Source organism: Hetaerina americana, unplaced genomic scaffold, assembly GCF_022747635.1.
Source record: "Hetaerina americana unplaced genomic scaffold, ioHetAmer1.1.p SCAF_4, whole genome shotgun sequence".
In the NCBI taxonomy this organism is placed as follows: Eukaryota; Metazoa; Arthropoda; class Insecta; order Odonata; family Calopterygidae; genus Hetaerina; species Hetaerina americana.
Window position 1 is genome coordinate 19,122,469 of NW_027286985.1, and position 144,179 is coordinate 19,266,647.

Here is a 144,179-nt window from a genome sequence, read left to right on the forward strand (position 1 = left end):
ACAAGAGCCCATATAATCGGATGAGGAAATATGTTAATCCTACATATTTGAATTATTCGAGAACCTGCGTTTTTCACAATCCTAGACCACCATGCAACCCTGCTTTTCTGTGACCTGCGAACACTGACACTAATTAATTAAAATAAGCGATATTTGAAATTTCACTAGATAGTTTACTTCAATGAAATTATGAAAGAACACAATTTTACCGAAATCTAATTACCTACTTCAAGCAACAAAGGCGGCATTGCGCAGATAAGTTCTGTAAGCGCCAAGTTCTGTAATCTCTCCTCCTAAGAGGAAGAGAGTTTACAGAACTTGGCTGAGAATTTAGCTATTGCTTAAACAATGCAATCGCTTTTGCAGGATGCCATTTCATATTCCATACGCCGAAGCCATGGGCGCCGAAAAGGTAGTGACCAATTTATGTATGCTATGATTACAAACAAATATCTCAATCCCTAGGTACAGATTTAATTGGCAAATGAGTCAACAGACGCCGCTTAAATTGATATAACGGTTATAAACCCCAAAATTCGAAGAATTTTAGCAATGACCTACATCTTCTGTTGAGACCATTCATTTCGTGGAGAAGACTAGATGAACATTTTACCCTTTTCTACTAGGTATACCACAAATATATTCATGTATGGGGCAGAAAATGAAACAAATAACTAAAAATCAATCTTTCTCTCTGTCAGTTTGCTGACACGAAAAAAATCCTGGCGACATAATTTAAATACAGACAATATAATTAGATCAATTGGGCTGATCGAAAAGTGTCGAGGAATTTGCATTATTTTGAAGTTAATATTTTCCTTTTCCGTTGCCACACTTTACATATGAACGAACTATACGGGAAACCCGTAAGATCAAATTATTTGACAAGGAATTTCACGCTGGGGGCGGTTCTCGACTATTACCTAAGCAACTCATGGGCAATGGGCATAGAAAATGTATGGTAAGGCAATCAACACAATCAAAGAGTTCACTTTGAGAACGTTTAATTTATTGAATAACGGCATTCGTTAATCCGTCTAAGTATATGACGGGATGAAGGATAATAACCATCGCGCAGTACAGTGAAAATTGTTACTCACTAAACAAGACTTCTCAAGCTTAGCCCATTGCTCGGAATAGAATTTGTCCGTTTGAACAGGCGAACCAGACATTTTTATTCTTGAATCTCTGCAGGGGACCAATCAATGAACAAAATTAGCCTGCAGAGACGTTACAGTGGAGACTTAAAAATCATAAAAAAGCACACAAACAATCGATTTAAATGCCTCAAATATTAACCACCGGTAAACATCGTAACTTAGCAACTACCCCCTTGTTATCGAAAGACAAGCACAAACGAAGAGCGGCAATGGAGGACGCAAATTTGTCGTGAAATCTTGGACAAAGAATCAATGATAACATAATACCACAGCTTCAATCCAATATATTAAGGCAAATTTCTCCATACTTGGGCTAATTATAAGATTCAAACAAACACTGAACTAAATCGAGCAAAAGCATCACGTCATTCCAATAGGAAAAACTTGACGCCTTTCAGAATCCATACGTGACGTCATCCTTCCACATCGCCATCAGCGTATGCAGAAGTACCACACGAGCCATCACCACTACGACTGATGCCCTTACACAAAAAATTCACTATTTCTACTTATTTGTATCTGATGTCTTCAATGAAATCAGAGAAAATGTCATCTTTTGTCTGAAGATGAAGTGAAATCTGTAGCTTAGGTTATATACCGCATAATCTGGAAATTGGTAGCACTTAACGATTGACAAAGTATATGGTATGCATTGCACTTCAAATACAATAATAAAATATATTCATTTGAAGATAAGCGTTCGTCAGCACTCAATAGCATAATGTTGAAAAATATAATAAAACAATGATTGCATCAATAACATAAACAGTGCGCTATTGTAACTTCACTTTTTATTTGCCGTTGAGGGCAATGCACTGTGGGTATACTTTGTTTTCCGCGCATGCGCAATTCACTTTTTAGTTGGATTTCGGCAGAAAATGGCGTCGGCTAAGTTCCTGGAGGAAGCTCTTAGTACAGATGTCGATGAATCAGCAGTCAGTGCCATTGTAGGTTCCCTTGAGACACAGTTGGTAACAGCAGCACCCCCAGTTACCAGTCAACAAGGTGTATCAGCGACAGTGAATCAAAATCACGTGAACAGTGCAATTGCTAATGGGAGCACAGTCTCAACACAAAAACATGGTGTTTCGAACGGTGGCTCTGAATCAGTGAATATTATTTTAAATCCAGACTCTAGTAAAACTATTGTCACTACTGCACTTCCAAGTGGAAGTCTAGTGACCTCCAATGTTGTTAATACAGTTGTGGCGCCTTTACACGGCGCAGTCCCTACCAGTGGGTTCATGAACCAAGTCTCCACCAGTGCGACCCAAGCTAATTTAGCTACCCTAACAAAAACTCACGATGCAGTTAAAATTGTGTATCCAGCAAGTAGTCAGACATTAACGTCCAGTGGTGGGGTCAATATAAATAACAGAGTCTCTTTTCCTACACAGACGGTTGCCACACTTCCTAATGGTAATTTAGGTCTTACAACATCTCTCCAATCTCAAACTGTTTTGAATGCTGTCACATCAAGTGTTCAGAGTATGGTGTCGCAAAGTCATTCCCAACCCCATACAAACATTACAAAGCAGATTGGTAGCGTGGGAGTGATTGGTGTTGAACAAGGTAAAGGGCCTGGAACGGCTTTAGTTATTAAAACAAACAATTCAGCTGTGACGCAAGGGACAGCTTTAGCTGCTGGTGTTGTGTCTGTGCCGATGACTGTGAATACTACAATGACATTGACAGGATCTCATGTAAATACTGGCGGAACTGCTACAACATCGGGTGTGTCAGGGGTAGTAACGTTAGCAAAACCTATTTCTCACAGTGTAGGAACTTCACAAACAATGGTAGGAAATCCTTCGACCACACTTTTACCAGCAAGTGTGCAGATAGTAAACGTTAATGCCGTAAGACCTGGCGCACCGACCCAACCAGGGCAGAAAGCCTTACCTCCAAGGGTAGTGATTGGTGCTCCTCATATGGTTGGTGCTAGGCCAGGTCAACCTGGGGTAAGCATTGAGTATTTTCCATTTTTTAATACTCATCAGATTCAGTTCAGGTTCATATCGTGGTTGAGAATTCTCCCCATTATGTATCTATCCTCAGTAGAACAACTTTAATGATTGAATTATGGAAAGTGGGGAACATGTATGCTGCTAATTTTAAAATGCATCAATTTACAATGTAGTATTTGTTTCCTTGTTGCCAGTAATGTCAATGTGAAGTAGTTTATAAAAATTGGTATTTAACATATAAAAGCTGGATGATTTTCTTTGCGTTTGTTTTCATGAAATTTTATTGTCTAGTGTTGGTTTTGTGAGCAATTAATGGTTTAAATGGGAAATCAGTACGAGTGGCGTTCAGACTGGGTCCCGCCCCCACAGAGGGCGCGAGCGTACGCACGCCTGAGAGGCGGGAACGCCAGCATGATTCAAACAGTCGTGGAACGTGTTCTAGTGGAATTTGTCTGTTACTATTCACTCACTATTCGGCTACTTTTCATGTTATTTTTTGTTCACACACACCGTTAATTTCAAGTTCTAAATAATATTGTGTGAAGTTCTCTAAAAAACAGGTTCAATTGAAAACACTACCTGTATATATACTTTATTTAAGGTGAGGGTTCTTAATTCCAGCACATCTGAATGTGATCCCTTCTCATTTTCAGCAAATAACGTTACAAACACTCCAAGGTCTACAACCTGGGACCCAAGGTCACCTGTTGTTAAAGACTGAAACTGGACAATACCAACTTTTACGAGTTGGGCATGTACCAACTACGCCAGCTACTCTCACGCCTAATAACAGTGCTTCAAATATCACCAGCACAACTACTTATCGTCTTCAATCCGTCCCTGCTGTTGGTAACATTGCATCTGTAAGTATAATACCTGCCTGCTTCTTATTAAGTGTGCTAGGTTTTGGTTATCTGTTGCCATAGTATGTAGGGTGGAAGTTTTGTTTTGTTTTTAGAAAAAGTAAAACAGTATTTTATTAGTGTAATTCGTTGGTTACCATCACAGAATTTATTGAGTAGGAAGTGCTCGTTACTTACCAAAATGCTGATTATTAGATCCTATGTTAATTTTTAAAAGAATTATCAGTTAATGAATTACACTCCCTGAATAAGAAAATGAGGGACAAAAAAATATTAACACAAGAGCATTTGACATTTTAAAATTTGTGAACATACTATTCATGTGACATTTCATGATCAAGAGAAAATTTTAATGGTTCAGTATCTTATTATTGTTATATCTGATGAAAAGAAGTTTATGTACGATATGCCTCATTTGGAAATCTTCATAGTTCATTGGAATGTGGAATAATTTTTCTTAAACTTTATTAATTTAAAATTTCTGCTCTGTAAATTAGAAGTCAGAGATGTCTGCAGGGGGCTCATGACAAAAATTTTTATGACAACAAAATTGTTATGTCCAATTTAATTTTTGGGGTCGAGGGATGTTGAGGAAAACAAATTAACCCAAGATTTTTAGTATATAAACATTATGGCATTTGCTGATTTGAAATGATTGAATGATAAGATTTATCAAGTTTTACATCAATGAAACACTAATAATTCCTCTTACCCTACCTCCTAATTTAATAATACTGCTAGATACCATTAAGTTCATTGTAGTATTCAATTTATATTTCATTTAGCAGCATATAATTTCATTCAACAAATTTTTTCATGGTAATGTGTAGTAATATAAAGATTATGCTTGTTATGAGAGTGATCTGATTTTTTGGGAGATTCTTATCTGTTAAGAACAGCCTCGGAAACCTCAGAAATTACATTCCTGCCACTAAAACTTTCATTTCTACCATTTTACTGAGGGTCCATGTCTCACTTTAGTTTGATGATGTTGTAACAGCTGTTATTTTTTTAAATTATGGGAAGGTTACCCACATTATTATGTATTTTATGAACAGGAGTTTCACTAAGTAACTTTGCAGTTTCCACATAAAATAACTGATTTTTTTCAACTAGTTTCGCTACACTGTAGCATCTCCAGGAACGTATAAAGAAAATATTCCGTTTTCTCATATATATATAAACTCGTCATATATTTGTATTTTATGTTTCTATGGGCAGTCCCATTGTTTATGAATCTTAGTAATGGTAATAATAATGTTTGTTGGTCCAGGGGATGTATAAGGCCTGTCATGACAATTTAAATACAAATGTAAATGTCAATATGTAAAATATTACATCTATATAAAGGAACAAAGCACAGAGTTTGTCATGATTCAAATATTCAGTAACACTGAAAATAAGTTTCAAGAAAACGTTTTTGATTTCGATTTAAAATTGACCTGTCTTTTGTCGTTCTTGATTATTGAAGGTAAATTATTTAATCGTTTACAGCTTATTCATATAGACCCTTTGCAATGCACATTTAGTGAGGTCATGTAACATTTTTACATAATGTAGTCAATTTCTTGTGTTATACTGATGAACATCTTAGTTAGTACTCAAATTTATTCTACATTCATGTGTTTTCATGGATATAATGGCTTAATACATGTATACGCATGACAAAGAAAGAATTTGTAATTGTTAAAAAAAATGTTGGCAACTGTCTTGGTGTCTTGCATTACACATGATTCTAATTTCCCATTGCCATTGAAAAGTTTCATATTCCAATCAGTAACATAATCAAATGAGATATTGCATTCCAGATATTCAAAATTTTTAACTTGTTCTGGGATCATTGTCAACAAATTATTTTGCTCATGTAAGTTTGTTATTTCTTTGCTATACATTAATTGTGGTTAAATTCAATTGGTGAAAATGAGATATTTAAAAAGATAAAAGTACTTCATATTTTCCATAATTTTTTATTTTAATTCACCATAACTGGTTTCACTTTGTTGGTGTCAACGTTATGCCCCCTCCCTTTATATCGACGTAGAAATATGACTTTATCTCTCCTATTCATTTGTGAAGCTCTTTAAAATGATTTATTATTATTATCAGGTAATCTACCGGCTAAGGTAGGTTTTTGGATGGACAAAACTAACAAATAAATATTTTGTGACTCCTAGCAAAACACAATTAAGCAACCTAGTCTACATCAGGTCCCTCTTCATCTCTGAGTAATTCCTATCTCCCTTCATCCCGTCCAACCCGATATCCTGTTCCTGCCCTTTCTTTGTTTGCCTAACTTTCTCCCCTCTATTACAGACTTCAACATCCTACTACATTAAAACCAATTACGGAATATTAGCATGTAACAAGGTGTGGAAAATTATTATTTTTATATAATAAATTTTTTATTAGCAATTGGGCTCTGTAAATTTAATGACAGATGGATTTTAAGTATGGATTGTGTATTCGACTAAATTTATCACATCAGGTTCCTTTCTTTCTGTAGAAAATATTTATCTTCTATCATTCATTGTGTTTGTTCAAAGAGCCTGACTCTGAATACCTGCTGTAAGAAAATGGATTCTACTCTCTACTTTTTAAGAGCATCCCAAAAGTAATATTATTAGTACAAAATAATGCAAGTCATGTAGATGCTGCTTTTTTACAATTTGATTTGTTAGATTGACATTTTCTTCATTTGTGCAGCATGCTACGGTTACAGTTGCTGCAACTACACCCACCACCGCAAACATCCCACAAAACCAAAGTCCTGTCACCACGTCTCAGAATGCAAATTTGCAGGTATGTATCTATTATATTATAAAATATATTTGGTTAATATTAATGACTGAACATTGGCATTTGCCATAATAATAGCCAATGTTTAAGATTTCACACAGCATTACATCCATTGTATTTTCATATTTAAGCACAAATTAGCTGTATGTGTTTTTGTGTTTATGTATACACAATTAACCTTACCCACCTATTCTATAGTGACATTAGGGAAATTCAAAAGAATGATTACCATTTTCTCTTGGGTATTTTATGGTTTTTTGTGAGAACACAAACCATTAATACGTACTTCTTACCATATTGAAAACCTCTTGCCCCTCCAAAAAATATAATATATGCAGCTTGAAATGATTAATTATCCTTGTCATGTATATATTTTTTTAAATATGAGATACTTGTTTGGTTTTATAAATCAAGGGCACTGCATTATTCAGGAATGGTATGTGGGTTATTTATTTAATATATATTATTTTTGGGGCAAGAACCCATTACTGTTGTAGGCATTAGGCTTAAATGTTTAATGATATTTTGAACTTCTTGGGTCTTGGTTATTATAGTTGAGATACACTCTCTTAATCTGACCTCAAAATGATTGATTGTGAATATCTGGGACTACAAACTTCTTTGGACAATATTTTTGTGATATGAAATTTTTCTCAGTGATGACCCCTGAAAAAATAGACCATCAATTGTTTGAAAATGTTAACAGAATTGACCCTCATGGAAACTCTTATCTAGCCTATTTTGACTCCTGATGTTACTTAAAGTGGTCAATTAATATATCTAATTACTTAGCTTCATCTTCCGTTGGTGAAACTTTTAAAATTGCCACAGATTGATTAACTACCTGCTGCACTACCATTGTTAAGAGTCGTGGGTTTTTTGAGAGGTTATATAATATCATATACATTAAGGGCTTTAAAAGACAGTCAGTGTTTCTCTTTAAGTTAAAAACTATTATTAATACAATTTTAAAAAGGTATTATTTATGAATTAATTTTCAAATCTTTTGTGTGTGAATAATTTTCCCTTAATTGTAAAATAGGATAGATAATTTGTGTTTCATTAATTGCCATGGTGTGACAAATTGGATGAAAGGTCTTGAGAGCCCTTAAGATAATTTTGATAAATAATGATGTAAAAACATATCCATAGAAATCAGACTGAGTGGGTCAAGCAGTAAGAACTTCCTATCTTTATTGCAATAGCCATGATAATCTATTCTTTACACATATTCTCTTTCTTCTTCCTTGATTTTGTCTTCTTAGAATTTTAAACTAACATTATAAATTAATTTTGACCTTTTCTAAGCGTTAGAGGTCTTTTGTATAGAGATCGCGATTTTTCAATTTTAATACTCTCCCATCACAGAATGGAACTTTATTATTGAGCAAAATATGATAATATTATCATCCTGTTAACAATTTGGGTGTCGTTTTCAGTCTAATTCTTGACATATCTCAGCCCTGCATGATACAATGTCGCAAATAGAAGGAATCTCCTCTTCTCTTCATCTGCAATTTTTCTCTGCATATATTGTGTATAGAAAAATGCATCTTTACATTTTAGATGCATGAACATTCTGCCTCTCATCATCTGAGTTAGCATTTGAAATGTGCAGATTATCAGCATTGCTTAAGGAATAAGGAATTATTTATTTTTCTTGATTCTTGTCCAAATGAGAATCAAGAATGTGGTGAATAACATTTTATCACCTGATGAAGTCATACTTCCCTACTTAAATTTAAGAGCTCACAAAAGGCTTGTTAAAGGCAAAAATATCTATTCTTAATAGACGGAGAAAAAAAAAGTTGAAACTATGCAGGCTAATGTTGATTTCCCATTAGAAACAATTCAAAAGATCTCAGTATCTCCAATAAGGATATTATTAGAAATCTTACAATATTTTGCCTTGGTGAATATTTTGGCAACTTGCTTAATGCTCTCACGTATGATTCATTTCAAATCATCTGGTACTTGAAAAATGAGAGTGATCCACTCTGTTCAGTTGTTAGCTGCAATGAACATTTATTGAGCATGATAAGACAGACTTCAATGTTTATCTTACTATGGCTGATATGTGGAAATGGCCATCCAAGATCATGGTGTAGTTACAATAAAATTTATTATGATTAGCTGGTCTAGTCATAAAGTAGTTTTTGGATGAACAGAGGCTCTACATGCATACATTTTTTCAGCCTCACCTTACATGACATAACCTGACTTCTCGCACTACAATAAACTGTTCTTTGATCCCACATATATACCTCCTCAGCATGCCGATCCTTTATCTACTCTTACCTCACCTATTCCTCCATTTATTTACAATCTTCATCATTCCACCGTCAATCAAAATGCTTTACATCCACCTTTCCTGCATTCTTTGTATTCTCCTGAATAACCACCCTCCTCAACCAAGCCTAGTACTTCTTCATTGATTTCATCCATTTAACCTTTACCATTAGTTTCCACACACATACCTCCAAAGTCTCCAATCGTGCACCTATCATCTTGCTTCCACAAACTTGTTTCTGCACCCTAAAAATCACTCTCCTTATTTTTTTGATAATCATTTCTTATCATCCTTAATCAGTGCCTCTGTAAACAACTCCTTACGCCTACTTAAAGCTTCCCTAATATTTCCAATATATGTAACCTTTTTCGCCTGCTCTTGTATATGGCCTCCAATTCTAACATTTAACTTAGCCTTCCTCTTGCTTGAAAGTCACATGACCTTTGTTTTGTTTATATTTCTTTATTTCTCAATTTTATTAGAGTGAGATTGAGACTTCTTAGTCTCTTCTTCCACCTAGCCACTGCATATTACATTGAAGACAATTGCTAATACCCCCAAGCTCTACGTTGAGGAAAATCTGCCTAGGCAGGTATTGAACCCATAACCTCAGGGTTGGCAGGCAAGCATGTTACCCCACTGCCACTGGGGCCAGCATCTATTCTCATCCCATACCTAAAGCACTAACTTTCCCATTCGCTCAGCAATGCTTGCAACTCCATAAGGTTCTTTCCAATGCACTCAGCAGTGTTCTTTCATTTCGGCCTAAAAACACAGGTGACAATGAGCAACCCAGTCTAACCCCTCTACCTAATGCTGCTCATCACAATTATCCTACTGAAATACACCTGTGAAGATAGAGACATGCACAGGTTGTGCATAAGTTAGCTATTCTTCCAGTCTGCTCCTATCTTCCATAATATATTTATTTATTCTGCCCAATTAACTCTATAAAATACCTTTTTGGAATCTATGAAACAAACAAATACATCCTGCTTGTGCTCAATTTTCCTTTCTATTAATGATCTGATTGCTGCTCTAGCATCTGGTGTACCTCTCCCCTTCCTGGATCCAAACTAGTTATCCCATCAGGACAAATTCCAAGAAAGTCCCAAAAATATCACAGTTGATGAGGATGCCTCGATGGCTTAACTTTCATATGGGAACTAATACTGATCTAATAGTCTTTGGGGCTAATTCTTTTCTTGTGCATGCTGTGAATCAGCCCACAAAAATTCTTCTTTCCAAGTTTACCTAAACACTTAACTAGCTCGTGGCAGTTTCGTCTAAACTCACAACCTTGTTTGATTTAAATTCCCTGAGTGTTCTTTCTGTCTTGTAATAAATTGGTCGTAAACTATTCGCATCTACATCATATTCTCTTTCTATGTCTAAACTTGCCTCTTTAACATCTTTACCATGTAAATCCTCCGTATTCTTTGTATCTCTTTTGAAACTTTCATTGTTCAATTAATAATTTTCCTGCTGCACATTTTATGGTGCATGATTTCTCCCTTCTTACTTCCTGATAGATCTTTCACTGCAGCAGCCCATTTCATCCTTCCTTGGTAAACTCACCAGGTCCTCGCGCTAAGTCTTCTATCGCTATTCTTTTACCCTGTTTGCGTCATGCCTTAGTCTATTATTTTTCTCTTAAGTCCATTTTAGTACTTCCATTTCCTTCTCTCGTCTATCATCCCTGAAATTCATGGCTTCCTGGTCCTTTTCCCATCAACTGTTCATATTGTTTGTCTTGCAGCAGATAATATCCCTTTTTTTGTATGTTCACATCCTTCATGTGTTAGAACTTTCCCTTTGTCCTCACTCATAACTAATAATAAGTTTTTCTTATGACTAAGCTCAGAATTCTCTTGCATTTGCCCCATTTTCATTTCCTGTTTTTAAACCGATGTACTTTGCCTTACCCTCCCATGGCTACAACCTTGATGTGGTGGAATGGCTTTTGTGTTCCAATGATCCCTAGAGCTATGCTGGCTGGAGCTATGAAAATGTATCCTGTTAGGGTCACCCATGCCCAATATGGCGAAGGTTAGGATCCAGTCGAAAGATAGTCCACACAGCATCTGTTACTCAGTGAGGTGGCTGTAAAAGCCCAGTGGGGCTGCCATTGAGTGATGGTGTCACGTTAAAAGTACTATTGAAGAAGGGACTCAGAGAGTTAAAGGTACTATTGAAGAAGGGACAAATATGGGACTCAGCCTAATCGGCTGCATGTGGCGCCTGACAGCGGGAGAGGCAGGGCTTCCATAGTTGTCACCTCACGAAATCCTTCCAAAGCAAAATCAACAGCAGCAGCACCGAAGACGCAGAAGAAGACCGAATGAATTAGAATAGGAACTTGGAATGTTCGGACAATGTTAAAGATTAGATAATATAAAGCTAGAAATGGGAATAGGAAATATAGATATTTTATGGCTGTGTGAGGTAAGATGAAAGAATAGCGGGATTACTGGAGTGATAATTATAGAGTAATATACAGTAGAGGGGACAATAGCCTATGAGGGGTTGCCATAATATTGAATAAAAAGGTAGGAAGAAGCATTGGAAACATAGAACAAGCAACAGATATAATATTATTAGTAGAGATAAAAGCAGAACCAACTAACTTGGTAATTGTTCAGGTATTCATGCCATCAATCAATTATAAGGAGGAAGAAGTTGATAGAATATATATGATCAGTAAGATGACATAATCGTGTGTGTTCCTGTAGAGAATCATTTGATAGTGATGGGGGTTGTAATGTAATGGTAGGCAAAGAAAGAGGCTCCCAGGTGACTCAGAAAGGTATCAGTTAGATTTTATTATGGTAAGGCACAGATTAGGAACAGTGTCATCAATTTGCACAGTTTCCTGGGAGCAGATGCGGACTCTGAATGCAATTTAGTACTCATGAAGTGAAGCATCCGATTCAAAAAGATAAGGCTGGTGGGGGCGGGTTAGGAAGTAGAATTTAGAAGCATTAACTGGAATGACAAGGTAGGAGTATCAGCAGGTTGTAGAGAAAATCATGAATGACGAAAAAGAGCTGAGTATTATCGAAGAAAATTGGAAACATATCAGAAAAGGGATGTCGAAAGCCACAAATCAAACTATTAGAACTATTAATAGGAAAAAAACATGGAAATCATGGATGAGATGAATAGGAAGACAGTTGAGAAGAGGAAATGGAAGAACATCAATATAGTTAGGTAGAAGGATGTACAAAGAATTAAATAATGAATTGATATGGGTAAAAAGTACTGCGAAAGAAACTCGGTGGAAGATGCAGTGCAAGCATATGGAAAGTTTGCAGAGGAAGACGGAAATTGATGTGCTATACAAAAAGGTCTAAAAGCTATCAGGAATTAAGAAGGGAAAATATGTGCAAACGGTTAGAGATAAGTCTGGTAAGCTAATAGTTGAAACAGAAAATATCCAAGGGAGATAGAAGGAATGTATAGAAGAACTGTATCGTAATAAAAGAGTATCTGTTGTAGATGAAGATAGCTTAGGTACAGGCATACTTGATGATGAGATAGAAAGGGAGATTAAATCCAATAAAGCCATTAGGGTTGATGACATTCCTATGGAACTACTGTAAGGTTTAGGAATATGCGAGAGGAAGTCTATATGGACTAATTCGTAAAATCTATGAGAAAAGAATCTGGCCAGAAGAGTTGTTGAGATTAGTGTAAGTTCCTATTCCGAAAAAGGTGAAGGCTACTTCATGTGAGGAATACAGAACAATTAGTTTGATTTCGCACACAGGTAAAGTGATTCCCAGGATCATCAAAAAAAGATGGGGAGCAGGGCAAATGACTACTTACGGGGTAATTAGTTTGAGTTCAAGAAGGGGAGAGGCACTCATGATGCCATTGCAGTAATAAGATTGCTGATAGGGAGAGGAATATAGAATACAATTAGGATGTATTTGCCTGTTTTTTATGTTTCGAAAAGGCTTTTGATAGAGCAAATTGGGGAAAACTAATGAATAAGTTGCAGAAAATAGGAATAGATATGAGGGATAGGAGACTAATCCACAGCTGCCCCGTGGGCTAGGTACTTAAGTTGCCACAAATTGTGTCAATATTTGGGTCTGGCATAGTTTTGGGATAAAAAGTGAAGTGGTTTCCTCTCACCCCCCTCGGTAGTTTTTACATGACAATTACTGAACTTGACTTCAAATTAGGGTCAAACGCCTTTGCTGTCACCTCACTAAGGAACACATGCTGCGCAGATTTGCTTGTCTGGCTCTTACCTTTTGACCTAATTTGTATTGGTGGCCCCACCCTTAAGAATTATAATTTCTCCTGCGGGCATGCAAAGTTTATAGCATATGGGGAGGGTATAAGTATTAATAATATTTGTAAATTACTTATATGCAGATATATTCTGTGTACTGGATGAATAATATTCTAAATATGTTGACTGGGTGCCAAGATTGTGCCCAATTGTTAAAAATTGTTATTGAAGGAAGTTTTATTTCAGTGCCAGATATAAAGTTGTCTTAGTCAAAGACATTATTAATAGTTAAAACAATGTTTGTGTTAGTTAGGGGTGTCATAATATGTCTCTTTTATAGAAAGCTAAGAAATGCTACTTTTCAGTCTGTGTCCATCATAAACCCACCCTAAACAGTAAAATACCAATAAAGATAATTGCCAATAATTTGATCACTGACAATAATTTAAAATTTTTGATGAAACAAGTGGCATGAATAGGTATGATATGAAGGTATTATTGGTGATCCATTTAATGAGGCTGGTGAAGTGGCCATCTGTCGAATATAGGTTGGCTATACCAGCTGTATTTTATAGGAAAAATTCAAAAGCACAATATACAGTGCATTAATCGGCCGTTTCAGTCCCAAATTAAACCTCTTCGGTGCACTAGAGGTTAAATGGTTTAGTTGAATTGAGTTATTAAGTACATAATCTACATTTAACCCTCTTAGTGCTGCGTTCTTTCAGTGATGCTAGCGAAAAGTTTGAAGGGGAATTAAATCAAATGTATCATCTGAGGGAAAAAATATTTTGAAGCAATTTTTAAAGATATCCGCGTGCAGTTTTTTTTAAATGTTCAGTTACTGAATTGAGTAACATTTAGGAATGAATTTTACATTGTCTTACAAAAGAATTGTAATTATTTTATGTAAATGCTATTTTTATGTCACAAAGTTAACCAAAAGGGCATGGGAAAAATTATAAAAAATAAAGAATCACTTTTAAGTTACCCAACTTTCTGTCCTCCTCTGCAAAGGCACATTTTGTAGAAAAGTCTGTTGTTACAGGTGTTGGCTGGTCTTTCATCTAGCATCTATGGCTAAACATGCAAATGCTATGCATACCTCTTTTACAATTTATGCACATTGTTCGGAACCTTTTTCTATTTTGGCCCAAAATCCCACTGCAAACTACACAATTTTTCCTTTTTTACGTGGAAGTTGCTCCAGTCTGGCTTTTGATCTAATTTGAGGAGATCTGTAACACTCGTCTCCCAAGCTATTCCATCTCAAGAGATTCAATAGTGCTTGTCGTGTATTTAATGCCTTGTCATCATTGTCATTGGACTAATTTCTTTATACTTTATGAAAGAAAAAATAAAAACGTTTGTATTTTCTTGAAATCGCTCTTGATTCAACCGCACGCTTGCAAGGGGAAAACAGCACTGAAACTTAAAGCCAAAAGAAAACATCTTTCTTCGAATACTATTTACAATGTACTTCCCATCTCAAGGCAGTAAAAGATGCAGGCCCAATCAGAAAGAGAAACACAATCACATATCACATTACCAGGAGCCCAAATGATTACTTAGGAAGGAAGGCAAGGGAAAGCAATATGTTTGCGTAGTAATGCATTCACTTGCATTGTATAGCTGAAGTCATAGCTGTTTTTATCAAAACAGAGTCATCATAAAGTATTCAAAAGTGTGCAGAATTAAACAGAATAGTTTTTCAGTGGGATTTCAAAGTGAAAAGACCACTCAGCAAAAGAAGCAAGCATACCATTAGAATGAGTTCCCCACATGTAAATAGTTCAACATAAAAATTACTGTAAGATATATATCTTATGAGAAGTATTTAAAATTAAAATAAAAAACGTATTATATGAAGTAGAGATATCATTTTTGACAAAAGAAACAATACACAAGGTGCCATAAAATTCAATAAATTATAGCGATTTACACAATAGCTTACCTTTGAGCCAATAAAGCGGCCCTTAGTGCAGCCGCATTTAGAGGGTTAATTAAGTGCATGCTTATATAGGTAAGGAAGGGAGTGAAGGGAAGAGAATGTTTCAGAAAAATGCAAAATATGATAAATTTACTTTATTATTTATAATATTTTATTTGTTGAAGGGTATATGGAATAATGGGCAAAATATTTCGGAGTCAGTGTGACACTTTTTCAAACAGGAGTGATGCTAGAGCCTCCATCAACTGACAATGACACTCCATATGTTGGGTGGGAATTGAATTAATAATCTAGTTCAATCAGTAAGCCTGATAATAGCCTATTATTAATATAAATTAATTTAACTCCAAAAAGTTTGTTTATTTAACTGTAACGTGATATGTTATTATCCTAATTTTTAATCAATTAAGTTAGTTAAATTGTTTTAATTAAATCATTACGTTTTAAAAGTACTTAATAAACATTGAAGTTCAATTGTTACTGCATACTATAGTCTTGTGACAATACTCCATTTGTTATGGAGGGTTATTTTTGTTAAACATTTGTAACAGGGTGTATTACCCATTTAGACAATAGTAGTAGGTCAGTTATACAAGGTAATTTGGTAATAATGGTAAGTTTTATTAAAAGTATGTATTAAGTTAGGTTTTTTAATTGGGTCATTTACCTCTAGAGCAAATAGAGCTAATCTGTAAACGGTCTTATTTTTATGCCTTTGCATTGGATTATTTAGCAAGAATATAACATTAAAGGCAGTTAGAAACATCCACGCTCTAGGTTAGGAGAATCCTCCTTGTCTGGAATTGAACCTGTAACCTTTGGGATGACAGACAAGGGCATTGCTCTGCTACTACTGGGGCCCGTAAATTAATTTCGTTTCCAACATCTCTGGATACACAATCAGCTTTGCCCGTAGGAAAAAATGTCAGCCTTATACTCAAGCATATTTTATACAAGCACTTTTCTTAGTATAGTTGTAGCTTTTATATTGGTGATCCTGTTACACTTTAAGTTTGCCCTTCTCTTGACAAAGTTAGTTACATTTTTAGACCTTAGTGGTTCATATTCTGAAAGGTAAATATAACATATGAGATTTTGTATCTTACTTGGGCACCTGCAATGCCTAAAAGGGTTATTATATTTATCAATTTGGGAACTACTTGCAGAAGTATTAGATTTTCTGGTTGGTTTAAAGCTTGATAATGATTTATATGATGTTCTTAGTTTGTCCAGAGTAATTACTCCATTAATGTGAATCCTTTTTTTTTCAGCGAAATGCAACCGATTCTACCAAAGAAAAATGTCGAAAATTTTTAGCTAATTTATTGGAGCTTTCCAGCAGAGAACCTAGGTCAGTAGAAAGAAATGTGAGAACTCTAATTCAAGAACTTATTGATGCAAAAGTGGAGCCTGAGGAGTTCTGTGATCGATTGGAAAGATTATTAAATGCATCTCCACAGCCATGTCTTATTTTATTCCTTAAGGTAATGTAACAAATTAAATAAATAAAATTTGATATTGTTATAGATTTTTTCACATTACTTTTTCATTCTCAAGATTGATTGACTGTAGCTTTCACTTGTCTCCATTCAATGTGAGTTCTCCTGTAAAATTTGTGTTAAATTTGATTGTGAATATTATTTCCTCTTATTTTGGTCAATGTAGAGTATGAATGTTGCCTATGTGTCTTCACTATATGATTGTACTTATTTTAACATGTTTTATTTTGCAGAAAAGTTTGCCTTTGCTTCGGCAATCTCTTGTTACTAAAGAGCTTGTTATTGATGGCATTCGACCGCCTCCTCATACTGTTGTCTTCTCTAAATCTCCTTCTGGTGCCATGGTACCTCAAATACAGGTCAGATGTCTTAATCATACTTTTTAGATTACATTGGTTCTTTTTAATGAACATTTTTTTAAGCTGTTGTGTCTGTTAAATTTTGCTGGGTTAGAATTGATTTCTATACTGTTTCTAGACACAGATACGACAGCCAGTCTCAACTCAGGTCCGTGTAATGTCTCAGGTGAATGCCACTCATGGATTAGGTGTTACAACCCTTCCAAGGCCTGGTTCAACCATTCAGCACCGTTTAGTAGCTGTAAGTTCTTTCATTACTTTTGATTCTAATGGTTTTCTATGATGTGATGATCAGTTGGTTCCCACCTGATAGTAATCCCTTCCACTAATGATTTCATTTTGAATGTGAACCCTTTAACTCAAGGAAAAGGCTATGAGGGTAAAAGGTCTACTGTTCTGCTGAGTTGATTAAGAACAGGGGCCAAGAAAAATGGGGGCTTTGCTTTCATAATAGCTTCTCCTGAATATGCTTACACAGCATTCAACCCCTAGCTTAAGAAAATTCTTGCTGTATGTTCATGACATTCAGCATTTGTCTGATATAAGCCGTATATGTACAGGGTGCGGCGGTTATCTCTGGATACATTTCAATTTGAATTTCCCGCCATATCATATCTCCACTGGGGGGTCGCAATTGGCGTTCTTGAAAACTATATGCATCTAGTAAAGAGTCAAAACCTCAAAATGGCCGAGATGTTAAGTACAAGTGCGGAGTACAATCAAAGAGCCACTATTATTGACATTGTTCATGCTGGGCATTTGCCTAGTGGAATAGTTCAATTCTTTGGGTACCCAAGATCAACTGTTTACGATATTATGGCTAAGTATAAAGCATCGGAGAAGTCTGGAGAGGGTTTTGCTAACCCGGCGAGGAAACCTCATCAAGGAAACACATGTCACGAACTGCAGCAGTTATCAAAATGGCTCAGGCTCTGATTTCTGAGGGTCTGGGGCAATTGCTGAGGAAATTGTCATCAGAATTGAATGTTAGCGAGCAAAAAATGTGTCTGATGGTAGAGAAGGACCTACAATACAAGTCATATGCAATGAAGGTGTGATAGATGCTGTCTGATGCTGTCAGAACAAAAAGCAGATTGCTCACTGCAATCTGCTATTGTGTTCTCTAAAAAATGAAGCTGCGGGGGAATCAGATTCTTTTCTGATGAAAACGTTTTCTCTTTTGATGCAAAGATCAACTGGAGAAATGATCGCTGGCTCACCCACAACCCTGAGGACATCCCGATTGTTTCTCGAACAAAATTTCCAGTTAGTGTTCACATCCTAGGTGTTGTGTCCAGTGAGGCTGATATCATGCCACCACATTTCTTTGAAAAGGGACAAACTATCACAAAAGAAGTCTTATCTGCAAATTTTGAAGAATGTTGAGAAAGAGTGGATGGTAACTTTGGCCTCGTGGAGATAATATGTCATTCAACAAGATGATGAACCAGCTCATATGAGTCATTTAGTCCTAAACTGGCCCTCAGATAACATTGACATGCTCTGGTCAAATAACATTTACATGCTCTGGTCAAAGTAGTTCTGGCCCTCAAATAGCCCAAACTTGAACCCCCTTGAATATTATGTTTGGAGCATAGTCAAAAGAGTTACCACTAAGATAAGGCACCCTAATGTTGCTCTGCTATCATAGCAGCATTTGCAAATATGGACAGCATTATTTTGAAGAGTGTGTGCCATTGGTTTGAAGAAGATTGGAAGCAGTCATTGCAGCTAAAGGGGGTTGCATCGAGTAATGTTACTCTTGACAGATACCACTACTTGTATGTAAAAGGATTTTCATTTGTATTTTTTTAATACATTTGCTACTAACCAAAAGTTTCATTTGTCCGGATTTAATCACCGTACCCTGTACATCTGGCATCAGGCATGATAATTAAGAGTACAGGTGTGAGAGTGCTTACCCAAAAACTTATAAAACAAGCTTCTTCACCCTGTGTATCATCAAATATTCATTTTTACTCAGTAAATAATCATATTCTAATGAATCCCGAAGTAATGCAGGGACATACTGTAATTTGAAGCACTGACGATCATTGATAAAGATATTGTTCTACAAGAAAAAGACTTAGTCTTTATTTTACACATTCAATTTCCTAGTTACTCATTCCATCGACAAACTATTGGAAAGAGCTGTGTTAATAGTTTTTTTATATGTGTACATTGCCAAAATGTCAAATATTGGTGTATCATATTGTGGATTGGTGAAGAGGGATATAAAAAAGTTGTTAGTAAGGGCTGTCCATGAACTTATAATTCTGTACCAGTGCTTTCTGCTTCTGAGCTGCTCTTTAAAATTCTCTTTATAAGTAGTAGTATTACAATAAATAATTCTTACACTGTTATTATTGGAAAAAGTCCTTTTTTTGTACAAAAGATAATATTTCAGAGCAAAATAAGTAATAATCTGCCACATTTCTTAGTATTTGTTCATGAATTGGTATTTTTTTCAAATTGATGATATGTGTTACCCCAGACCAGAAATGATTCAATCAAGATGACTTCTTTGAAAAAAATCATTCAAATATCTTGTTCTTCTCACTGCTCCCTCATTGGGAGGTAAAATTATTTCTGGGAATCAAGATCCTCTTATGAAATCAAATATATCCCTGAGCTAATGGTCATCGACTTTTTATCTTTGCAGAAGTGTCCTCCTCAGCCTATTGTCAGGCCACAACCTCCTCCAATAACTCCTCCACCTCCCAAATTGGTGTCACCAGCCACCCCTGCGACCCTGTCCTTACCTCTACCCCTTCCCCTCTCACCTCACATAGGTGGTCTCCTACCAGCTGTAGCTATCACCACAACCACAACAACCACAATCTCCTCGACAACCACATCCACACCATCTGTTGCTGTGACGACCTCATCTCCAATGCCTGGAGTCTCCCATGTGGTCACATCTGTCACTCCTGCTCCCACGGTACCTACCCTCCATGTACGACCACCTCAACAGCCACCAGTTATTCCAAAACCTGTAATAAAGGAGAAGGAGAAGAAGTTTTCATCATCTTCAGCATACACGTATGTAGCTCAATTAATCTTATTTTTGAGTGGTTAATATGTTGTAATCCATGTTTATCATAAAAATTGTGCCACCTTAGCAGCCATAGAATATGCAGGAAAAAGCAAATAGTTGGAGAAGGAAAATTTTCACTCTTACATGTTTATATACTGTAGTCATTATCTACAGCAGGAAGGGCAATATTTTGGCAATTGAATGCCAAAGTTTATGAAATAAGAATAAACTCTTGACTCTTGTGCAAACCCATTGAGTGAGATAGAGGTGTCAGTTATTTTCATGACTAGAAGTGACAAAAGACATTTAATAATTAAAACAGTTTTTAAATGGGATTCATTATTATTTGTTTTGAAGATTAAATGTTTTATAAGAGCTTATAACAAAGGTAATTATGAATAAAATCTACCCGGTAATCTTTTATCGGTCATTTATTAGAACTCTAATTACGTGGGATATAAAATTGGATTTTTGAGAGGAATAAAGTAATATTTGCTAGTAATATTGTTGATTCCCCTCTGAGTTCAGATGAAAATAGGCCAAATATTCCCTAAGGAAACTCAAAAGGTTTTGAAACAATTTCTTCGCTACCATCTCTCATTCTCTTCTCTTCAATGCTCTCATCGTCACTTTCACCTACACAATTTATAATTCTTTTATACATTGATGGGCAGTTTTCACCACCCTGTATATATATATATATATATATATATATATATATATATATATATAAAGGAAGATATATATAGAACATATATATATATGTATATATATATATATATGTATATATATATATATATATATATATATATATATATATATATATATATATATATATATATATATATGTATATATATATATATGTATATATATATGTGTATATATATATATGTGTATATATATATGTATATATATATATATATAATGTATATATATGTGTGTATATATATGTGTGTGTGTGTATATATATATATATAAATAATATATATAATATATATATATATATAAAATTTATTACACTTTTACATATCTTAAGCTAATATTCCTCAAAATAGGACCCTTGTGAGTCGATACACTTGTTCCAGCGGCGTTCCCATTCCTGGAACGCTCCCGCGAAGGCATCATCGGGAACCTCTCGAAGACACGTCGTCACGGCCTCTTTGTCGGCGTCCAAAGTCCCGTATCGCATTCCTTTCAAAATCGTCTTTATCTTCGGGAACAGAAAGAAGTCCGGTGGTGCCAAGTCCGGGCTGTTGGGCGGATGCGGCAGCGTTGCCACGCCGTGCTTGGCCAAGAAGTCCGACACGACAAGCGCGGTGTGAGACGGCGCATTGTCATGATGCAGCCGCCAGATGTTTTTGATCGCTGGCCGGACGCGGGCGACTCGTTTTCGAAGCCTGTCGAGCACTTGGACGTAAAATGCAGCATTTACAGTTTGTCGTTCAGGTACAAATTCGTAGTGGACGACTCCCCTTTTGTCAAAAATGACAGTGAGCATCGCCTTGATCCGAGATTTGCTCATGCGAGCTTTCTTTTGACAGGGTGATGATGGGGTGTGCCACTCCGCACTTTGTCTCTTCGACTCCGGGTCGTACTCAAAGATCCACGTCTCGTCCCCCGAAACAATGTTCTCTAGAAAATGTGGATCATTTTTGCAGTGATCCGCAAGTTGTGTCGCGATTTCCAAACGATTGAGTTTTTGATCATCAGTGAGCACTTTCGGCACCAACTTAGCACAAATTTTTCGCATCTGTAATTGCTCCCTAATAATCTCGTGCACTATTGTTTTTGGCACATTACACTGCTCTGCTATCATCCGAACACTAAGACGACGATCAGAGTTCAGTACATCGCGAACTTTTCGCACATTTTCGTCGGTGAGTGTCGTTGATGGGCGTCCAGGCCATGGTTCGTCGTCGACCTCTTCTCTGCCCTCCACGAACATCTTGTGCCACCGAAAGATCATGTTTCTGGACATGGCTGACTCCCCGTAAGCCTGGTTAATCATACTGACAGTTTCGGTAGACGATTTCCCAAGCTTTACCGCAATAATGATGATGGAATAACGCTGCTCCAAAAACTTCGGCATCGCGTTCCGTGACGTGGGTCGAGCGTGGAGGTTCGTGTTAACAGAGCTCCTCACTACACCACAGCTCAGAGCCGACTGCCTTTTTCAGCATCGCTTGCCAACATACCCCCCTCCAATCGCAGCCCATCGGAGCGGTGCTGGGCACGCCTGGAGCGGCGGGAAAAAATCAGTACACTTATTTTCCGGACTAACCCTGTGTAAGGAACTTCTCCACATCTCCACGAATTCTTCATGTTTCTTTTTCTCATGGATTTATGAATTAAAATAGCTATAACAGTGGCAGATCTGTATACAATAGAATGGCATTAGAAAGGCATGCTTCCTGAATAATTTATTTTTGCAAGATTATTGTGTACATAGGTATGTAAATGTTTGGATATTTTCAATTTTCATTATATAATGTGTATCGTCATTTTTTGCGATCATCTGAACATTTTTGTTTGGATAATGCCTGTTATCGATGGAAAAGTACGGTACTTTAATAAATCAACCATAAATTCTCCAGCAATTTGTTGGTAATATGAATTGTTCTGTTTATATTAAGTTCATTTTTTATTGTGCCCTGGACAACTATTAACAGACTTGCATAGCATTTTAATTTATTTTTGAACTATTGAAGAAATTGAAGTCAGAAAAGAAATACTTAGTTATTCCACATATAATTTATTACATACGGCATAGGTTTCCACTTACAAAGTCATCATCAGGTAAGTACAGAAAACACACAGCTTTATATAGTAGATTGAGAAGAGGAGGGAAGTTGTTTTTGAAGTGTGAGGAAGGGAAAGAGATGGGAAACTGGTGTGTGTCAACGGAGGAAGGGGAGAAGGAGGTTGGCTATGGTGTCAGGGTGGGAGAAGGCAGTGGAGTAGGGTGTCAGGGGAGGAGAGGGGTTGTGGAAAGAGGGAGGTCCAGGAGAGAGAAATGGCAGGAATGCGTTAGGTTATTAACTAATATACTCTTATGATGACTGTTCTTAGAAATTTCCAACTGTTCCAAAGTATCTAATCTTAAGCCTTTTTTCTCTAAATGTAGAATTTAAGGGACACTGTCACTGGAGTGGTTATTGTCTACAAGGTGTGGAGTGGTTATTGTCTATGTGTTGTGTCTATGTGAGTGCTCTGCCTTTTACATTGGACAAACCAGGAGGAAATTCAGTGATCTTGTGAAAGAACACTGCACCTCTTTTAAAAACAGAAATCTTTCTTACAGTTTTTCACACACCTCCCCCCTCCTCTTCTCTGTCTATGTATAAAGCTGTCTCTCCTCTGTACTTTACCTGATGACGACTTTGTAAGTCAAAACCTAGGTCGTGTATAATAAAATATATGAGAAACAACGAAGTATTTCTTTTCCGATATAAATCACTTTCACAAAGTGATGCCTCAAATCATTCTATTCGTAATTGAAGTCCCAATGATAAAATTCCAATACACTTGCATTGTCCCTTTGACTTAATGCCCTGTGACTTTTACAGGCATATTTCATTGATGTTGGTTTCTTGTGTATTTTTATAATTTGGTCATTTGGACAGCAAGTGATGAGTTTTGAAAAGAGGGGAAAAATATTCTGAAATTTTATCTACACTTAGAGGTGAATCTCCAGATATAGCCGCATTCATTTCATGTATGGAGATAGCAAATGTAAATTTCATGCGGTAGCAAATGAAAAGGATTCTCAAGTAATAGAATGAGTTTTTGATTGTCTAAATGTGTTTCTATTTATTTCTTTACAGGGGAGATGATGACATCAATGATGTGGCTGCAATGGGAGGTGTTAATTTAGCAGAAGAAACTCAAAGAATTTTAGGATCAACCGAATTTGTTGGGACCCAAATCAGATCATGTAAAGATGAAATATTTCTCCATTCTGTTCCCCTTCAGCTTAAAATAAAACAAATAGGTAAGCTTTTTGATGTGCTACTAATGGCCCTCTGAAATATTTTAATGCTATCCAAATTTTGATGGCTCAAGTTTTTGGTCTTTATTATTTAAATAAATTATGATATTGTCTAGTGTCATTATTCAACTCTCAAAAGTCATTGTATATCAAAGTTAACTATTATAATATGATTAATCAGTCATTTATATCTGTTATGAAAAGAAATCATCTTGTGCATTAAGATTTCTATGCATGAAAGTACTAACTGTACACTCTTTTTCAGTGGCAAAGCATGGCTTAGAAGAACCATCATCTGAGGTTGCTGCTCTTATATCACATGCAACACAAGAGAGGTTAAAAAACATCGTTGAAAAATTAGCTGTTATAGCTGAACATAGGTTAGACATGATTAAGGTAAATTAATATACTTTAATACAGTTAAAAATTAGGTAGATAATTAAAAATTAAGATAAATAATTTTGAATGGAGGAATGTGAAATATTTAATTGAAACTTATTACGTGTGATTTCTTTATAAATAACCATGTAATATATTTTGACTTCCTCTATGTTCGTTGTTGATTTTTAGGCAGATGATTTATTTATAACTGGAATTTGAATTGCAAATTTCCCAAATAACATTCCTCATTTTGTTGATAGTAGCAATGAAAATGCATAATGTGTATTTTTTATTATGAACATTAGAAAATACCATATCCTTTTGTTTATAATTCATAGTTTCATAATCTGTATTTTCTCATCCCATGGACTACAGCCTTGATGAGGTGGAAGGGATTTTGTGTTCTGATGACCCCTAAAGCTGTGCTGGGGGAACAATGATGATAATTACTCCTGGTAGGTTCACCAATGCCAGATAGGTCAAAGGTTAGGTGCCAGACAAAAGGTAGTCCATGCAGCGTCTGTTCCTCAGTGAGGCGGCTCTCCGACCTCAGTGGGGCGGCCATTGAGTGATGGTGTCACGCTAAAAAGCAGTATTGAAGGAGGCAATGGGTAACCACCTCATTTATTGTTCCGAAGATTTATATGGTGGACAGTATAGAGAATGTGAGTCCTGGCAAATATGGGACTCAGCCCAATAGGCTGTGTGTCGTACCTGGCAGCAGGAGAGGGGAGGCTTCGGTGGTCATCATCACATGGAAAACTTTCAAAGCCAAATCGACGGCAGCAAAACAGAAGAAGAAGACCGAATTAGAATAGGAACTTGGAATTTTAGGACAAAGTTGAATACAGGAAAATTAGAAAATATAAAGCTAGAGAATGGAAAAGGAAATATAGATATTTTATGTCTGTGCGAGGTGAGATGAAAGGATAGCGGGGATTACTGGAGTGATAATTATAGAATAATATCGAGTGGTGGGAACAAGAGCCAACCAGAGATTGCCATAATATTGAATAAAAAGGTAGGTAGGAGCATAGTCAACATAGAGCAAGCAACTGATTGAATATTACTAGTAGAGATAGAAGCAGAACCAGTGAACTTGATCATTGTTCAGGTATACATGCTACCAAGGAATCATAAGGAGAAAGAAGTTGATAGGATATACGATGAGTTAGAGGATATAATCACGTGTTCCTGCAGGGAAACATTTATAGTGATGGGGGATTGGAATGTGATGGTGGGCAAAGGAAGAGTTTGTGATGAGGTGGGGGACTACAGTTTAGGTACGAGGAATGACCGTGGGGAGAAAGCAATTTATTTCTGCTGGAGACTGCTATAGACACCACAAAAGGCATTTGTCTACATGGAAAATGCCAGGTGACTCAGAAAGGTACCAGTTAGGTTATATTATGTGTAGGCACAAATTTAGGAATAGTGCGATCAATTCGCATAGCTTCCTAAGAGCAGATGTCAACTCTGATCACAATCTAGTTTTATGAAGTGTAGCTTTCGTTTCAAAAAGATGAGGATGGGATGGCAGGTTAGAAAATGGAATGTAAAAGTATTAACGTGATTGACAAGGACAGAGTATCAGCCAGCTGTTGAAAAAACCATGGATAAGGGAAGCGAGCTGAGTACTAACAAGAATAAATGGATCTATATCAAAAGCTGCAAAAGGAACTATAGGAATCGTTCAAGGAGAAAGAACATGGAAATCATGGATCACAGATGAGATTTTCAGAATTAGGTAACAAGAAAAATAGACTCCTGAATCTATGCTTCCCTCAACCAATGGTGAAAGGCAGCATTTTCACCATTATGCTCTGGCGCAGACCGAGAGGGTTAGCCAGGCATCAGCTGCCACAGCTATGGTTGAGAGTGAAGTACACGGCACTGGCCGCAGTACTGCGATGTGGAAGACAAAGGGAAATCATCACATTATTCTTTCTAGAATATTAAGCCTTGCATTCAAATGGAGAAGAATGTAGTAGCTGCAGTAAACCAATCCTAGGATTGAAATACTGATTGATATAATGGAGCTCTATTTTGTCAACCAGCCAAGGGGTTACAAGCGTTGATGAGTGAATTGGAAATTCAGTGCAATTGATATGGGATGAGAATCAATGTAACTAAAACAAAGGTTATGTGATTTTCCACGGAGACAAAGGCTAAGCTACGAGAGTGGTCCAAGAAGTACCTTACTCAACACAGAAAACTCAAAAATTTTGGAAAAAAAATGTATTTATTTTCCAGCATAATCTCCTTTCAGCTCTTTACACTTTTCCAAGCAATGTTCAATAAGTTCAATACTCTCTCTACTATAAGAACTGTCTTGCTCCACAAAATAGCCATTAACTGCCAATATCACTTCTTCACGGTTGGAAAATCTTTGACCACCGAGCCATTTTTTCAAGTTTGGGAGCAGAAAATAATTCGAGGGGGCAAAATTTGACGAAAAGGGTTCATGAGGTAGCAATTCAAACTTAAATTCATGAATTTTGGTCATTGCAATAATGGATTTGTGAGCTGGTTTATTGTCTTGATGAAACCACATTTTCTTCTTAACCAAATGCAGCTGCTTTTGCTTGATTTCTTGCTCAAACATTGCAATAAGTTTGCATACAAATCCCTGCTGATAGATTTTCCTTTTTCAAGATAGTCAATGAAAATTATCCTGCTGGCATCTCAAAAAACCGATGCCATGACCTTGCCTGCAAATGAAATGGTCTTTGCCTTCTTTGGAGGCAGTTCTCCCTTTTGAATGCATTGTTTTGATTGTTCTTTTGTCTTGGGTGTGAATTAATGGACCCATGTTTCATCCATGGTTATCAAACAGCACAAAAATTCTGATTTGTTGTAGTGAAACTTTGCTAAACAGTCAATTGAAACATGTTCACTACACTGGTTTTGTTCGAGTGTGAGTGATTCGGCACCCATCCACCACACAGTTTTCTCATGCCAAAATTTTCGGTTAATATGCAATGTACCACACTTTTTGAAATGCCTACTATGTCTGCTAGCTCGTGCACTTTCAGTTGATGATTATCCAATATCAATTTGTGGATTTTCTTTGCTTTTTCTGGAGTTGTCACCTCATTTGGTCGACCAATGCAATGCTCGTCTTGACAGCTCTTACTGCCACGTTTAAACTCTGATACCCAATATTTTACTGTTGTAAACAAAGGAGCAGACTCACCCAGAGTAGAATTCAGTTCAGCTTTTATATTGGTTGGGCTGAGGCCTATCAAATAAAAGTATTGTATCACATAACAATAACCAATTTTCTCCATTTTCACAAATTCCCTGAAAACATTCACTATTGATGGCTGCCAAACAAATACTAAACAACATAGCATCTGCAAACTTGAAACATGCTTTATAGATTGCGTACTGTCTAAATTTGACACTTTTCAAACAACTACCACCATCTCTAGGTCAGGCCAGGTACTTAAGGGACCACCCTCGTAAATATTAAAATCGGAGGACAAAAACTAGAGCGGGTGGAACAGTTCATATCTCGGAAGTGTTTTGGACCAACGTGGTCAAAGTATTTGGGACGAAAAGAGAAGAATTGCTGTAAGGAAAGAGGCTTTTACAAGGAGGGAGTTGATGACAGGAATATTGAGTAAGGATGTTAAGAAAAGGTCCATGAAAACTTTGATACGGAGTGTACTTCAGTACGGTGCGGAAACATGTTCACTGAAGCAGGATGATAGATATATATTGCAGATCTTTGAAATATGGTTGTGGAGAAGGTAAATTGGACCCAAAGGAAAACAAACGAGGAATTGCTAGGTATGGTGCTAGGTAAGGAGAGGATTTTAGGGAGAAATCATTAGGAAGCAGGATAAATGGATGAAGGGCATATTAATTGTAAGTTTGATGTTGAACCCTGTGATAGAAGGGAGAATGTTAACGAGGAAAGGTCAGGAATAGGACAGCTGCTCCCATTGAATCCACATCCCGTTGTAAGGGAAGAAGGCAGTGCAGAGAGATGAAGAGTGACTTCTAGTAGAGTAGGATGTTAGGAGTTAAAAAATATTTATTTGGTAGTTTTGTCCATCCAAAACCTACCTTAACCGATAGATTACCTTATTAAAAAAATTCTGTATTTTATAAATTTATTACTTATGCAATAATTTTGTTGCTCCACTCATGGTTATTCATAAACTGAACTTAAGAACTAAGCTTAGAACTGTTATCTTTGATGCAAAGTTTACTCTCTATATCCCTCTCTGATTAGGAGCCAGAGAGATGTATTTGTGATAGATGCAACCTCTAATATGGGGTGCATATAAGTTCTAAGGTGGCTCAATTTTTTTCTTGCGACTGTGAGTAGATAGGAAGGGTGGTGAAGCTTAAAATATAGAGAAGTCACGGTAAATATGAGACATACAGCTGCACTGGTCAATGAACAGGTTTCATAAAGCTGCCGCTATAGTGAGGAACGTTTTCAGTATATAAATTGATAATCATTTATTGTACAAGAACTGCATGTCAACCGTTTTCTCCACAATTGTCTTTTAAAGCCCATCGAAATTCATCTTCAATTAAGTGAGGCATGTGGTGATGATGTCGTGGATATAAGGAAGGTGTATTTGTTGGTAGGGCAGTTCAAAGATTGCTGAATGCAATGTGACAGTGAACCCTGGAAGCTTTGGCCATAGACAAGCTGGTTTTTCCAGTGGATAAAAGGGACCCCAACTGAAGAGTTTTGGTGGCCATGCGATCGTCGCATGGACATGGAAAATGTGTGCTTCCACAGGGAGATCATGTGTAGAATTAACAGAATTGGCAGATTTCTGGAATATTACAATTTCTTGGAAAGCTTTCAGTAGCCTATTGTTATGAAGTAGGAAGAGGAAAATCGAACAATTGTTAAAATTCAGCCTCAGTGTCTCCCTGTCTTCCAGCTATCCTCGCAGGTTTAACCCACCACTTCCTCTCCCCCATCCCATCCTTTTCCTCGCAGGTTTAACCCACCACTTCCTCTCCCCCATCCCATCCTTTTCCTCGCATTTTCCCCCATTCCACATTACATCCCCACAATCTGCTGTGCAGTCCGCCATTAATTATTCTTTGCCTGGTGAAGATGGCCTCACCAACAATATGCCATTGCATCTCCCTCTGTTTCTCTATTCTTTATATTTTCCTTTCATTCCTTTTCAAATACCTTTTATTCCTCAATGCTTACCCTTAACATCCAACCTACCTGAGCCCTACCCTGGTGACCACCCGTTATTTTGTGCTATCTGAACATGATAAAAATGCCACCAACACTAGCCGGTCCTGCAGGAGTCAAATTTCAAATGATTCTCCAGCTAGTGAGTCTCTTGCTTTGCCGTCTGATTCTCAAGCCCTGTGAGTCATCGTTTCCTTGTTTTATCCTCATCCTTCCCTTATCTTACTCCTTACATCTCCCCACTTCAATATCATTAGCCATTTAAAACCTTAAGGTAAATAATATCCCCATATCGAAAAAAATTAGGATACTTTATAATTCGAACACATAATTTTGTAGGAATTGTTCTAATGATGAATTTTGCTCATAAAATAAAGTTTAGAAAGAGATAAGTAAGGGAATTTGTTCAAATCCTGGTTAGTTGAATGTTTGCCGTCCTGTTGAGACTAGAATATGTTTAGTGATAATATAACTAAAGTATTCAACCATTCCATTGGATAATAAGAATAAAACTATCTATTTTCTCCCACTACCAGTTTCTTCCGTAATGGGGTTTGTAATTTTAACTGAGGATAGCATTTGGAAAGAGATAGAGAATCAAATAACGCATAAGTCAATGTGCGTATTCTGCCTATATTATGTAAGGCTATATCATTAAAACTGTAAAATATGTTTTCAATTATCTTCCAAAGGCAAAGACCCATTTACGTTGGAAATGATTAATTTTTGCTCCTCACTAGATTAGGTGCCATTCAACTTATTTTCTATTCCTTGGAATTCCTTCAACCTATTTCTATTCAGTGGAACTTCACCTAATGAGAACCTCGAATAGCGAATAATTCACATTATGAGCAAAATTATTAGTCCCAAAAATGACTCACTTAATGAGTGACAAGAAGAGAGGAATTCCAAGAATGATTGTGTGCCTACTGCCACTTAAGTGTGTGGTTAGCACTCATTCCGCTAGCCTAAGTGTAGCCTTGATCATACATTTTTCCAAACTTGTGTTCAGGCTTATTATTAGTGATTCTTTGTTGCAAAGTTTAATAATATTTTGTACAAAGTTTTAAAAATGACCCTGAAGAAGAGAGCCACAAAAGAATGAAAGTAATACTAGAAATGAAAAATAAAGTCATTGAAAATGGGATGCAAGATGTGAACAAGGTTGTTCTAGTACATCCATCAACAATTGATCAACATCAACAATTTGCATTTTCTTGAAGAGCAAGGACCAAAATAAGGAGATAGATGCTTCAAAGAGAGTGACTAAAATATCAATGCAATGGGGTCATATTCTCAACGATTTGAAAGTTGTTGTTGATGTTGAAAGGTTGCTTCTCGTATGGATAAAGGAAATGCAAATGCAATGCAACACTGTTATCAAGAATATCATTTGTAAGAAGGGTAAAGGGAGTTTTGCTAACCTCGCTGGAAGATGTTGGGATCATCAACAGATGAAGAAGTATTAAAGGGGAGCCATGTGTGGTTTGAGAAGTTAACAGAAAGAACCTGATTAATTAAAAATAGCAATTTTCCACAAAACTATTTTTGTGGAAAATTGCTATTTTTAATTAATCATGATATTCCACCATATCACGCCTGAAACATCTCTTTTTATTAGAAAGAACCTGGGTTGTGAGGCAGCAGAAAACTTCATCTTTGACAACAAATATCTCATAGATTCTATTAATTGTTACGAGATAGGTTTCTTCTGGAAGAAGATATTGAAACGATCCCATATAATTACCCATAACAGTAGAAGAGAATGCATTGCCCGGCCACAAGCCAATGAAAGGCCGTCTCATGCTGCTTTGTAGCACAAATGCAAATGGCAATTTGGCAATTAAACCTCTGCTTGTTTAAAATTCAGAAACTCCTCTGATCTTTAACAAGTGTTAACTTAAAAATAGCTGGCTAAATGTGATGCAGGAAACTGTTGCGTAGTACCAGTTTAAAAGTAAATATAATTTGAACAACCCTTGTACATAATTTTTTTTTGCATGGATTGCATTATCATTTTACTTTCATTTACGAGGATTAGCCAATAAATAAGTTGCAAACATTATTGAGACCATTACTAAGTTAAAACATTATAGGAGTTGTTAAGAACATTTCATTGAGAACACTTGGAAAATCCACCGTATGCTCCCGGCATAACCCTCAGTGATTTTCATCTGTTTGGGTCCCTAAAACATGATTCGGGTGGCCGGCATTTAGAAAAAAAATGGTGCCATCTACCTCAAATGTTATTCGTAGGCTGCGACAGCAAACAAAAGACTCCTTTGCTGTCAGCTATCAAGGACTTATAAAGATATGGGATAAGTATCTGCATGTGCAAGGTGAATTTGTAGAAAAGTGAAATGAATTTCAGGAAGTTATTTTGATTATCATTGCCTCTATCCAGTTTTGCGAGTTATTTATTGACCTCGTATGTGAGATATTTTGTTTCATTAAACAAGTATTCAGCTTTAAAAGAAAGACTTGAATGAATTATGTTTTTTGTACAAGGAGGTTCCTCTGTATCTCTATTTCAAGCTTTGGGGTGGTAGCATACTCAAGATTTTTTGTGATAAAATATTCTTAAAAAATTTTTTTCATTTCAGATGGATCCAAGGTATGAAGTGTCACAAGATGTTAAAGCTCAACTTAAATTTCTAGAGGAGCTTGATAGGCTAGAGCGGAAGAGGCATGAAGAGCAGGAAAGGGAGATGCTTTTAAGGGCAGCAAAAAGTAGATCAAAATCAGAAGATCCTGAACAAGCCAAGCTCAAAGCAAAAGCCAAAGAAGTATGTTACAAAGAGTTCATAACTTAATGTAAAAACTTTACTTTGAGTTTAAGACATTAAACACCTAGCTGACAGGACCCACTGTGGACTGTTTATTTTAAATATTATTGTCAATTTTTAAAATGTCCAGTGTGAATAAGAATAGTTGAATTGTAATGGATGAGATAAAAATTTGCATCCTAAGTCTTAATTGTATTCAATATTTCTTTTTTGTCCTAAATGATTTTATAAAATTTTTAAATTAACTTTTTTCAAGGATTGGAATGTTTGATAAAGAATTGTAGGTGACTCTCTTGCTGATAGCACTTCAATTTTCTAGTAAAAATCTTATTGAAGAAGCATAAGACTATTTCTGTGCACTCTAAAAAAATGTAACAGTTTAATTTTAAATGCTACAGTGAAAAACACTGACTTGCACGCAACCTGAGATTATACTTCAAACTTCATACCATTTTTAATAAAAATTTTATATCATCGATATCCTGGAACTTACGTGATCCATAGTGAAAGCTTTGAAAAGTATGCATACAGTTGTAGTTAGTGGAGTTCACCCACACCATTGGCTGAAAGAATCCTCAGTTAGTTGAAGCTTGGGGTATGTTTTGTCCCTTTGTTTGAAGTTTGCATGCTTGAAGTGCTTAAGATTACCATAGCCATCCCACATCCTACCTACAATTCATTTGATTTGCCCTACAATTTAGCCTTTGGGTTGGATCATTTGTGAGGATTTAAATATGGGCATCAGCTCCTTCAAGGCCACCTGATGAGAGATTTGAAGTGCATTATGGCCAAATTTGAATTGTAGCAAAGCTATTGAGTGCTCCAGAATCAAAATGCATCAATGCTGTAAATTTGAGTTTTTTTTTATTCTTCACTACCATCATTGTGAATTATTTTTCTCTAAGAACCAGAAGACCCAATAAAACAGTTTGGGTAAACAGTACCAAAAAGCATGGAAAATGAAATCAAAGACTGATGCATTTAATTGTATCCATGTACATTACAGACATGAAGTCCAATTTATGCACTTATCAATTTTGTTTGCTTCCAGAGTAATGATATATTTTTCATCAATCAATTTTTGCCATCTCGTGGTTTGTGTTGTATTAATGTGGACTGATTTTTGATTGATAATTTATATTTAACTGAAATATGAATGAGTGTATCAGTATGCTAAATTTTCTCCACCTTTTCACAGATGCAGAGAGCCGAAATGGAGGAATTGCGGCAAAGGGAAGCGAATCTCACTGCCTTGCAAGCCATTGGACCCAGAAAAAAACCGAAGATTGATACTAGTAGTTCTACGGGAAGTCCAGGACAGGTATTTTTTTACTAATTAGCATAATTGCAAATTATGCTCTTATAGTAATAATATTAAAAATATCTTATAGACAAGCCTTCCATCAATATTGTTGAATATTATTTGGACAGAATTTCATCAATTTCTCAAACTTCGGTGGGTCCTTAGTGAATCCTTCATTCTAACTTTAAGTGGAAATTTTCTCTATCTGATTAGATAAACTTGAACTATGGTGCAACTAAATGCATGTAGAGAATGTTTCCTTTGATTCTTTGCATAGAAACCATGTAAATAGACAACATTCATGTTTTTTACTTATTACCCCATCCCCATATTAAGACATGTACCTGTCTCTTCCATGTAATGATGTATTGTCAAGGCATGGATGTGGAGCATGCTCAGTTATCTTGTACCTGGTAAAATTATGAAGCTAATATAATAGGCTGAATGATAAGATGTATAGTTTTCATACCAGCAGAGTTCCTAACAGCAGCATTACTAACGTAACTGGTCAAAAGAATTCCATCTTTTATGTTATGGTTGTTATCAAAGAAACACTGTGGTTTCAAATGGATTTCTTTTGATAACCCTTATTGGGACAATATTTGGGATATCTGCCATCTATTGTACCAGTTGCTCCATAATCCTCTGGTCATTGCTATTTTCAAATAAAAAATTCAGTGGTTTAATTATCTAAATAAAAGTGAGAAGCTTTTTTTTTTAATTTTTTTCTTAAGACTTTGGTTCAACATTTGCTTTAAGGAAGTTGCAAGTTTACTTTTTATGCCTTTTTCATTTGAGGTAGTACCTGCACACCTACCTGTACCTACGCAGAAAAAATCAGTTAATACTGCCATGATTAGTTACATAAGTTTTTAACTAAATATAATACTTAGTCATATACATTTCAAAATCTAAGTGCACTGTATGAAAAAATATCCACCTTCCAAAGGTGTGTTACATGGTTAATTTTGCAGGCTGCAGCATCAAAGGTCATCAAAAGCAAAATCTACTTGATGTGTAGCTGAATGGTGTCTCAGTGCAGAATAGCTGTTCATGTCTTGAATTCATATTCTATTCATTAGTGGAAATAATTTGAAACAAACCTTACCCTTACATCCTAAAAGAAAGAGTGCTTCCATGATCTGGCTTAAATGGGCAAGATAGGTCATAGTAAGACTTTTGTGTAAATGCATTTAGTAAAACTCCAGATAGTATGTCTTTGGAAATATTAGGGAGAAAGGTGGAAAAGATAACATAGGCATATTAAACATTAATTAAAAGCTATTAAAGATATTAATAATTATAAACCTGTGTATCATCATTAATATTATTGGCAATCTACCTGGTAAGTTAGGTTTTAAATGGACAGAAGCTACCAAACAGTACAGTGACATTTTCCTTACATCTATTAACAAACACAATGCAACCTCCAATGCTACATTAAGGCCATCTTTAGTCCTTCATACTTCCTTCCTCCCTTCATTCTGCACAACATCCCTATCCTATTCCTGCCCTTTCCTCATTTGTGTAACCTTCTCCCCTCGGTCACAGTCTTCAACCTCTCCTCCCCATACATACTAAGCACTTCCTACTTGGCTTTTCTTTTTGTCCACTTCACCTTCTTATCTTTCTCCGCTCCCATATTTCAAAAGCCTCTTCCAATCTTTGTCTATCATCTTCCTCCAATATCTTTTAGCTATGCAATCCCATGTTCCACATCAAAATTTTCATGAGTCATTTCTTAATATTCTTACCCAACATCCCTGTTAACAAATCCCTCCTCCTTGTGAAAGCTTCTTTGCCTAACACAACTCTTCTCGTTATGTCCCTATTACTATGTCCATTTTGGTCCAAAACATTTCTGAGGTAGGTAAACTGTTCCACCTGCCCTAGTTTTTGCCCTCCTATTTTAACATTTAACCCAATCTTTCTCGAAAACCGCATATTTTTTCTATACTTTAATTCTGATCTCATACCTATCACCCTGAACTTCCAATGCTCTCAGTTGAGTTAACATCTACTTGGCTGACTGATTAACTGAAGCTTAGTCTCTGCAAACTTAACTGATTTTATCAATTCCCCACCAACTTTTGTTTTTATCTACAATACTCCCCATGCCTCTTTTACCATATCCTACACATGTTCATTGAACATCACGAGTGATAATGGACACCCCTGTTTTACTCCTCTCAATGCTGCCCATTCAGTCTCTCCATCCCAATACATAATACTCCATGGCACCATGTTGCTAACATATCCATATAGTTTGATTATGCAAAGATTTTTCTTCATAGAATCGATATCATCACTAAAATTATGAAATAATTATTGTTCAGTTACTTAGCATTACTCATATTTAGGACCTAAAAAAATGAAGACTGAGGTACTCTCAGAACAAAAATGTGTAAATAGTGACTATGTAAAGTCAATATCACCTGGGAATTTAGTGTTGTACACCTTGTTTAAAATCATCTGTTAAAACATTATAAAATAAGTAAAGAAAATAATGAAATTTATATACTATTATGTTTGCTGTGAGATCAAGCTTGACCAAAATGGGTTAATAAGTATAGGATCATATGTGGTCCAAAACTCAGGGGTATGTAAAAACAATCAAGTCTACCATAAAAATCAATATGGCTGGATAAATTTCAAATAATCTGTATGTTGACTGCATTGACATGTTGGCCTGTGTTTTTCCTAGTTAAAGAAATGTTTTTTCCCTGTATGCATTTAATTTTGGTTATTTATTCATAAGACTGGGGATAATGCAGTAATAACTGTCGTACGTGTGCAATTGTTTTTAATCTATAATTTTGTTCTTACTTTTCAAACAATAATTAGATGCATTAAATGATGAAATATGATAATTTCATTTAGATACCATAAAATCTTGGCACCACTCAAGAACTTCTAGTCGCAGACTTCTGGGTTCTATCTACTGCATTTGGTGGGAAATTCAAAATTCGTCAACTAACTGCAGTGTTTACCTTTATCCACCTGTTTTCTTAATCACAATTGAACAGCTAGGCATAACATTGATTGGGCACCTAAACTCTGGTACATATTAAGGCAGCAAATCATTTACTGGTCCTTATCTCAAATTTCGAAAGTTGACTATGGCATATGGAGAAGCTACATTGGACTGAAGCAACGTTTATCAGGGGTACAAAATGTTCTCCGAGGGCCGAGAAGATGTGAACAATGAAGAGCGTGCTGGATGCCCGAGCATGTCAACAACAGACAAAAACATTGATGAAGTGAAGAAAATGGTATTGGTCAATTGTCAAATCACCATTAGAGAAGTTGCTGAGGACCTAAACGTATCGATTGGCTCCTGCCATTCGATTTTTACCAATGATTTGGGCATGACATGCGTTGCCGCAAAATTCGTGGCAAAATTGCTCAATTTCGACCAAAAACAGCAACGCATTAACATTACTAATGAGGTGTTTGACTCTGTCCACAATTACCCAAATTTGCTTCACAGGGCCATAACTGGTGACGAATCATGGGATTATGGTTATGAAGTAGAAACTCACGAACTCCCAATCATCCCAATGGAACCTGGAGCACGAGCCAAGACTGAAAAAAGCATGCGAGTTTGGTTGAATGTGAAAGTTTTGCTTACAGTTTTCTTCGATTGCAGGGGTGTGGTGCATCATGAGTTCTTGCCACAGGGTAGAATGGTAAATAAGGAATATTACCAGCAAGTTATGCGCAATTTGCGCGAAGTAATCTGCCAAAAACGCCCAGATATGTGGAAGAAAAAAAATCGGCTTTTGCACCATGACAACGCCCCTGCTCACATATCGTTACTTGTGCGCAAATTTTTGGCCAAAAACAACACTAATGATGCCGCAGGCACTGTGTTCCCCAGATCTGGCCCCAAGTGACTTTTTCATGTTCCCGAAACTGAAGAGGCCTGTGAAAGGACGACACTACGCTACAATTGACGAGATATAGACTGCATCGAAAGAGGAGCTGAACAAGATTTAAAAAAATGATTTTTTGAAGTCCTTTGAGGATTGGAAAAAAAGTCACAAGTGTAAAATATCTAATGGGGATTACTTTGAAGGGAACAAAATAGAAATTCATAAATAAATAAGTTTTGAAAAAACTCAAAAGTCGCGATACTTTTTGGATAGACCTTTTCCACAAATGCATATATATAGGATAGGTAGATCACTCGAATCCAAGCAATTCGTCACCTTAATCACAATTAAATGAATTAAGTGCATTTATCATCTCTTCAGGCACATCACCGTCTTCACTCTCCGATGTTAACTCTTCCTTGTCTTTCTGCACTGGCGTTGAAATATTGCCTAAGGCTTTTTCCAATCCAGTTTTTGCAACAGTCACTCTGACACCCCGTCAACTTTCCAGGATCCACCTGCTTATTTCTTCATAAGGCACTCTTTTAATCCTTCCTGATTCTGGGTAGTCTTTCATACCAGACATTATCCACTTTCCTCAACTAGAACGTAACTTTGATTTAAAAGATTTATGAATTGATAAATCCTGACAGCCTCACGATTTTCTTTTTCTTTTGCGAAATTGATGCCTTCTAGCTTAAACATCTTTGTATACCATTTTCTTCTCCATGGTTGATTTTCTTGAGAAAATTCTAAATTACCAAAGCTTAACTCAGGTTTGAAACAATCACCATGTAGGCAGCACTTTCATAGACATTGGAGGGTGTCTAGAACAGCTGATTGCCGATACTAAAGAAGCAAAGTAAAGCAAGCAAAATAAGAAAATTCTGTTTCATTCATTCTCAAATTTTTTTTATATTTTATTTGCTGAAAGTTAATTTAGAGAGCAATTAAAGGGCATACAAACCTATGTCTCGTTTCGACTTACGAATCATAGCGAAAAAGCCATAAGGAGGCATATTGTGTTAGTTTGTAAATCTTGTTTATTTTTTGATCCTGTAGTTTTGAATTAATTTCAATCACCTGGCTATAATCTTCTGTATACTTATGATAGATACAGCCACAGGTAATTATTATTTCTTGTATTCATTGGTTGTTACCATCTATTAGTGTATAGATATAGACGTATTTTTACATCATCATATATAATTTGTATGCACATGTATAATTTTTATGTGCATAAATACATATAAATACAGATGCGCGGCATCTATACACATTCAAGGTAACTATGAAGCCCTGGGTGCGCGGTATCTATACAAATTCATGATAGCTACAAAGTCTGGTTGCCCATTATACATAAGGTACACGTTATCGATGGGAAAATATGGTAAATGCAAGTCAAATAAGATTGGCACTACCATCTTCAACAATAGATTAAATTTTCTGATAGAACATTTTGAACCATTTTGTATTTTTCCAGTAGCAGGATGAAATTTTTGCGGCTAATTTATTATCAGTGCAACCTAGAAAATCATTCGTAACTGCTAATTGATTTATGGATGTTGAAGAATACCTGCACTGGCCATTAGTGTAAACTGGATGTCATGGCTTAAAAATGCTTTATCTGAATAATGCACAATATTTATTCCTCATTTGGTCTGGGAAAACTGAGTTGAAGGCATGCAAAGATCCTAATTACAAGTGCAATAAACATGGTAACCACCATTTGGGAATTTCAGGAAATTGGTTTGGTGGTTTGTATACTACCTTGATCAAAAATTTCCCGGAATTTATTCAGAAAATTAAAAATACAAGTTTATTCATCTAAATCTATATTGTCCCCTTCAAAGTAATCCCCATCGACTGCAACACACTTATGCCAGCGCTTGATCCAATCCTCAAAACATTTTTTATATTCGGTTTTCGGTATGTCCATCAGTGCTTCCTGCGATTTTTCCATTACTTCCTCTCGGCTACTAAAACGCGTTCCCCGTAATGGTTTTTTAACTCGATTGAACAGAAAGAAGTCACAGGGAGCCAAATCAGGTGAATTCGGTGGCTGTTGGATGGTATTTGTTGCATTTTTCGTCAAAAAATTACGAATAATGAAAGCACTGTGCGACGGTGCGTTATCATGGTGCAAAATCCACGAGTTTTCTGCCCACATTTCTGGTCTCTTTCGGCGAATTGCTTCACGCAAACGTCTCATAATGCCCAAATAATACTCTTTGTTTACTGTCTGGCCTTCTGGCAAAAATTCATGATGCACTACACCGTTGTAATCCATGAAAACCGTCAGCATTGCCTTCTTTTTTGACTGAAAACGACGTGGTTTTTTTGGTCTCGGCTCATTTGGTGAACGCCATTCACTTGCCTGATGTCTGGATTGCGTGTCGTACTCATAAACCCACGTCTCGTCTCCAGTAATGATCCTTTTGATGAATGTGGGATCGGATTCAGCCTCGCAAATCATGTCTTTTGCGACGTCAACACGGTCTCTTTTTTTGCATGAAATTGAGGTCTTTCGGCACCAACTTTGCTGCTACACGACGGAAACCCAAATCATTAACCACAATGTCTTGGGCGGATCCATAGGCAATGTTCAAGTCCTCCGCTATTTCTCTGATGGTTAATTTGCGGTTATTGACCAACATTTCTTTTACTTTATCAATTTTTTCACCGACTTTCGATGTCGATGGTCTGCCACTGCGTTCATCATCTTCGATTGACTCACGACCACTTCTGAACCGCTCGTGCCACTGGTAAACGACCGTTTTTTTTAGAGAATCGTTGCCGAAACACTTTTCCAACATTTCCAACGTCCGTGCGCCACTAAATCCGTTTTTTGCGCAAAATTTAATGCAAGTTCGTTGTTGCAAATTTAAATCCATTTCTGCAATTGTAAAAAATCGCCAACACACACAGAGATAGATGTACTCTTGGCTACGTAACTTTTGCAAATGTCAAGTTATGACACTAAGATTTAAAGGGAATATCAACAACAGATGTACCAATTTAACAAAAAAAAACAGAACTCAAATCGGAACGATGGGAGCGCCACACGGTGGTTATTCCGGGAACTTTTTGATCAAGGTAGTAAATCAGCACTTGGCACATTTTGCGTGGGAAGGTTCCCTTTATGTCATTTTGGTGTGTTTGAGTGGTGCTGTTGTCCGAGTATTTCTGCTCTTCTGTGCTGCCCCTGTCTGGGTAGACCTCCATTGCACTGAAACTGAATTGTGATTATTTAAATTGAGGCAGAGTTCATGCCTATCATGAAAATAATGACCGTAGCATTTTATTTCTTGCTGTACTTTAAATTATTTTGTTTTTTTGGATGCCTAGGCATTTAGAAGTGATCAACTTGTGTTTCTGAGCCATTTTTAGTGAACTCATTGATTGAAGAATGGTACATTTTTCATGCGACTGAAAAGACACTGCGTCCTCTACTGTTTACACTTTTTTTTAGTGTACCATTTGAGTTAAACGGTACATCACTCCTTTTTCAGAATATTAGTTCCATTTTCCATGAAACTCATTTTCACTTTAAATAACTCATAATTACCCGATAATTTTTGATCAGGATAAAAAATCATCTTGCAATTATACTTTGGGTTTCTAGTTGTTAAAAGCACAGAGTTCAAGAAAAATCAAAACTCTCTAGGTTTTCATTTTTTCTTAATAGAATTTCCTTAATTCAAAGGTCACAAATTTGTGTACTGTTATTGTAAATTTCTAGGCCTTGAGTGATGGATAGTTAAATGATAATATGTTTATTATTTTCCAGGTGGGTAGTGGAGCACTGAATTCTACCATAAGTAATCCCAATAGGACACAGGTAAGGAATAAAGTTGGTTATGGTAATTATATAATTCATGGTCTATCTAGTTCCCTCCCCATAGACTGCATCCTGGAACACCTTGACATGGTGGATGGAGTTCTTTGTGTATGTGAGGACTATAGAAGAATAAGTTTGCTTTTGCTGAGCTAGAAGCTAAAATGATTCTAAGGTGATTAATGAAGGGATGGATAGCAGAGCAAATGATTACTTAGGGGATGATCAGTTTGGGTTCAGGAAGGGGAGAGGCACGCACGATGCCATTGTAGTAATGAGATCACTAATCGAGAGGAATATAGAATACAATCAGGATATATTTGTGTTTCATAAATTTCAAAAAGGTATTTGACAGAGTAAATTGGGTAGAGTTAATGAATGTATTGCAAAAAAATAGGAATAGAGTGGAGGAATAGGAGACTTACAAGTCTGAGACATGTGCAACGTGTCCATGTCTCAGAATGGTCATGTGAGTGGCTGATAGAGAGTCTAGATAGGCAGTGTTAGGAATAGGTGTCAGAGAGGGTTGCTCATTATCATCCATGGGTTTCAGCATGTGTATCGGAAAAATGGTGAAATGGCATGGGAGAATTAGAAATAGGAATGCAAGTCGGTTTTCATAAAATCCGATTTGTGGATGATCCACCTTTAGTTAGCCAGTCAACCAAGAGTTCACAATCATTGCAGAGCATATTAGAAAATCAGTGCGATAGGTATGAAATGAGAATAAATGTAAATAAAACAAAGTTATGTGGGTTTTCAATAAAGGGGAAAATTCAGTTAAAGGATAAAATAATAGTTAATAAACTAAAGCGGGTGGATTAGTATTTTGGCTGTATTTTTGACGAAATGTTTAAAGTAGTAGTGACATAAGAAGAATTGCTTTAGTTAAAGAAACTTTCACTTGGATGAGGGAATTGACTGAGATTTTAAGAAAAAACTCATTTATACTTTACTATGAAGTGTGGTTTTGTTTGGTGGGGAAGCATAGTAGTTGAAATGATGTTAAGTATAGGTTGGAGGCTTATGTGATATGGGTTTAGAGAAGAATGGAAAAGATGGAATGGACAGGTAAGAAAACTAATGAAGAATTGCTCATTATGGTGGGAAAGGGACTATTTTGGGAGTCATCTCTGGTCAAGTAAGTTCTAATCATCTGTTGATCAGAAATTGGCACTCACTTCAAATTTTCTTTGATTAAAAAAAAAGGGTCTGCAGTTATTTGAGTGTTAAGTTATCAGATCAAATTAGAATTTGCAGCCCAATGTGATGTACATGGCTTATTCGTACTTTGGCGTTTTTCATTCCACTACAGCTTTTCATGTTTGCACCCAAGTGTACATAACTCTAAATATTTCAATTTGTCTTGACCTCTACTATACTTCTTGGTTATTTTTGTATTTATGAACATGGATTGACTTGTTTCTTCTTACATATATATAGAATTGTCACTTGGGCCTAGAAAAATTAGCATTTATTTTTTCTAAAATTAGCACAAGAATTAATTGTAAAAATCTGAAAGTAGTATTTTTCTGTTATCAATTGGTGAGCATTTACATATGTGTTTTACTTCTGTTTGTATATCTACACCATTCGAGTGACCAAGAAAGGCAAAAAGACTAACAGAGCATGTGTCTCTTGATTATAGAGTTATTTTAGCAAATTGCCATCACAGAAATATAAAAAAGCTTTTGAACAATTCCAAACCAACACTAACCTTCAGTATTCAATCTACAGAGTGACAGAAAAATCCCAATTTTTCATGTTTTAAATGGTGTATAATAAGAAATTGTGGCATTGTAATGCTCATTTAGAGAATGACTCCATTAAAAGTTACTGTCGCAGCATCTCCCACTGTTTCTTGGAAGAAATGACAGCTTCAGCACCAGAAAATATTTCATTTTTCAAATTACTGTTTGCTTAAAACTATAGTTGTCGTTTGAATTGCTGAAATTGTGGTCCCTTAGTGCATAGGGTTAAAAAAACATCTATGTAGCTTTTAAATTTGCAAAACTAATTAGCCTTGTTGTGTGTCACATTAGTATTTTATGTGGATTGTCTGACATTTTACTTATACCAAAGAATTAATATTTCAAGCTGCTGTGTTTTCTTTCAAACAATAGAATTATTGGCAGGACTAATGAAAACTTCCATTTCTATGGTTTTGTAGGATCATTTTTTGTGTATTAATCAGTTTTGAATCCCCCATTGATGCTAAATCATGTGACCACCAAACGATTATCTTTGGAGGTGACGATTGGATGGCGAAATGTGCTGGTCATGTTGAGGATGTCTCCTTTTACGCATTTTGTCATATTCATTTGAGGTTGTTATCAGAGCATGAAAACTGCAATGAAAGCTGGCCAAGCGAAAAATCATACTGTATGCAAAGGGTACCAAGAGTGCCGATTAAGTATGTGGAATCATAGTGACAAAATATTAACATAAATGCTAATTTTTGAAAATGTCATGGCCACTTACTGGGAGTGTGTTTCTCTTGAAATAACTTTGTTCAAGAAGGATCCTGTGGGGGATTTCATTTCTGTAAAGTATAATGCTTACTGAGATAACTGCTAATTTAATGATTAATTTTTAATAAATTTAATTGATACACCATTAATTGGCTACATAAAAAAAATCCTATCCAACTCATCTGGAATATTTGAATTCAAGAAATAATTATTAGTCATAGTGTATTGTGAATTGTGAAATAATATCCACATATGTGCGTATAAATTGAGTTTTTATAAATTATTTTTTAAGTTGAGAAATTGGAAGGACATTCACTGGCACCATGTATAGGTACTGATGCTACACACATTTGATTCATGTCCATGTACTTTCATTGTAACTGCTTCTCTGGTGAGCCCTTAGTAACTGCCTGCAACGAGTGCTAAACCATTTCAAGAGATGTCTGAACTCCTGGGGGGTATAAATGGTTTTGGCCTCCAAGAAGAAACAAGAAAATGTGTTCACTCTGATGGCAGCTCATTTCTTGTGCCTCAGAAAGATTGTTAAACTTATTATAACATTATTGTACAATTTTATTGCATTTTACCTTAGCTGTATTCATGATGCATTACCGTATACAATGATTTGTCTGATGACAATCCTGCTGGTATTTCAATTATTATCTATTACATACATGGTTTTTAAAAATCCAAAATGGATGAAAATATGGAGGAAGTAGTTTAAATCTTGATAATATTAAAAATTCATTAGTATCTTTAACCCAAAGTGAAATGTGAAAAAATTGGGAAATCAATTTTTTCTAGCCCTTAGTGATCAAATTGCTTAGTTGAGGCAAAAATATACTTGGCGTAAAAGGAGCTGATGAAGCTCGTATGGCCTATTGGTCGCTTTCTGAATTTACTTGCCTTCTGTATAAAATGTGACACTGTAGCCTTTAGCACATGTCATGACAGAGGGTTTTATATGCATCCAAAATATAAATCTATGATGAAAGAGGATTTTAATCTCATGTAAGCCATTTGAAATGGGTTATAAATATTATTTACATTGATTCATTCATTTATCAGTAATTACACATTTAAGCTAAGTTTTTGGATGGTCCTCAATAATGGACTAAATTGTTATGCATCGTTTACATAAACATTGCTTGAATGTTTTCAATGTCATTAATTTCTGTTTTTTTTCTTCACAGCTTCCATTACGACCTCGAGTGAAAAGGGTGAATCTCAGAGATCTACTTTTTCTCCTTGAGCAAGAAAAGGAAACATGTAGAACACCTCTTTTATACAAAGCATTCTTGAAGTGAATTAATCTTCCTGACTGGCTGTACTGAATTTTAGAGATGCTTCATTTATGAAGTGATCTACACTGTTCCCTACTGAACTTGCCTCCTCAAGGCTCTGCAATTGTGATCAATATATTTGTGCTTGAAAACACAGATATTTTTTGAGCCTAATGCTGTGAATCAGCTGAATTTGGCCAAGAAGTAATGCAACATTCAAAGTTGTGAGTCGAACTGTCCATCATGTGTTTTATAATGTGTACAAAAGATTTTTTAAACAAAGAGAACACCAAAACCTGATTAATATATATTAAATATATTTAATGTTATTTCACCTCACAATTTCCATGTTAGTTTGATGTTTGGATTTGTTATGAAAAGTGGTATGCATCTGTCTAATGAACATATGGATTAGCATGAGGGAGAGAGTTTTGCGAATGTAAGCACTCAATTGACAGAAAGTGACCATGTTTTTTTGTTACATGATTGGCTTGTTTCTGTTAAGGGTGACTATTACAAAATTATGTTATCTGAGAAATTAAAGTCATGCTGTCACTGATTCAGGGTGAATATTAATGATCCACTTTAGAAATTATATATTTTCTTTTTTTCCTCGGAAAATAATTTTGTGTTGAAATGTGGCATGAACATTTGACCGTGAGAGGTGCTAATGATGTTGCAATTGAGGATCTGTTTATTTCTCACTTCAGAATGAAATTTCTCCATGCTAGACTCTGTTTTCCTTTAGTTTTAGTGAACATTCTGCAAAATTTATGGTGGCCTTTAGAATAATATGGACGTTCATATGCTGTCTTCCTCTTTTGATACTATCAGACAAGGTGTCCTTTCTTCCCCTTTTACTGAAAAGATTTCTAAAATTGGGTGTTTGTGATGTTCAATTTCAGTTTTACCAAATGTTAAGCGTACATAACTGTTACATTTTGTCTATGCCTTTTTTGTTGTTTTTACAAGTTAATCAAATGCATATTATATGTTAAAGCACTATTATTTAACATTCCAATTTTATTTCTTGCACAATATACAAAATTAATTTTGGATGGTATACTAAGTTACACAAGAACTAAGCTTTTCCTTTCCAGACACACTGTAAATAATTAATAGGGAAAAGGTTTTGGACAAGCAGAATCATTGGATTTATTCAATGAAATTGAAAGGTAGTTAACTTGCTTTCTGCATTCCTTATGTTTTCTCCGAATGATTTTAAACACTAGAGATATATAGGTGAATTAACCCCCTATGCTACTGACAGAGTAATAAAACCTTTCCCGCACTTATAAGTGATGAATGGTGAGGTCATTTATTAATGGTCATCCAGTGTACCTGAGTCATTTGGTATATGTAGAAATACAATTATTTTTACACAAGGCAACATGCCTGGTGATTAATTGTGGCTAATATGGAATAAACAAGTGCACTTGACATAGAATTCTTCAATTCATGGGAAACCATTGTGAGAGTTTGGTATAGTTACGGAGATATTGCTGGATGTTCATACCTGGGACCGACTTGTAGAATAGTGATGGATATCTTTGACAACACATGCTTATTTAACTTTGAATAGCTTACTTTTTTATTATAGAGCATGGTCAGTGCTTGAATTTGTTCTATAATTATAGTATGTGGACATTATTTGAGTTACTGGCAGATTTAATTGAAATTTTTTTAGAGTGGTGGAATTCTAGTTACTGTCTCCTCTAACCTGAAGTGATGTGCAACACTCCTTTGCCAAGAGGTGGAAGTGTCGAAAGTGCAGTGATAAACTTAAGGCTCAAGCACTCATCTTCAGGATATTTTGAGGCCTTCTTCTCTCATCTGGAAATGGAGTCAAACAATTGGTCATTGCAGTCCTCCCTTTTAAGAAGAATACCTATATTGTTACTGAATTTGGGGATCTGGAAGCTTCATTTCTGAAGGACCTTACACAAATGTACTGCAGAAGAAAATTACTGGATCATTTTGAAAGGAATGTTTTACAAGCAACTGATGAAAATCTTAAATGGCCCATTGTATATAGAGATGTACATAAAATGTTTATTACGTGTGTATCCATTAGTGTAAGCTAGAAAACATTATTTTGTATATTTCTCTGGGGCCATTTTTGAAATCTGGTTATATGTTAGAATTAAATTGATGCAACCTTTTGTAAACTTGGCTTCATAATGTTCTATTTGTGAAGGTACTTGTAAATATTATCTTAATACAGAGCACAATTACATGAAAGCTGGCAGAATTCATCTCTACCCAGATTAGTTGTTCAAGACTCATGGAATTAACATTTAATTGGCCTTTGTTTATTTGTCTTATGTTTTTCTTTGTCATGATTTATCAATTTAATATTCTTCCTAATGTGCCACACATTATTATCAATGGTTTATAAGGGCAGGGGCAGCTGCCATATTATAATGAATGGAGTATACTTATCCCAGTATTGAAATTGCTGTTGTAAGATGGGTCCAATTCTGAAATACCTGAAAATGGTCAATGATTTTGGTTTACTGTCATCTATGAATGACTGTTAACCACCTGCAAACAAAATAACTTGATAAACTATCTTGGTATTTCAACATATTCCGTAGTGTTGGCTTTTAATCCTAATTTAAGTAATACATTATTACAGAGTTCATCTGAAAATAATTCCGAACAGCATATCACAAATGATTAGGAATATTTGTCTTCAAATTTTATATTTCATGAAACAAAAAATTGAAAATTGGCTGAACTAGTATCTGAAGATAATACAGCATGGTGAAAGTAGTTGGGCCATCCCTGTATTAAGTAGCATTTTATAAAGGGGTGGAAAGTATGGAAGATTGAGAGAGGGGGAGGTGCCAAAGTTATCCTAGATAAAGATTTGTGAAATTAATTGCTTTCTTACTTACACACATAGAGACTATTAATTAATTACTCTGTTTGTATTCCTGGGTAAAATTATGGTATTAAGGAAGTACATGTATTTGTGTTAACGGTAAAGTGCATTTCAAATATTGGCGGAGGAAGAAGAAAAATATTATGCTATTAAGGAGGCTTTGAACAATGGGCAGACGTATAATTGAATAATTTGCCAAGAAGCCCTAAATACTTCAAAAGTAACAACTATGCCATTGAAATAATATAAAATGTATATTTTTACTGCAACCGCATAACTGAGATGGTGAAATTGGCCGAAATCCAATGTTTATTTATCCTATTTTTGCAAATTTCCAGGCGATATAGTGATTGTGTGTGCAGTTTGCAAAATGGGTACTCTCATGTTAAATAGAAAAATGGAATGCACCAATTTGCCATTGGTTTTTTTGTGAGAGTTATAAATCATTAATAGGCCCACCTTATAAATAGGGAAATGGGCCACCATATAATTATAATTTATTAGATTTTGAGTTAGTCAATAATTTAATAGATAGTGAAAAACCTCTTCAATCAGATGATACATTTTACTTCACCATTAGTGAAGTGTTAAAAATTTGCAGGATATGCTGCAACAGCTTTTAACAGAGTCATCCACTAGCACAATGATATTCCAAATATTTTACTGAAATAGCAAGTACAAAAGAATTTTATTGATGGATGCATCATATTACAGTATTATTCACGAACCCTACAAAGTTGCACACCATAGGTATTTAATATTTGAATATATTTCATGTGTCACAAATATACAAAATTGGTGGGCTATTTCGCAAGATAGATGATTACATGGATCTTAGATGGGTCATTCATGAATGAACAACAAATATTGTTTATGTTACATTATTTGAGTAAATGATAATTTATTAGAATTTCTTAATCCTAAAAATTAAGTTAAACGGATAAAAACGTTTAAGTTAATTGTATGGAAATTATTTCTAATCACCTCACTGCACTGAAGTTGTCATGAGATGGATAGAAAATGGGACCATGAAGGAGACTGCCTTTTATCATGTTCTTAGCCTGTATATAGGGGTACCGTGTACTGAGTTGGGAATACTTGGATGCTTATCATGACAATTATTGCTAGAATAAATATTAAGGAGAAAATTTCCCCACTACCAGTATGTTAATTTTAATTGCATCTAAAAATTGGGATAAACTAACAATACTACTTTATAATTGATTTTCTTCAGTTTTACTGATGTATCTATCAGTTAGTGGTACATTTCCTGAACTAGAGTTATATATCTATTCAGAGTATGGTTCCATCTGAATGCAGTTTAGCAGGAATCCATGTCATTTCTTTTTTATATTAAAATCAACCAACATTCATTTTTAAATTTTGGTGCATTTCTTTCCAGCAAATGAGTTAGATCAAACAAATTCGATATATTGGGTTATGGAAAATGCTATTCCTGAAACTCAGCATCTTGTTTATGTTGCGTGGCTATATGATTGAGCTATTACAAGCAAGTGAACTGCATTGGTAAATAAAATGAAGGTTTTATTGATGGGAAACAGTACTGATTCCATTTATGAAACAAAGTACCAACATTTTTGGTAAGTTTTTGCATGTTGAATTTCCCAGTTAAATGATCAAATTCATTTGATTGTCCTCCTCTAATTTACTGGTGTACTTGCATTTAACAATTTCAGGAAAATCTCTAAATATTTCCAAAAAGGTTCATTATTTACGATCAGTCTGACAAAATGGCATCTCAGAAATAGTTACACTATTTCATCAAATGGATACTCCTTTGCTGCCTAATAAAATGAAATGCATTCTTCATTAATTGATTTCTCTAAAGCTGGGAGTAAAAAAGCAACCAACTCATTAAATTTGAGAAAACAATCTTGCCTAAATTCAATTTTATGTGGGTTATTTACTGGAATTACCTCACAATTACACTAGTTTTCTCAAATAGGCTTGTCTGTCCACACGAGAAAAACATTCAGTTCAGGTAGATTTTTTACGGAAACATTGACCCTGCATATCTTAGCTTTGCCTATCAAGATAAAATATTGCATTGCACACTAAAATAAACTTTAATTTTGCATACATTCTATCTTCCTTAAGTCCCTCCTATCCTTTGCATACACCTATCTTGCTATCAGACTTTAGTCCCTTCCATCAAATCTTCAGCATTTCATCACTAATCAAAATTGTGCGTATCCACCCTTACTGCCTTCTTTATATTTCTCTCAGAAATACCTTTTCCTCCCCATCATGACTTGCACTCCATTTATTTTCCTTTCCATCCTTTTCCACACTCTTATTTTAGATGCCTCCAATCTATGCCTATTGTCTTGCTTCAACAACCAAAATTTTCAAGCTGCACAAAACCCTGCTCCATTTCCAAAATGTTCACTACTATTTTGTTAATATAATAATAATAATTTTTGTCACAAAATTATCAGGTGAGTAGTGCATGTACATGACATAATGCTTATTTAAATATAGAAAGCATATTTTCTTCATGCAATTCTTCTAATGACCTTATTACTTTGACCATATTGGTCCAAAACACTTCCAAGATAAGTATCCTGCTCCACCTGCTCTAGTTTCTGCCCTCCTATTTTAGCATTGAACTTATTCATCAAATTCCTCCTTGAAATCTACGAAACAAATATATCATGATTCTACTCTGTTTCAAAATATTTGGATGGCACAATAGAACACAAATAAAATAGTAACATTTAAAAGGACACTCACATGGTAATTTTTGTAAGCTTTCAGCCTTCTCCGAGGCCTTCTTCAGTTAAGACTTAAGTCTTACTTGGAGAAGGATGAAAGCTTAAACAATTTACCATCTGAGTGTGCTTTTAAGTGTTACTACTTTATTTGTGTTCTATTGTACCATCCAAATATTATACTGCTCATGTGAATGTTTCCTTATAATCGAGATATATATATATATATTCTACCGGTTAAGGTAGATTTTTGGATGGCCACAGCTACTAAATAAATATTTTGTGATTCCTAACAAAATACAAAATCCAGTATCCTACTCTACATTAGACCCCACTTCATCCCTGAGTACTTCCTTCCTCCCTTCATCCCGTCCAACATCCCTATCCTGTTCCTTCCCTTTCCTTCCGTTTGCCTAACATTCTCCCCTCCATTACAGTCTACAACATCCCACTGCCGGTGAGTACCCCCTTCATTCACTTTTCCTGCCTCCACAGGATTTCTCCCAACAAACCCCTCTCCTCGCCCACCATATCAAGTGCTTCCTCATTTGTTTTCTTCTCTGTCCATTTCACCTCCTCCATTCTTCTCCACACCCACATTTCAAAAGCCTCCAATCTACGTCTGTCCTCCTGCTTCAATGACCACATTTCCGCACCATACATAGCTATGCTCCATATCAAAGTTTTTATGAGACTTTTCTTAATATCCTTACTCAACATCCCTGTCATCAACTCCCTCCTTGTGAAAGCCTCTTTGCCTAGCGCAATTCTTCTCCTTACGTCCGACTACTTCAACTGTGTTGGTCCAAAACATTTCTGAGATACGTAAACTGTTCTACCTGCTCTAGTTTTTGCCCTCCTATTTTAATGTTAAGCTTAGCCTTTTCCTTTCTAGAAAATCGCATAACCTTTGTTTTATTAACATTGATCTCATCCCATACCTGTCGCACTGAATTTCCAATTCACTAAGCAATGCTTTCAACCCCTTGGCTGACTGACAAAATAAAGCTAAGTCATCAGCAAACCTAACTGATTTTACGAATTCCCCACCCACTTTCATTCCTACCTCCAGTTCTTCCCATGCCTCTTTAATCATTTCCTCTGCATACAGGTTGAACTCCAATGGTGATAATGGACAACCCTGCCTTACACCTCTTCCTAACATTGCCCATTCGGACTCCACGTTCCCCACTCCCACCTGTGCAGTCTGAGACATGAACAGGTTGTGGATTAGCCTCCTTTCCCTCCAATCCATTCCTATTCTCTGATATATACTCATCAGTTTTTCCCAATTCACTCTATCAAACACTTTTTTGAAATCTACGATACAGGCAAATACCTCCTGGTTGTGTTCTATATTCCTCTCGATTAATAATCTCATTACTGCAATGGCATCATGCATTCCTCTCCCCTTCCTAAACCCAAACTGATCATCCCCTAAGTAATCATTGGCCTTCTCTCTATCCTTTTGTTTATGATCCTGAGAACAACTTTAGCTGCGTGGGATATCAAACTTCATTTAATGCTTCTACATTCCATTTTCTAACCCGCCGCCCCTGCCTTATCTTTTTGAAACGTACGCTACATTTCATAACAACTAAATTGTGGTCAGAGTGCGCATCCGCTCACGGGAAGCTGTGCGAATTTATCACACTGTTCCTAAACCTGTGTCTAACCAGAATATAATCTAGCTGATACCTTCCTGAGTCACCTGGCATTTTCCATATATACCTGCGTCTTTTGTGGTATCTAAACCAAGTGTTGGTGATGACTAACCCCTGTCACCTGCAGAACTCAACTGCTTTCTCCCCGCGATCATCATTCCTCATGCCTAAACCGTAGTCCCCGACCACCGAACAATGACCAAGTTTGTCAGTTCTGCTTTTATCTCTACTAGTAACATTCTATCCGTTGCTTGTTCTATGTTGATTATGCTTCCTCCCACGTCTTCATTTAATAATATGGCAACCCCTCGTAGGCTCTCGTCCCCGCTGCTGTATATTATTCTATACTTATCACTCCAGTAATCCCCGCTATCCTTCTGTCTCACCTCGCATAGACGTAAAATATCTATTTTTCCCCTTTCCAACTCTCGCTTAATATTTTCCAGTTTCCCTGCCCTCATCGTTGTCCTAACATTCCACTTTCTTATTCTAACTAATGTGGTCTTCTTCTCCTGCATCTTCTGCCCTGCTGCTGCCGGTTTTCCCTTGCAAGGGTTTCGTGGGATGATGACCCCAGAAGCCTTGCCTCCCCTGCTGCCGGGCACAACACACGGCTGGGCTGAGCCCCGTAGTTGCCAGGACTCAAAATCTCTGTAACCATCATTTAAATCTTGGGAATGATAATTCACTTACTGGCTGCCCTATTGGGGTCAGATGCCATTGCAGCCGCCTCACTGAGGAACAGACGCTGGGTGGACTGCCTTTCGTCTGGCTCCTAACCTTCGACCTATCTGGCATGGGTGACCATTACAGGAGCAATTATTATTACTCCCACCAGCACATCTCTAGGGGTCATCGGAAAGTACAAGCCTTCCACCACGTCAAGGTTGTAGTCCAGGGAGTCCTAAAACTTAGTGTCGAGGGATTTCGTGTTTGAATGTGTGTGTATGTATATAAATATATTTATACATACATACGCATATGTATAGATTCAAACCCGAAATCCCGCAATATGGCGAACAAATATTCATTCACGTGGAAATAGATGAAAGGGATAGGAACACATGGAAGGACGAACACAGAAGTGGGGAAGGCGGAATCAAGCAGATCACAAGTGTAAAAATATTTCCTTGGCCGGGGTTTTAACACCGAATCTTTCCACTTACCCGGCAAGACATTGTTATTATAAATGAATAGTAAGTTACGTATTCTCATCCATAGTGCCACATCCTTAGACACATCTTTAATGGTTAGCTATTTAGTATCAGCGCCAATCTCATCCAATTATCCTTTATACTCTTTCCCCCTCACTCCTTCGAACTTTCCTTGTGCAAGTGATAGGTTTTCCGACATAAAATTGATTATCGTCGACATCTGCCTGTGATTAATTCTGGCGTTTTGAGCGCTTCCCTCACTAAAAAGCTGTACGATAATTTCAAGATATCATACTCATGAACAGCTTAGCGCATAAAATAAGCTTAATTTCCGTAACTTACATTTTCCTTACGGCCTCCGCGTTTCCTATCTCTTGAAATATGTTTTACACTTGAAGTTCTACGAAAAACAAGAAAAAGTCGATTGCTTTTCCCGCTACTGAGAATATACGATGTTTCATTGGTCAATAAATTACGTCACAGCTCTTTTTCATTACGATACAGTTCGTATTTAGAATTTTTCATACACACATGTCACATGACTTTTCTTCGTTCCCGGTTGGGAGAAAGAGTTATCTAAGCTGTCATGAAATTACAGCTGGAGATTTCCTGAGAAGAAAACTTTTTAACTTTTCTCCAGGAGAAAAATGTTACAGAGTTGGGCCCCTGAAGCTAATTGAGTGTCGGACTGCCGTGGCAAAATGTTATCGATGATATGGCACCGAGAAATGCATTGCTTGGTGGTAGTCAGTTATCAATTTCGTCATGCAAAGTCAATGTATGCATGAAAATTGAAGAGAACTTAGGGAGTAGTCACTGCTGATTTTATACACTAGCTACAGGCTGTGAAAATATAAGTGGTTATAATTCTAAAGAGAAGGTTACGGGATCAATGCAACCATTTCGTGGTGTTCGACAAATATGTTGTTTTTTAGTTCTCTACGAATACTGAAGGAAAAACGTTGGGTATGCAAGGAAAGGGAAAGAAAAGGATTGGAATGTTGGACGAAATGAATAAAAGTATGTGTTCTTGAAGAGGGGTTTATTGTAGTGTCGGATGTCAGGTTGTTTTGGTAGAAGAGGCAATTAAATATATCATTGTACCGTTATGTAGACTGTGCCCATCCAAACCCCACCTTCATAGTGGGGTTATCATTAATAATAATGATAATAACACTAAAATTATAACCCTGTCAAATATTGGAGGCATATCTTCGATTTCACCGATCGCAACTTTAAACTCGTAAATGCGTCCGATAAAGAAATGTCATAGCACATGCCGAATTTCAGCATTATCACTGCATAAGATTATTTGACAAACCTTTATTAGACAAAATTAGTTTGAAATATTGGACGAAATATAGCTACATAACGTAGTTATTTGATATTTTTTTCGGAATGAATTTTGAATTCAATTATTATTTGTTAACTTAACAGATTAGCATTTTGCACGAAAGCTACTTTCGCTGAAACTAACATGTATGGCTGAATTTTAGCTGCCGGCAACGTCATGGACAGCAATTGCGGGGCAAGAAGCTAGTCGTCAACTTTTAAAACGGTAAAAATAATATTCTTATTGCGTACTGACCATGCATATCATGTAGGGTATCACCAAACACAAAGAAAAGAACAAAATAGTCATATTTCAACACTATAACATGGCTGAAAAAGAACATATACATTAGAGTATGCAATAAAAACAAAATGCACCAATATTGCTTCTTGTTAAAAAATTCATTCAATGAATTATTGTTGCTACGTGTTCATGAGAAAATCGAGTTTCAATGTGATAGAAAATTACAATGCTTCAAGTTTGTCTTAAGTTGCTGTAAATATTTTGATGTAATTACGAATGAAAATGTTATTTCCCAAAATCCTCATTCCAACGGAAATCGAGTACAGAATTTGTACGTCGCTCCAAATAGGGAGACTGCTTAGGGAACACCACATCACACGAAAACAAGTGACCAGATTTTTAGGGAAAATCGGTTTTCTAAAGAAATACGGAATTTTGAGTAACCTGAAGTACCCACCCGCATTTTTAAGCAATTGCGTTTCATATCACCCACGGGAGATTTCAACAGACGCAAAAATTATGATATTATCTAGCACTTGATTTATGGGGTTGCAACCAGGCATATTTAGGACACAATAAGAAATGATCTTACACCTATATTACAAATATCTGTATCCAACAACTCGATAAAATAATGTTATTACAAGAATTAAACTACATTCATGCGGAAGAAGTTTCTTTTGCATTGAGGAAAGCTCCGCCCTTTCCCACCACGCGTTAATCCCACCTCTTCGTTTATTCAACGAGTAAGTGTACTCCCTCAAAGATATATCCGATGTTATTATGACCAACATCGAGCAACTTAGGCGCCTAAATGACTATTCTGGTCGCAGCTTAAATACCATAACAGTAACTTTCTCTTGGGTCAAATAACATCTAAATTGAAATAAATTTTTCAACGTGAAACGTATAATTAATTCGTCACCGTCTTTGGCTTGTGTAATACTCCAAAATACGCGTCGCATATGTTGCAAAGGACGATACATCTGGCAACACCGATGGGATGTTGAAAGCTAAAAGAAATCTGGGTATACCCGTCGGAATTCAAGTATCCTCGAACTACACATGCGAGATGACCGTTAGGGATGGGCAATTCGTGTGCGTGAGAATGAACTGTCCCAAGTAAAAGAAAAGATACAAGCTGCCTTTCGATGGAATTTCTGCGTGAATTTGGCCGCAATTACAGTGTTTACTTAATTCTAACACAAAACTTCATCCTCAGCATCGAAACTATTTTTGTAAGGCAGACTCACTCTTCCGTTTCCTTATTAGGGATTTCGACTGGAGCAACCGCCACTCTTTCGTCCCAAGGAGACGCATTCAAGTTGTCTTGAAGTGGTCGAAATCAATGGATACGCTATGATGCTGAAATGTCCAGGTAAATAAGCCAACTTAACTTATTTGAATGTTAATTATTTGCAATAAGTTATACAGGACTATGAAGAACGATTTTCGTTACGTGTCGTGTCCTTTTTTTCGAAAGCGATTCAGCTGGTAGTAACTTTTTTACATCAGCCCACGAAAAAATAATTGTAACGACCTGTACTGGCCACAGGTGGAAACTTTGCTGCTTTAATTCATTGTTTTGATACTTCATCGAAAATTTCATTTAACTGAGGTATTCCCACACAACTCTGCCAGTTGTGTGGTAATATTCGGGGGAAAATCGTGATACTGAGGTACTGTTTAAGTATCAGTGATTTGCTATCGTTAATTGTGATAGAAAAATCGTCACCACTGTATGTCCTTTATTATAATGCCAAATGATGATTTATTCCAAGTGTTTTAATGTAAATCTTCGATTAAAAAAGTGTGAACGATGAAATGATTCAGTTCCCTGAAGTAGACTTGGAGTAGGTTGGAAAAAATTAAATACCGAAGTGATGGCAGATTATTTTTGCATATATAAACTGCTTCTACATTTCGAAAGAATATAAGAAAATTATTCTGATGAACATTTTCTTTAGAAGTTCCTCAGACGTGATGTATACAACATTGCAACCAGCGGTAATGTTCAATTTTCGGCGGCAATGGGGTTTATTTTTTTGCTTTTACTCGGGGGAAAACTATTGTGTGTGTGCCTAAACTATTTTTCGTTTATTTACAACAGTTTGGCAGACGATGCAAGATCAGGGACGCTACTGATCACAGTTTCCAAGTACAATCCACCTGTACATCCTCCGCCAGGATTGCAATAACCAGTATGACCGTCAGGTGGTACTGCGGAAGATTTGTTATTAGTTTTCCCAGGATGCATGTGCTCCGAGGCCCAATTTTCGCCTTCGCACTATTATTTATGGTGGTCACAGTTTTAATTTGTAGCCCGAGAATGTCTCCTGGGCTAATTTTACCAACCCAGATTGAGTATGTCACGCCAAGCCAACCACTCATATCACCAAAATCCATATACTCAGATGATTATCATCGCCTAATCGATCTCACAGAGTTTGACTTCCTGTTTAATCACTTTCCCTGTAACAAATCTGTTACTGGAGGTCAGACAGCGCCCAGTTTGGTGCTACTGATTTTCGTCCATTCTCATCCTGCCAACTTAGCTAAAAGGCAAATAATTCGTGACACGTGGGGTTCATGGGCGTACATCCAACGTGCTGATATTGCGATAAATCTTATATTTCTTTTAGGAGAGGTGTTGAATGCATCCCTACAAGAGCGTATTCGCATTGAAAATAAAATTACTAACGATATTGTGCAGGGACGATTTATTGATTCATACCGAAATTTAACCTATAAACATGTCATGGGGTTGAAATGGTGCACATATTTTTGCCCCCAAGCTTCTTACGTCCTGAAAACAGACGATGATGTTTTTGTTAATACACCTGCACTAGTCCGTTTTTTGACGGTACCGCGGCCAGATAGTCCAATCAAACTTGCAGCCGATAGATTCATCCTCTGTAATCGCATCGATAACGCCCGTGTGAAAAGATCTCACCGTTCGAAATGGTACGTATCTCCAAAAGAATATTCAAGTAACGTTTATCCTTCATACTGCATGGGATGCACTATTCTTTATTCTTATGATGTAGTTAAACGGCTTTACGAAAAGGCCCAAGTGGCCCCATATTTTTGGGTGGATGATGTACATATAACAGGAATTCTGTCAAAGCAATGTAATTTAAACCTCACTCGAGTAGATAATCTTATGTTGGAACAATCTCAGGTTGAGGGTATAATTTTAAATCCCCATAAAGAAAGTGAAGCGAGTTGGTTCAAGTTTTGGAAAAAAGATTCATTGGCCTGGGGAAAGGGTAAAGAACAATTTTTGTATGCAACAGAGCTTCGACCAAATGATATTAGAAAACTTTGGAAGATAATTAAAGATAATAATTTTCAAATAACTTGAAAGTCTGAATAAAGGTGTGAATTCTCATATTTATAATGATCAATATTTTTACTATTATATTTATTAATGCTGCAAGCTTCACTGCAAACACGTTAACTGGGGATTTTTGAAGACTTACAGCTAACAATTATTTAATTTGTTAGACTGTTAGTCAAGCTTGTTGCGTTTGTTTTTTATGCTTGAAACTTTAAGGTTAGACTGATATAATTTAATTGTGGATGATCGATGTTTTGTTTGAAAATCTCTCCTTAGAATTTTATAAAATGGACGATTTTTTATTTGAGGTAAAGCTGGGCATATTTGTTTTGACCTCTTCTCAGATAAGTCCACTTCTTAGTTTCAGATTAAGAAATTGTGTACCACTATACTTCGTAGTCATTTATAGAAATGGACATTGTTCATATTTTTTAATGCCATTGCAACTCAGGCTGTGATAATCTTATTTAGTTCATTAGGCTATGTAAGCACTGGAGATATCTGTCAATCCTTTGACTCTTCATGGTGATATTAAGTGCAAGTACAAATTACTTATGTATAAATGATATTTTAGCATTGGCGGATCATGTAGATGGTGAATCTTTTTCATCAATTCTGGCTAGTTTGGAAAACATTTTCATAAATACTCTGTCTTGCAGATTAGCCATAGTGCCAGCCACTAAAATGCATGTAGTACATCTCATTCAAATTTTTAAGAATCATTCAATTCTATTTTTTAAGCGATATTTTTTTAAGGGATTTCATATTTGGAAACTTTTCATGATAAAGGTAATAAATTAAATTCAGAGAATGTAAAAATGATCAGGTCTGATAATTCCTTATAAAGAGTGACCTAAAGTTCACTTGTGGGGTTGTGAGTCGACTCACCAAAGCCATACGATTGAAACTTGTTTCACCAAGAATGTGATGTTAACAATTGTGTCTCTTGTGATGATGTGAACAGTTCCATTCTGATGTAGCCACTCTACTCAAGGTCCCTATTTGTTATTAATATTTTTCCTTTGTATGTGTTCATGCACGTTTGTCAGGATTATTATCTTGGCATTGAGCCTCTTTTTATTAAATTTATTTTATTTGCATAGTGTTGAAATTAATTATATTTATGATTTGAACCAATTTTTATAATTGCCCATCTTATTGTTAATAGCCTAGAAAATATTTTCTTCGGTTACTTGATTATTCACCCTGTCCTATTTGATGAAGTTAGCATTCATTAGCTTTTGTTATATGATGTTATTTTGTGTTATTACAGCCCATGTTATTGCAATTTGCCTTAATTCATCATTGGGATTCTCAGGAAATCTTGTTCAAGCATGTGTCACAAAATTTGGCATAGTGGGACGAGTTAGAGAACTAGTGTTTAATGATATCGCTCTTGAATATTTGTTATTGGCAAAAAGTTGATTGAAATTTAAATGAAGATATTTTCCAAATAATAACTCAAATCTGTATGAGGCATAAAACCTCCTAAACAAGAGCAGGATAGTTGAATGAATGAGAAACCATAGTTGCCTTGTGTTACGTTACAAATTGTACATATTGATTGATATTAAAAGTTTTAATAATTCTATACCTGCAATAATTTGGTAATGGGATAGCTTTTATGTCATATCCATTATGTTGAGTACTTATTCAACATTGGTTGCTTTTCCTTCATTATCACTTTTTCAAGCTACCAATATATATGTACCAAAGACTGCTATAATCGAATTGAATATATTTTCTGCCCTCCCCATAGATTTTATGGTAGCCATGCATTCTGCTTTCGTCATGGTTGTTACAAAGCCATTGGGATTTATGCGAAGTCAAAAGTGAAAAGGGAGATATAGTTTTTTATATGTTAGAAAAATTTACTTAAGAGTAAAATCTTTATCTTTTCTGTATTTCTTGTTATATTTGTATTAATTTATGTGCATCAAAGTGGTGAAAATGAGAGGATGATAGATGTAATTTAATTTGGAATGTTTTTCAGGCTCATTTTTGGGATTGATATGTTATGCATGCATTTTTTTTAGTGAGCTACCATAAATGTATTTATTGATTTTGAATATTATTTTGTAATACAAGCAATTGAATGGTTTTAGAATTCATGGAAAGGTATAAATTTTTGTTAACCTGTGTAAAGATTTTGAAATATTGTGCCAAATATGGGATCAGTATATCTGGGAATACTGATATTTGTTCCTGAATAATGCAATTAAGTGTACTGAGAAGTGAAGTTCTCTTGCCTATTTTAGAGAGGACTGTGGTTGTTATTAGCCTTTGGCAACTTATTGTGTTTGCTCTAAATTTATTGACTTCACTAAATACCTAGTTATATCACTGTTCATTTTCATTGCGACTAAATAGTGGTGATTTATAGGGTTTTCAGCTCACATGTTTACACTAACTTAAATTAATTTATTTTTCCTTTATCATACATGTCTGTTATACATGGAGAATGGGTTAAATTTCAACTGTTTGAACTTATTTTGACCATGATCAAAGCACAAACCCGCATTTGTTAAATTGTCTAAGTTTTGAATGGCATTTATCTTTTTCATTCTTTTGGCAACAAGCTTGCATCAAGGTCTCAGTACTTCTATATTAAGGCTAAATTTCCCATTAGGTTCCTTGAACTGCATACATACATTGTTATATGGAAGTTCATCTACAATTCATATGAATTTCCTTGTGCATATTTGCTTATTGGACTGTGCCAGGAACTTACTTATATTAATTTCTTTGATACTACCTGATCTTTACATACTTTCAGTTCTATTGTATACACATCTCATAAATGAATGCTCTTCAATCTTTTGAAAGCATTTTGTCTAGGTTATGAACATAGTATATTTTTTCATTATTTATCAAGTGATCTCACGATGCATTTGTTCTTCCCAATCGGTTTATCAAACTCAATTACTTCTCTTTTTGGTACATTTGGCATCATATATCATTTCTCTGTTTCTTCATTGAATCTAATCGGGGCTTTTCCTGACCTAAGTTCTCCGACAGCATTGGGGAAGTAGATACTTTTACATCTTCAGTCCTTGTATCACTTTGATCCAGTAATAAATCTTGCACAACTTATTCATAAAAATGTAGAGCAAACATTGTGATACAATGCTTCACAATCAAAGAATTCGATAATTGCTCATTCAGTACAAATTCTCTCAAAACCTTATAGAACATTATTGGATTTCTCATGTCATACATGTATGTCTTCTCAAAATCAACAAATGCATTTTTGCATGTGTAGGAATTTTCAATTAGCGATTAAAGTAGAAGACAACATTTCTCCTGAAATGTACTGCACACTGTGATCTCTTTCAAAATTAAGGGGCACCTACTCTGATACACTCAGATGAATTATATCTTGTTAATCCTTATTTTCCCTTCCATCTATGCAAAGTTAAATTAGCAAGTTCTTCCATTGGTTTTGGCATGGTTTAAGTTAGCAAATGTCAACAATTTTCTCAAACAGGTGCCCTTTAACATGTTCATGAAATTAATAGTTATTGTCTATGACTAATTTGTTTAGTGCTCTTTAATACTCCACATTATTCAAATCTTGAAAATACTCCTTCGGACTTTGCATTCCTAGTCGACAGCAATGCCACTCTTATTCTTTATTGTATTCATCCCCTTGCTCTCTCCTCACTTTTCCCTTAGCACTAATTTTCAAAAGACCTTGTTATTTATTTTAAAATATTTCTGCTTGTATTTCACATTTGTCTTCCTTCCATTCTTTCACAAAAGAAAGGAAATTAATTTTTTGCTACCATAACAATTTGTTGAAATCTAAGAGAAAAGTCAGGATTATTATAGAAAAATATGTATTGTTTTATGAACATGTATGTGTCCATGTATTGTTTTTTTGTAAGCGGTGTTTGCATACCCGCTGCATGTCAAACGATTGGTGCTGGATAATGACTGAATAGATAGACTGGTGAGTGGAAGATGGAAGAAAAATCAATGTACTATGATATTAATGCATTATTGACAAAAGTTAAATAAATTTTATTTTGATATGAAATGTTTCATTGTTCCTGAACCAAATTGTTCTTATGAATTCTGTCATCATGATCTGAAAAACGAATTACTTCCAGGCTACCCTAATGTGTGGATTTATTACTCTGTTTAGCTTAGCATTTGATGAACATTTAACTGAAGGTAATTTAATTAAATCCATTTATCTACTCTCTTCTATGTTACCAGCCTCTTAGTCAATTATTCTGGTTGTACTGCCATGAATTACATACATTTCCACGTTCCTTTTGTTATTAATATGGAACATGGGAGTTCAAATCAAAATTTACCCAACTGTAAGTTTCTTTATAAGTAAGTTGGTGGGAATTGCCCCTATGTATTTGTTTATTTACTTTAACCCATACTTGAAGAAGCCACTTATAAATTACCTTATTTGCATTTGGCATGTATTCTAGTAAATACCTCCATTATTTATTTCCATGTGATTATCAAAAATCTTGAAGGCAATAATAGCCTAGCAGGTTTTTCATAATAGCATAACTTTAAATGTAAATATGATTTATTAGAGTAGTCTATTTAACCTATCAGTTACTGCCAGAATGAAACGGCACCCGTGGGAAAGGGTAGGTTCATGCTGAATTTTTTATCTCTTACTTTATATGCCAATTTGCCTAGCATTTTGGTATTGTTTTGGGCTATAACACATCTTATAGTTTAGAAACTAAGGATGATTCAACATGCGGGACATTTACAAGAGTAGTTGGAGAAGTCTGTGCAAAAATGTAAGCTGTTTACCTTTTCGATGTAAATCATTTTTTATGCATTCATAAGTCTTTTTATTCTTATACATTTCACCAAACACTGCTTCAATTGTTGATACCTTTCAAATAATAAAATTGTTCCAACTGCAAAATAGACATTTTTTCTGCAATCACCTACTTGTGTGAGTAAAATCTCTTCTTCATATTGGAGAAATTATTGGTTGGAGTGAGTCAAATCTAGAGAATAGGGAGGATGGGGGTGAGTTCGAATTATAACGGAATCAATTTTATGTTTACAACTGCAGAGGAGTGAGTAGTGCTATTCTAGTTTATGTGCCCCAAATTTAAATATTATTATAATCTTCCCCTTCCTACTTTTTGAGATCTACATTAGCTTTGTTTACGATTAAACCTTTTCATAAATCAATTTTTATCATTTAAGATTAAGTATATCCATGAAATCTCTTTCCTAGTCTTAGGCTGTCATTTCACAGGAAAATCCTTATCCCTCTTCATTTTCTCTCTCGAAGAGCCCATGGATTCATGACCCATCATTAAGTAACAATCTATTTCACCTATTTTTATCAACTTCGTTCCCTAATAGGTTTGAATTTGGTTAAAGTAAACATTTCAATTTGATACCTATTATAGGTTTTCTCAATGTTTTTCGTACAAATGATGATGAGAGAATCAACATGGCCGCCACACTGAAGTCACGCGTTCCTCTCTCTCTTGTCTGTTTCTATCTCTTTGGGTTAAGTTCGACCCTTTTTGTGCTTTTTTCTGTTCGTGTGGGTGTGAGTTTAGATAACGAATTTCCCCAGTTAAAAGTGGACCCTGTTCCCATCAGCTGTTTCAGCTACAGAGAATTTAGATTTTCCGGCTTCGCCTCGTGTGGTTTGTCGCCTGTCAGCCTGCAGTACCCCGTCACTTCGCCAACAAGGCCCCGGCGATTGGCCGGCCTCTCCGCGGCAACCCCGCCACCGAACCCCGGGAACGGTCTCATCCTACTACTCCTGGTGATCCTCTCCGGTGACGTGAGTGTTAACCCCGGCCCCTCCGGCTCTTCCTTGAGCATGTATTACCAAAATGTCCGGAGCATAAACAACAAAATATCTACGTGCAACTCCCACGACCAAGAGCTATCCAAATTTGATATTATAGCTCTCTCCGAGACTTGGCTGGCACCATCTTTCAGTGACAGTGAGTTGTTCTTCTCGCACTCTCACTCAATTTATAGACGAGATCGCCCCTCTAGAGGAGGCGGAGTGTTACTCGCAATTAAATCGGTGTTTCTTTCGAAATGAAGAAAAGACCTAGAGACCAACTGTGAAATTGTGTGGAGCGAATTATCATTACCCCATGTAAAGGCCTCAAAGACCAACAAACTATTCGTTGGCTGTTTTTACCGTCCTCCCGCAAGTGACTTGAGTGTACTTGAAAGTTGCCTCGACTCTGTGTTTCGGGCCATAAATCTGGGACCTGTAATTCTTGTGGGTGATTTTAATTTATCTATTCGCTGGGAATCTCCCACGAACGGCCACCCGCTCAATGCCAATGACAATTTTTTTATAGAACACTTTGTAAATGCGCTCCAACTCCCACAACACTGTCTCAAGAGCACCCGTGATACGGCAACCCTGGACTACCTGCTCTCGACCGCTGTGCCCGAGGCAATCACCCCCGGCAGAAATATTTTCGACTCAGACCACCAGTCCATTGATGCCCATTTCTTTTTCCGTGGCTCCTGGAAATCCCGTGGGGCTCCTCCCACTCCATCTAAGCCCTTTCTTGCCTGGTCGAAGGTTCGCTGGGAGGACGTCAACCGCTCCCTCAACCTTATTCCCTGGAGCGTCCTTTCCTCATTATCCCCTGAAGAAGGAGTGGACTTCTTTCACGCTGTCCTCGAGGCCGTCATAAAAGACTTTGTTCCTCGAGTTAAGCCCAAGACAAAAAAATTCCCTTCATGATTTAAACAGGATACCATACATGTTCTGGGTAACAAAAATCGCACTTGGTATCTCCATAAGGCCGTCCCTAATGTGGAAACGCGCCGGTCATACGTTGATCTCCGCCGATATTCCAAATTCCTCATTCGCCGTGACTATGAAAACTACGCTCAGACTGTTTCCTCCAATATTTCCTCCAGCCCCAAAAAATTCTGGTCCTTCATCAATCAGGGCCGTAATCGTCCTCAAATTCCCGAAGCACTCTCCTATGGCACCAAAATGCCGCGGGATCAGAGAGACCCAACCTCTTTCTAAATTTTTTTTCCGATTGCCTGCTGCCTGCTTCTAACCTCAGTATTACCTCTGCCCATTCCCTCCTTCCTAAAATAAACCATTCCCTATCCCACTTACAGACAGACTCCCGGGAAGTCTTTCATTACCTATGCAAAATACGCCCCCACCGCTCACCCGGCCCAGATGCTCTGCCCTAAATTTATTCGCAATTGCACTTCATCCCTCTCACAACCTTTAGCCATCTTGTTTAATCGCTGTTTTTCCCTAGGAACCTTCCCTCCTCAATGGAAATGCGCTAATATCATTCCAATACATAAAACAGGTCCCAAGAATGATGTTTCAAACTATCGCCCTATATCATTGCTTCCAATCCTGTCTTCCGTTTGTGAACGCATTATTCTCAACAGGATTTATTATTTCACCTCTCCCTTTTTATCTCCTCAGCAGCATGGTTTCCTCCCAGGCAGATCATGCCTGACAAATCTCACTGTCTTTCAGCACCACGCCGTCATGGCAATAGACAAATCAAGTCAACTTGATGCCATCTACCTTGACTTCTCCAAGGCTTTCGACGCCCTGCATCATCAACTCCTCCTTCATAAACTCAGCCAACAGTTCGGCATTCATGGTATGTTCCTTAGCCTTCTCTCTACCTTTCACACCCACAGAACTCAGCGTGTGATACTCTCGGATGCTTCTTCCTCTTGGTCTCCTGTCACGTCTGGGGTTCCCCAGGGCAGTGTCCTTGGGCCATATCTTTTCAATTTATTCGTTAATGATCTTCCTTCCCAACTCCTTTCCTCCCAGGTCCATACACTTCTCTACGCTGATGATTGCAAGATCTACAAGCAAATTAATAACATATCTGACTGTACTCACCTTCAACTTGCCTTACATAAAATTTCCCTATGGTGTGATACCTGGAGGCTTAACTTAAACCCTGGAAAATGCAACATCATGACTCTTGCTCTGAAAAAAAACCCCTTGATGTTTAACTACTCAATTAATTCAACTCCCTTAAATCGAGTAACAGCCATTAAAGACCTTGGCGTTCTAATTGACCAGAAACTAAATTACTCCGGCCACATACAGACTTTAAAAAATACAGCTATGTCCCTACTAGGCCTTCTTTACCGCTTCACAGAAATTAAAGATCCAATTGCACTCCATTCGTACTTCTCATTAATTGTCCTTCCCATCATATCATATTGCTCCCCCATTTGGTCCACATCATCCCCAACTACCCTTAAATCCCTTGATTGCATCTCTCACTTCTTTACCAAAATAGTCCAACACCGAGTCCCACATTGCCGCAATATGTCCTCAAATGCTGTTCTGTCTTCCCTATCCATTTCTAGTCCCCAAAGCTGCAGACTTAAAGCTGATTTAAAACTCCTCTATAAGACCCTAAACTCTGCTATTGATTGCCCTGAACTGCTATCTTTCTTTAACTTCAGAATACCAACCCGATCCACCCGCACCCACTCCCTACTCCATCTGCCTATTCCTAGAATATCCCTCACCAAGCGCTCACTGTTATTTCGCCTCTCCTCCCTTCTAAATTCACTCCCTCACACTGTTGACCCCTTTAACCTATCATGCAAAAACTTCACCACCCAAGCTTTATCCCACCTTTCAGTAAATTAAAATTTTCCCCTGTCCATGCTTGGTTCTCGTTGTTAATGTTATACTGTTATTGTCTTTTGTCCTCTTTTATGTTTGTTATATTTTTCACTGTAAATTGGCGCCACTGCTGTATGTGAACAATGTTTTAAAATAAAAATAAATAAAATAATGGGAAAACAAATAATAAATTGTGAAAATCAAATTAATAATTACCTACATAAATTAATATCAATACGAGGTGTGTTCAAGAAGTAAGGTGACCTAATAATTTTATGAAAAAATATTTATTTATCCTTTAATATTAGACTTTTCCCCTTCAAAGTAATCCCCCCCCCCCCCCCCGATATAATAAACTTGTGCCTAAGCTTTTTCTAATCCTCGAAGCAATTCTGATGAGCACTTTTTGAGATAGCCTGCTCTTCCAGCAAAGCAGTATTTTTCTCCTCAATTTTTACAAATTCCATCCTATCATAGATTTTTTTCAGTTTTGGGAACAGGAAAAATTTGCAGGGGGCCAAATCTGATGAATATCATGGCTGAGGCATGATTTTGGTGTTGTTTTTGGCCAAAAAATTCTCGCAAGCAACGATGAGTGAGCAGGTGCATTTTTTTTAAGGTAATCTACTGGTTAAGGTAGGTTTTCTGGGTGGACACAACTACCAAACAAACATTTTATTACTCCTAACAAAACACAAAATCCATCATCCTACTCTATATCAGGTCCCTCTTCAACTCTGAGTACTTTCTTCATCCCGTCCAGCATCCCTGTCCTGTTCCTTCCCTTTCCTCTTTTGCCCAACATTGTCCCCTCAATTACAGTTTTCAACATCCCACTGCCAGTCAACACCCCCTTCATCCACTTTTCCTGCCTCCATAGGATTTCTCCCAACAAACCCCTCTCTTCGCCCACCATACCAAGTACTTCCTCATTTGTTTTCTTCTCTATCCATTTCACCTTCTCCATTCTTCTCCACACCCACATTTCAAAAGCCTCCAATCTACGTCTGTCCTCCTTCAATGACCACGTTTCCGCACCGTACATAGCTACACTCCATATGAAAGTTTTTACGAGTCTTTTCTTAACATCCTTACTCAACGTCCCCATCATCAACTCCCTACTCCTTGTGAAAGCCTCTTTGCCTAGCGCGATTCTTCTCCTTACGTCCCTACTACTTTGACCGTGTTGGTCCAAAACACTACCGAGATACGTAAACGGTTCCACCTGCTCTAGTTTTTGGCCTCCTATTATAATGTTTAGCTTAGCCTTTGTCTTTGTGGAAGTTCGAATAGCCTTGTTTAATTAATATTGATTCTCATCCTGTATGTATTGCACTAAATTTCCAATTCACTCAGCCATGCTTGCAACCCCTTGGCTGACTGACAAACTAAAGCTTGGTCATCAGCAAACCTAACTGATTTTACGAATTCCCCGCCCACTTTCATTCCTACCTCCAGTTCTTCCCATGCCTCTTTGATCATTTCCTCTGCATACAGGTTGAACAGCAACTGTGATAATGGGCAACCCTGCCTTACACCTCTTCCTAACACAGCCCATCCGGACTCCCCGTTTCCCACCCGCACCTGAGCAGTCTGCGACATGTCCAGGTTGCGGATTATCCTCCTTTCCCTCTAATCTATTCCTATTTTCTGCAAAATACTCATTAGTTTTTCCCAGTTCACTCTATCAAATGCTTTTTCAAAATCTACGAAACAGGCAAATACCTCCTGGTTGTGTTCTATATTCCTCTCGATTAATAATCTCATTACTGCAATGGCATCATGCATACTCTCCCCTTCCTAAACCCAAACTGATCATCCCATAAGTAATCATTTGCCCTACTCTATCCTTTTGTTTATGATCCTGAGAATGACTTTAGCTTCGTGGGATATCAAACTTATCCTCCTGTAGTCCTCACATGATGTAGCCTTTACATTTTTCGGAATAGGAACTAAAACTGATCTCACAAAGTCTTCTGACCAAATTCCTCCCTCATAAAGACTACGAATCAGCCCATGTAGCCTCTACCTCTCGCACTGAGCAGGTGCATTATCATGATGCAAAAGCCACGTATTGTTTTTCCACAATTCGGGACGTTCCTTTTGTATTTTTATGTCCTATCTATGGGAGACAGGAATTCAAACATACCTTTCCATAGATATTGAATAAACAAGCATATTGATATAGTTTATGAGCATAGGAAAGTTCTGCATTCCAATTGGCAGAAAGGGATAGGTTTGACACAATGGTGTCATTTATTGATCATTACTATAGATAATTAATTTTCAAATATTATTTTACTAACAGAAAAGTCAGAAAAAATTACAAATGATTATTCAATAAAGCCTAAAGAAGTAAAACCGAAGAGAGTAAATTGAACACAAATAGGGACCCAAAAAACAGTTATATATTATTATAGATTTTTGAGGCCAAATACAAAAGACAGCATTAAGTACACAGAACTTATGAAGAATTTTACGTAGATCTCTCGGGATAATGTAGAAAATAGGAAAATGTAAAAAGAAACAGACGAATGTAATGATATACAGGCTGCAGTAAATAATGAAAATTATAAATGAAGAGGAAAATGGACAGAGGACAAATGTAGAGATACTGAGTAAATTATGCCTAAGAAAAACACTGAAAAAGCTCACTCCATAACCTGGAGGATATTCATAACCTCACAAATCTTTGAGAAAGAAAATTGAATAAGTAATAATTGGTAAAGAGGATTTTGCATTAAGAGGGAACAAAATTGTATAAGGATAAAATATACCTGTATACAGAATAAGTATTCAGGATTTGTAAACAGGACAATTAGAAAATGATATCCCGGAAGAAGAGCAAACCGTTCCAGCTGAAGAAATAACAAAAATCATAACCACAACAGAATTTGACCAAGCCCTGGCTGAAGTACAGTTCAGCACCATGGCCATATCTAAAACAGGTGACAGACTGGGCCAAACAAGCACTTCATTTCAAAATAAACACAAAATGCGAAGGAATCTAGACAAGCATGAAGAAGTTTATGTAAACCTATTCATAGATTGTCACATTGTAGAAGGAAAGCTGGGCCATCCTAAAAAAAGCCAAAGAGAAAATTCGGATATTTTTGTGCTGGTGCCTATTGAAAAAAAACTGGACAAACAAGCATTGAAGAGATTCTGGACAGGGTAATGAAAGTTCCCCGATGACAGAAGCAACAGAAAACAATAAACAGGCCATTCGAGCACTTTATTAGACGTTTGATTTGAAATATTTCATATAAGCCTATAAGCTAATTGTAGTATTGTATTGAGTGAAAAGCTGAGCCCTCCTAGAAAAGGAGAGGTAATTTAATTGCTTGAATGTTGCTGGGCCTAAGTTAACGATACTTTGGATTAATAAGCAGTGAAGAATTTCTCACCAGAGAGAGGGAAGAGTACAAGTTGACCAAAGTAGAAGCAATGGGCTTCAAGGACCCCTGATAAGGCATTGAGACTGCAAATATATCTAATTGGGAAAGATAAGAAGAATTAAAGAAAATAGGATAACCTAGGATGAAATATGGATCGCGAAAACCAATATACTTGCAACTGAATGTGAAAGAACAGGCATTCATCAGAGCGCTCCTTAAAAATGTCATACACTCTGCCCAAAAACTCTACTGGTCCAGTCAGAAGTCCTACTGAGCCAGATAGTGGCTCTTTATCTGGAACTGTTTGCCTTGTTCACAAAGATTGTTATGTTTAAATGCTATACTCTTTAACTAAGGCAACATTTTCACACCGCAGTCAAATATCCTACTATCATTTGGGTTAAATACACAAACATTTAGTAGTCATCAGGCATTACCTTAAAAGAAGAAAGATACTTCTTTTTTTTTAAAATCTCACTGGTTTTTAATCATGTAGATGATTTGGCATTGCATTAACAATATTTGGGTATCACCACCGAAGTTGATGAAATATTTGGGAATATTACCATTATACCATCATTGCTTAGTAACTTTAATCCATCTTCAATATTTGAGCTTGTACATAGAGTAATTTTGTATTACTAAATAATACTAAATTTAGCTTACTTTAAAGGGATGTTTTACAAGCACTAGATGTTCTTTAATCATATTCATTTGAGTCTCCAGCTAACCCAAAATCATTGTGTGTTGTGTGAACGAACATTTGATTTTATATCAGCCTATTTTCTCTGTTATTCCCCAAATCAGGTTATCAGATTCAACTGACACAAAAAAACTGCATTATATTTGCCCTCGCCAAATTAGTAAATCAAATATCTAATGGCACACTTTGGGTACCCTGCAACAAAGCTTATCATAATAATGCTTGGTATTTCATACAGAAAAACCTCTTAACTTTATGATATTGAAAAATACATACACAAGTGTTACCCTGATTTAATATGACATCAAGAATTTACCTACGTTAATTAATATCAATACATCAGTAATCACATGGGCTTTGATATGTACCTACAGTAACTGCCCCCATGATATCAATATGAACCTCTTTCATTTTCATCAAGAGACTATTTTAATATTTTATTGAATGTCATCGCCAATGAATTAAAATACTGATTATTACAAATACGTTAAAGTAATGGATTTGGCACTACACCAGGGTGAGCCAAAAAAATAATTGCCTAAGAAATCAGATAATGGAACATCTAGGAAGTTCACATATTCTTTCCTGCCTAATTTAATACGGAACAGGGGATTTTTTATTTATAAATATATTTATTAACAATAAGATAAAAATAATCAGAGTAGCTATGGAAAGAATGTTAAAATAATAGAAGAAGAGATTTGGCAACTAACGATTGGGTAAACACGAATAATTAAGTAACAGGAACACGAAGTTTCACAAAGTCATCATTACTTATTCCGATGTGGATACTTACATTTCGCATTCATAAATATGTCCTTTCGTGGATTTATTCTAAACATGAACGTTTTGGTTAATGCATTACTTCTCGGATTTGGCTCAAACGACGAATGCGAATGAAAACGAAGTATTTCAAATAAAAGATATAGAGCTCAGTGTTGAAATAAGCTCATTAAATGCCGCACATAACACGGGTATCGCTAAAAATATTAATAATTTGATGAAATAGACAAGTTCAGCGCAGTTCTTAAGAGATACTTCGTTGAATAAACAATACCGCTAACTTCACTTCACCTGTTTTTACTCAACCCCTTTTGTAATTTTAAATCCAAAATTAATAGTTTTTAACGCACGCCTAAGCCCAAATTTAATGATTTAACTACGCCACGTGAATTCACAAATGTAAACAAACTGCTGCCATATTGAAATATATACAGGAGTGACAAAAGCAAGGTACCTGACCGGAGTGTCACTCCGCCCTTTCAGCGTGGTATCAATCTGCGCGAAACTCATTTGTAATAGATTTAGATGGAGAGACTCACTTCGGGCGGGGTGATACCGCCCTGCCTTTCGTAATCGCTCCTGGTGGTAATGCATTTTCGAACGGTATTATACCGCTGACAGGTGAACACCGCCGGCGGTGTGCGGTTCGTAATAGTATGTATAAACAAGGAAATCTGAGTTGTTCTTAGGTATGTTATCAAGTAAAAAGTTGTATTCTGTAACAAATTATTAATAAATTCACAGCTTACAGCACAAAATTGATGACAAGGAGTGCATATATTCCTGTTTAATAAAATTATTACCTATTAGGTATGCATAAAAATTAACTGAGTTAAGTTGTAGTAAATGTTTGCTGCAAGAGGATTACAAAAGGGAGAAGGCAGTCCTGTGGATATTATTTAATGAAAACTATTCCGCTAGACAATGCGCTCTTTAATTCGTGCCTATGTAAGTCGTAAACTTATCTTAAATTTGTGTTCACACCTGAAGTTACCTATTGCAATCGAGCAAAAAAATAGTCATCCTTGACTCTATGTGATGCCTAATTTTCTGAACAAACGTGAAATTTATATTAAATTTCTTTGACATATTTAACACTCCATATTGCATCGGGATAAGGGATCAAATCTCGTTGGCTTATTTCCCCGCAAATTAAAGCACCGCGAAAATGCCAAATTTTCATTTGCCCACTATGTAAAGAGTGCATCGAGCGCATTAAGAAAACAGACAAAATAGTTCCTTGTGGTTCCTTGCGGAGGAGTACATTAACGCCAATCGTGGCATGGAACATTGGCTAATGGGAGAAAACATGATAGGTTAAGTCGGTGTACTTGTCGCACTTGACTATTGAGGAAATGGCATTAGTATTTTATAGTTTTAGTTGTGCAAACTGCCTAAGAATATCCAGTCAGAATAAAACTTGAAGTATGCACGTCATCAGTTAAAACGTTAGGAGTGCGAGATAAAAATGTCTTCCCGAAACATTAACTTTTTGTCTTTATTTACTGTTTACGCTAAACTCGTGAATGTTGTTGGTGAGTACACTATCTTGTGACTGTATTTATATAGCTTCTGAATATTCTTACTTATTTGTTTGAATATGGATCTAAATATTTATTATTTGACTTGCACCGTTGATGATTTAGTGCTGGCAAATTTTTGTACAAGGCGTCAAGGTTGCGGGGTGTACTGTTTATCATAATGTAATTGTAATAAATCATTTGGTTGATGCTGTAACTAACAAAAAAATTGTATTTCACTCTAAGTTCGGATTCTAATATTGACGTTATTGGTTAATTATCTCTCCCGTAGGCCTTTTGTGCCACTGTGACATATGCCCCGAAACCAATAACACCTGTAAAACCGATGGGTACTGCTTCACGGCTGTTACCAAACAGATAGACACCGGCGTTATTCAGCATTCATACAGGTACCGATAGTTTATATCTATCTTGTCTTTGTTTTACATGACGTTTAATGAAGTGTTTTGTCGCAGGAATCTTAGAACTGAATAGTGTTTAAGTAAGTGCCCTTAAAGTGAGATTGGGGTTATATTTACAACATTCAGCATATAATTAAGATCTTATTGCATTTGACTATATGTGTTCCATTTAAGCTATTACTTTTTGATGTGTTATTAAATCCTCGTTTGTAAAAGTTTTATATGTTACTAATGTTATTACAGGATACATTTTTGTGGTCATTGTCGAATGGATCCGGTCTTATTTCAATGAAACACATTGAACTAATTATTTGTATTAGTAAATGATTCCAAATACCCTGAACAGGTCATGTAAAATTATCACATCATTATTCTGACATTTATATTTTTCTTATGCTGATGTAACGTAGTTGGTGGGCCTGCATTTAATAAAGTTATCAAATATATGTTATATACTAATTATCAGCCCAGAAAAACATATGGATAAACTGAGAAAGATTTAGGCACACGCCCCCTATTTTACAGCAGCTTGTAGCTGTACATTGTCTCCGCTCCAATTTCGCGACGACGAAGTTTAAGTTAATCAATCCTCATTTAAAAATTTACTGTTTCATCAAATCATATCACATGATATGAATGTAGTGGGACTAAAAGAACGAGGCCATGAAAGTACCTCTAATTACTACAGGGTGCGGCACCTTCCTGTTTTGAAAGCGCTTTATTAATAAAAATGGACTTGGTATCAGCATACACTATTATGGTTGGATTATTTGTATTTTGTATTTGTTTATGTAAGGGGACCTTCGGCCTAATTGCCTTATCATTATGTGTGTTTGTACAGTAAAAACTTTCTATTTCGTTATTAATACTCGAAATACATTATTCAACAATTAATAGGGCAATTCAACACGATTACCTGTGTGAAAATGAATGCATGGATTGATAAGAGGGTTGGCCGTATTTTAGTGAAGAGAAGTAGTATTATAAAATCAATTATTAGTTGAGAAATCACTTGTATGTATTTGTTCATTCTCACCATTAGTTTAAATGCTTACTTCTGGACATATAAGTGAAATTCCGAAGCTTTTCCTCCCATTCATGTTGACCGAAGAAGTATTTCACAAGTTTTGGTATTACTCATATCAGCATGAGTACTGATAAACATTTTTTCATGCTTTATTTTGCATTGATGTTTGGTTTGAATGGTCTTGCATTTAAGTCTGGCAATCTCATTTGACTATTAATTACATTTTTCAAGGTAACACTAACATTTTTTTATTATAGCCTTGATCAAGCCCGTATAGGAATACATGAGATTCTTATCAGAAGCTGGGGACCTCGCTGAAGAATGGAATGCATATAGTGCTGTTTAATAGGGTTTATTGTTATTTAAATTTCAATAGGGTTTATTGTTCGTTCTTACTGCATACCATTTGGAGTTTCAAATTGCCTATATCAGCCTTCTTTCAATATAACATTAAATGTGATATTACTCTACTTGATGGAATTGTTTTATGTTGAACAATTTTACTATTATTCCTTTATAATTTTGCTCCGGAAATTTAATGCTTTATTTTAAGCTGCACCAGTGTGAAAATCCAAGGTCAGAGGAAATTGATGAGCGACAATAGTTCTGAGAGTGCACATTTTTTCTGTCTAGTAAATTTAGTTACATACTTGTTGAAATATTTATTATGTTTCCAAACGATGTGTGGGCACATATTGTTCAAATGCCATTGCAATAGCCATATGCTCGAAAGATATGGGCATTAATAAATAATGGCACATTAGCAATTAATTTCCTGGTATATTTGATCACATAGTGTAAGCCCCTATCGTAGGATATTCATGATTTTTTCCTACTTATGTATTTTAAACCTAAAAATCTTCATTCAAAATGTTGCTAGTTTTAACTTATGTAATTGATTTATTGCATTAGTTAATTTTTGATATGATTACATTCAGCAGGCCGACCCCGGTGGTGGCGGGGTAACGTCCTCGCCTGCCAACCCAGAGGTCGCGGGTTCGTTTCCATGCTAGGTGGTTTTTTCTCCACCTAGGGCTTGGGTGTATGTAATTGTAATAGCATTATATCATTGTTTTAAGTCCGATGTAAAGGCCGAAGTGTTGTTTTTGGACCAATGCAAAATAAAATAAATAAACAGATTCAGGGAAGATATGGAAGTTGTTCATTATGAGAAAAAAAATTTGCACTTTTCCACTGATTTATTTGTAATGTACAACATGATAGATATGGGATGAGAATCATTATGAATTAAAGAAAGGTTATGCGATCATTAAAATAGAAGGGCAAAAACTAGAGCAGGTTGAACAGTTTATGTATCTCGGAAGTCAAAATGGTCAACACAGTAGGGACGTGAGAAGAATTGCAATTGGCAAAGAGGCTCTCACAATGAGGGAGTTGGTGACAGGGACGTTGAGTAAGGATATGAAGAAAAGGCTCTTGAAAACTTTGATATGGAGTGCAGTACAGAAACATGGTCACTGAAGCAGGAGGGTAGACGTAAATTGGAGGCTTTTGAAATGTGGTTGTGGAGAAGGATAGATTGAGAGAGGAGATGGGGAAAGTAAAATGGATGGAAAGGAAAACAAACGAGGAAGTGCTAGGTATGGTGGGCGAGGAGAGGTGATTGTTGGAAGAAATCACAAGGAGGCAGGAAAAATGGATGAAAAGCATATTTGTTGGCAGTGGGATTTTGGAGAATGTAATAGAGGGAAGAATGTTAGACAAATGAGGGAATGGCAGGAATAGGATTGGGATGTTGGACGGGATGAAGGGAGGAAGTGCACAGAGTGGAAGAGGGACTTGTTGTAAAGTATGATTTGTTTTCGTTCAATGTCCATCCATAACTGGTCCTACCTTAACTGGTAGATTACCTAATATAAATGTGTATAAGATTCCATCATTATCAGGAAAATGTTCTACAAGCCATTATAGAGATAAAACTCAAGTTATTATACCTAGTGTCTACTTGAGTAATGGTAATTCATTGGTTGAGGAGACAAAGAATTTGGTACTTTAAAAATTCAGCCCTGTGTGTGGTGGTACAAGAATTTTATTATTACAATATTCTTTGAAAATGGCATTAAAATGAAAACCGGTAAATGGCATTCACATTTAATCAAACATCAGTTGTATATGGTTACATTAAATAGGTCTTTCAGGAAGGACAATGATCATTAATAGATAAGTCTGAGACTTGGTATGGATAAGAATGTAGGATATGAGTTCGGGGATCTGAAAAGTTGGAAGTAGAAATGGAAATGAGAGGATATTGATATGGAAAAATTTATGAAGACAGAAATTGAATAGAGTTGATATTAGGTCTAGCATTAAAAGGAGAATATTATGTGTGAAACAAGCATTGATAAAAAGAATAACTAATTTAGTAATGTTTAAATGAATTACCCAACTCTATTTAGTTCATTGTGAAGTTAGAAGGTGATGCAATCAAGTTTAGGGATTTGGCAAAGGTATTAGATTACAACTTTCACCAGCACTATGTTTCCTTTGGATTGTTGTGATCATTGGAGCCCGTACTAGTTTGCAGTTGTACCAGCTATATCCATTGCTTGACTAACTTACCTTCGGCCTATTCCAATTTTAATGCAGAATTAAAAGTTGTCATATGTGCTACCAAGTGCAGTATCTTAGATTAAATCAAAGATAATCTACCTATTGTGGAAAGGTTGCTTTCTTAAGCAAAAAGAGTTGCTACTTATATATGAAAGCACCGTTGTTTCTCAAAATTCATTCAAAGGTAATCTATTTATTAAAGGTAGGCTATTGATGGTCCCCAACAACCATTATTATACTATGGTTTGAATGGGCTTGCTCTTGTTTGCCTTCTATTTTTCCCTTTTCCATTCTTCATACTTTCTACCAAGGAAAAAGCCTATTCTCTTCTTTGCACTTACCCTGACACACATCTTTCTCTATAATTATGCTTACTGTTCCATCGTTTCTAGTCATTTCCCTCCTACTTAAATAGTTTTAAGCTTGCCCTTCCTCTTGAGTTTTCAAGCTTTCACCTTATGACTCTCATTTCTTCGGGCTTTTGCAATAGTTATGATAAATATGTTGTGGTAATATGAAACAGCAGCAATTAACACAATAACTACAATTTCAACTTACACAAATGTTGTGCCATCTTGCTGTTACCTTTCTTAGATTAATCTTCGATAAGATTGACTTAAAATACCTAATACCTTAATTTCAATTCATATTTCATTTTATAATCTTGTGATAATGGAAATGCTTAATACAAAAGATTTAATGATTTAGATAGAAGTGTGGTTTATGTTTAAAGTTGGTGTCCTCCAAGGTATATTGGCTAAATTGGTATGAAAGTTAAGATAAGAATAAAGTAGGCTAAATAATTATTAATTTGATATGTTCTCCAATTTTGCACAGTGCTTTTTGGATTGTTAACAAATAAGCAATATTAAACCTGATTTTGTTACTGTGAATGCAAAGGACATGTCACGGTATTTTTTTTTTTTTAAATTTTGAAAATCTCATATTGTTCTAATGACCTCTTTAGCCTATTTCTCAGAGCTTCACATTTTGCAAGTCCTCTGAAAAGTTTATCTTTGACTTTCAAATGTGCATACTTTGTAATTTAGGCAAGTATTAAGCTCTGCACCATAATTACCATCATTAAACTCTAAAATGTTCAAATTATGCTAATTTATAAACTGACTTTTAGCTCTCGGAAACTGGATCCAGATCTTGCCAGCACATTCATCATAACTTTCTAATCTAGTGCCAGGTGAGCCACTATCCTAAGTGACTCCCAACTTTTACTCCTGCCATCCTATTCGGAGAGATACTAATGGGAAAACAACTAGGCATTGTTGATTGATAAAAATGGTCTGTCTGTTGAATCTTGGTCTTTTCTGGTAAATTGTGATATGAAAAATTGCTAAGGAACAGTAATTTTGATTGTGAAATAAATTAGCTATTAACAGTAAGATGGATGTCATGAATTTCACCAACTAAAGCCTGATGCCTTCAATAACTGCTAGTGAAGATATTCCCCATCCTCCATTCCATGCAACAGCCTAATTCTAGGATTTCAAAGTATTTTCCACAAAATGCCTCAGTTTGCCTTTACTAAATTACACTCATATTTTTTAATGCCTTTTTTTATGTTTTGTTGTTATGTAGCCACTGCTATGCCATTTTTTTTTACCTACTTAGAACTAATATCGTAGAACCTTCGATGAAAAATGAAGCCCTTTTCTATTTCTTATTATTAATAATTATATTGTTTCATCAAACTGGCCTAAGATGTGAAAGTGTGACTGTAAAGCAGAACCTGAAATATTGGCAAAATTTTCTGCATTCTATTGAACTGTGAAAACAACTTATGCAGTCCAATTCTTTCTCATAAATTGTTATATAAGCCAATTATTTTAGAAAAGATAAAAAATAAATGTAGCCGAGGAGATTAATTTCATGTATCTTCTCTCTTTCATTTGCTTAAATGACATGAGTTCACCCTACAGTAATTCAAGTAATTCTTTCATGTAGAATAGATTTTAACCTTCACTGAATTTCTTCGATCACTTGTGCTGTGCATGGGTAAAAATTCTAGATAAATGCTGATGTAATATAGATACTTTTGATAAGCAGCACAGTTATTGACGAGCACTTTAATTTCCCAGTCCCCTTGTTGGTCCCATTGGTCAAGGTTTCCAATCTCTGCCATAAATAGTGTTTGTTGGTCATCCCTGACATGCCTTTTCTAGAATATTCTGTTGGAAGTTTTCTTACCTTCTGAAATTATGATTTATAGTGTCATTCACCTTTGAAAAGAGCTTTCAGTTCATGTGATCTATTGATATTAGCTCCAAGGACAAAAGTATCTTCTTTTTGTAACCATCATGTCTGCCCTTGTTATCTAGGTTTTCATAAGTCGTGAGTTAAAAGATAAATGTAAATTAATTTTAACAAGTTAGTATATATCAGAGGGGTGCAGATAAACCTGCAGTATACAAGTATGTTAAATATATTTAATCTCTATCTCAGTGGCAGTATCCTCTCTTTGCCTATCATGTTTAAAGCTTCATCATTTGTCTTCCTCACTGTCTTATTTTTTATATTAGTCTTTAACTTTTTTCTTTATTCTTTTTTATATCTACATTGAATGCTCAAAAGCCTCCCAATTTATATTCATCCTCGTGCCTCATAGACTGAGTTTCAGATTCAAAATGTGCTATGGCCCTTATTAGAGTCTTAAAAATATTTTCTTCGCATTATTATTATTATTGTACCTGCATTAATTCTCCTTGTAAGATCTTAGCTAATTGGCATTGCTTTAAAAAAATATTACCACTTGACCACTATTTGTCAGGACATAAATTTCTGGTATGCAGTGCACCCTGGAAAACTGAAAATATTCCTTCAAAATCTAAGAATTTATTGATGGTTTGGTAATAGACACTGTACAAACAGTATTGAAATAATCAAAGAAACAATGAATTGTAGAATATTAACATTTTTAACACCTAAATGACTAATAAAAAAATTACTTTAATAGCTTCTTCCTCTGAAAATCTACGTAATTCACATCACACTCAAAATATTCTTACTGCCTATAAATGCCAGGTATAATTAATGACAAATATTCAAATACACATGATATTTTCCTCTTGATAATAATATTAAAGGTTTTTTATTGCAATCAGTCGTAGGCTTGATCTAATTTTAAAGGTGTTTGTCTCCAAAAACTTGCTAAGAGCATTATTCAAATGTACTAATGTTTTCTCTACAAAGTATACAGCAATAGTGGTTACACAAAAAGTTTGAATCTGCTATAAATGGTTTAGTTATGAATTTATTTTGGAGTGACTAAAATTTCCATCATGTTCTAAAATCTGTCAGTAGTTTAAGTTTAGTCTCTGTTTGTATAGCCATTCAGTTATTTCTTTAATTCTTCAAAATATTTTGCCAGTCACCTGCTGTCATGCTATACTTAACATCATTGGTGGTTCTTCCATCTGGTTATTCATGGTGAGCCTCCCATGTATTTCTGTCTTGATCCATTCTTTCTCTATTTTTTTGTGTTTTGAACCTTGGTGTACCCATTCATATGCATGGCAATACCTAATTATTGTAGTTGATGAAAGTCATTAGGAGCATTGAAAATGAATGCTTTTAAATCAAAATTTGAAGAAAAAAACATTCAACAATCCTTCCTTGAAAGAGCTAATTTGCAAGATTCAAATGCTAAAAAAAAGCTAAGTTCATTTTTTACTTCTTTTTTTCCTTTGTTTCTTTAGTTCTGTTGATTTTGAGAATGATATTGAGTATCATTCAACTGTTGCACAGGTATGATAGCTACGTTTGAGTTCTTTTTCACCATGTATTACAAAAAGCAGCCATTAGCTTGAAGCTACTATAAAATCTGGAGGGAAGAGAAATTTTACATTTTAGTATCATAAGTGATATTAATAAAGTATCATTTATATTTATGAGTTTTGTTTCATTAAGTTCATACTTCAGTTAACGTATTTGTAATATCATATCATATATATTTCATCAAGGTAATTCTAGTTCTGATTAAATTTTTCACTTGTATTTTGTGAAAATTTTTGAATTAGCTCATAATTGTTTTGATGAAGAGAATGGTTTTACACAGCATATTGTATATTTAGTTGAAGGGGATTACAGTTAATGTATTCTTAAATTGCTATAATTTTTTTCTTCTTTATTTTGTAGGCATCATATCCATTGGATAGTTGTTGAACTTACCAGTCTTTGCTTATACAAACTGTACTGTGAACTTTAAGAAAGCTTTAGTGCCATAGTTATACAGATTCTACATAGTTATACCTGTAGTTTAATGCTTGAAGGAGATAAATTAACTTTGAAATGTACATAACTTTAATATAACCAGTTTAAAATGAAAGGAATGATATTTAATGCTTTTAAATTTAACTTAATAACCAGGAGGTGCATGAACATGCCATAATGTCACATCCTCTGCTGATATGTTCTCCCATTCGTAAAGAGAGATATACTAGAAGTACACAATTAGCCTTTGTTTCAATGGGATGTGACTGCAAATGGTTTGCTCTTCTGTGTCTCAAGGTGTCTTCCCAAGACTAATTATTTTCCACCGGAGAATCCAATGAAGTGCATCAACAATACACATCCTTCGGAGTATGTCATGATTTGCTGTGCTGAGTACGATCACTGCAACTTGAACCTACATCCCACTCTGGCCACTCCCATCTCCCTTGCAGGTAAGAGGGATGGAACCAGGCCATTTCTGCCACCTAGTGAGGTGTTGCTGCTGCAGCTGTGGTACATACCTTGATGGCTTGCTAATACATGCACAACAGTGAAAACAAAACTAATGACCCTCAACTCATGCTTCATTTTTTATCCTTTCTTACAGTTTCTCTTACTACTAGATGTGGTTGGTGTGTGTTGAAGTGCCAGAGATTGACTCACTAACCAGTGTAAATGAAACCTTGATGGTTCTTAACTGAGCTGTATTGTTCGTAGAATTTTGCTAGGTACCTCCCAGTACATAATTCCAAATATTCTGCTACTTCTATCATCTGTACCTTCCGTAGCCAACCTGTTCAGTTTCATGTTTTTTATCTCCTCTCCTGTGTCCTGATTTTTATGGACCGAAATCCTACCTCATAATACTTCCACTGTGTGTGTAGCAACTTTCTCCCCTCATGTATCTTATTATTTTTATTTTCCTGTGACACCATACCTTTCCTGTGAGCCTCTTTTTTCCAACAAGCCCAGCAAGTGAGATACAGAAGCCTCTAAAAAGAAGAAAAGGAGGGAGAGGGCTGGGCTGGCTATTCCCCTCCATCCTGGCTGTTTTGTTTGCATGTAGCACTGTTCCTAATCTTCCTCATATCTGTGTGTTTGTGTCACAGGTGCCTGGATAAGGGGATAACCTACCCACCTGAGAACCCCATCTTGTGTCATGTCGCCAATAATGTTAATGACAGTTTTGTCATAGTGTGTTGCAAGAACTACGATTTGTGTAATAAGGACTTGAAACCGAAGCTTCATGTTAAAAAAAATAAAGGTAGGTGAACTTCCCTTTGAGTGTTGGCTCAAGTTGGTTCTTCCTTAGTTGGTGAGCATGATGATTCATTCCTGATTCTCTTTATTTTGCTGCTGCTTGTAATTTTTACCAGTATTTTAATAAGCATTATTTTTCAGAGCCTTATCAGCCTTTTGATATTTTGCTGCACGGACTGCATTGTATTGCCTGAGAAGGTGATGGAGTAGTTTGTATTTCAACCTCTCTAACTGCCATGTTTGGCAATTAACCTGTTGTGCCTATGATCACCTTTGCACAGCTGTAGTCATTGTGCTAGCTCACACTTATTTCATATTTTATCCTTTATTTAGGTGTTTTCATAAGGAAAAACTATTTCCGCCTACCTTTCCTCTTTGGTGTAATAAATCAGAGCACAAGCCCAATACAGGTTCAAATTATAAGGAAAACTATATCATCCAGTGCTGTCATATCTACGACTATTGTAATCTCCATTTGAATGCATCATTTCAAAAAGGTGAGAGTATCTGTTCACCGGTAGGTGTCCAATTGTTGGTCTGCTCTGTGAACGTTTTATTCCAAGGAACACTTCTAGGCTGTCTTGTTCGATTGTAGCATCGTCTTCATGAAAAGAATGGGGAAACAGTAGGAAAATAACAGCAACAACACATGATTCTGGGGTATATTCTATAAGGGTGTGTTTTTCTTTTTTGTGGAATTATTTGTGTTTTTAGGTATATGCTTTGATAAAGAAGTTATCTTTGGGATTATTCTGTTGATCTGTTTGTTGTATTGTAATTCCAACAATAAATATGTCCTGAGGGTTTAAACTTTTCCAAAGTCATCTTGATGTCTTGTTCCCTTCACCATTGGCAATGTTCCCATTACTGGAAGTATTATTATTTTAAGTATGTACTGTCTCTTAAATCTTATAAAAACATCAGCATGTAATCTCACAAAAATTGTTGGCTGTCAGTCAGAAATTGTGTTTGTAGGGAAGGAGAAGCCACTGTTACTTCATACTTCTAACTATGGGTTCATAATTCTGGAAAGAATTGGGGCAGTATTAAAACAGATCAAGGGTGATTTTTTGGTGATATTTTTTCGATCCAGCATGTCCCTGATGTGTAATTATAATAATTAAATCGGGTATTTAATCGTGATTGTCGATTTCTTTAGTAATTATATCAACTCAATGACATACAAGTACATGTAGCTCAAGATTATGATGGCTTCAATGATTCTCAGTTTATTTAGGCCAATGCTTCATGACTAATTTGTTAAAGAACATGTTTGAAGTGGATATTATGCCACAAATGGGTACATATTAGTTATGATATTGGTTACCTAGATCTCACATGGTTGGCACCAAAGTTGTTCCAAATCAGGAGTGTTTATATTTATAGGTGACACAGCACATGATGTCTTTGTATTTATGATGCACTTGATAGGCAGATCCCACTCACAGCGCATTCTGCATTTGTGACTAAAATGCTCAATTTTTCACAATTGCTTGATCAAGAACAAAATTGCACTACTGGATTTAGGATATATAGCTTAATTTTAATTTAATAGTCAAAGGTCCCCAGCTGCAGAGGAAATATGAATTTGCTTTTTTTGCCCAGCATGAGGAAGATGTTTATTAATAATTGACATCTTTACCTCTGGAAGTGTGATATTTCAATACAGGGAAATCCTTGATGGTTTCCAGCGTAACTTTATTGAATCGATTCATATTGGAAATGAAAAATAGTAACTTTGTGATTCCACTGAAAAATTTTCATTACGAGACAACCTGGCTTTCAGCGTTCAACCTCTGAAGATGATGTTGAACATCGAAACCCAGGTTGTCTTGTAAGAAAAATTTTTCAGTGGAGTCACAAAGTTATGTATTCCATTTCCAACGGGAAAATCCTGATCAGAATGTGGTAACTCTTATCAAAGCATGTGTTGATAACCGCTAACTAATTTTCATGTAGATTCTGGTGCCCTTTGCAACAAAAGGATGCATCAAGCATGGATAGTAATTGTTTAATATTTATGGGACCATATAGTGCCAGTGTTGTGTACCAGGTAGTCATTGCATCTCTCTATGTGATGTTAACTTTCAAGTCTATGTATTCTATCTTAAATGCCAAGTTGTGGCACACATGTCTACACTAGTTGGTATGTTGTAATGGTTGATCCTGGTTTAATGAAAAATGCTGGAATCCTGTTATGAAGTGAATGAAGTTAAAAATATGGATATTTCTTTCACAATACATTCTCGTAAGATGTACTTTGTTTTTTTTTAGCTTTTCTAACTTTTAATATATATTTCAATCAGGAGTCATTTTTAGCATTTTTAATTAGATTATTTTAAGTGTCTGTCAGGGTAGGGTTCACACACCCACCCAAATAGTATATGCAAGCATATCAGGGAGATAATGAACACTTCTGAACTGAATGACTTTCTGAACAATCTCTGTTGTACAGTCATTTTGAAAACTTGAACTGATGTTACAGGAATATTTTAAGTTATTAATTATTTGTGTATGAACTGTTAAAGTTTTTACAAACCTTTATGAATGTATTAAATGAAACAGTAATTTTATTTGTGAATAATATTTGTTGTCAAAGTGATATACAGTGGAACCTCAAAATACAAGCATGTTCGATTCCTTGACCTTTCATATGAAACAAAACATTTATTTGGGGAATCATTTTTTCCTTATAAATTAATTTAGAATATAATGCATTCAATGCCAGAAAAAAATAAATTTTGGTCCAAGTTTATTCAAAGAAAATTATATAGGCATTATTCAGGATTTTGGTTCATGATCACCTTTTCTTCAATTATGGAATGAAACCACAGAGGAAGCGAATTCGTTTAGTAGAAAACAAAGATTCAAAATAATTAGTTGATTAATAATGCATTCATAATTTATTTTTACAAAAACCTGTCAAGAGACATTTGTTTTTACAGACTTCAAATTTTTTTTAAAAAGCGACATAGCGTTATTATCACTTAAATTTTGACTATTTTCTTGTGGCTTTTTCTCTTGAATATTTTTAAAACTAGTCATAAAGTATAATTTAACTGTGCACAAAAAAATCACAAATGACATGCCCGAACACAAGTTTGGACAAAAATGCGATCACTAAAGACTGCAATGCTAGTGTAACTTGTGCTAAACACAAACTTAAACAGCCACTCCAATCGCTTGGCTAATCCCCCTAACCTCTTCATATGCTGTGCGAAATGTAACTTGCTAAGCTAGCACAATTCTTGGGCACAATATTTGTGCCTGTTATGTGAATTATTCACTATCAGAGTTGCTTATTAAGCGAGGCTCCACTGTAATTCCCATTTTTCAGAACTATATCCATGTTTAGGTATTCATTAATCAAATTTCCTAAGCTTGGAAAATCTGTGAGCTTGATTTTTAAAATTTTTTCTATAGTTGAAATATGTAGTACCAGGTCTCAAGTCTGTTATTAATTTAATGATCCTTGAAAGATATTCGTAAATGTCTTTTTTAAGAAATTAAAGACAAATTCTGTGAAAATGATTGTGATGCAATTGAACATAAATTGATGTGTAAAGAAAAATAAGCTCGACAATGTAAAGATATTTGTTAAGTTCAACCTTGGAAAGGAACATGGATAGGAACGGAGAAGTTTTGGAGGCATATTCCAACATCCCTAGAGAGTATTTCTAGTTCCTCTCTGGAGGTAAAGGTTTTCTGATCATTTAGACATCATATGGGGTCAAGGCGAAAAGTTCTCGCCCGTACACAAAGATGTTGTTCCAATCAGCAAAAATATAAGATCCCTGCCTGGGTGCACTTTTTATTATGAGACAAGTTTCAACTTGTTCTTTCAAGTAGTTTTTTTTACACGTATTGTTGAACTATATGTCTTGCATGTTTTTTGATAAAATTGACTCGTTATATGTATTTGCCCAACATAATATCGTGCACTTATTCGATGGTTTCTGGTATGCTTGAGGTTTTTGGCTGTCCTTCACATGGGTCATCTTTGAGGGTTATACAACCGCATTTAAATTCAGCTACCCACTTTTTAATGGATGTTATTGAAGGAGCAGAGTCCCAGTACACTTTTGCCAATTTTGGATAAATTTCCTTAGGAGTAAATCAATCCAAAGCGAAGAATTTAATGACTGCACAATAGGTGCAGTCATAAAAATACATTGCCGATGGGAAAACTACCTGATTTGGGGTACAAATTGCTCGGCCATCCCCCTTTCACCCCTGATTTAGCACCCTTAGACTTTCACCTGTTCCTTAACTTGAAGAAATTTGTTTTTGGGAAGCTCTTTACGTCCAATGAAGAAGTTGAGGGCCATTGATGGATATTTTCACAGCCTTTCAGACTGTCACTTCTGGGAAGGAGTACTGATGTTGGTGAAATGCTGGACCAAGTATGTTGAAGTCGAGGGAGATGAATTAGAAAATCCAAATCATTTTTTAACTGAATATTGCAGTCTTTCATTGTCAAACTGAGAAATTTTCACCTTACCATCATATGCATTGTAAAAGACAGGATAACTTGTGAAATGCATAATGGTGGAACATATTATGAACATATAGATACTGTAGAGCAAAGGTTGGGAAGTGTTAAATACTGTTATGCGATATTGTGAAAGTTACTGTTTGTGGTTATAGTGTGTATTACATACTAAATCCTATTTATAAATGAAATCCACATGAAATAATAAGTGGTAGAATTCAGTAAGAAGTTATGAGTATGCTGTTGATATGATGGCGCACTGATTTAAGGTATTCTATGGCCAAAGCTGGAAATTCTATTAAGGAAAGGGAGAAGAGGAATATGAATAAATAATGTTAGTTTTTAATTTAAATTTTAACTGTATTTGAGGTCCTCCATTTACATTCATTTTCCTAATTCCAATTTAAAATCATTTGGAATCATTAGGGACACTAAGTAACTCATTCCAAAAAATTCTTAACAGAGGCTCTTTCTTGTAGGAAATGGATATTTTTGAGGTATCATCCTTGGGGACAGATGGTTGATGAATATTTCATGTTTGATTTGGATTTAAAAACCCCATGGAATCTCACTGGTAAAAAATAATAACTCAAATGAAATAGATTTTATCATAATCATTGTGTATCAATCTTTTACATCTTTACTTTTCTTGATGATCAAATGTGTTTCAAGTTTCTTGTTCCATTCCAATAAAATATGTAAAACTTCACTGCACATCCCATAGAAATCCCATCCCATATCATGAAAGACTCAATTGTTTAATAGTTTTCTTTTTATATGGTTTTCTGAAAAATTACTTATTTTTAACTTAAAGATTAGCCACTGTTGCCAGTACTTTTTTGGTAAGGATGGCAGGAATGTTGGCTATTCTTCAAAGAGGAAGTTCTTTTTTACCTAATGGGAATGCAGCTTGTAGGTGGTCATGGACTCTGGGTTACTGTTTCATGTATGATTATATTTTTATTCCTAAAATTTTTAAGGTGAACCCTTATTGAGAAAGAGTAAAGTAGTATGCAAATGCATTATATGCGTTGAGGTAGAAAACTGGATATCTGCTATTAGTCCGCGTTAACATGTTTACATAATACTGTACACTTCTCCCTGTAATGGGAGCAAGTTGAGTGCCAAGTTCATTAGTATCTTTGAGAGGCTGTGGAAGGAGTCTATTCTGGTATGTCAAGTTCCTGGTTGGACGTCTTACCAATGTTATATGTATTATGTTGTTTTCATTCAGGCAGGGGTAATGAAACATTTTATTAAATAAAAGTAGTAATTTCTGCTGTGGACAAGTAGTCTGATATCTATTATCTATCATGAACTTTAGGAACTAGATCAATTTTAGCATAATGCCTATACAGGGTCCACTATTAAATAATGCACATTCTCTGGAAAAAATATATTTATTGATTGCACTTGTGCAAATGCTTAAAAGTCTTCAAAATACTCTCCCCTTGCATCAATACACTGGCGGAGACCTGTCTGCCATACCTGGAAGGCACCCTGAAACTCCTCCATGGGAATGTCTCCGAGTATATTGTAATATTTTTTAAAATGTTTTCTACGCTCTCCCAAAGCTTTCCTTTCACGTTTATCTTCAGTTGGGGAAGCAAAAAAAAGTAGATGGAGCCAAGTCTGGACTGTAAGGCAGGGGGACCACCCTGTCTTACAGTCCAGACAGGGTCAATCAGCCTCCTCACAGCACGAAACTCTGGTCTTCCATCAACACTTTCGGCATAGGCTTGCTGCTGACCATGAGCATTCCCAGATCCTTGGTCACTATCCCATTTACCACAAATGTAGACAAGTGTAGGGTGTCAGCAATTTGCTGGATGATCAACTGACAGTTGGAACACAAAACTTCATGCACATGATTGCTTTTGCTGGGCGTCCAGAACAGGGTTTGTCGGCGACCTACTCCCAGCCCTCCTTGAATGCCCTGTGCCAACTCCCGCTCTGTGACCTTGAAATACAGTTGTCCTTGAAGGCCTGAAGCCTATCTGGAATGTCTTGGTTGCATTCTCTCCAAGCTGCACCAAAACTTGATGGCATATTGCTGTTCAAGGGAACACTCCATCGTGCCATGATACAATGTGGAAAAACATACTTCATGCGGAGGCACATCTTTCTACTCAGACCTCTCAGAGCAAATTGGTGACCAGCTGTGCTGGAAGGGCAGACCCCCCACCACATTTCCCGACCGGTTTTACTGTGCTGACATGGTTGCCTCACAATAAAATCATTTGGATTACTTTCATAATGAAACCTGTATTCATATTCCTCATTCCAAAAATTACAAAAAACTAAAAATTAGTTATTTATGATAGGTTAATTGCGTATGTCATGATATAATCAAAAAGGGAAAAGTTGATGTCTATCACTAATTAAATAAACTTAGTATTTTTTATTCAGTGATCATGAATTTTCACCAAGTAGAGCCCCAAACCATTGAATTCAGTTAATGTCCATCATCATCCAATCAAAATGAATTACATATGTTTTGGTAAAGTCAATTTTGGCGAATGTAATAGTGAAAATATCTCTGATGCCCGAATATTTGATGTCAAACTGGAAGTCATCTTAGTACTTCGGTAGGTCCAGAAGTGGATACCTGTTTACTTCAATGATACATCTTTAAGAAGGAAAATTTAATTGAATTTTAAATTGCAATTGATGAATGACAGATGAATTTGGTTAATTATTTAATTTATTATGGCGTCCACCATAAAATCATAGTTTTTTGAAACTAGATAATCATGAATTAATTACTGACTAATATCCCTCTAGTCTTAAACACTCTCTCAATTACAATGCAACAATTTCAGAGTGTAAAAATCATTCGCCTATTAATTGTAATGAATCATTTCTCATTTAATTGTATTGAAAGTAATCCTAAAATATTGTGTAAATCTCTGAAAGAAAATGTTATTTTAAGGTTTCATTGTCAATAATGATGGTGCAATTCATTTCCCAGTGGTACAGTTTACTCGGACACTTCAATTAGCATTCATTTAATTTTCATTATTTAATTTGAAACGCCTCAAGTCCATTGATTTCAGTCATCTCATTCTGTTATTGTTCTTTTCAATGTCCCTAGCATGCTTCTTCTATATGTGCTACAGTTATATTGCCTGTCTTTTTCTATTGCCATCATCCTTTGTCTAAGTCTATGAAATTGTTTCATTCATTGTTGTTTTTCATGTATCTCTCATACAATGCAACTTGTCATCTTCTGAAAACCAGCATTTTAATTTGAAATTAAAATTATATTTTGGATGAATTTCTTTGTTATGGAAATTATCTCAATTGTCTGTTTTCTTTTATTCTTGTCCAAATTAGAATTCCATCAGAAAATAATGGTTTGTTCATTATTTTCATTCTGAAAAATCTCTACGTTTAATGTTTTAAGTTTGTGCATTACACATTGTATTGCATTGTACGTTAGTTTCAATATTGATCATCATGGGTAGAAAATTACCACTGTTTTTGGTACACCTATCCATTAACTTTTCTTAAGGGCTTCATCCACCATTCAGTCCATAACTGTTCTTAATACTGCCTAGTAATCAACATGTCATTTTTGGGTGTCTTTTTTTCCTCTTGGATAGATGAAATTCCATTCTGGGTGGTAACATCTAGTCGTGCCTTCAGTGTGACAAATGTAATTAAAGATAAATTATCTTCGTGTATACATTTTTCCATCTCATGATAAAAATAGATTATTTTTGTAGTGAGTAATATCTGTAAACTGTTTCGCTTGCATTATTCTAGCCTGAATAGTGTAAATGGGGCAAATTAGAATGTGGAGTGATAATAATTTGTATTTATTGTGTAACTTTCTGCTTTTGTGATAACCCATGTATTTCTATGTGATTTTTAAATTGAATTTTCAGCCTTTATTTTTTATCTCATCCTGATTTTCTTCTCATTTTAAATTTAATCAAGTAAAAAATTTATCATTTTCATGAAATCATCTTTTTCATTTATGTTCCTAATTTTGTATATTCATATTTTCATGTGAATTCTTTGTTTTATGTTTTTTATCCATGCTTTATTACATCCTGCTTTTGGTTAGAATTTTATTGTCATATTAATCACTAACAGCATGAAAACTGTAGCTTATATCTTTTGTTACATTCACAAGCTAAATGATACGTAACTAATGCTCAGTAAAATTATGAAGCTTATTGCAAACTGGAAAATAGTGTCCACTAATATGGGAAATATGGTGCTTCTGTCATCAGTGTGTTTAAGGTTAGTAGAAATACTATTTATTTTTTGTAATTGTTTTATGTATTGCATTTTCATTAATCCTTGGTTACACTTGTCCACTTGCATGTTGCCAAGCCTAGTGCTCTTTTTATCGATGATTATATGCCTATATGCACAATGTGATTTTTGGTTCTCTAAACTGATTTTTTTTTTTTTTAGACTTTTGCTTATGTTTGTTATGGACACAATTATTCATTGTCAGAGATTTAATTGTAGTCAAAAAATGATATTTGTTGCTTTGGTTGTTTGGACTGTGATCCTTAAAATAATGTCATGGCCATTTGTTGTTTCCATTTGATCATTATAACTTTTAAAAATTGTTTTTCTCACATTAGATAGAATGCCAAGTACATAATTGAAGTACAAGTAACTTTGTTTTCATTCTCAAGAGACATTTTGAAGTTGTTTTTTCCAATTAGAATGACTTTGTTTTTCTTCCTTGTTATAAAGAGTTGTCACCTAGCATGGGCCGAAATCCACTTGGTACCTGGGAGCTGGTAGTAATGATAGCTGGACCCATCTGTGTATTGTGTATAGCGATAATGGTGACGTACAGTGTCTGCCAACAGCGCAAACGACAAAGGCAGCTACGATACAGATCTGAGGATTTAATGGAAACCCCAGATCATCCCATTCTGGGTGCTCATTGCATCAGGGATATGATTGAAATGACTACTAGCGGTTCAGGATCTGGTAAGTCTGTCTCCCTAGTGATCGATCTCTCTCTGTCTGTAGTTCAGGAGGTCCCATTAACCCCGGTCCTGTTATCAGAAATAACGGAATGAAATGAAACAAATAATATTAGATTGCTCTGTTTGAAAACTTATGAAATGGTTTCGATGTTTTCAAGTAATTCATGATAATGACCTACTCTGATGTCTAAACACATCAAAACAAACTCAGATAAGAATAAAAATGTGCAGTGTTGTAGATAAAATTAATACAGGAAAAATCAATGATGTTGTTTAGTTAATGTATATTTTGTGGGCGACAGGTCCCCAAAGTGTGCAGTGCTGAAATGCTAGTTCACTAATTTTCCTTAAACTTCTTAATAATAAAATCAATGTAGTTAATTTAATAAAAATTGTTATTTTCAAGTTTAAAAATCGGGTAAAATTTTCTGTCCTCTCCTAAGTAGTATTCTCATTATCTTCACCAATTAGAGCCTAGATTCATCAAATTACTAGTCAATCATAGTTATGTACGAGGGTCATCCGGAAAGTAGTACCCGTTCGTGCCGCATGAAGTGCTGACGACGCGAGTAGCCGCTGGACGAGGTCAGATAGCTTCAGTGGCTTGTCTGCCTTCTCTGAGCCAAGTTGCGTGACGCTAGCATTGCCCGTGTTGTTTCTGTGATTGTTTACAATGTTTAAAAAAATTGAGAACGCCGCCAATTGTGAAGTGAGGGCAGTGATTAAATTCCTCAATGCAAGAAACGTTCGCCCATGTGATATTCATCGCCAATTAAAGGAGGTGTATGGAGACAATGTAATGGACGAGTCGTCTGTTCGGCGGTGGTGTCGCAACTTCAACATGGGGAGGGGGAACACACACGACGATGAGCGTTCGGAGAGACCGTCTGTCATTACAGACCAACTGGTGAGCTCAGTTGACGAATTCGTGAGGAACGATCGGCGCGTCACAATTGATGACATCTGTGAGCATTTTCCCAATGTTTCTCGAACAATTGTTCATGAAATTGTTAAACACCATCTGCATTATGCAAAAATTTGTGCAAGATGGGTCCCTCGCGTATCTCAATGAGCTGGCGGCGAAGGACTATGCAGCAGGAATACAGAAACTTGTCACACGTTATGACAAATGCCTTAATTTGCTTGGAGATTATGTTGAGAAGTAGTTTAAAGTATCCTCTTTCAAATAAAATTTTTTATGTTTGTTAATATTTACTTTTGTGTCTTTATTTCACGAACGGGTACTACTTTCCGGATGACCCTCGTAGTTTATGGCCAAAAGAGTGTTCAATGTCAAGAACGATATGTAATCAATTTGTTGATTGAGAGAAAGAACAAGATTGACTGCAATATGCTGATGAGAGTTTGGAGTCATGTGCAAGATTGTTTCAATAAAGAATATTAATAATTTTTTTTATTTTGTTAATTAAGTGTGCAAAATTTTAATTTTTTAAAACATTTTTAACATAATGTGTAATATACTCATATATGTAGTAGCATTAGCAGTAGCTGTTGCAAGTGGAAACGTGTTAAGTCCACCTACACCTGCTTTTAATGATGATAAATGCTTTCCATAAAGGTATTTCTTCACATGGGGTCTGACCTTGACTATAGGAATGATGAGGAACATGTTAATTTTTGCAAGATATTTAGCAACAACATGAACAATGTGCAGCCATGCATTGTCGTGGTACAGCATCCATCCTGTTTCATTGAAATTTGTCCTTAAGAAATTGATAACACCTTGGAGAATTTTCTGCAAATCCCTATAGTATGCTCCATTTTTACTGTTGTATGTGTTGATACAACCATATGCCCTGACTATTGAAAAATGATAAATGATGTCCACAACTTTTCTCGTAGAAGCCACCAATTAAGCTTTGTTTTGTATTGGTAATGCTGGAGATTTCCACTGGCAGCCTTGCTGTTAGCTCTCAGGATCAAAATGATGTAGCCAAGTTTCATCTGTAGGGATAGCCATCAAAAGAAACTCCTCATTCTCCTGTAACATCAAGTCCAAACAAACCAGCACACTATCATTCTGTTGTTTGGGTATGAGCATTCTTGGAACCCTGTGTGCACAAATGCCTCTCTGATACATTTTTTCAGTTACCAATGTTTGCGGGGCACCAAATGAAACTCAGTATTTTTTTTGTTGCTCTTAACATCATTCAGTTATCTTCTCTAAAACTGGCAGCAGCATTCTTAATGCTTATCTCTGTAAGAGCAGTCAGTATTGGGGCTTTGTGCCCACCTTCATTTGATTTTGTCTCTCCCCCCATGAAATACATTTTACATCTTCTACAGAGTTGTACTACAGGGAACAAATGTTTCACCCTAAGCCTCCTGTACCATTACATTTGCCTTTGTTGACAATTTGTTCAGGTGAAATATCCATCATTGCCATGCACAAAATGAATTGAACATTTTTCAACTCGCAATGGATACTGCTGATGCAATACTGGACTATTCAATAATAATAATAATAATACATTTATTTGTCCGGAGATTTGTTGCATATTCATACATACACAAATATAGGACACGTCAAATATAATTTTCACAATTTCACAATAGAAGAGATACAATATATATATATATATACTACCTTGATCAAAAAGTTCCCGGAATAACCACCGTGTGGCGCTCCCATCGTTCCGATTTGAGTTCTGTTTTTTTTGTTAAATTGGTACATCTGTTGTTGATATTCCCTTTAAATCTTAGTGTCATAACTTGACATTTGCAAAAGTTACGGTCGGTTTTCGGTATGTCCATCAGTGCTTCCTGCGATTTTTCCATTACTTCCTCTCGGCTGCTAAAACGCGTTCCCCGTAATGGTTTTTTAACTCGATTGAACAGAAAGAAGTCACAGGGAGCCAAATCAGGTGAATTCGGTGGCTGTTGGATGGTATTTGTTGCATTTTTCGTCAAAAAATTACGAATAATGAAAGCACTGTGCGACGGTGCGTTATCATGGTGCAAAATCCACGAGTTTTCTGCCCACATTTCTGGTCTCTTTCGGCGAATTGCTTCACGCAAACGTCTCATAACGCCCAAATAATACTCTTTGTTTACTGTCTGGCCTTCTGGCAAAAATTCATGATGCACTACACCGTTGTAATCCATGAAAACCGTCAGCATTGCCTTCTTTTTTGACTGAAAACGACATGGTTTTTTTGGTCTCGGCTCATTTGGTGAACGCCATTCACTTGCCTGATGTCTGGATTGCGTGTCGTACTCATAAACCCACGTCTCGTCTCCAGTAATGATCCTTTTGATGAATGTGGGATCGGATTCAGCCTCGCAAATCATGTCTTTTGCGACGTCAACACGGTCTCTTTTTTTGCATGAAATTGAGGTCTTTCGGCACCAACTTTGCTGCTACACGACGGAAACCCAAATCATTAACCACAATGTCTTGGGCGGATCCATAGGCAATGTTCAAGTCCTCCGCTATTTCTCTGATGGTTAATTTGCGGTTATTGACCAACATTTCTTTTACTTTATCAATTTTTTCACCGACTTTCGATGTCGATGGTCTGCCACTGCGTTCATCATCTTCGATTGACTCACGACCACTTCTGAACCGCTCGTGCCACTGGTAAACGACCGTTTTTTTTAGAGAATCGTTGCCGAAACACTTTTCCAACATTTCCAACGTCCGTGCGCCACTAAATCCGTTTTTTGTGCAAAATTTAATACAAGTTCGTTGTTGCAAATTTAAATCCATTTCTGCAATTGTAAAAAATCGCCAACACACACAGAGATAGATGTACTCTTGGCTACGTAACTTTTGCAAATGTCAAGTTATGACACTAAGATTTAAAGGGAATATCAACAACAGATGTACCAATTTAACAAAAAAAACAGAACTCAAATCGGAACGATGGGAGCGCCACACGGTGGTTATTCCGGGAACTTTTTGATCAAGGTAGTATACATACCAATACACTAATATAATTACATATCAATTGTTTAAGCTGGAATTGACGCATTGTGACAATTCAAGGTATTCATTCACGGAATAGAACATATTATTTTTTAAAAGGTTAAACAGCTTTTTCTTGAAAACAGGTACTTTTGTTTCATATTTGATTTCATGGGGAAGTTTATTGAATAACCTTAAGCCCATTGCTTTGGGCCCATGGGCAGTTTTGTGTGTCCTGACAAATGGTTGGTGCAGGTCATTGCAGGTCCTTGTGTAGTGACTATGGTAATTGTGGTTGGACTTGTAATGGGAAATATTACCCTTTGCATGTAAGATGACATTAAATATATATATGCAAGGTACTGGTAATAAACCAAGTCTTTTGAAGAGAGGTTTACATGATGCATCGCAAGGAGCATTGCTCATAATACGTATAATCCTCTTTTGGATTTTAAAGATTATGCCCACATGGGGAGAGGAACCCCAGAAGAGGATACTGAAAGTAACACGAGAATAAAATTTACCAAAGTAAATGGATAGAAGGACCTCTAAATTTACAGAATACCTAATATTTCCAATAAGGAAGCATAGGGAGCTTAAGTTGCTGTGTAATTTGAAAATATGTTCCTCCCAAGACATGTTTTTCTGCAGGATTACTCCCTGGAATTGGGTACTGGAATTTTGGGGAATGCTCACACCTTCCACATCTACTGAGATTGCAGATGAAACTTTCTTTTTATTAGTAAAATAAATCAGGCTGGACTTATTTATATTGGGTTTTAGAAAGTTATGAAGACACCATTCATTGAAAATCTGAGCTACGAGGGTCATCCGGAAAGTAGTACCCGTTCGTGAAATAAAGACACAAAAGTAAATATTAACAAACATAAAAAATTTTATTTGAAAGAGGATACTTTAAACTACTTCTCAACATAATCTCCAAGCAAATTAAGGCATTTGTCATAACGTGTGACAAGTTTCTGTATTCCTGCTGCATAGTCCTTCGCCGCCAGCTCATTGAGATACGCGAGGGACCCATCTTGCACAAATTTTTGCATAATGCAGATGGTGTTTAACAATTTCATGAACAATTGTTCGAGAAACATTGGGAAAATGCTCACAGATGTCATCAATTGTGACGCGCCGATCGTTCCTCACGAATTCGTCAACTGAGCTCACCAGTTGGTCTGTAATGACAGACGGTCTCTCCGAACGCTCATCGTCGTGTGTGTTCCCCCTCCCCATGTTGAAGTTGCGACACCACCGCCGAACAGACGACTCGTCCATTACATTGTCTCCATACACCTCCTTTAATTGGCGATGAATATCACATGGGCGAACGTTTCTTGCATTGAGGAATTTAATCACTGCCCTCACTTCACAACTGGCGGCGTTCTCAATTTTTTTAAACATTGTAAACAATCACAGAAACAACACAGGCAATGCTAGCGTCACGCAACTTGGCTCAGAGAAGGCAGACAAGCCACTGAAGCTATCTGACCTCGTCCAGCGGCTACTCGCGTCGTCAGCACTTCATGCGGCACGAACGGGTACTATTTTCCGGATGACCCTCGTACTTCGGCTGCTCTTTCTGTCAAGCTGTCTACTGAGGAGGCTGATACAATGATATTTGTATCATCAGCATACAGTATTGGGTCTATCCCCTTAATGAACTTAAGATTGTCTGGGAGATCATTGATATAGATTAAAAATAAAATAGGACCAAGTACATAACTCTGGGGAACACCCAGTGTTACTTCTCTACCAAGGGAAACAAATTTGGAGCCATTTCTTGAGAGCTCAACATACTGATGCCGTTCACTTAGATAAGATTCAATCCATTTGTATGGCGTGCCTCTTATACCATAGCATTTCAGTTTATATAGGAGTAACTGATGATTGACGAAGTCAAAAGCTTTACTGAAATCGAAAAATAATCCTAAAGTTTCAGTTCTATTATCCAATCCTGAAAGTATTTGATTCACCATGTGATATGTGGCTGTTGTAGTGGACCCTGTTTTCCTAAATCCATGTTGAGATGTGGATAATAGCTTATACTACCTTGATCAAAAATTTCCCGGAATTTATTCAGAAAATTAAAAATACAAGTTTATTCATCTAAATCTATATTGTCCCCTTCAAAGTAATCCCCATCGACTGCAACACACTTATGCCAGCGCTTGATCCAATCCTCGAAACATTTTTTATATTCGGTTTTCGGTATGTCCATCAGTGCTTCCTGCGATTTTTCCATTACTTCCTCTCGGCTGCTAAAACGCGTTCCCCGTAATGGTTTTTTAACTCGATTGAACAGAAAGAAGTCACAGGGAGCCAAATCAGGTGAATTCGGTGGCTGTTGGATGGTATTTGTTGCATTTTTCGTCAAAAAATTACGAATAATGATAGCACTGTGCGACGGTGCGTTATCATGGTGCAAAATCCACAAGTTTTCTGCCCACATTTCTGGTCTCTTTCGGCGAATTGCTTCACGCAAACGTCTCATAACGCCCAAATAATACTCTTTGTTTACTGTCTGGCCTTCTGGCAAAAATTCATGATGCACTACACCGTTGTAATCCATGAAAACCGTCAGCATTGCCTTCTTTTTTGACTGAAAACGACGTGGTTTTTTTGGTCTCGGCTCATTTGGTGAACGCCATTCACTTGCCTGATGTCTGGATTGCGTGTCGTACTCATAAACCCACGTCTCGTCTCCAGTAATGATCCTTTTGATGAATGTGGGATCGGATTCAGCCTCGCAAATCATGTCTTTTGCGACGTCAACACGGTCTCTTTTTTGCATGAAATTGAGGTCTTTTGCTGCTACACGACGGAAACCCAAATCATTAACCACAATGTCTTGGGCGGATCCATAGGCAATGTTCAAGTCCTCCGCTATTTCTCTGATGGTTAATTTGCGGTTATTGACCAACATTTCTTTTACTTTATCAATTTTTTCACCGACTTTCGATGTCGATGGTCTGCCACTGCGTTCATCATCTTCGATTGACTCACGACCACTTCTGAACCGCTCGTGCCACTGGTAAACGACCGTTTTTTTTAGAGAATCGTTGCCGAAACACTTTTCCAACATTTCCAACGTCCGTGCGCCACTAAATCCGTTTTTTACGCAAAATTTAATACAAGTTCGTTGTTGCAAATTTAAATCCATTTCTGCAATTGTAAAAAATCGCCAACACACACAGAGATAGATGTACTCTTGGCTACGTAACTTTTGCAAATGTCAAGTTATGACACTAAGATTTAAAGGGAATATCAACAACAGATGTACCAATTTAACAAAAAAAACAGAACTCAAATCGGAACGATGGGAGCGCCACACGGTGGTTATTCCGGGAACTTTTTGATCAAGGTAGTATGTCTCAAGATATGATACAAGACGTTGATAAAAAACTATTTAAAATATTTTCCCCAGCTGGTTCAGCAGGGATATTGGTCTATAAGAATTCATTGCCATTTTGCAACCTTTCCCTTTGTATATTGGCACAATTTTTGCTGATTTAAGAGGGCTCGGGAAAATTCCAGTTTTTAGGGATTCATTAATTAAGAACAGCAGCTGATCCTTAATAGCATTAAACGATCTTTTTATGACTATCCCTGGGATGTCATCTAATCCAGGACCAAAATTGTTAGGTAATTTATTGATTACGTTGGTCAGTTCCATGGCTGAACATGGGAATATATATGGCACTAATACTGCATATGCATCACATATTAAGCTAACATTATATTATCGAATTAAATATTTGTGCAGTAAATTATGCAAAGAGATAAATCTATGATCACTTTTTAATGAACAGTCTTCATAGTGTAAAAGGACAAGAGACTGACTAATGAATTGTGCACAGGACAATTGTATATAAGGCAGAAATTAATGCATCGAGTGAGAAGATGATTAAACAAAAAGTATTGAGCTGTTTTTAATGCATGTGATGACAGAGAAAGCATTAGAAAAATCAAAATGTATTGAAGTAGAAAGTATTAAGATAATTAAGATGATGAAGCAGTACTGGCTGAGTGAGAAGAAAACTTTTAATTAATAATGGATAGAAACAGAAGCGTAGGACAAGAATTTGGAATGAGGAGTAATGTGAATAAGGCAAAAGTTGTCATGATTGGTAAGATAGAAGAAAATTCAAATTTGTTTTTGGAAGGGAAGGTGATAGTAAACATTACTTGGTGTAGTAGTATGGAATGGGATATGCAGGATATAAATAGGAAGCAGGAGGGAAGATGAAATGGTTGTAACTGTGAAGAGGATTTGCAAAGTTTTTTGCATGGAGCGTGGTTATGTAAGGACGTGAGCCATGAAAAATAAGGAAGAATTAAATCTCGGAAAGCTTTGAAATATGGCTGTGAAGAAAAACAGAGGTAGAGAAATGAAGATGTGTTGAAAAGGATAAGAAAGGGCAAAGCTATTGTGGAAAATAAAAAAAGAGGGAGGCATCTTGGTTGGGACATGTACAATTCAGAGATTTTGATCATGTAAGAATAGTCAAAGGAAAGAGAGGTATAAAGAAGTGAAGATAATCCAGTAGAGTCCTGACAAAAGACTGATTCACCAAGGAAGTTGAAATTCAAAGTATAGCGCCATGTACTAAAATGTAGTCTTTTTGTAATTCTCTTTCGTATGATGTGGAAAGATGGCCAATGTATCAATGTGATAGACATAGATTGGGGCTTCTGAAATGTGGATGTGGGGAAGAATTGGAAAGGTGAAATAGAGAAAAAGGAAAATAAATGAGGAAATGCTGATTGGAGAGAGGATTGATGGGAAAAATCCAAAGGAGGCAAGAAAGATGGATTCAGAACATTTTGATAGGTGATTGGATATTAAAGACTGATAAGAGGGGAGAATGTTAGGCAAGCAAGGAAGGGTGAGGAGTAAAATAGTCATGTTGGATGGAATGAAGGGAGGAAGTATATGGAGATGGAGAGGGACTTGCTGCCATGCCCAATTTCAGGTTATTTTTGGTTAGGAGAGGGAATAAAGGTACTGTAGTGCAATTATTTATGCCATGTCCATCCAAAGCCTACCTTATCCAGTGGAATACTTGATAATAATGGAATGTAATTCTCTATTTCAGTCTGAATAGATTTTCATAAACTTGTAGACTACAGAACAATGCTAAAGAAAATCACCGTAACACGCCTAGGTCTAAAAATATGCATTTGGTTGGGGCTGATAATTCCAGATTTTATTTCAAAATGCTTCCAACTTGCTAGGCTACCAATCGTGTTTATGCTACCCGTTGTTGCAACCCTCTAAAAATGCCCACCCTAAACAAATAACCAAGTTGTCTACTGGTGCAAATGAGTCTGTTTTTCCTCACACTCCCAATCCCTTCTGCACACTTCCTGTTCTTACATCTCTCTGTGGAAGGCAACCCTCGTCTGAATCATTTTTAAAGGTGTTGTCCCCCTAATGGTGGAAATATCTTGAGTGGTGTCTGCAGGGGGTTAACACACGTTCTGGTCTGCTTTCTTTCACTTTCTTGTGCCAGTTTTCTTGCTTGACATCTTATCCCTTATCAGTCACCTCTCCTCCCTTGGGCTGCACTATAACTTATGCTTGAGAGCAGGTAATGAGGAGAAATTAAAAACTGCCCAATATCTTGCATCAAAAGATTGTGATTTCATGTTGATTTTCAAATGCTTTCCAACTCTTAGTATACTCTACTGTTATGTTTATATCGAAAGATATCTCACCATGGTAGGGTAAGAATTTTTCCATCAGAATTTCCTGTATACATGCTCCTGAAAAAAGTATCACCATCTGAATTTTCGGTCTCACTTTCTACAATGTTATTTGAAGTACTGGACAGGATAATATTACCACCATTTGAATCAGAGAACACAAGGTCAAGATCTTTGAAATCAGAATCATTGTCTGATAAGTCTTGGAGAAATTGTTAGTATCTCTGAAATAAAACCGCTTCACTGGGGCTAGGCTCTGGGCTAATTAAGTTTGGGGCACTACTCCCTCACAATGTGTGGTAAGAGCAAAATTAACCGTACATACGTGAATAAGGAATTACGATAATGTTTGAAAGCTGCACATTTTCTCTCTCTTCATATGAAGTGGCACTTGACAACATGCTTGGCGGAGGTTTTTGGTGTATATAATGAACAATTATGAGAAAAGCTATGCAGTACTCCTGTTATACTATTACATAATTATAATATTGAAATTAAATCATATGTGTTTTGTCCATATATGTGGCTAATAACCATCATAGCTAAAACCAATGTCAATTTAATGGACAAGAATGATTAGCTGAGTTTTTATTAAAGTAGGCAAAATGATTCCTGTGTTTTATGGTGTATCGTAAAATATTTTGTAAACTAATTAATTGCTAAAAAAAACTTTTTAGGCTGAATTTAAAACAAAAATTTTTAAAAAATTATAAAATGTCAACAAGTTCAATTCTGCCCCTCATTTAAGGTGAGGGGGCTATTTGAATTCAAAAAATGATCAAAATGAATGCTCAACCACAACTGGTGCTAAATAATATAATATTTAGTCATATATGCTATGAGATATCAACATATTTTAATTTGCATTTTAGTGGTATGCAGATATAATTGCCCCCCTGCCACCTTAATGTATTTTATATTCATTAGGTATAAGTAATCCAATTTTCATGTACATCATTGTACTTACTTTAATGTGATTTGTAATTGAATATTGCTTTCTTTAAGGCCTACCTTTGTTGGTTCAGCGCAGCATAGCCAGACAAATCCAACTTGTAGATATAATTGGCAAAGGCCGATTTGGAGAAGTTTGGAGAGGAAGGTGGCGAGGAGAAAATGTAGCTGTGAAGATATTTTCATCTCGGGAGGAAAGGTCATGGTTCAGAGAGGCAGAAATATATCAGACAGTAATGCTGCGGCATGATAACATTCTTGGATTTATTGCAGCTGACAATAAAGGTAAAAATTGTGACTCATGCAGTAATGATTTCCTTATCCATCACATTTATCTTTGGTGGTGCTGCTACAGCGCTTGGGAATTAATGAATTCACCTGAAAAAGTTATTACGGTAAAATACAGTACCCTTCACCAGTCTTATTATATCTTGAGAGCATATGTGTTGGTGTAAGGTAATTTTGCTCACTAATTTATTTCACAGGTACATATTAGATAAAAAAACGTTTAATAAAAAATATGTAAATTGGCCACTCACTTCATGGTGGTGCTGTGAAGATTAAAATTGCCTATCCCATTTTATTTCGTGATAATTTTCTTTTTGATACAATGTGAGTAATAGATTAGATATGTATAACACTTGTCAATGTATTAGAAGAATGTGTGGTTCTAGAATGTTTACATTAAAATAGATGTTCTGTATTGGAGCCATCTTTCTTATAATTTACTCTGTGGCAACCAGAGTTCTTAGTTAGGAATACCATTGCTCATTCTCTTTGTTAAAATAAATATCCCATGCACATGGCATCTTTTATTGTTTAATTTGAAAGAGGCATAATTGCCACAAAATGCGTATAAAATGCAATATATAATGTGTATTTAAAATTGGAATCTCATTTACATTCCTTTCACTTAATTTCCCTGCATCCTCGCATGTTTGTTGTACATTTAGATCTTGAGATATATTTCCTCTTAAATTTAATTCTCTTTTCACTTTGGAAAATTGTAATTATAAAAATGTGCGAAGAAAGTTCTGAGTAATTATAAAAATAATTTCAAAACATTTCAACTTAGGTCAGCCTGGAATAAATGAATTTGTTGAGTTATTAACAACGAATCACTCTATGCTAAAAAGATAGTACATAATTTTTGCAAATATGGTGTGATGAGAAGGAAAGTTAAAGGTAATTGTGAAAAAGGTTTTAACACTGCTCATAATTTTTACTAAGTGTTTTGATGATTTGGGATGATTATACTGTTTTCTAGTGCAAGGAAATTATTAATTCCCCACTAATGGAAAACTCAGGATTGTATGATGTTAGAAAATCTCTAAGAAAAAGAATACATTTTCTTTAGAATAAGAGTGGTATTCTATTTTTGGGCTAGTGAAAGTTGAGAAGTAAAATGTGATGATGATATTAAGAGAAGTGATAATGTTCTCACCTTATAGTATCTAAGAACTTTGTTAATAACTTTTATTAAATAAAATATCATTTTTTTAAATCATGGATTGTGAGTTGTTTTAGCAATTTTTTTTTCTGTTACCTTTCAAAATTGGCTTCATATGTAGCATTTTTGGCTCAATGTTTCAGTGAGCATTTTTAGAGCAACTAGATTTTAGTTGCTTATTGTGCCACCTTATATACTAATAATTCTGGCATTTTGGTCATTAACTCAAGTGACCATTGCTTCCTTTACCTTCCTTCATTTTAGGCTCATCTCTTTTTGACTCTTGGAGGCTATAGGATATTAGATTCTTATCCACACAGTACATCATATGTAATTTACCGTGGAAGCCACAAGAGGTTTCAAATTTTCTGACTCTGATGTGCACAAAATAAAACACATAATTTGTCATTATTTTAATATTGATTTTTTATTTCTCATTTTCATCATTGGGAATAAGAGACTATATTTTTATGGGATGTAAATTTATAAGTCTACACTTAATGAGCAAAGCTAATGTTACTTTCTTTAATTACATTTTTATAACTGGTAAACTCCTTTTGTTGTAGATAATGGTACTTGGACTCAGCTGTGGCTGATAACTGATTACCATGAAAATGGTTCCCTCTTTGACTACCTTAACAGAACAACTGTTGACACATTAGGAATGATAAGGATGTCCTTGTCTATTGCCACTGGTTTGGCTCATCTCCATATGGAAATAGTTGGAACTCAAGGTAATCATAATGTTTACACTGTGAAATGAACATAAAAGTATTGGTAACTGAAGAAATATTTCTTTCAAAGTTGTGTCTATTTCTGATGTTTGTTTTGAGCCCTGGAATTTATTTTCAGGCAAGCCTGCTATTGCTCACAGAGACCTCAAGTCAAAAAATATACTGGTTAAACTGAATGGAATGTGTGCAATTGGTGACCTCGGATTAGCCGTGAGGCATGATGTTGCCACGGATACAGTGGATATTCCATTAAATAATAGAGTTGGAACCAAACGTTACATGGCCCCAGAGGTAACTTAATAAATATTCTAATTTCTAAAAAATAATTTTTTTACCCATTAATATTTTGAACTCCACTCTGACCCTTGATACATAGCCCATCGGTATGAATATTCAAATGGTAAAATCAGAAGAATGCTAAGGCTAGAGAATATACTGATTGGCTCACGTATTATAATCAAGGGATTAGGACTGAGAAGAGAGTTAATTACTGTCTCTGAAAGAGAATAAATTTCAGCGCTAGAGTCCATGTTGTCAAAAGTCTCATTGCCGTCATACTCACTGGACTGCAGCTCCTGCAGCACACTATCATTCGCCATCTGGTGCACATCACTGAGAGAGACCTTAGGAAATACGGGTGTAATGAGGCGCTCCAGCTGGTATAGTGTGTCCTGTAATTCAGAGACATTGAATTCTCCCTCCGACACGTCATCCTGGTGGAACAGCAGAGTAGGAATTGGAGGTCCTGGCAGGGTCGATAATCCCGCATCACCAGCAATAGCCTGCCACCTCATGTTAGGCTCAGTGGGTAGGGCGAATCTGCAATCCAGAGGCAGAGATGTTACTCCCAAGTTCTCTCATGAACCTGGGCTAGTTCTTTTTTGGCACCCTCATGCAGCTGGAGGACATGCCTGCGGTGCCAAGGGCACTTTGTGAAAGGGCTTGATGGCCGGTGACTTCAGCTGTGGGACAAAATTAGCTGTTAATAGAAGCATGGAGGCCATGGATGCCTGTTGCAAAGAGATGGCATTGTGCCAGCCCAAGAATACTGCAGCCAAGAGCAGACTAGCTCTATTAAATGTGTGATTGCAGGCATTCTCGGTCAGCTCCTCCCACGTAGCCTGTAGGTGCAGGATAGTTATGGAGTCATGCAAGTCTCTACCTTGTGTCCTTGAGCGCAATCACAAACACCATGGCTGGCTCTAGAGTGTCCATTGCCAGTCAGGAGGCTGGTTTCAGGGAGGCCCAGTCGATCTCCTGGGATGCTGGGTACAGGGTTTGGGCCAGAGAAGAGGAAATGTTGGCCTACTGTAAAGTCTGTATGACGGCAGCCCTTTAACAAGTCAGTTCATGTCTTCCTCCGGAATATGAACTGAAGATGGAGGGCTGGCTCAGGAAGTCATAGGCTGATTTTGGGTAGATTTTATCGCTTTCCTTGGGCTTGCCATTGTTGTGAATCGTAAATTTTTGAACAGGGAGACATCTGCCACCTAGATTTTCCAATTCTAATCCCCTGTCACAACTAACCGTGTTTGCTTTCACTATAATTAGCCTTTATTGGGTTACCTTATTTTGTTTGAATTCAAATGAAAGTACTCTAAATTGCTAAAAATACATCACCTTTATTTGTACTACAGGTGCTTGAGGAAACTATCAATATGAACCACTTTGACTCATTTAAACGTGCAGATGTGTATGCACTGGGATTAATTTTCTGGGAAATTGCAAGAAGATGTAACATTGGTGGTAAGTGAATTTAAAATTGCTCTATTAGTATTATTAATTTTGATAAAGGTTTTATAATTCACAAAGTTTGTTGACAGTTGACAAAAGACAGTTGTACATTGTAAAATTTAAATTTTAAATTTCTGTCACCATAAAAATGGAGCTAGTGAAAGTGCCCTGATTGTGTATTGTAAATATTTTCATAGAGTACATATTTTAAGTATTTCTCCCTGGAATGTACACCTTTGTCCACTGAATTCTGTAATCTTTGTCACAAAATCCACCTAACACCACCTCCTTTAAAGTTAACTGTTGAATCTCAAGTTAATTCCATTAATATGAACCTCTTACTATGAGGGCATTCAATGTGGAATTAATTGAACCGGGAAAGAATCTTGGATATGAAATTCAAGCAACAAATTTGAAAACCTGCTTGATATAGATTTGGTTGGATATTTTAAATTGTTTTATAAAAGATCCTTAATATATGGATTTAAATAAATTTATTGCATTAAATGTTGGCCATAATGTATCTATATCATCATGGTAATGCCATCTCTTTTTCCTTTAAATTCCTTTTTTTAAGAATCGTACTTGTAGCAGATATTATGGGAGGAAATGTTATGTACTTCAAGTCTTTTGAATTTTTTGTAAATGCTCCCCGAAAAAATGGAAATTCCTGCCGTTGTTTGCTCTGTGAGTTGTGCTTCTGGAATTGGTGGCAGTGTACATTTATTTTATGTTGAAATTGAATAATAATATTTTATTTAGTTGGCTCTCTCTAAACTCAAGTTCGGGAGGGATTGGGATAGGGAATGAAAATAATGTCTGAGTGTTCACAAATGAATTAATTGAAACTTTTATGCATTCCAGGTATATATGATGATTATCAGCTCCCCTTCTATGATATGGTTCCATCAGATCCAACTATTGAGGAAATGCGAAAAGTAGTGTGCTTAGAACGCCAGCGTCCTTCCATTCCTAATAGATGGCAATCATTTGAGGTGGGTATTGATTAGTGCCCTTATCAGTTGCTTTACACTTTGTTGTATTTTAAATTCTGTATTAGAATGGTATGCCTGTGGAGTAAGATTTCTTTTTATCATTATTATTTATCGTTATTAAAATTTCGTCAGCCTTCTATCTTCAACCCAGATATTATGGCATGTAATAAGGAATGAAAGAAATGTCTAGCCATATTTTCTGAAAAAAATGTGAAGGATCTAACTGGTCTGTCTCGTCTTTATTTTTTGTTCAACAATTCAGTGCTCCAGTAATGCTCCTAAATTCTCTTAAATAAAAACCAAATCTCTCTGAATTTTTTGGTATAATTTGTTCATCCCAAATTGAAAATGCTCACTTTTTCATTATTAAAATACTCTTCCTCCTGAATCCCAGGTTCGCTGTGTAATTGATATCAAAGTCTTCATTCTTTTCACATTGTACCAATTATATTCTTTGGATATCCTTAATTACATTTATTGGAGTTTCATAATTTGATTGATGGCTTCATTTGTTATTCTTTTTATTTTAAAGATTGTAAATGACCTTCGTAAAGCATCCATTCCCATGGCAAATTTATTTCTTAACTGTATTTGCGATTCTCCATGTCCTTCATTTATGAATATTATCGTGACAATGTATGGAATGTATGTATTGTAGTAGAAACATTGGACTTAATGTGAAAGTCACCATTTGTATTCCATAGAAGAAGGGTAAGAAAGGCCTATAACCGTTTTGTATTCCAGACCTGAATGCTTGTGACATTTTGTGTACGGCCAAGACCATGACTACGAATACCTGTAACATTATATGTATGGTATTTCATCATAACCTCTTGTTGCTTTAAAATCCCCAAAATTTTTTAGTGTTAGAGGATGCCTCTTAGACTTAACTGGCCAGAGCATTCAGCCGGACATAGAGGGATCTGGGTTCCAATCCTGGACAAGGAGAATGATTTTTACACTGGAATTGTCGGATTATTCTAAGCTAATTGATTGTCATGTTATTCAGTTTTCATGTATGCATGCTACATTTTAACATGTACATCTAATTAAATTATGATACCTTGCCATTAGGATTGGAACAATTTGGTATAATTATTTTGGCTTGATTTCAATTTTAAATTCAGAATTGAGGAAATACCAGTGTTACTCTCCTATATGTTTCTGGAAAAAAATCATTCGATCGTGATTTATTTTGTTGGCTGTAACTATTTTGTATGTAAACATTTAATTACTATTTTACAGGCACTTCATGTGATGTCCAAAGTCATGAAAGAATGCTGGTATCAAAATGCTGCAGCTCGACTCACAGCACTTAGGATAAAGAAAACCCTTGCTAACTTAGGTGCCTCTGAAGACATAAAAATGTGATCTTAATCCTTTAATTTTATGCCTCCCGAACTGTTTTTACAATGAATGTGCAAAATTGTATTGAGATTCAACATCAACTGATAACTATGATTAGGTATGGATAATTCCATCATATTATTTTGCAGTTAACAGTGAAATTATTTGAGCCTGCTCAATTTTGACACTACTGTTGGTGAAATTACGACTATTTCTTGACTTATCTCTAGGCCTGATACCGTAGGTGATTAGGTAGTTAAGAAATTTACCATGCTAAAAGGTGAAGATAAAGCTTACTCAATGGAAGATTTTTGTCCTTTTTTGATTTGAAAAGTGTATATATGTGTTTTAAGTAAGTTTTAAATGCTGCTGACTGTATGAGTCCACAAATGGATTAAGAAAATGACTTGTATATATGTATATTTTATTTAGAAGCAGCTTATTCAGAGCTGCTGCGTTTGTGTGATATGAATGTTCTTTTGGGTATAATTTTTGCCCATGGACTGTATGTTCTGTAATGTTTGTATGCAGTGTTTTATCATGATTTATGGCAGCTGCAAATATTCAAATATCCCCAGAAAGCTCAAATTAGGCCATTATGACATTGACAACTTTTCCTACTACCCATGATGTTTCAGTAAATACAAGCAGTAAACCAGACTGATGTTAAGAATAATCAAAACCATAGTTGTTCAAACTTGCCATCATATGAATGCATTTTTGAACATTTATTCATATGTAGAGAATAATGCATGGACAATGCTGACCCATTAAACTGTTTAACACTTCTAAACATTTAGTACAAATGACTTCCATATGACCATTCATCTCTGTTCAGATGGGTTAGTTTTTAATTCTGAGTGATGATGCATTGTGGTGTGTTTGGTTGTATGAATGTTTTTGTAGATGACTTTACGAAGCAAAATGTAGTTGTTTTACATGATGTTGAAACAGTGTAGTGGCATAATTATTGGAAACTAATACTCATGACAGTTAAATGATACTTCAAGCATTTCCTGCCTCACCCTTCAATGAGTGTAAGTCACCAAGTAAAGGTGATATATTTACATTCGAGTAAAGCTGAGCAGTATGCAAGAATTCCTGTTCTTTTAAGAAACTGCAACTGTGTAGTGAGTTTGTGTGCAAGTTATTAACATGTGATTACTTGTGAAACCATTTTTATAATATGTTTTTGAGATGAACTTGTATCTCTCTACAATTGCCAGTCATGCTTGTGAGATACATTAGTGCAAGACACCATCATCAAAAGTTTCAAAAGTATGTTGCTCACCATTTAGTTAAATTGAAGAATAGTTTGAAACAGACTACTTAATGACTCATAAGGCATTATAATTTTCCAATTTTCCCAGGTGGTTATCTCATTTGGGGAATGACATAGTTTAACAACTATCATCTCAAGTATAAAGTGTTCAAATGTCATCTTAGGAGTGGGAGTGGGGGTGACACAATATGGATTGCCAAAATGTTGTTCCACATTTTAAGAAATTCGCTCCAGAAAGACTCCATTATAAATTCTACGTAACCCTATTACTTTAAAATGAAAATGTTAGGAGACATGATGAATTGTGTTGGTTAAATGTTTTGAAGTTTTTAATTTTATTGAATTCATCTCAATCAACTTCTAAGATTTGGAGTACTTATTACTCAATTAGCTGTTACTTTTTCTCAGGATCAAATAGCTGCAGGCGTTTACATTCAGGTTAATTGATATTTTTCCTATTTACTTTAAAGTTGTACATATCTTATACATGTATATTTTTTTGTGATATGATCACAAATTGTGTTCAGCATAATTCATTTTGTGTGCTTTAGTAATGAAAGTATAGCCTTTATCTTTCTCCAAATCAAACTGTAAGTTATTATGGGTGAATTTGTTTATGATGCAGAGTTAAATTTTTTCAGCAGCTGGTCATTCATTAGATTAAGTTCAATTTCACTGGTGTATCAATGAAGAAGAAGGTAATTTTAGTGAATGATAGATTTCTCATTCTATAGAATGGCCTGTGATCAATGCTTCATGATGTGGTTTAGGGTGTGATATGAAAAAAGAAAAGCTTTTAATTAAGGTAGATTGCAACTCCAGCTTTGTAAAATTTTATTTGACAGCTTTGTGTTAGTCCTACAAATTCTGTAACCATGACTTAGGAAATTTCATCATGAATTTTGGTGCTAAAGATTGATCATAAAATGTCAACTTCCCAGCAGTGATCAATGTCTGTATTTTGATGAGGCAGTGGTGAATTTCAAAATTCAATATTTTGTAATTTTGTGAACAAGTTAAGTGTTTTCATGAGTATTTTTACTACATTTAGATTATGGACAAATTCTATGCTTGGATTTGTGGGAAAACCTGAGCTTAAGCTGGTTGCTATTCTAATAACCACTTCATTTGTTCATTGACATGGGACTGGTATAGATTTTTCATAATCTCTTGCACTAAGGATAATTTACCCTTAAAGATTTGCCAAACAATATTAGTGTTGCATTTAAGACTGATACCCCATTAAAATATTATCAAGTAGAAACTTGCCACAGTGGTGATGTTATTATTTTGTTTGCAATCAGGGAAATGCGTTCGTTTGTGTGAGCTATTAATGCTAAGGATGAAATGTTTTGCTGATTTCAATTTTTTAAATTTAAAATTGAGCTTTATTTCATAGGCAACTAAGAAATTGATATTTAATGTTAACATAAATGTTTATTTTGCTGTTGTTGAGTTTGTTTAGTAAATCTGATCAATGAATTTGTTGAGTAAAAATTTATTATTTGTTAATGTACATAGTGCTAGAAACTTTCACATGCTATGTTTATGTCCATTTTCAGAATTGTTTTACTTATGCAATGTGAACATGTAGTCGTGGATAGTATTTTGCTATTTTAATGTTTCCATCAACTTATAATGTAATTGTGTATTTATAAATTAATGATTTGAAATGACATTAAGATGATGTGAATGTTTTCTTTTTGGTATTCAGTTATTTATTAGATTATTTAGTTGATTTGAAATCATGCATTTTTATGTGGACCACATACCTTTTCTGTGTTGTAATGAGTTTCATGAACATTAAAACCTTTGGGGTAAACATGACAGTTTCAGGCTTAACTTTGTGGAATTCCTACATAATGAGAGTAGAGAAAAAAACTTTGCACTTCCACATAAAGATCTATTACTTCACACGACCATGGTTTCGATGCTGCACATCATCATCAGGTGACATGCATGAAAAATTTTTCAACTAATATAGCCTGGCTCCAAGAGGGTAGGGGGTAAGGGAGAGGGGGTGAGTTGAGTATTGGTGCAGCAACCTATTAATGGGCTAGGGGAGGGGTGGGGTGTTTGACCGCAATGGCTCGATCCTCATTAAGGGATGGTCAATGGTCATTACTGCCCTGGTGAGGAAAGATTTTGGAGTCTTTCAGGAAATTTAGGTAGGGGGACGGGAGAGTTATATTGTTTCGTTGATCACCTGAAATCCGTCTGACTGAAGGGTTTACCAAATTTACAACTCCTTCAATAGCATTCCTTTCTTTGTGAAACTTTATCAGTGTTCTTTCCTAATATCAAATATCCTCCTTGTCGGTCCAACGTAGATGGCATTGCAGTCGGTGCAATTGAGTTTATTAACTGGAGTTTGTTGCATTATGTCAAGTTTATCTTTGGGTGAACCCATTATGTTTTTCAAAGGGTGTATGTTGTAAAATGCTGTCTTGATTTTGTTATTGGAGTGTATATGTTGTGTCTTAAGTGAAATGTGACCAAGAAATGGAATTCTTTGCCATCGGTGCTCATCAGGTTTAGATGTATGGTAAATAGCTTTATGGGCAATCTGTGTTTGCTTTCTGTTGTACATGTCGTCAATCATTTTTTCCCTGTACCCTGTTTCTTTGAATTTCCTGGATTTGACTGTGAAAATAATTAATCAAAGGTTCGACCTTTCCATGTAAAGAAAAAAGTGTTCAAAAGAAAAAACTCCAACCAAATTATCCACTCAAAATCCAAGCATCACCAGTCACAAAAATGTGTGTGTGGCCTTTCACGCCATGTTACACAGGGTGTGCAATATCCCAATGTCACCACATAACAAACTAGGGGAACTCCGTATTATAAAGCAATTTGCAGTCAACAGTGGGTACAGGGATCAATCATACCATTTGCATGCATTGTAATGCCATCTACATCGGACCGACAAGGAGGACATATCATATTAGGAGATTAGAACATGGATAAAGTTTCACAAAGAAAGACAACGTATCTCAATTTGCCAAACACCTTGGAAAAGGTGTTTGATGAATACCAGTAACTTCACATGAAAGAAAGGACGCAGGTTGAATGCTTTTTGAAGGAGTTGTAAATTTGGCAATCCCTTCAGTTGGACAGATTTCAGATGATCAGCAAAACAATATACCTCTCCCGTTCCCCCTCTTAAATTTTCTGAAAGACTCCCAAAATCTTTCCCCACCAAGGCAGTAATGACCATCGACCATCCCTTAATGATGGTCAAACCATTGCGGGCAAACAACCCACTCCTCCTCCAGCCAACTAATAGGTTGCTGCACCAATACTCAACTTACCCCCTCTCCCTTACTCCCCCAACCCTCCTCCCCTCTTGGAGACAGGCTATATGAGTTAAAAAAATTTCATGTATGTCACATGATGATGTGCAGCATCAAAACCATGGTTGTGTGAAGGAATAAATCTTTATGTGGAAGTGCTAAGTTTCTCTCTCTACCCTCACCTTTGGGGTGTATCATAACATCTAAACATAGATTCATTTATGTTTGGATGCTTCAAGTACGCATGGCACAAGGTAATATTAGGATGAAAAATATAATGATATAAATTTTTCTAAGTTCTTATTTTGAAAAATATATATGAAAAAAAGAAATTTGAACATTTTCTGAGATAAATTTAATGCAGTTAATGCATAAGCAGAACTACACCTCTGTTTGTCTCATTAGCCATGATTCTCATTAATGATTCAATTCAATTGTTTCAGTTTTCTGTATTATATTCTCTTAATTGGAAGTGGATTCTATTGATAATGCTCCTGCAAAAATCATTATCCTGTACGAACTTAATGTAATGTCAGTAACCTATTGCAACAGAATGCTTTGTGCATCTAGTACATAGCATTTCCATTGGCTTGGTGGTGATACATGCATGTCCTGGTAATTCAATTTTCTTAACACATCAGGCTCGCTGCTCAGAGGATGAGTGTCACATGTACTTTGCTGAACTCTAATTGTGGTTGCACTATTTTTGAAATTCTAGTCTATATGCATTGCTCAAAGAAAGGAGAATGCATTCTCTTTTTCAAAAGCCTTTGGAACCACTTTAATATTTTGAGAGGATATAGGGATTGGAGGAAATATAACATTATGCATGTATTCTCCAGCAAGACTTCCATATACTATTCTGAATGAGCCTCATATTGTTTTCTGGTATTAACTTGGAAGATGGAAGCATATTTGAGGCAAGGAGGGTACTTTCTAACTTGATATAGTTGGCTTGAAAATGACATTGTTGATCTAGGGAATCAGATGAGGCTGCTTATTGTAAAACCCAAATACACTTCATAAGTATCATCACTTTCATGACAACTTGGATTTTTTAATTCGGTTAAGTTAACGGTTATCTCAATGGAATGCTGTCCAATAAATGTTTTTGCAGAGGAAGGAGTTGGTCTATCTGTGACATGTCAGCAGGTATGACTACACCAAAAACCACCAAAATACTCGTGATTCCCGACCTGCTATCATAGCCATTACCTATAATAATTATGTTAGTAATCAAATTATAATTATGGAAAAAGGTTGAAGTATTTTATTCACATCCTGTACACCTTTTAATGTGATAATTTTAAATATTTATTAAATCATTAATAAAAGATTTGCCTTCATTATTGTTAATGGAGGACTTTTTGAACACCTAGATTTTGTTTTAAGGAAGGGTCCTGCTCTAACTGAATATTGGTCGAAGGAGGGGGGTAAAAATGTCTAAAATAAGTCTGATGTCAGATGATTATTCAAAAAAGTTGTTTATGATCTGACATATTAATTAAATGTTTAGTGTGATGAATATGGATTCAGAAAAATTTATATTATATTGCATTGTTAAGAAAAATATGTGCTGCTGAATCAAGAGATACGTGCATTAGAATAGTAGGTGTAATGGTGGGTAGGCATGACGAAAGGAAGTACATGCAAATTGCGATGTACATCCTAGAAAATATATCGAATGATGTAAAGAATTTTTTAATGGTACATTGGAAGATATTCATTTGCATAAATGGTGGTCTAATACCACGTGAATAGGTTGGCACCCTAGAACTTTTTCAGGCCTACCAACTGGATAACCTTTTCATAACGTTTTAGTGGAAATATCTTTTGTGATTGTCTAATGAAGAAACAGTGATGTTGCAAAGTAGTCTTCCACAGCTTCCTTTCATTATATGTGTACTAGTTGGTGTTCAGTTCACTGATGGCTAATGCTCTCTTCCACTATAATATATTTCTTAGAATGTGTGTGCTAAAAAATTTATGTACAGATGGGGAAATGCTCCATTTATATTATTAATAGATTAACGAAAGGTTTTTGAAGCATTTTAATTCTTCTAAAGGCAGGTTTTGGAGAGTAATATATTTGTATGCTCTATGAATTGAGATCATCCTGAAATTTCACAATGCCAACCTGGCAAGCCCAGAGAATTTGGCAGACAATCTAGAAAACTCTGTTTATGTGGGAAAGTTCCCCATCTATCAATTTGAGGTACTAATGAGATGCATTACTAATTCACATCTAGGTATTTCTGTTCTTCCTCGCAGCACATGCCCTATTTGGCCCCCCATTAGGTTTGTTCAAGTTGAGAAATGGCTTGTGTATTGCATGAAAATGAGAGACTAATTATTTTGTTTTCAACAATTTTTTTAACTATGGTACCCTGTATTCATGATTTTTCTTAAATGTGTAATTTCTTGGCCATATAGTAGTCAAGAAGTGATTTTCGGGCTTCCTAATGATTTATAAGAATGATAAATATTCAGTGTGACTTAAGTGTCATTGCCTGTTGGTATTCTTTTTTATAAGGAATCATTTTAGTGAAATGGCCTATCTCTCTCATTATCTTAATAGTGGTTTAAATATCCAGGAAATACATGGGAGGGTCCACTGTTAATAACTTGCAATTGCATGACAATTTCTGATCGTAATTGTGTGCTTATGATTGATTCATATATGATTGTATATGTCACACATTTATTTATATTTTGGCAGGCAGTAGTATAATTTCTCATGCACCTGATATCACAGTGAGACCATTATCTGTTCCTCATAATTTCTGACATTGTAGCCAATAATTATTACTGCATGACCAATCTCTGCTTAAACAACCTTGTTCTGGAATATGAAATGTCTATGAAAATTCAAGCTATTCAATAGAATGGAGATGGAAATACTTGATAGTTGAATGATGTGTTTTTGTGAACTTTATTGTCGTAAAAATTTTATTTTCCCATAAACCCTCAATAGTTTACCATTGTTAAGGTTTTAGTTGGTCATCATAAGAGCTCCCAAAGCCATGGTTATTATTTTGATTATTTGCGTCAGTAAAGTTACATAAGCAGCAGATATTAAATATTATTATAGAGTATGAAGCAATATCTTTCATTATGAAAGCATGACTTCTCAAATTATTGGCTCTAAAACATTGTGCGTGTCTGTTTAGCTAGGGGTGACAAGAAACATTTAGTGGAATATTTACTATAAAATGGTCAATTATGGTACAGAGATTGGATGAATATTGGGTCAATAGTAGGCTCAACTGAGGATCATGATATTCCTAAGTTGGCATTCTGAAGTATAGTTACATTCTTAGTTAGTACATCGTTACATCTTGTAGATGTTTACATTTTTTGTACACAAGTACCATAATCAGCATATAAAATAGATTTAATTAGTAAGGCTAATCATGATGATGGACAGTGTTGTGCCACGCACACAACATTTTACCTTTAGAGCTATAAAATGACAGCCATTGTGTTCAACCATTTGGTGGTGATATGCTAGATATGACTTCATTAGTATCAGCTCAACTCCCTTGATGCCATTATATTGTAGATTTGAAAGTAAGATGGCATAATTAACACCATTGCAAGCCTTTCTGAGATATCATAGTTTCACAGAGGCTGATTCCCTCTCTTCAAATGCTTTAATGTCGTAACTAACAATTGACTATACACCCGTAAATGTATACTTCCCAGATAAAAAAATATTGATTTCTCTCAAAAAATCACTTAATTGATCCTTCATTATAGCTTCAAAAATATTACCAAAAACAGTGACTATGGGAATGGGGAAATAGTTAGTTAAATCGTTCAGTAGGCAGCCTCTTGTCGCATAAATGAGACATTTCTAATAGTATGGTTTAACATTAAGAAGTGTACTGTATTGGTTTAATCGGAATAGTCAGTATCCATGATATAATATTGCTCAAATAATGTCCTGCAGCCCTCCTCAGTATTGCTGCCTCGTTTTAAGTCTTAAATCCCAAGGGATACTTTGAATTCTCTGTTTAATTCTGCCTGTAACATATTTAGGCTACCTCGAGTGTTGAAAGATTATGTTTCACTTCACTGATACAAATTTAAATTAGAAGACTGATTAATTGTACCGAAATGCGCAGGCATTCAAATGACAAACTTTAAACCTCTGCTCCTTCATGGAATCAAAATGGTGGTTAAAAACAAATGCAAATCGTAACATCAAGCATGTCTGCCTCCTCGTGACCTCATGCGATGGATAACAGAAACATCGGCAAAAGCAAGATGGCTTCAGTCTCTGTTGGTAGTGTGTAATGTGAGGAATTGAGTACTACATGAATTGCATGGCATGACCATGGCTGATTTCAACATCGACATATCCAAGCTTCCTGAAGACGTGAGGGACAAATTAGCCGAATTGGATTTGGAACTTTCTGAAGGCAAGCCTATTTTTCCTCTTACACAGCGCTTTTGTATGAAAAAATTGTCTGCTGGGATTATGTCTTTGAGAACTCGTTCGAGAAGTTGTGTAGTTTAAAACTTTTTGTCCCACCAAAAGCAGTAATAAACTCATACGAGTTGGGAGTTTTGCGTATGCTGATTGGCATATGTAACCATATCTCCCACGTAAACAAACCGATGAACTGTCATTGTAGGTATATTTTTTGGCTATTATTTGATGAAAAGTTAGGTTGTTGTAATATTTATGTCACGAATAGAAACTAACGATAAGAATTCTCATATAGATAATTTATACGCTAAATTTAACAGTTTTGCTTTCTGTTCCATTTTACCCGCCGATCTCAATTTTGTTTTCTCTCTTCTTTCTGTCACTATAGTTATTTACGTCATATGGTAATACATGCTGATTTGTTCGAGGGATATGTAGGAAGAAGTAGAAAATAGGTGACTCAGAGGTAGTTCCACATTGGTCCAGATTATTACAATTGCTCTCTCTCTTTCGTCACCGAAGGTGTGCCTTACCTTTCTCCAAGATGTTTGATTGTTACACCATTGTCCAATACGAATCACAAGCACAATTGCAATTCATAAATGTAATTTCCTCGGTCTGTCCTTTTTGTCTTGCGAAGCTCCTGTTTACATTGGAATGTTATTTTAACTGTATTGCGGAGGAACCCGGTTTGTTAACTATATTCAGGCACCAAGTTGCTTAACTGAGAGGTGTGACCTATACTGGTCAGTCAGCGGCGGTTTTTTACTTTATACCCGATTAAACTTCAATGAATTCAATGTTTATCAGTGGATAAATCCATCTTATTTTCCCTCTTCCCATATTTGCATGACTTCCCTCAGAGACTGGAAAATTAATACATTTTGTGTTTTTATTAGTTTTGTGCAAACTCTGGACAGATTATTTGAAAAATGAAATAAAATCTAATTGAAGGGTTGTAGTTTCGTATGGCAATTTTTTGATGAAATGTAGAATTACACCCTCGATCAACGTTGCGGCTCGGTGTCTGATTCATGTTGTACCGAAATTATCTTTTTCAAGTCATATATGTGATTAAAATTTGCATCGAGTACGTGTTGAATTTTAAAAATGTTCAAGGGCACACTATTGTTTGTTTTTATTTATTTCTCTCTGCTCAATTTAATGCCTTGCTAACTCCTAATAAATGAGCATTGAGTTTATGTTAGTCTATAAAATGTTCGTGGAGTAATTTTAATTTTTAAAGTATTTTTTAAAACATTCAAAACTATGAAAGGATTTGTTTGACCTGCGTTGGAGGCACTACTTGAAATGAAAATCGGAAGTTAATAGCTGATTCACACTCTAAAAGCTTTTCAAATGCAATAAAGTCAGCTCGGTCTTAAAGTTTGGAATTTATTTTCTGTCGTAGTAACTCTCTGGTTACTCTAAATGACAGAAAGAGGAAAAACACATTTTCGTTTTATTGTTCATAGAGACATATTACTCGCAAAATTTTGGGTTTTATGTTTCAGTTATTCTATTACCTTCAGCATAAGACTGATCACGAATGGATGTTTATTTTTTCATAGTTGGTAATATTATGTTTCTTATGTATGCATATTATTTCTTTATAATTTCGTTTATATTACCATCATAAAACTTTATAGGCAAAGACTGTAGCTGGGAGGATTAATATGCCTAATTAGTTTTGGCCTTTTGAATGTACAAAAAGCTTACGGTGGTGAGACCTATGAGCGTTAAGTGTAGTTTGTTAATATGTACTGAAAGATTATTGTTATCATCATGCCATTACGCTTCACGATTTCTGTTACCGGCAGCCTATTCTACGTAGAATATCATATATGACTCTAAAAATGAATTTCGGCCTGTTTGTGAAGTGTCGATCATTTGAAGAAATTCGTTTTATTATTTAGTAACCGCCGCTTCGTTTTAATAATGTCTACTACGTACCGAGGTCTAGGTTTTCATCTGTAAACCTTAACCAGAATTTTGAACATACCAACGCCATAGTGTTTTCCATTTTCAGCTCCATGAAATTGAATAAGGTAATGTGGTATAATGACATTTTAAAACCTTAAGCTACCTCGAAAATGAGGCGTGAGCAAAGAATGCTAGTGAAATAATCGTTCGAAGGCATGAAATTGTAGCTTGGTATTTTGTTAAAGACGACAAGTAAACCGTGCACAGAGAGATAGGAGTGGACACCGGGATGGATTGCATTCGAATGGCGAAGGGGGGAAGCGGATCCTGAGGAGAGAGGGTTCGCAGGAGAAGGAGAGGGCCCGGCGGAGGAGGTGCGTCTGCGCCCCGCGGCGGCGGTGAAGAGATCCTTGCATCACCGGTCGATATGACGTGGAGGCAGACCACGACCAGCCTTCGTGCGGGTCCATCTTCCAACATTCCCGGTCTCAGTCTGAGGATACAGCAAAAGCTAGATCTTTGATGAATTATCGCGTGAATTCTTCTAGGCCCTGTGCCTAACGAGTTGCAATCCAAGTTACCAGTGGTCTTAGTTTGTTATAAAATGTTTCGATATAAACGGAAACAGTTATGCGATCATGGTCCGTCTTTTATCTTAACGTGACGTGGTGACGAATGAGCATGATCTAGTTCGCCGAGAAACCTAGGTATTTTGCCCTGACGGAACGTTCGTGGGTGTCGTTCGTTAGCTCAAATATTCTGGGGTGTTCTCGATTCTGCGAAGGGTTGGTGTGAATGAGTAACGCGATCAGATCCCTTTTCGCAGGGTTTCACGCCCTGCCATTTTAGTTTTTAACTTCAACTTTGTGTGTCTAAAGAGCGGAGTCACTAACAAAATGCAAAAATTACGACATTTGATATATTTTAATGGGGACTCGCTAGATTGACAAGTAAATGATATTTACAGAAAATAGTATACGCTGGAGCTCGCCAATGTAACGTTGCAATTTTGGTATAAGTCACTCGGAGGTTACTTCCGTCAATGAGGTGATTAATCAAGCTGAACTCACTTTTGCGGTGCGCAAGTAATGCATATAAAATAATAATATACTCAACAACTAATAAGTATTAATATTCATTCCTCGTGAAATTTGCTGCATAACAAAAAACTAGGTAAAGTAGTCACGTTAAAATACGGCTTAGGTATTACGGTACCATCTCATGGTACATTCACGCAGTTGATGTTTTACATACGAGCTTTTCTTTGAAAATTTCCAAAGGCGAGAAGAAAATGCCTTCGTTCCCTCCCGCCGCAGCATTTGGGCACTCGGTGGGGAGTGGGAATGACCCCTTCTCTCGCGGCGTTACTTGCGCTTCATACAAGCGGGATAATCATCCTGGAAACGTGGGGACATTGGATTTGGTGTCCAACTATTTAGCTTTCACGTGATAAAAACTTTTAATGAAATTAGAATTAAATGATATTTTGACCGTATATTATTAGTTTGGGAAGGCCAGGATGAGCGTTGAAGTTAGGGCACAGAATCTAGATCAGGTGGGACAGTTTACCTATTAGGGAAGCGTGTTGGAAGAGGTTGGGAAGAGTAATAGGCATGTTAAAAGGAGAATTTCGTTAGATACAGAAGCTTTTATATATAGGCAGAAGTCGTGAGAAACCTGAAGTAAATATGGGGAGAAAAGACTTTTATCGCGAGCGTAGTTTTGTGTGTCTCGGAAACTTGGTCGTTGAAGCAGGAGGCGTAGATTGGCGGATGTTGTAATTGGAGGAATTAAAGATGTGGGTGGGAAGAAGAACGGAGAAATTAAATGCACATAAATTAAATCCAATGATGAAGTTTTAGGCATCGTTTGGGAAAGAGAGGGCCGTTGGGAGAAATTCGGAGAATGCAAGATAAGTGGTTGTAAGAGGTACTGGGAGGCAGCGGCATGCTCAATTCCGTAATAGAGGAAAGAATTCTGTGAAAGTGAGGTAATGAATAGGCATTTTTAATTCAATTAAAGGAGACAAGAAGTATGCAGAACTAAATAACGAGTTTTTTTGCGACATGTAGTGTAAGGTTTAACAATATTTTGTGCCATGTTAGGCAAGGCTTACGAGCACAGTGGTGTATTGTGCCAAGGTCCATCGAAAGCCAACCTTCATCTAGTAGATTGCTGCCAATATTATGCCACGTGCTAATTGATGCGAGAGGAAGTGGATGTTTTCCTTACTGGGGGTCTTCAATCGATCTTCCAGAATGGCTGCGGGTCGTCCGTTTTCGCGGTTAGCAATTCAAGGGCAGTATACCGTCTCTCGGACAGAACGACCTACTGTGAATCACCGGTCGTCTTTCGTGAAGGATAAGCCGATCCTCGACTCCCCCGCCTTCTCCCTTATTCACCGCTCGGTCTTAATTGCCCTCATATCATCATAAATGCACTTAGTATAGGACCCTCTCTTCTAATTACTTCCTGCGACATTGTCCCCGTAGCCCTTCGCGGGGATATTCGGAGGTATCCACTATAAATTGAGCACCGTGGATCATAATTGGACGCAAACACTAATGTGGGAAAACATGCAAGTCGAGGAGCAGCAGGTTAATATATTCAATATGTGCAATGCCCTTATTAATACGACATTTTTCGTACATGGTCCATACTCGGCCGAGTTACGTTATGCGATTTAGAGTGTGATTTACGATTTATTTGCATTAAGGTTACGCAGTGGTGTTGTGGGATGATGATTATAACGAATACACACACAATAACCGGGGGTGCGCGAATTCTTCGACATTTCCGATAGTGATTGAGACCTTGCTGTGAACGGTGAAAGCAGAAGATATTTTTATCATTCTTGAACAAACTTGTGATTATCCCTTTTAAAATAAAGTTAATTTCCCCGAAGCCTTATTAATAGTATCAATATTAATGTAAGTTAAAAATATTCCAAGACTCAACAGTCGCGAAAAAGTCATAACGTTCAGGTATTATTTCGCTGGGAATATCAGTTTTGTGGGTAATATAGTCGACGGTATTAAAATTTTACTCTGTTAACTTAGGTATGAAGGAATGTGTGTCAAATCGCTGTATTGCGCACTAAAGACTTCTTCATTTGGGATGAGGGTATATCTGTAATGATGCCGAAATAATGAGCTTAATTACAAATATTTTTGTTATTTGTCTTTAATTGAATGCATTATAAGAATCACTTTTTGATTCAAACCTTCCTCAATCGTCTCCAACCATGATTTTCTATATTGCCGTTTATTGCTGCAAATCCGCTTTTACAATGGCATCTTTATGTGATAATTGGCTTCGCTCGATTCACTCGTCGGTACTCTCACTTATTGGAAACGACCTTCACGGTTTGCCGTGAAGTGTAACCGGGTTTTTTTATATGAACAATTTTACAGGGTATGAGAAAGGTAGCAGCTACGGATAGATACGTTAAAGCCGGCATGATCGTTGGCCATGCCATTCTCAGCCTCATTTTTTTCTTTGAAGTGTGATTGACTTTTTATTTTTGCGTCGCGTGGGTCTTTCGTCGCGTGCCAGATGCCGTGGCCGGTCACAAGAAATAAGGGGAAAATCCTCTGCCTCCTGTCTTTAGATAAACATTCTAAGCCTTCTGTTCTTATTCAAGTCCCTGTCCTCATCATTTTCTTGTCCAGTATATACTTAGGGTATGACGTATATATATATATATATATATATATATATATATATATATATATATTTTATTGCTATGATTTTGGGTCTCGGCTGATGTTACCATGGTAATTCATGAATTCAAATCTGTGGTGCTTTTTTGCGGGAGCTCGACCCAGCGATCCGCTTTAGATGGGTACGATTTGGAGATTCCCTTTTTATGTAATTACACCAAAGGAATTATCCCAGCGTATATATCTTGCAGGTCAGACACATTTAAGCGAGTCATTTCTTCTTACTCCTTTATTATGATTAAGTGTTTAGTAGGTTGTCAACCAACCGATTTGAGAAGGAAATGTACCACTTCTTTGGTTTTATGATTGTCAAAGTTGTCACTTTTTTTGTCAATGTTGACTGCTTCTCATAGGGGTGCTTTCTGAATGACAGCTGATTACTTAATCTATTCTCGGAAAATATTCTCATTATTTTTATTTCTTCGACATTCCTACCACTTGAGTTAAAGAAAAACTTGTGTTTCAAAGCTTTGAATTTTACCGAATCTAAAAATCTCATGTTCCGTGATCGTTTCGAATGCAGTATAAAGTTTATACGGGAGGCATTGTTGATACTGCGGTCAATCGATGGCAGATCTTCTTGATGTCTCGGCAGTACTTCCACTAGATGCTGTGACGAAATCGGTGAAAATGAATTGCTGCGAGGGTTGCTATCTATATTTTCAGCCTAATAATGGAAAGACAGAAATTTATTGTTGAAAATGGCTACGTTGCTCTTACGGTGCCGTTGCCACATACCCAGTTATTCCGAAGAAATAGGCGATCATTTGCTTCGATGTGCTTCGTGTACGAATCGCTTTTGTCGGATTTGGCTCGTCTTGGAAGACCCATCCAGTGGATTGTTGTTTTGTTTCGGGCTCATACGCATAGATCCAAGATTAGTCACCTGTGTCACAGCTTTTGATGGTCCGCGATTGTATTTGTTGAGCATTTCCACGAGCATCTTTTTGAGCTTTTGTCAAATTATGCGGGATCCAACGCGAACAAATGTTTTTCACAGCTAAATGTGCATGCAATATATTATTGATGCTCGTCATACTACTCCCCAAGGATGCCTCAATATCACGATAAGTCACATGACGATCTTCATTTACTAGTTCTTGCACAGTATCAATGTTTTCTGGCACAACAACTGATTTGGGACGACCTTCACGACTTTCGTCGCTGAGCGAACGGCGGCCGTGATGGAATCCGTATACTAGCATTTCACAGTGGAAAAGGATGGGGCTTCATCATTAAAGTGGAAGTAAGTTGATCGATGTACTTTTGTTTTGATAATCCACGTCGAAAGTCGTAAAAAATCATCGCACGAAAGTATTCACGAGTTACCTTCATTTTTAGCTGAGATAAAATTTTAGTCACTGTAAACAACCGAAGTTATGATCAAACGACAAAATGTTCTGAAGAAAGTTAGCGATAAAAGGGTCAAGGAAACGTCAGATGGCGCCTAAAGCACTTAGTGTTGTCAAGGCTCAAAATATAAATAGCAACTATCGGATATATTTTTTATGGAAGAGCATTGGAACCAATGAATGTTGGAAAGATACAATTTTAGTAAAAATTGTTAAGTTACCAAATGCTACACTAATAGTGACCATAATTATCATACTCGATTATTCCTGGAATTAGTGTACCACCCTCCCATATTATTCTGTTTTGTGTTGGGTCTTCTCATTCCGTTGTAGTTCATTTCGCTCATCCCTTCCGTCATTCGTTTCTCGTTATTCACCCAGGGATTTTGCATGTAGTTTTGTCTTACAGAACCACGTGGGGCGGCTGGTGAGGGATGATGAGCGTGGTGGGTCAAAGTTTGAGAGACGAAGAAAATGTTCGCTTTTCAAGCATGATTGTCGAGGACCAACCCATTGCCCTGATACCTCTTTTATGTTACTACTTTGGTATCTTGTGAGAAGGCTCTTCGTCCACTTTAAAGGGGGAGTAAGACGAAACAGAGTTTGTTTTCGGAGATTCTCCTCCCATGGGATAATCTCCGAAATCCTCCCAACATGGTCTTTCGTGTCAAGAAGTTCAATTCGTGATCCAATATTTCCCTCGCTGGCATGCGCCAACTTGGATCCCATGTGTGGGATGCGAATTGATAGGAGCCTGTTTATAACTTAACAGAACATTTTTGCATCCATTGAAAAAATCATTGATGCATATTTATTTACGAAGATGTGGTGTGTCGCGAGGAAAACCACGTTATTTATTTGAAATTTTGAACATTTGCATATTTATAGCAAACTCGTCGTATCGTAAGGTTAGCAGTCGTTGAAAAGTAATATAATCCCGATATGATCACGAGGTGTGGTTCCGACATGCTGCTTTGTGGCTGTTTACAAATATGTTGCTCAATGAGCTGATAGTCAGTGGACTAGAAGCTGATTTCATATCTTATTCTATTAATTTTTTTCACGCAATTTGACATTTCCGTACGTTTACGTAATTCCATGGAAATTAAATGAAAAATCTCATAAATCTTATACGAAGAGTGTGTCGAGTAATCGCCGGGAATACTTATGTAGTGATCCTATCACATTTTGGTCATCAGATTGAACACGTTTACGATGAGGAGCAGATAATTGGTATTCATTCTTCTTTGGGCGATTTTCGTCGTTCGGGGTAAGACAAAAGGAGAAAAATAAGACAGATGGTAGGTGGGCCCTGTTTGGTGGACCGAAGCATCGCGTTCCAAAACATTTGATAAAAGGAGTTGGGTTTTTTCCTTTGCGAAGGACGCTCTCTGACTCTTCAGGTATTACTCGGAAGGAAATCCCTTCTTTCTTGTATTTACCTTGTCCGTGCTTTTTTGTGGGTGTTTCCGAAAGTCGTGTTGTTCGTGGCACCGATTTTTTTTATCTAGCTTCCCCATTTCATTCCCATTCTTCAACATTCCTGGCTCCCAGTGCCGCAAGGTAATTTTGCCGGTCTGTTCGGTGGAAGGGACACCTGTATGCTCGCGTGCCAAGGATCCAGGTGGTGGTCATTTTCCCATTGACGGTGCAGTGGTCAGCTGGCTAGCTTGGCTCTACCAGGCATCCCTGCATGGGGTTCTCCTTACTACCCTCGATGCCGCATGCGACCATTTTCATGTATTCGGGCACTTATACTTAACCCCCATCTATTGCAGTTGCTGCATGTAAGTTATACTTACACATTTGGACACAACGTTGTCGTCAGCGAACGTTAGTAAACTCTAATAGTTAGTAGTTGTAATTTAGTCGGCGTGTATGTTTATCATTTGAGGTTTTTATTTCTTGGGCGTCGAAGAAGTACGGCTTGAAGAGATTGTATTTGGTGTTAAAAATACATTTTTTGAGGTCTAGATATTAGTTAAACAGAGGAAAGAGAGTTTTTTTGCCCTTTTCCCCCCATTAATGTCTACTATCATTATTGGCAATATTTTTTAACCCATATTCCTCCCGGAAATATTTAATAATCTCGAATCTCACTCCGACTCTAATAATGATTTCACACTTGATCATATCTTTGATGCATGCACTAAATGGGAAAACAGAAACATGTGCGACCCAAAATACCACATGATATGATTTTAAGGAAAATATTCTTTATAAAGTCGAATCAATAATGAATTCTTAGTCTACCATTTAGAGGAAAAGTCCGTGTAGCCTATTACATCTCCGTTTGGACTTAAAAATGATTTCTGAGCAACGTAAACGTTTCCTCGACTAAATTTTTTTTCAACCGTTCGTAGTGTTTCATCTTCTACCCACATTTCAAGGTGCCAGGTTTTCCTCCGTCCATTCCTAGAGTGGCCAGTCATCCTTGAATCCTTAAAAACCGGGAAAGAACTTGTATTGGTAAAAACCTGGAAAAAATCCTGGATAAAAGCTGGAATTTAGTAGTAAATCTTGTGGTTTTGGAGATTAAACATTATTTTATCGGAAAATAGGTAGTGGAAAATGGAAGGAAACATATTTATTGAAAATTGATATTTTTGACTCTAATAGACATTTTTTTACCCTCAGCTTTCAGTGTGTTGTGGATTTTGCGAGAAAATATAGATTTGTGCATCACATCTGTGTGAGGAACATTTGTGCAGTTATTCGGGCTAATCAAATGTCGGACTTCGAAACGATTGCCCGCTACCGCCATGTCGTTCTCTTAATCTTTGGCTAGTGACGTCTTTGGGTGAGAATATCACGGAAGATAAACACTTCATAATACTGGTAGTAGTGATTCCTTTCACTTACTGCGTATGTGTGCCTACTGAAATTCTTCTATATTATCATTTGTTTTCGAATTTGCATTTCCGAAATTTTCGCAGTGAAATTCACAGAAGGGTGTCATGGCATGGTTAAGGTTCATCTAGATGGTCAACCAATAATCAAAATCTCCAGTGTATGACTCCAAAAGTATCAGCAAGGTAATATCTCAAACGCAAAGGGGATATTTATGCTTGTGAACCATTTACTTTTGAAAACAATATTTTTGAATCCTCAATCGACTTATGAATGCCAATGCTACAGATGAATATGCAGAAATATTCACCTATGTAAATTTAGCAGTTTAAGTTGGATGGCATCGAGGAACCGAGTTAGTATAAATGTAAACACGAAACCTTGAGAAAACAATTTTAATCCTCGAAACCTGGGAAAAACGTGGAAACCATCAGAAACCCTCTACTTATCACCTTTTTTTTCCAATTATTGTATTTTGTTCTTTCATGGCTTTCGACATAGCGCTACCACTCAGTAGGGTCTTCACTTTTGTATAAGTATTTCCTCTGCCAAATTCGCTTCCACGATCATATCTTACACTTTTCATTGTGTTTGTTCTTTCCCCAACTTACCTTTTCATGTATCAGAAGCCTCCAGTACACCCTAGTCTATATTCCTAAAAAACCAAGTGTCGTTATTCGCTCTTTTAATAACCGCTGCTGCCATTCGCACTATGCTTTTTTATCCAGTGTACTGATCAAAGATGTTAATTGCTCGAGCTGCTCTCATAAATGCCCCCGCCACTTAGTATTTAAATTTTTTTGTGAAATAAAATTGTAATTGGTAACGGCAGGCGTTTACTACCGAATCCGTTTTTCTGCTGCAAGCGTTCTCGTTGAAGTCAACAAATGGCTCAGATTTCCACGTTCTTTGTACCTATTTCATCACGAGCACCTATCCTTTCGTCCAATACCCGGTCTCCTCAGACCCACCCTGTCGACCAAAGGAGAGAAAAAGAGCGGAGGCTAGCCTAAACGGAGAGAGGGTAGTGATGAATGAAGAGCCTCTCCTCCTAATAGCAAGAGGCGGCGAAAGGGGAGGGGTGAGCCGGTCCTCTTGACCCGGGGCAGATGACGGGTGGCGGCGGCGTCTTGCAGTCCGCCCTGTGATGACGGCAAGTTTCGGTCCTTGCCCGCATAAAAAAAAGTATAAAAGGTAGGGGAAATATGGCGGGGAAACAAAAGACGGAGTTGTCGGGGGCGGGGCAGTGCTTTCGGAAGTGGGCGAAAGGGGCGAGGAAGCGGGGAAAGGGTGGCGGAGTGACGGACCGCGGACTTGACGTTGGGTGGGCAGTCCGCAGGATGTGCTTCGGGAGCCGACTCGGAGGCACCTGCTTGATCAGTGCTTCTACTCCGCGAACTATCGCGCTCCCTGGCATGCCTTTGTTTCCCCTGGACGTGTCCCACTTTGGATATGATTATCGAATACTTAAATTAGAGGGATTTAACATTATACCACTCAAAGATATTGACTCAATTCGCGGTTGGTTGTTGATCGGTTTGCATTTCCATGAAGGACGAGTTCAAAGTATTATCATTTGTTTTAAATCGCGTCTGCTGCGCATTGCGTTATCATAAAATGTGTAACAGTAATACCACCACCACTATTTTATGCCTGAATCGACTCTGTGCTAAATTTTGGTCGGTCTCGCTGCTAAAGCGTGTGTTTCTCTATCCATCACCTAGCAATATAACCTGAAAAATAAAATTAACGATTAAAAATAAGAATTTTTGTTTATTTTTGTCTCATTTATTGTCAAATCACTGCGCGGTGTTGCTTTTTCAAACGCCCTCGTTTGCATATTATTATTATTAGGTAATCTACCGGTTAAGGTAGGTTTTTGGATGGACGTAATTACTAATTAAATAATTTGTGGCCCCTAGCAAAACACAACATCCTACTCTACATCAGGTCCCGCTTCAGCTCTGAGTACTTTCTTCCTCCCTTCATCCAGTCCAACATCCCTATCCTGTTCCATCCCTTTCCTCGTTTGCCTAACATTCTCCCCGCAATTACAGTCTTCAACATCCCGCTGCCGGTCAATACCCCCTTCAGCCACTTTTCCTGTCTTCGTTGTATTGCTCCCAACAAACCCCTCTCTTCGCCCACCATACCAAGTACTTCTTCGTTTGTTTTCCTCTCGGTCCATTTCACCTTCCCCATTCTTCTCCACACCCACATTTCAAAAGCCTCCAGACTACGTCTGTCCTCCTGCTTCAATGACCACGTTTCCGCGCTCCATATCAAAGTTTTTACGAGTCTTTTCTTAACATCCTTACTCAACGTCCCCGTCATCAACTCCCTCCTCCTTGTGAAAGCCTCTTTGCCTGGCGCAATTCTTCTCCTTACGTCCCTACTTTGACCGTGTTGGTCCAAAACACTTCCGAGATACGTAAACTGTTCTACCTGCTCTAGTTTTTGCCCTCCTATTTTAATGTTAAGCTTAGCCTTTTTCTTTCTAGAGAATCGCCTAACCTTTGTTTTTTTAATATTGATTTTCATCCCGTATGTATCGCACTAAATTTCCAATTCACTCAGCCATGCTTGCAACCCCTTGACTGACTGACAAACTAAAGCTTGGTCATCAGCAAACCTAACTGATTTTACGAATTCCCCGCCCACTTTCATTTCTACCTCCAATTCTTCCCATGCCTCTTTAATCATTTCCTCTGCATACAGGTTGAACAGCAACGGTGATAATGGGCAACCCTGCCTTACACCTCTTCCTAACACTTCCCATCCGGACTCCCCGTTCCCCACCCTCACCTGAGCAGTCTCGTTTGCATATAGTTTCCTCAATATCATTGCTGCAATTTCCGAGTGTAAAAATTATTCGCCTTGACCGGGGTCAAAGCGAATGATTTTTACACTCTGAAATTGCTGTATTAAAATGCATATTAGCGGATGACTCCGTCAAAAGTTACTGCTGCGGCATCTCCCACAGTTTCATGAAATTTTTCCTCAATATCTTAAAATTAATAGTGTATCTGAGGTTTAAAACAAATTAAAAATATTTAGCTTCTGGAGATCAAGGTGATGATAATTATTATCGACTTCGAAAAAATCCGTAATTGTTAATTATGAGTTTCAGTTGGCAATAATAAAAAAGGAACCTTTGGCGCCTCCTTGAAACTAACCACAGTAATCAACCTTAAGGCGGACCTCTCCAGACCTCCATAAATCTCATGTGGCTTTCTTTGTATCCACTCTTAAATCTTTAGCGACAAGTTGGGTATGCGAACCACATCGAGCCGGTCCACCAATCTGTAGGTACTTCAGAAAGCATTAATGTGCCACCATATATAGTACTATAATAAGGTGGGACGCTATAGATTGCTTAGAACCTCGTTAATGAGATTAAGGGCCTCCCGTCACCAATAATTAATGGACTCCTCCGTTTTGATATCTGCCTGCTTCGCTGGCACTAACTTCTTCCATCCCCCGTTCCGGCATGGGTTTTATCAATTACGAGCTCGAATTAGCCGCCTAGTCCGTCCATTTCTGGAGGGGGCGAGGAGTGGGGATGGTTGATGAATCACCCTGGCCAGCCGCGGTAGCGCTCAGGCTCGAGCGAAGGGAGGTCAGCGGCGCAGATGCCGCCGTCTTCGTCTTGTCACCCAGGGGAGCCGTGAAGGAGTTTTAATAAGAGTCAAGCACTGGAGGTCGTTGGAGAAGAGCGGTCGTTCCCTCGGGAATGCGGAGGGGGCAAGAGAAGCATAGGATCTGAGGTGGCGGTCAGAATGGGGCGTACAATTTTAAGGGAGGCTGAGGGATGGGGGAGGAGGGCGTTTGAGAATCTCGTCGGGAGGGCAGCCTGCTTTCGCAAGGTCGGCCGAAGAGGGGCGTTCGTTGGGGGTAGGATAGGTCATGGCTGGGGAGTGGATGGTCTAAGCGGAGCGGGGTGGCATGGGAGGTCGTGGTGCGGGGATCATTAATCCGTGAGTAATGGGTCCGCAGGGGTACGCAACGGAGGGGGATCAGAGGGAGGCGCGTCAGTTCGTTCCCCGTACGTGTGTGCATTCTCCGGGTGGGGGATTACGGTCTTCATCTCAGCTACCGACTTGCCTTTCTTTTGGGGCTCTTCCCCCGATGGGTCCTTCCGGGTCGAGGTGCTGAAAGAGGTTTCTACGCTGGGCTATTCGAGGATTTTAACTACGCCAGAGCTCCGAAATACTAATACGTACACGGAGGGATACGGTTGTATTACAACCGCGGTGACACAATAAATCACTATTATTATTAGCAGTAATCTCCCAGTCTACATTATCTTTAAGGCGGAAGGACACGCTATTACTCGGTGGTCTATCAAGGAGCCTTTCACATCTAAGAACGGTTTTACGTTAAAACGTTACAGTAAATCATTCTTCAAAGCCACATACGTTCTCGCGTCATTCATCCAAAATGCCTAATCTTTTCTTCACCCCTCCTTTCTTAGGTGACGTTCTACCTTCTATCACAGTCATTAGCATATCTTTTTCTCTTATTATATTCTCCATCCATTTTTCTGCCCTCTTTGATTGTTTAATGACATTTTCCTAGCCTCTAAAATGTCGAGCTTATACGGTTACTTTATTTTCCGTTCATTTTATTGCCTCATTGTTTTATCATAGTACTTAATAGACACATGCCATCTGTCTATTTAAGCTTCCCTCCTCAATGATCAAGCTTCGGGACCCTAAAATAATCAAATGAAGGATCTCAGGTTTTCCCGGCGTATGGTATTTAAGAAGTTCTCTCGGGTTTCCCACCGGGTCAGGTTGCAGTACACCGACGTTTCGAAGGCTGACTCTGCCATCGTCTTCAGGGTGAAGTGAAGACGATGACAGAGTCAGCCTTCGAAGACGATGGCAGAGTCAGCCTTCGAAACGTCGGTGTACTGCAACCTGACCCGGTGGGAAACCCGAGAGAACTTCTTGAATACTAAAATAATCAAATTGGTAATGATGCAATTTTTTGTGTTGAATTTATGTCAAACAGAAAGCATGTAACACAAGACTTCAAAATGCGAAGAAAACTTATTTACGGAATTTTGTGAGCAAGTATTTGTTGTATACGTACACGCTGGACTGTCTGTGGAAAATTTTACAATATCTAATTGTAGTAATCATTCGCCTTGACTTTGAACGGGACTTGAACTCAGACCTCGCGTAATTTGGCCTAGTGCTTTTACGAGGGTCATCCGGAAAGTAGTACCCGTTCGTGAAATAAAGACACAAAAGTAAATATTAACAAACATAAAAAATTTTATTTGAAAGAGGATACTTTAAACTACTTCTCAACATAATCTCCAAGCAAATTAAGGCATTTGTCATAACGTGTGACAAGTTTCTGTATTCCTGCTGCATAGTCCTTCGCCGCCAGCTCATTGAGATACGCGAGGGACCCATCTTGCACAAATTTTTGCATAATGCAGATGGTGTTTAACAATTTCATGAACAATTGTTCGAGAAACATTGGGAAAATGCTCACATATGTCATCAATTGTGACGCGCCGATCGTTCCTCACGAATTCGTCAACTGAGCTCACCAGTTGGTCTGTAATGACAGACGGTCTCTCCGAACGCTCATCGTCGTGTGTGTTCCCCCTCCCCATGTTGAAGTTGCGACACCACCGCCGAACAGACGACTCGTCCATTACATTGTCTCCATACACCTCCTTTAATTGGCGATGAATATCACATGGGCGAACGTTTCTTGCATTGAGGAATTTAATCACTGCCCTCACTTCACAACTGGCGGCGTTCTCAATTTTTTTAAACATTGTAAACAATCACAGAAACAACACAGGCAATGCTAGCGTCACGCAACTTGGCTCAGAGAAGGCAGACAAGCCACTGAAGCTATCTGACCTCGTCCAGCGGCTACTCGCGTCGTCAGCACTTCATGCGGCACGAACGGGTACTACTTTCCGGATGACCCTCGTACCAGTTTGGCTACCGACGCGTCATAATATAATTCCAAAATAGTTGGGGCTTTAGAGGAACAAAGTGTTACGACGAAATGCCATGCATGCAATGTCACAGGTATTCGTAATCGTGCGCTCTGCGCCACAGTCCACTAGGTTAAACCAAACTCTTTAAACAGAGAAGTGCTTACCTTAGACAAATTAAAAGAACTGCGGGAGATGCCGCGACAGTAACTTTTTACGGTGCCATCCCCTAATATGCAGCTTACTTCGCAGATGACTCAGTTAAAATTTACAATCGCTGCATCTTCCACGGTTCTTTTACAAGAGGACAAGCCTTAAATGAAATGCAGATCAAGAACTTTAGGTCTTATTTTATATATATCGTGACTCTGCTTTTGTGGGCCTAGTTCTCTCTACCTAGAAATTAGCTTTCAATCCGTAAATAAAGCGATCATATTTATTATATTTATTATTATTGGATGACTCAGCCAAAAAGTTACTGTCACGCCATCTCCCGCAGTTTCTTGCAGTTGTATTTAGTCGTTGTAAGTCAATTGAATGCTCATGTACGCGCTAAGTAAATATTTAATTGCCTTGAAGCTCTTTTCCGCTTCGTCCTTGTACACATTTCATTTAGTACTCGCATCTTATTGTGTCTTAATGGATTAATGGCCACGGGGACGAAATTTTTATGCATTATCGTGTAATTATAAATCCTGTGCTGATTTGAACTTTTAATTAATGTTGTATCATTGACATGCGTTTAACATCCCTGGATTACGCCCCGCAATTTTTTCGACTTATTCATAAGACGAGTCGTTTGAAAGAGAAAGGAGGCTTTTTTAAGTCAATGATGTCGCCCATCGTCAGCTACCCACTGCATTCCGAGCTGGTCGCGGCTTTTGAAGCAGCGGACTACTAGGTCACGTACTCTTGAAACTAGTGTCCTAAATGAAGACTTCCCTTAGGTTGGAGTTCCTCCTACTCTACAACGATAATGCAGGAATTTTGAAGAATGATATAGGTTTGGTCGAATAATTAGAAAATAAATATTCCTCGAGAATTTTGTTGGAAGGATGGCATGATGAACATGTTCCTTCTTGAAGTATGTTATATGTTATTTTTATGACAGTTGGTGTCTTAACACCCTCTCACTCGCCCTCGTGGATGCTCCAAAGGAATTACGTAAATACGGATGATCAATGTGTGTTCACTCTACACAGATGAGAAAGTTGGCTTTAATTCATAATGGTAAGGCAGAGTTTAATTGAGATTATTCAGCCTTACAAGACCATTTGTTTCCTCACCGGGGCCAGTAGGCTGATAACTTTTCCCTCTCTTGACCGATGATACCAATCATCGTTGATCCATCCATATTTTCGATAAAATATGAAATAAAATGCCTTATATGCCTCCTCCTGTGTTACATGAGTTAATTTAAAAAAGGTTAAGATTGTTAAAACCAAATTTACAAAGGAATGAATTTGGTCGGTTTTATTCGATTCACTAAAGTTTTTCTAGCGAAGCATTTGCTACCTGTTCGGGTTCCAATTGAAATCAAAAGAGGCAATCCTGATGTGCACATTATTGTTATTATTTAGTTATTTTTATAAGAGATATTCTATTATCTTCCTATCCCGTATCCTGATGAAATCAGCAAAGGATGTTGAGTTAGGAACTTGAAAGCTTTTGTGATATTATTGGAGACTGCGTTTCTGTATTGTCCGTTTTTCAATCGTGCTTAAAAGAGGAAAGTGCTCGGGATATTTTGCGTGTCGATGCCTATTTTTGTTTCGTCACTAAGCTTTGATCATTCACATTTTTGCTTCGCTATCGCCTCGAATGAGAAGTCCGTAACTCTAGAATACGTGGAACTCAACCTATTCCAGCTATTGTACATTTTCCCTCATTTTTATATTTTATAATTTCATATTTCGTCGCGCATGTCTTGTTTTAGCATTTAATCTATCGGTGACACCCTTCACTGATGGGATAAAATGTATGTAGTTAGAAATACGTGAATTCCATCAGTGCTTCACATTCTGTTTTGTGCCAATGCGAGCTGCAATGTTCTTCTCTTAGGTATTGTTATATTTCGGCGTGGATGTTGATGGTACAAACTCAAAATGCTTCGTTCTATCATTTATTCTTGGTAAAATTGTCATTGGCTGTATCGAAATTCGTTGTATTTGTATATATTATTGTCTCAAAAATCGCTATCCTTAATCAAAATCGACATGCTTTGACCCGTTTCGGCAAGATTATCTTTGAAAAGTTTCAATTAATTGAGACTTATCCGTTTAGTTACCTAAGAAAGAAACCAAAAAAGGAATCAATAGAGCCCCTATAGCCACATTCACTTGCGTAGATGGTTAAATATATACATGTGTAAATGGTTGCATTAAAAATTCATCCTATGCCAACAGCCATGATTAAACAAAGGGAATGCGTATTTGGGCAATCAGAAAATAAACTAGGTTCCCTTAGAGGGTTATATTGTGCAATGTTACTCAATTTTCAATTTATTGGAAAAAATCTCTGGTAATATTTTGCGGATAGACTTCATATTAATAATTGAAGATAAACACGATTCCTTCCATTATTAAATGTATCATGTCGAGATAGTTGTTTCTGGTCATTTATTAATTAATACTTAAATTTTTAAGTGCTGTTTCAAAGCAAACAGCAATTTTCGCGATGTCAATGCCCGAACATTGCGTCCTCGCAAGTCCCCACTACCAGTACGGAGTGGTACCGTAAGAAAATCTTCACGGAATATGCCGTCGGTTTTTTGTCTCTATGATAACTCTGAACCTGAGCCCTGAACGAACAGATGATACGAAACTCTTCACTTGACTATTTTGGTCGGCAAAATTACAGCAACATGAAAAAAATCAAAAATGGAACGATTTTGTGATTTAGGGAGCACTGTTCAGTCCGGAACCGAGAGCCTTGAAATTGATAGAGAGAAGTGTCTCTCTCTGGCGCCTAGGATATGTGTTACGTCAGACGAGAACATCGGACATGCGTGGGCCGCTTGGATGACTCATGATTTGAAGCTTCGATTTTCCTTGAAGAGAGACGTTCTTTCCCCACCTTCGCCTTCCCCTTCGTTCTCGTGCGGCATTGTGCCACGTTCGCCTGGTATTTCCCAGTTCTTTCTGGATTCGACACTGAAAGTTCAGAAAAATCTTCAAATCTTGCCATATCGTTACTCCATTTTAGCGTTTTATTTCGAGGAATTCGGCTGTCAAATTTCCGTCAGAAATATTCATATATTTTTATGGCTGTTTTTCCGTTCTTAAAGTTAAGTTAGGGCTGAATAAAATATCGTCTCGAATCCTAGGAGATTACGTCACCAAGCACACGAATGAGTTATTTATCGGAGTTTGAATCGTTTTAATGACGTGATTCCGAAGATCTTTTATCGGTTGTACCAAAGATTACGTCGTATCTCCTTCGTAAGGTCTTACAGTTAATCTGAATTAATTTACATATGAGATAAAGGATAATTATATTCTTTTTATCCCCGTTTTCCTATATTTGCATTCTTTTATTCTTCACCCACTGGTTGTTTCCTTTTTATGGTTGGGAAATGAAGGATTATTCAAAAAACTATCTCGCCTAATATTTGGTGCTTTTCAGATTCACTGATTGAGGATTGATATGTTAATCAGCGTAATTGTTGGATCACTCCGTCTCTCTTGTCAATTAATCTGAGGTTTTATCATTATATATTTGCGACTTTGAAAAATGTAGTACGAGTGCAATATGACCGTGAATCACTCAGCAGTTCGATTTACAGTTTTAATAGATTAGTTTAATTGATAGTGACCTTCCCTGATATTTCTTTGTTTGGAGTAATCAATGATGTATTATGATACGGCAGTGTCAAGTTTTGCAGGATAATTAATTTTTCACATCGACTTCATATTTGTTCTGGGTCAAAATCTTCACTTTATTTATAGGATGTATATCGATACATCATCACTTATTCGAAAGAATCATCTTTAACACATGAAAACACCAACTCTTCGATTGGAAATTGATAAATATAAACTTTTGTGATAAATTAAAATACGTGACGGTATCATGACGAGTCATCATATTAATATTGGATATAGTTGAACCAATCATATTGGCACTTTTCTCTCGCGGTAACACTTCTATTAATGATATAGCTTTGATTACTTACAGTCAAATCTCAAGGTTTAGAAATAGTTAATGGTTTCCTGGAGCTTCCATTGTGTTCATGCACATATTAAGAATCTTGTGCTATGGCCGACGCAATGATTTCTTGAGTGTTTCAAAATCAATACGGATATGTTTCAAGTATTGTAAATAAAAATTTACCAGCATGAATGGTTGAAAAAGCATTTGGGAATTCGCCCACTAATTTTTTGCTCTCTCACGGGACAAATGCGTGTAATGACTTTGTTAAATTCGAACTGTTTCCTGGATGTATGGCTCATGTGACTGCTTTAGCGTGATGGCTATTTCATTTCCGCTCTACCGCAGAAAGGGACGACTCCCAGGGTCAACAAATCACGTATGCCATATCTTTTTTTGGGAGATATCCCGCTGCGTATATTTCAGTGAATGGTGCACATCCGCTAGTGGGGTGTTGTTTTTTTCTTCGTGTGTGCGTTTTGTTGTCAAACATTCCTATGACCCGGATTCGCCCGGCCTCGAGAAGCACCACACCCACCCTTCTCGTATGGCCTCACACTTATACCCCCTCACCCCCCTCTTCCTCCAGCTCCACACTTGGGGCTCATAGTTTCTAAATTTGGCCGTGGGGCCTCTACAGCTAGGGCGCCTCACTCGGGAGAGTACTAAAACCTTGTTGACCTCATTGACCCTTTACTTTTACGTATCGTTGGCGCGCATGACCGCGGATGCATCTGCCGCTGCTCGGCGGCCGTGAGGAGGGAGGGCGGGCAGACCTCTCTCCGCTATCCCAGAGAAGTCCGCCCCTTCCCATGCCCGCCAGACGAAGCCGGCGAGAAGATGTGGAGAATGAGAGGCAATTCTGAGGTCTCCTCTGTTAAGCCTCTACTTTCAATTGGGCTTTCTCCTGCTTAGCATCAGACGCTCGGACGTCGTTCCCCTCCCATCCCGCTTCCAGCGAACGTTGGCGTGGATTCGCGCTCTTCCGCAGTGGCCTGTGGTCCAGCTGTGATCGCTGGACCGTGGACGCATCGAGTCTGCACCGAAATGTTGAGATGAAGAGGGTAATACAACACCGAATGTAATGATATTCTATATGCTTGACGATCCATGTATCGCATTACAAATTAAAGGCAATAATTTACCAGTTAATTTCGGCTTGAAACTGACTTCAAGCTTATTTTTGCAAGTTATGTATGCGAAATTTCTTGTACTGGTTTATATGTAGAAGGAACTATTAAGTAAGCTACTGGGTTGAGAAGTAATAATAAAATAAATATCAAGGTAATGATGATATACCCATCAGGCTATTGTTACCGGGGACATCGAGAAATTGGAAATATCCGATGTTTCGTTTAAATATCGATAGCATCGAGTATATCGAGAATAGTTGAAGTCAGTGAAATTTTAGAAAACACCAATGTCATCAATCAACCATGCCGTCCATATCGATTCATGTCGAGGATAATTACCGAATATCGCTATATCCCGATTATTCTCATCTGGGACCTGGAAGATATGAAAAAATACCGTCATGGTGTCGACATAAAATCACAGGCACTGGTTTAGATTAGATACGCGGCCTCATTATTCTTACAATTAGAATATTTTCAAAGGGCATTGGCAGCCACAAATGCAGATGTGTTGATGATCATTCCGAGTAGCAAATTATAAGGAGTACATATCATCGCACATGAAGGAAGTGACGATTTGTGCTCCTCTGAGCGAGGAGCGTGAAGTCTGATCAGGACTAGTTCGCTTTGTGTCGTCTATAACTGGAGGTCAACTAAAGATTAAGATTTATAAAAATTTACCCAACTAATTTCGTAGATAACTTAGCTGTTCTGCCTACCTTAGTTTATGCCATCCAACGTGAATTTTAAACTTGTCCTACCTATTTCGCGAGTCTTATTGCCTTCGTTTTCTTATGTTCGATCCCCACCCCATGCCTGTCATACTCTTCTACCCTCAACAATGATCGGGACCCCTTGGCTGGCTGGTTATAGCTTGATAAGCTGAAAATTTGACTTGATCAGATCCCATCCACTTCCCTCTCTAGCTCTAGTCCTTCCCATGCCTCATAGCAGTTCTTCCCCTTAAAGGTCAAAAAGCATAATAATTATTACATTTATGTTTTTGATTTGAAATTTTATTCATTTTATTAATGTCGTTAATAGTGATATTTAAATGATATTTATCTATTTTATACTTTAAAAGCGATGAATGCTATTTAAGGATTAGAACTTGGAACATGCTGACCAAAAACACGCTTCGTCAAGGTTGTTGACCTTGCATCTTATATCTCCTCGTAGGACAATTAACTGCAATTGAAGCTGTTGAAGTCTTGGAGAGGAACCAAGTGTCGTCACCGACCTATTCTTAATCAAATGCTCCAAAGGATCCAGAGTTTCACGTCTCATCTGACGGTCGACGTATATTTCCGTGTGCTATACGGATCACCCAAGTAGTGGATCTGTCTACACCAATAAACCATTGAAAAAGCGTAAATCGCGATTTGAACTAAAGGTTTCGACTGGATAACTAAATAAACCAGTCACCGCACAAATCCCGAAGAGTGCCTACGTGGCGGGAATTCTTGGGCATTGCGTTAATGTTGACGATTGCTCTCAACCATATAAACCCTCTTAAAAGGTCTCATTTCTTGTGCTGTATGTAGAGGTGCTCTAGCTATCTAGGTGCAAATTCCAGCACCAGAAAAGTAATAATGCCTTTTGTCACTACGATTAAGCGGACACTAGAACTCTTTTGACATTTTCTAATTATAAATAAATGAAAGGACTAACTTTGTAGTTCCACACGACGATTTATTCACACGACCCGGGTTTCGAAGTAAAACTTCATCATCGGGTGAGCTCTCTAAATTTGCAGCCCTTCTTATATATAATAATAATGTAGAGAGCTCACCTGATGATGAAGTTTTACTTCGAAACCCGGGTCGTGTGAATAAATCGTTCGTGTGGAACTACAAAGTTAGTCCTTTCATTTATTTATAATGAATCGGTTCCATAAACTTACGCCAGAAACCATCAATTTTCTAATTATACCTTCAGATGTTTAACAGATGCCATGTACATTAGTTGCCTCCATAATAAGCATCTTTGCCGAAAATAATTGCACTCTCTTTTGTTTATAAATTCCGTGAAGGGAGTGCCAATATTTGACAACTGGATAGCAAAATTCATAGGGACGTACGTTCTCGGTAGATATGTGGCTGAAACCTGTCAGAAAAGGAGAGTTTAAAAATTTAACTGTACAAGATTTTCCTGCCGAGGGCATTTGCAGATACCAGTGAAAATTATGGGATTTTAAGCAGAGATTTGCGTTGATGCTTTCTTTTTATTATTCACCATCCTTACGTTTTTTCGAGGGAAAGAAGAATAAAAAGCTTTTGACTTCAAATGGTTTACAGGTCCAAACGTTTTACACGGAATTGAAGTGATATGACTCAGTCGTCAAATTACCTTGAAAATTCAATTACACAATTCTAAATGCACGCTCGTTCATTACTTGATGATCGACATTGGAAAACTGTGCACAAGCCTAATTGGGAACGTTCCCTGGGGTCAAGCCGAAGCCGCCTCGCGGCTGTAGCATTTCGCCCTCCTTGGATTCGCCTATCGGCGGTCAAGGCGGACGGGAAGTGATTTCCGTCCTTAGACGCGACGCTACCATCACTCCCGAGTATTCGGTCCACGCCGCCGTTGCCGCCCGATCCAGGTCCTCCCAGTGTAAGTGTAGCGTCACTTTCGGTGGTGGTCACGTGCCGTCCCTCCCTCTCCTGCCGTCCAGCCTCTGCAGGGATAATGCTCCTCATCTGCGACCGATCCGAGCGAGTGTTGGAATTTCCCCCGGGAGCAGGGGGGGGGGGATGTCAGGAAGGGATCCAGCGGTATGCACTTGTCCGTCGGCGAAGGATTAAACCTGAACTCGACCGCTTCGGCCCCGGGTCGTTTTCTTCACTCTCCAGGAACTCTGCCGTCGTGAATCGTTTCTCTGTATCCCTCCCTCCCATTCTCATTCTCTTCCTCTCTCCTCTCCGTGAATCCCTCCCACTCCCTCCGAGGAAAATATCACTTCCGGTGTTCGTGACGAGCTCTATCGCCTAACTTTTGGTCGAATTTCGGGTTAATATTTCCCTCTGACGAACGCTTGAAACCATTCTACTCTTACGAACCTTTCTCGTATACCAGGTTTAAGGGTTCGAACTTGGCGTGGGCTTTAAGCATCCTATCTCCGCCTATAGTTTTGTGTCACTTTGCCTGGCCGATGCATGGCGCTGTCGGAAAAATTGAATCTGAAGTTAATTTTAATACAAAAGTTCTCTTAGAAGCATATCAGTATAGGCAAAGGAATTCCTTTGCCCGCCCTTCTAGGTGTAGACATAATTAGTTCTGCCAATTTATTCATGCACTAAATGACTTGGGGGTTGAATTATCGCTAAGATGTTTTGCCGACCACATCTCATAGATAAATGAGATGTGGTTCTGAGATGTAATTAAGAATTTATTGTGTTGAAGTTAAATTCATATAAATTAAATCAATGGATTCCGAGTTAGGGTCGGGTAATTCTTTTTTCTTCTCAACCCTGCTCTTGACTGAGGTTGGTTTCATCAGATTAAAATTTTTCAAACATGTCCTTGGTTGCTTAGCACTGTAGGGAATACAGCTTATGAGCATAATCACTACAGATGTACGTTGTATTGAAAGTCAAGGTCCATCTCGTGAATGGCGCTCTAAAGCATTCTTACCTCTTTAAACCAGTCAGAATCATGTAATAACAGTATTCAGAGCTGGTTTTCGTTCGTGGTGGACCAATTTATGTTTGCAACTTTTTTTGACTGTTAAATTTGGGGAAACTGAATATATCTAGTTCAGTATTGAAAATCCTCTTTCAAACCATACACTGTGTTGCTTACCGAATTCTGTGCGAGGTTGAAATTTGTATGACTTCAGGTTCCCCTTGTAAATATTTGGAAATGCCACGATTTTGCGAGAATGTATCAGGGAAGCTCACAAGTGTTGGGAAATATTTAGAAAATTCACAGGAAGGAGAGATATTTAAAACATCGCTCTTATCCTCCGAAGTTTACTCTCTAAAGGCACCAGTAAAAACGCCTAACAAACTGCTACTCTTACTTGATATTTTAATCCGCTTCATCATTAGTGAAATCGTTTAGAAGGGAAATAGGGTGATTTTAAATGATAGCTGTAGCTTGGGATTGTGTGTTTAATTTCTATTAATGTAACTCGATCTTCAAGGGCTTACGTTTTGAAGTAGCACCTCGAAGTGAGCGTTTCAAGAGACGTTTACTTCAATCAATAATTAACACAAGTCAAAGCAGTATCAGACGTGCGTGCGAATGGAATTAAGTGAAATCTCATGCTTATGCAATCTGAAGTTCTCGATTATATTGTTAATGGAATTGAGGCACCGAGTTTGTTTTATCTGAATAAATATTAGTAACGCCATGAAGTTCGGGCGATTTGTTTATTTATTAGCATAGCTGGGGTATTCATTTTTTGTAATGCCATTTCATAAGAAGGTATTCTTTGAATAAAAATAGGGTAGCTGTCTTAAAAGAGGCATTAATTGAAATAGCGAAATTTTGCTATGACTTTAACCTTTCGTGCTTAGCAGTTTTACTTATTTAAACATTCTCCGTATTATGATTTGGTTTTCATGATGTTGACGGAGGACACATGTTGGTATCTTGGGTTGG

At 36.7% G+C, this 144,179-nt stretch overlaps 3 protein-coding genes across 5 annotated transcripts; all 3 read left to right on the plus strand.

Moving 5' to 3' along the window:
• The first annotated feature begins 2,038 nt into the window (after window positions 1-2,038).
• Window positions 2,039-47,640, plus strand: LOC139692282 (transcription initiation factor TFIID subunit 4-like). Of its 2 annotated transcripts, none has more exons than XM_071590366.1 (13): window positions 2,039-3,121; window positions 3,781-3,990; window positions 6,694-6,789; window positions 16,542-16,754; window positions 17,003-17,128; window positions 17,247-17,369; window positions 19,791-20,170; window positions 23,991-24,157; window positions 24,420-24,550; window positions 32,321-32,503; window positions 33,702-33,824; window positions 41,472-41,522; window positions 45,184-47,640. In XM_071590366.1, the coding sequence occupies exons 1-13, from the start codon at window positions 2,039-2,041 to the stop codon at window positions 45,295-45,297; spliced, it is 3,000 nt and encodes a 999-aa protein (XP_071446467.1). In that variant the 3' UTR covers window positions 45,298-47,640. The 2 variants fall into 2 exon arrangements, with proteins under 2 accessions (XP_071446467.1, XP_071446468.1); XM_071590367.1 differs by having other exon boundaries at window positions 17,253-17,369.
• An 8,704-nt stretch (window positions 47,641-56,344) lies between these two features.
• LOC139692234 (beta-1,3-galactosyltransferase 5) lies at window positions 56,345-62,630 on the plus strand. Its single transcript, XM_071590302.1, has 2 exons — window positions 56,345-56,664; window positions 57,397-62,630. Exon 2 carries the CDS (start codon window positions 57,490-57,492, stop codon window positions 58,648-58,650), a length of 1,161 nt encoding a protein of 386 aa, XP_071446403.1. The 5' UTR covers window positions 56,345-56,664; window positions 57,397-57,489; the 3' UTR covers window positions 58,651-62,630.
• A 10,775-nt stretch (window positions 62,631-73,405) lies between these two features.
• babo (TGF-beta receptor type-1 babo) lies at window positions 73,406-112,422 on the plus strand. Of its 2 annotated transcripts, none has more exons than XM_071589725.1 (10): window positions 73,406-73,665; window positions 73,943-74,060; window positions 82,192-82,346; window positions 92,366-92,608; window positions 103,259-103,489; window positions 105,221-105,388; window positions 105,507-105,679; window positions 107,026-107,134; window positions 107,987-108,117; window positions 109,363-112,422. In XM_071589725.1, exons 1-10 carry the CDS (start codon window positions 73,599-73,601, stop codon window positions 109,486-109,488), a joined length of 1,521 nt encoding a protein of 506 aa, XP_071445826.1. In that variant the 5' UTR covers window positions 73,406-73,598; the 3' UTR covers window positions 109,489-112,422. The 2 variants fall into 2 exon arrangements, with proteins under 2 accessions (XP_071445826.1, XP_071445825.1); XM_071589724.1 differs by lacking the exon at window positions 82,192-82,346 and adding an exon at window positions 83,004-83,158.
• The last annotated feature ends 31,757 nt before the right edge of the window (window positions 112,423-144,179 follow it).

Bases quoted from the DNA above. Each gene is read 5' to 3' on its own strand.
- LOC139692282 (XM_071590366.1), top strand. From the start codon at position 2,039: ATGGCGTCGGCTAAGTTCCTGGAGGAAGCTCTTAGTACAGATGTCGAT. The intron at 20,171-23,990 runs GTATGTAGCTCA...ATTTCTTTACAG, and splicing joins TCATCATCTTCAGCATACAC to GGGAGATGATGACATCAATG. The intron at 24,551-32,320 runs GTAAATTAATAT...TTTTCATTTCAG, and splicing joins ATAGGTTAGACATGATTAAG to ATGGATCCAAGGTATGAAGT.
- LOC139692234 (XM_071590302.1), top strand. From the start codon at position 57,490: ATGACCGTCAGGTGGTACTGCGGAAGATTTGTTATTAGTTTTCCCAGG.
- babo (XM_071589725.1), top strand. From the start codon at position 73,599: ATGTCTTCCCGAAACATTAACTTTTTGTCTTTATTTACTGTTTACGCT. The intron at 74,061-82,191 runs GTACCGATAGTT...CTGTGTCTCAAG, and splicing joins GTTATTCAGCATTCATACAG to GTGTCTTCCCAAGACTAATT. The intron at 105,680-107,025 runs GTAACTTAATAA...TTTGTACTACAG, and splicing joins AACGTTACATGGCCCCAGAG to GTGCTTGAGGAAACTATCAA.